Source organism: Hyla sarda, chromosome 13 (assembly GCF_029499605.1).
Source record: "Hyla sarda isolate aHylSar1 chromosome 13, aHylSar1.hap1, whole genome shotgun sequence".
Classification (NCBI taxonomy): Eukaryota; Metazoa; Chordata; class Amphibia; order Anura; family Hylidae; genus Hyla; species Hyla sarda.
Window position 1 is genome coordinate 28,034,899 of NC_079201.1, and position 144,179 is coordinate 28,179,077.

Below are 144,179 nucleotides of genomic sequence, written 5' to 3' on the forward strand. Positions count from 1 at the left end.
TCCAAAATTAGCAAAATAATTTTTATTTTCAAAATTTGCAGCCAAAATACTTATTTTTGTTTTACCGTTCACCACGGTAGCGCAAGATAAAAGCCCTCATATAGGTCTGTAGGTGAATAGTTGGAATTGTTTTGTCTTTTAGATGGCTGATTTAAAATGCCTGTGCTGAATGGGTGAAGTGGGCAGGCCATGGGAAAACATAATAAATGAAGGGACAGTATACAAATGGTACTCAACAACACAAACAGACATGGTCTGTTTCTCTATTTTTGAGATACCAAATATGTTTATTTGTTTGTTTACGCTTTCATTTTGGAAAATAAGAAAATGATGATTTGAAATTTTTAAGGGGAGGGATTTTATGTTTTTTTTTAAATCTTTTCTTTTATAATTTTAAAGATTATTACTTAATTAAGTCCCCCTAGAGGACTTTCATAAGGCCTAATAGGGATGTAACCATATTGATTTGAGGACCTTGGTATGAATGAGCATGAGTGTTGATGTTTCAAGCTGTTCCCATGCTGACTGTAACCCGTTTTATGTGCCCAAGACAATGCTTACCCTTTCTGATGGTGCTGCACTACTGCCCCTAAATTTTAGAGAAAAGTCACCCCCTGGTCTACTGTTCCTGATATTAAGATCACCAATATACGGTATGATGGTCTGATTCTAGTTTGACAATATTCTTTTGGCTCTAAGTGTGCAGAGGATCAGAGAGCTTCAGCTTCTAATGGGGAACTTTAATTCAAAGCAATGGTGTACATTCAGCACCTGTTATGGGGCCTGTGGGCCAAATAGGTCATGGGGTCCTTGGGACAGGGGTGCCTGTAACCAACAATGTATGCCAACTAGCAAAACAAATGCAATGCAGGATCAACGCAAAACAATGGCGACAGGAAGAGGTGTTTGGTGTGGGAGTGAGAAAATGGTGAGTTACATTATTTATTTTTGTTAAAGAAAAAAAAATATTAATGGGGAGGGGCTTAACTACTGTTTGTCCCAAAGAGGAGAGATATTACTGAGTGAGGGCAGAAATATGTACCATATTACAAAGTGATTACACAAACGGGACCAAAATACAGTGTAAGGGCACAAAGGAGGGTCCAGATAACTGGGGACACACAGAGGGGACATATTACTGAATGAGTAGAAAAAAGGAGGTATATTACTGTGTGGGGCACAAAGGGGCATATATTGAGTGATGGCAAAAAGAAGGATATATTAATGACTTGGGGCACAAGGTGATGGCACAATTGTGGACAGGCACTATTAATAAGGAAGGAGGCTAACTAGTAAGGACCCAATACCATTCGGAGTTGGAGCTGTCATGGGATGAGATAAAATCAATCTCCAGGAGTTAGATCTGCAGAGCAGCCACCTGGTCTCCATCATGAACAAGGTTCCATCGTTGTAGACTGGACATCGTGTTCAGCCTTTGGATAGGAGTGCTAGAAGAGTAGTGTACAAGTTCCCACCACAATGCCTGAAGGACGATCACGACTTACCTGAAATTTTAATCTCCCAGGGTGCAATGGACGTGCAGCTTGTTCCCCCTAATAAATTTATATTGCTGCAAACTACATGTCTAGTTCATTAAGTCAGGGTGCTTTATGGGGTAGTTAATTAGTCATGAATTACTCATTAATTATTATAAGTGCTCTCTTATTCTTCTCTCCCTTAGTCAGGCACGAGAGGAGCTTAACGCCATTCTGTGCTGTGGACTTAAGGAAAAATGTTTTACTTTTTTTTTTAGAAAAGTAAATTTGAAACCGTTTTATGAAAAACTGACTTCAATTTGAAAATATTATTCAGATTTGCATATTAAAAGAACATAACAACAACTTAGCACATCACCAATAGGGTCCTGGGTGCCAATCAGATGCCCCATCTATCTGTCTAACCACCTAGATGTTCTTGCTGTTATTGGCCATCTAGGGGAGTAAAACTGAGGGGACTAGAGTTGTCTCCAAGTCGGGAATTTGTATTACAACCTCGCTCCCACTTTAGATCTTGCATGGACTGCACCAGCAAGATGTACATGATGAACAAGTATGTCATTAATCACTACCCATGATGTTGATTTTCATCAAGAGTTGTTATGGGGCTAAAAAGTGAAGGTCCATTTTTAACAACATATCACTTCTAGGTCTAATGTTCTATGCTGATTTATTTCTTAAAGGGTACAGCCCTAAAGTGGCCTGTGATGACATGGGGAGATTTATCAAAACCTGTCCGGAGGAAAAGTGGCCCATAGCAACCAATCAGATCACTTCTTTCATTTTCCAGAGGCATTTTCAAAAGTGAAAGAAGCAATCTGATTGGTTGCAATGGACAACTCAGCAACTTTTCCTCTAGACAGGTTTTGATAAATCTCCCCCATAGAGTAGAAGGTGGTGCTCTACTTGGAATCTGGGCATCAAGCTTAATGCCTGGTCTCCAGATCCTAGACTGTTTGCCTCTTCATCCTGTCGGGAAGGTACTGCATACTATTTTATTGAGTTCAGTGTATAAATTGTATGCAGTAAGCTTTCCCTGGTGCTGGCAGATTTTTATTTTCTAAAGGGAACGTTAATGCTACAGAACCACAGCCATCAGGATGGTCCCTGATAGCTTTTCCTTGGCTCACGAGCCTTGATGGATACATCACTCTCTTTCTATACCCAAACAGGGAGAGATCAATCAACCAAGGCCAGAGGGGCCGGGAGAAGCTACCGGGGACAATCCCTATGACTTGTGATTTAGGCAGCATGAAAGTGATAACAGGTTTCCTTTAAGGGGGTTCATCCAGCTATTAAAACGTGTCCCCTTTTCGGTGAACCCTCTGACCCCCACCTTCTGAGAGATACTTATCTCTGCAGTGACGGGCCGCTCAGCCGATTGCTGAACAGTCTCAGAAGGAAGGGGCCAGAGCATTCAGCAGGGAGAGTTGACCGCCGTTCTGGAGATAGGGTATAGATTTTTAATAACTGGATAACCCTATTAAGTCTCTGTTCATGGAGAGTATTTAACACTCTGTATGAGAGATTTCCAATTCATTATCAATGACATTAAGAAAGAAATTAGCACTCATTTACATAAAAAACACAAATTGCTGCTCGTATGTGGACACTGGCTTCACAATAGTTAGTGTGCAGACAATTCTTTCAGAGAGATAGATGAAATGATTCTTCAAACTATTCATGTGCTGAAAAAGGGGTCATTTGTATTTTTTGTGTCGTATTAGCAAAATAATCAAAACCCCCAGCACTTGACAGGTGTCCCACTGACTTCCCCTCATTATTTTCCTTATCAAGTGTCCCTATGCATATTATGTCCTTGTACCGTTCTAAAATGTTTTCTTTTTCTCTTTCATCCCATGTGTAATTACAATCAAATAAACCGCAGGCAGCCTGTAAAAGATGGCACGCATCCTACAGAAAATTCCCTTCATCACATAGTTTGGAAGAGGAAAAACAGAGCGCCAATTTAATATTTTAACTCCTTTCTTGCCAATAAAGCTGCTCTGAGTTTTGACGCTTTATTTTCTTGCATCTGATGAATTTGAAATTTGAATTGCTTTTCCTCTTTATATAATAAATGAATAAAACACACATTGGGGGGACTCATCAATATGTGTCTATTGTAGACACAGTTCTACCCCTTTACACTCTTGTCTATTGTACACTCTTGCTCAGAATTTACTAAGGCTGTAGACTCCTTTGATAAATCTTGTGCAAATATAGAAACTCCCCCCCCCCCCCCCTCGCTCTACCGTACACTCCTTCTTTACCGCACAGGAAAAGTGGACGTAGGGATTTGTTCTATTGCTTTGAGGTCGGATTCCATTGTGGTTTTTTTTGTCCATCATAAAAAACACCAGAAAAACGGTGTTTTTTTTCTTGTATTTTTTTGGTCAGTAGCAGAATGATGGTTATATATATGATGATAATATTTCTCTTTGTATACTGGTATTATTGGTAATATTAGTTTCATTATACAGAATTAGGTCAGTAACAATATGATGATAATATATATGATGATAATATTTCTCTTTGTATACTGGTATTATTGGTAATATTTGTTTCATTATACAGAATTAGGTCAGTAACAATATGATGATAATATATATGATGATAATATTTCTCTTTGTATACTGGTATTATTGGTAATATTAGTTTCATTATACAGAATTAGGTCAGTAACAATATGATGATAATATATATGATGATAATATTTCTCTTTGTATACTGGTATTATTGGTAATATTTGTTTCATTATACAGAATTAGGTCAGTAACAATATGATGATAATATATATGATGATAATATTTCTCTTTGTATACTGGTATTATTGGTAATATTTGTTTCATTATACAGAATTAGGTTAGTAACAATATGATGATAATATATATATGGTGATAATATTTCCTCCTTGTATATTGTGGTATTGGTAATATTGATCTCAGTATATAGGATTTAGTCAGCAACAGGTGCCAGAAAGTTAAACAGATTTGTAAATTACTTCTATTAAAAAAATCTAAATCCTTCCAGTACTTATTAGCTTTTGAATAATACAGAGGAATTTCTTTTCTTTTTGGAACACAGTGCTCTCTGCTGACATCTCTGTCCATTTTAAGAACTGTCCTAAAATGGACAGAGATGTCAGCAGAGAGCACTGTGCTTGTGATGTCAGCAGAGAGCTCTGTATTCCAAAAAAAAAAAAATTTCCTCTGTAGTATTCAGAAGCTAATAAGTACAGTGACCCCCGACCTACGATGGCCCCGAGATACGATAATTTCAACATGCGATGGCCTCTCAGAGGCCATCGCATGTTGAAGGCAGCATCAACATACGATGCTTTTGTATGTCGGGGCCATCGCATAAACGGCTATCCGGCAGTGCTGACTGCTTCAGTTGCCACCAGATAGCCGTTTACGGTGCCCCGTGTGCTCCGGTGATGGTCTCCTACTTGCTCTGGACCGTCCTCTTCGGGATTCCCTGCATCGCCAGAGCTCTCCATCATCGTCATCACGCGGTGATCCCGGGGAAACAGAGACGTCCGGAGCGTCGGGGAAACCACGGGAACGCGGCGACAGCGATGGAGGGCGACATCCAGGGCAGCGGTGACGGGTCTGGAGCGGCGGGGACAGGTAAGTACAACTTCCTATACTTTACATTGCACGGATACCTCAACATACGATGGTTTCAACAAACGATGGTTCATATGGAATGGATTACCATCGTATATTGAGGGACCACTGTACTGGAAGCGTTAAGATTTTTTAATAGAAGTAATTTACAAATCTGTTTAACTTTCAGGCATGAATTCATTTAAAAAAAAAAGTTTTCCACAGAAGTACCCCTTTAAGCTGCCTAAAGCCTGTAGATATGCAAAAGAGCCTACTGGGGATCAGTATAATGCCAATCCCAAATATGCTGCCCATAATATTCTATGGGCTTTTGCTGAACCTCCTATATTGGGAACCAGAAGATCGTTTCAACCTCCCATATTAAGACCTAGAAGCCAGCTCCAAAACCTATATTGGGACCCAGAAGCTAATTTCAAACCCTATTTTGGGAACTTAAAGCTAGTTTAAACCTCAATATTGGGACCCAGAAGCTAGTTTCAAGACCAATATTGGGAATAAGAAGTTAGATTCAACCCTGATGCATGTCGAGATTTAAAACTTGGATTATTAAAAGGGGTACTTCACTGAAACTATCTTATCCCCTTTCCAAAGGATAGAAGACAAGATGTTAGATTGCGGGGGTCCCCAGCAGCGGCACCCCTGTCATTCGGTGCGCCCTACTACTGGTGATGCCATCAGGCTCACTCCCATAGATATGAATGGAGGGGATGTGGCGTGACGTCACCTCTGCGGCAGGACCACTGTGATCTAACATCTTAGCTCATCTCCAAAGGATAGGGGATAAGATGTTTAGAGCGGAGTACCCCTTTAAACATAGAAAACCAAGCATAAATGGACACTGTCCAAAAAGTTTTTATATGTTGTTACTGATAAAAATTAAAGACCTTTGGTTATATGGTTGTTTTTTTTTATTTAATAAAGAAAAGGCTCCTATAAATCCAACCACTATGGGTCCCTATACCTACTGGAACACTAACTAGTCCTGCAGCAGCATCAGGCTTGTCAAGGAGTCATAGACAAGAGATGAAGGATACAAGGCTGCATGAGTAGTCACACCATTCACCTACCACCACAAGGGAGGGACATGCCCCCTCCCACCACACACCAATCACCTCCCACCACTACAAGGGAGAGACATGCCCCCTCCCACCACACACCAATCACCTCCCACCACCACAAGGGAGGGACACGCCCCCTCCCTCCACACACCAACCACCTCCCACCACTACAAGGGAGGGACACGCCCCCTCCCACCACACACCAATCACCTCCCACCACTGCAAGGGAGGGACACACCTCCTCCCACCACACACCAATCACCTCCCACCACCACAAGGAAGGGACACACCTCCTCCCACCACACACCAATCACCTCCCACCACTACAATCGAGGGACAAGCCTCCTCCCACCACACACCAATCACCTCCCACCACCACACGGAAGGGACACGCCCCTTCCCCTGAGAGGATTTCTAACACTGTGAGCTAATGAAAGGAGGGATTTTTATAATAAATATAGGTGATAGAGGCCCAAAAATTAGATGTACATGGTCAGGATTAGGTACTGAGTAACATATCATTTTTTGTGTGCGTGGGATCCGCTTTAAAACTGGAAAACAGACTCTGCCATTCACTTTTGTCTTAAAGGGGTATTCCAGGCAAAAACATTTGATCCCCTATCCAAAGCCTAGGGGATAAGATGTCTGATTGCGGGGGGCCCGCTGCTGAGACCCTCCGCGATCTCCCTGCAGCACCCGCATTCTATTCGGGTGCTGAATCTCCAGTTTCGGAAACCTCTGGGTTTCCGGGACTGGGGACGTGACGCCACGTCCCCTCCATTCATGTCTATGGGAGGGGGCGTGACTGCCGTCACGCCCCCTCCAATAGACATGAATGGAGGGGGCGTGGTGTCACGTCACGTCCGCAGTCTGGAGGTTTCCGAAACTGGAGATTCAGCACCCGCATAGAGATCAGCAGCGGGCCCCCCGCAATCAGACATCTTATCCCCTATCCTTTGGGTAGGAGATAAAATGTTTTTGCCAGGAATACCCCTTTAAAATAAAGGGGCACAGCTCAGCACTATGCAATTGACTATCCTTGTGAAGCTTCTTAAAGGTTACACGTTAATGAAGCCTTTCTGCCTTTCTTACCTATGTTAGATCAGCACATGCCCGTCTCTCTTTAGCTTTGATTTCTACAACATAAAATATTTTCTCCTTTTTAAGCAGAATATTAATTTTTTCAGGCATGTTTCTGGCGTCCCGTGTTTCCTTAAATGTAATTAGGTCTTCTGAGATGCATCAAACACAGGAGGAGGACGCGGCCAATAGAACGCCAAGTAATACTTAAGCAAATACTTCTTGGTGTAGCTTTATTCGACATCACCTTTCAAAGTTGGATCTCGGAGTCTCCAGAGCTGTAGATAAAGGAGTACATTTTGGATTTGAAGACACCAGGAGATTTTTGAAGTTACTTTTTACAAAGTAACTTTCATGTTGCTCGGAGTTTTTCAAAGCCTTAAATTTTTTTTTAAAAAAAGAACAATTTAATAAACTCATAAATTGGAAATAAAAAAAAAAAAAAAAAAAATCTAGAAGAGGATTTTCTATATGTTTTATTGTCCATTTAGAGGATTCTATTGTTGGTCAGAAAAAAATAGAGGGAAAAAAAAAACAGCTTTTGCAGCAACTTGCGGAGGCGAGAGGAGATAATCGTTTTGGGAGCACACAAGTCAATAAAAAAGTGTAGTTAAACTTAATTATAAAAGCGCAGAAGTGGCAGACACTTTGCTTCAGCATTTACTTTTTTGTCATACATTTGGATCATGTTAGAAGATAATGAGGTCTCAGCATGTTACCGATTCTGCTCAGGGAAGGACTCGCAAGTCAATGTAGAACAGCCTAAGTTTCAATTGTTCTTCGTTCTTTAAAGTTGAAAAAGTGGAAAACTTTAATTTTTTTTTTATCAACTGGTGCCAGAAAGTTAAACAGATTTGTAAATTACTTCTATTAAAAAAAAAAAAAAATCTTAATCCTTCCAGTACTTATTAGCTGTTGAATACTACAGAGGAAATTATTTTCTTTTTGGAACACAGTGCTCTCTGCTGACATCTCTGTCCATTTTAAGAACTGTCCAGATTAGGAGAAAATCCCCATAGCAAATATATGCTGCTCTGGTCAGTTCCTAAAATGGACAGAGATGTCAGCAGAGAGCACTGTGCTCGTGATGCCAGCAGAGAGCTCTGTGTTCCAAAAAGAAAAGAATTTCCTCTGTAATATTCAGCAGCTAATAAGTACTGGAAGGATTAAGATTTTTTAATAGAAGTCATTTACAAATCTGTTTATCTTTCTGGCACCAGTTGATTTAAAAAAAATAAAATAAATAAAAGTCTTCCACCAGAGTACCCCTTTAACTAGATCTGTTAAGGCGAGTTATCTTTTTTTCTCCTACTATGACCCAGATTTATAAAAATATACTGTCTTACATGACTTGCGTCACAAGTCATGTAGGTTTCCACACAGGGTTTTTTTTCTAGTGTTTTGCGGTCTGACTTTAGCTCAGAAATTGCAGTGGAAGTTTTCCAAAAAATTGGTTAAAGCCGGGAGAGCATCTTAAGACACAGAAGTAGCCCAATAAGGGAAGAGCTTTCTGATTTAAAGGGGTATTCCGGCTTTATACATCTTTTCTCCTAGTGATGTCATGCCATGCCCCCTCCATTCATGTCTATGGGAGGGGGCGTGATGGATATAGGTTATACCTATCCCTATCTCATATGAAGGATAGCCTTACACCTATCCCTATCTTATATGAAGGATAGTCTTATACCTATCTCCATCTTATATGAAGGATAGCCTTATGCCTATCCCTATCTTATATGAAGGATAGCCTTACACCTATCCCTATCTTATATGAAAAATAGCCTTATACCTATCTCTATCTTATATGAAGAATAGCCTTATACCTATCCCTATCTTATATGAAGGATAGCCTTATACCTATCTCTATCTTATATGAAGGATAGCCTTATACCTATCTCTATCTTATATGAAGGATAGCCTTCTACCTATCCCTATCTTATATGAATAATAGCCTTATACCTATCTCTATCTTATATGAAGGTTAGCCGTATGCATATCTCTATCTTATATGAAGGATAGCCTTATACCTATCTCTATCTTATATGAAGGATAGCCTTATGCCTATCCCTATCTTATATAAAGGACAGCCTTATACCTATCTCTATCTTATATGAAGGTTAGCCGTATGCCTATCTCTATCTTATATGAAGGATAGCCTTATACCTATCTCTATTTTATATAAAGGGTAGCCTTATACCTATCTCTATCTTATATGAAGGATAGCCTTATACCTTTCTCTATCTTATATAAATGGTAGCCTTATACCTATCTCTATCTTATATGAAGGATAGCCTTATACCTTTCTCTATCTTATATAAATGGTAGCCTTATACCTATCCCTATCTTATATGAAGGATAGCCTTATACCTATCTATGGCGGATAGCCTTATACCTATCTCTATCTTATATGAAGGATAGCCTTATACCTATCCCTATCTGATATGGAGGATAGCCTTATACCTATCCCTATCTTATATAAAGGATAGCCTTATACCTATCTCTATCTTATATGAAGGATAGCCTTCTACCTATCCCTATCTTATATGAATTATAGCCTTATACCTATCTCTATCTTATATGAAGGTTAGCCGTATGCCTATCTCTATCTTATTTGAAGGATAGCCTTATACCTATCTCTATCTTATGTGAAGGAAAGCCTTATGCCTATCCCTATCTTATATAAAGGACAGCCTTATACCTATCTCTATCTTATATGAAGGTTAGCCGTATGCCTATCTCTATCTTATATGAAGGATAGCCTTATACCTATCTCTATTTTATATAAAGGGTAGCCTTATACCTATCTCTATCTTATATGAAGGATAGCCTTATACCTATCTCTATCTTATATAAATGGTAGCCTTATACCTATCCCTATCTTATATGAAGGATAGCCTTATACCTATCTATGGCGGATAGCCTTATACCTATCTCTATCTTATATGAAGGATAGCCTTATACCTATCCCTATCTTATATGAAGGATAGCCTTATACCTATCCCTATCTTTTATAAAGGATAGTCTTATACCTATCTCTATCTTATATGAAGGTTAGCCTTATGCCTCTCACTATCTTATATGAAGGATAGCCTGCCCCAGTTACGGAACATTTTGTTACGAATGTTGGCTGCGGGGATCATGATGCCACGCCCCCTCCCATAGACTAGCATTGAGGGGCCGTGGAGTGACATCACGATCCCCAGAGCCCACACCCAGCGTACGGGAACAAAATCTTCTGAACGCTTGGGCAGTGGAGTACCCCTTTAAGGATGTTTGAGCGCCTGCTCCCACAGCAATCTTTTTGGCCTCTTTGACAGTGAAGGAAGCCCTATCCCCCCACATGCTCCGTTTTGTGACTGTAGCCATCACAGCTGAAGCTGTCTCTTACTAGTGGAAGTGAATCTCCTTGTCCTTCTGTCCTCACTGACTAGTGTCAACCTCAGTGCAGCCGCCATTTGCTTTCCCAATCCAGATCCCACTGCCTCACTGTTGTCATCCTGGAACAAGCAAAAGTCCCTTCCCCTACGGGTAGTGTGGCTCCATCCAGGGCTGAGCGGAGTGTTCACTAGGTGAAGACTCTTTCTCCTCCTGTGCTCTCTTTTCAGGGTGCTTCCACAAAGGACGGAGACTTTCCTACTGCACTTAAAGGGGTACTCTGGTGGAAAACAGTTTATTTTTTTTAAATCAACTGGTGCTAGAAAGTTAAACAGATATGTAAATTACTTCTATTTAAAAATCTTAATCCTTCCAGTAATTATCAGCTGCTGTATGATCCAAAGGAAGTTCTTTTCTTTTTGAATTTCTTTTCTCTCTGTCCACAGTGCTCTCTGTTGACACCTCTGTCCATGTCAGGAACTGTCCAGAGCAGGAGAGGTTTGCTATGGGGATTTGCTTCTACTCTGGACAGTTCCCGACATGGACAGAGGTGTCAGCATAGAGCACTGTGGCCAGACAGAAATGAAATTAAAAAAAAAGAACTTCCTGTGGAATATACAGCAGCTGATAAGTACGGGAAGGATTAAGATTTTTTTATAAACGTAATTTACAAATCTGTTTAACTTTCTAGCACCAGTTGATTTAAAAAAATAAAATAAACTGTTTTCCACCAGAGTACCCTTTTAAGTGCAGTAGGAAAGTCTCTGTCCTGTGTGGAAGCACCCTGAAAAGAGAGTACAGGAGGAGAAAGAGTCTTCACCTAGTTGGCACCAGTTGATTTAAAAAAAAAAAGTGTACCCCTTCAAGAGTATTTATTGCAGTGATTGGTCCTGGAACAAATTTGGCACTGGGACCCAGGAGCCTTTAGTTAAACTTGAGTCCAACAGCCCAACTTTGAAACCCTAAATCAGTGGTCTCTTAAGTGTTAACCTGCAGATGTGTCAAAACTACAAGTCCAAGCATGTTCAGCCAACGGCTGGAAGTCAATTCTGGTAGTTGTAGTTCTAGTTGTAGAACTTCCTGTGGAACATACAGCAGCTGATAAGTACTGGAAGGATTAAGATTTTTTTTAATAGATGTAATTTACAAATCTGTTTAACTTTCTGGCACCATTTGATTTAAAAAAAAAAAAAAAAATTTCCACCGGAGTACCCCTTTAACCTATGTTTTCCTGGGGCTGTCTGCCCAGTGTTGCAGTCCCTGCAATGTCCCTGTAGGCTGCTGTCTTCACTTTTCAATAGTGCCTACTATCACTAACATTGCACACCCTCCTCTTTAGGGTGCGTTTACACTGTGGAATCGCTGCTCGCTGAATTCAGTGAGTGGAGATTCCATCTGGCGGCCGCCGCTGAAAATACTTCGGCACTAGGGCCGTGGGGCACTGAGCTGTCACCATTGACGGCTATGCAGTGCTCGTGGAATCATGTTCTTTCTTTACGCGGAACAATTTCAGCAGAGGAATTCCGCAGTGTGAACGGGTCTCGCGGAATTCCGCTCGCATAATTTCGCCGGTGGATTTCTGCGGGAATTCCGTAGTGTGATTGTACCCTTAGAGTGGGTAACATGCTAAACACATCACTACTTGCTTGACGGGGGAGAATGGTCCTGGACGTATAGGCTCCGGAGCAATGTGCTAGTAGTCCAGGGCAATTCTCCATAGTTGTGGCACTTTTCTATTTTTACAAGTGGTAGTGGCGCTCAGGATCAGAAGTGGCACATCGCTGGTCACAGGAGCAAACACAAGCAATGGTCACCCCTTTACTGGAGAGGATAAGGGAGCAGCATGGGGGCAGCAGCTCTGCTTGTCTCCTCCTTTTCCCATAATCCTTACAAATGAACATTGTAGGTCAATGTGAAATAATCCAAGTTCACTGTATTGCAGTTGGTTTTCTAAAGCAAATCAATATAATGTTATTCAATGTGCTTCCTACTGTATGTCAAGCATGCCATCTGCACATGGCTAAAAATATACTCAGAACATTGACTGATCAGGATGTCTTCTATTCTGGACACAGTAGCCAGATGTTTGGCCATAGACACCGCAGTGTCACCCCTATCATCTGTACAAAAATCTCTAATAGAATGATATTAGGAAATGTGACCCAGCTGCTGGGAAAGCAAGCATTACTGATCGAATTATCCGTCTAGTGTTAATGCCGCCATGTTAACTTCTGTTCATATCATTGGGCGCACTGTAGACGGTCTGCAATACTAAGCCTTGTATTCATTGTCTATACATTATAATAATAATAATGAAATACAGTGATCATAAGGGTATATTCACACACACCAGATCCTCTGCGGATTTGAAGTTGCGAATCGAAAATACAATCCGCAACATCAAATCTGCAGCGGCTCCTGTGTGCGTGGAAAAAAAGCAATGTGGCATTTGTGGCGTTTTAGACAAAAAAGTGGAAACCCAGCCTTGAGCATTTTTAATAGCCTATATAGCTGCATCTTTTTGCCCCCTTTTCGCATACCTACACGGCCAGCCAGAGCACACCACAGGCAGAGATAAGTCCATTAGATAGTGTAACACCACACGGATGTGGACACACTGTGCCACAATGACAGCTGGCAAGGCAGAATGGGGCAAAGCTGAATAAGATGTTTATTAACAGAGCAGGTACAGAAAACAGCTACTCAAGATGGCTACAGGTGCAGGATGGCTGGAACAAGCTGCAAGCAGACAGGAATCAGGGTAGACAGTCCAAAATCATAAACAGGAGATGCGGATCAGAGGGATGAGGCAAAGGCAAAGTCCAGTATACAAGCAGGCACCGGGAACACAGGATCGGCAGACAGACTACAGGTCAGGCAACAGAGACCTAAAGCAGTGCAGGGTATAATCCAAAATGCAACCTTGCTGAGGACTGAAACAGCAGGTGTGGCAGACTTATATAGGGAGTTCCTGTCTGAGATTGGAGGAGGATCCATTAGGGAGTGCACTCTGGCTCTATAAAACTCGGTCAATGCTCATGCACGGCTTCTAGTGGCCAGAGCAAAAACTGCAGCAAGAGACACACCAGAGCAAGAAGACCAGGAAATACAGCAGACACATGGCACAGAGAATGTTGCCTGACACTGGTAAGAACCAGGACACATAGTACGTTCTATCCCCATAAATCTACTACCCATAACCTCTACTATTATAACTCTCTAGAAAAACATCCAGGCCCCCTTGAACTTGTTTATTGAGTCAGACATCACTACATCATTGTGCAGAGAGTTCCATAGTCTTACTGCTCTTACAGTAAAGAATCTCTGTCTGTGATGATGGTGAATCCTTCTTTCCTCTAGATGTAGAGGATGCCCCCTTGTCATAGTTACCGTTCTAGATATAAAAATATCACTAGAAAGATCTCTGTACTGTCCATTCATATATTTGTACATTGGGATCAGATCCCCCTAAGACGTCTTTTCTCCAAACTAAATAACCTCAATCTTGATAACCTGTCTTGGCCCTGTAATCCTCCCATACCTTTAATTACCATATTATCAGACTGATCCATTGAATACATTTAGAATGTCATGTTTTCTGGCTTCATAATCTTAATTTATAAATATATATATATATATATATATATATATATATATATATATATATATAAAGACCTTAGTCACTGACTCATCAATGTCCAACCTAAACCCTTGGACCTAGAAAGCTGGATTTTTACACAGGTGTTGTTTTTAAGACGTAGATGAGGAATAAGAAAGAATTTTTTGAAATTCAACCCTTAAAGGGGTTTTCCAGGAAAAAAACTTTTTTTATATATATCAACTGGCTCCAGAAAGTTAAACAGATTTGTAAATTACTTTTATTAAAAAATCTTAATCCTTTCAGTACTTATGAGCTGCTGAAGTTGAGTTGTTCTTTTCTGTCTAAGTGCTCTCTGATGACACCTGTCTCAGGAACCGCCCAGTTTAGAAGCAAATCCCCATAGCAAACCTCTTCTACTCTGTGCAGTTCCCGAGACAAGCAGAGATGTCAGCAGAGAGCATTGTTGCCAGACAGAAAAGAACAACTCAACTTCAGCAGCTGATAATTATTGAAAGGATTAAGATTTTCTAATAGAAGTAATTTACAAATCTTTTTAACTTTCTTGAGCCAGTTGATATATATATACATATATATATATATATATATATATATACATACATATATATATATATATATATATATATATAAAAAGTTTTTTCCTGGAATACCCCTTTAAGGGGTGAAAAAGGGGTTGAAAGTTTGTATGGAAATTTGTCATTTTTGAAGCTAAAAGCATGAAACTTTGTTTTTAGGCTAACAATTAGAGAAAAGAAACATGTGTTTTAACTTTTTCTAAAATTCCACCCCTGAAGGGGTGAAACGGGGGTTCAAAGCTTGTATGAATTAACCCCTGCCGCAGAATGCCGGGTATACCCGATGCTGCAGCACGGGAGAGTTATGAAGCGAGCTCAGGAGCTGCGCTTGCATCATACCAGCACGGTCCCGGTTGCTGTCAGCAGCCAAGACCCGTGGCTAATGCCTGACATCACCATTCCGGCAGATGTCCAGCATTAACTCTTTAGACATGACGATCAAAGTTGAAAGAATTCGGGTTGTTTGGATGCCCGTAGACTTTACCCAGTGCGGCCTCATTACTATAGGATCGTAAAAAGGAGATCTATGTTACCCCAAATTTTACGCGAGTGAAGCCGCGGGCAAAAGCTAGTAAATTATATGGTAAAATATATATTTTTTTATATATATATAAATAGTACTATTCGTTCTGCCAAAAAAAAAAAAAAACAAGCCCTAATACAACTTAGGCAGTGGAAAAATAAAAAGTTACGGGAGGTGGGGAGGGAAACAAAAGTAAAAAATAAAAATTAATGGGGTTGGGAAAGGGTTAAACATACTATCGCTTGGTAAATTGACATTTTCTTCCTCTGAATTCAAAACAATAGTTGTCTAAAAAATTTTCTGGGAAAGAAATATTACAGTGAAGTATACATTTTATTAACAATGGAAGTGAATAGGGAACAAATGCATCTGTATGTTCATACGGCTGAACCCATCTAGGGCGTACAGTCAGCAGCAAACTTACATGTAGGAATAAAAACATAAATAATAAAACGTTCTTCGGAACAAAATGTTTCTGAGGATACGAACAGGGACGTATCTAATACAAAATAATGTTCTACAGGTCTTCCGGAAAGTTACCATATTAATCGGAGAATTACCAATAGATTTGGATGAAGGACCACTGTAAATGTCAAGCTGGGTTATCGAATGTTTATAGGTCAAAATGCTCTGTTCTTGGGTTAAGAGGGAAGTTCTATTTCCTTGATAAACTTGTCAGATTAAACGGGTCAGTATTAATAAGTTCATTGTGACACAGAAGCAGTATCGGCTGTTTGTTCTTTCTTCATAATGAAATGAATTCCCTTCTCTCTTGCAGTCAGGTTACAGAAGCCAAGAACTGAGCCGCAGCATGAAGTAACTAAGCCTATAAGGCTAGGTTCACACCACGGCCATTAGCACCGTGATGGTGCATCGGGAGCCGGAAGACACGGTCGGATGGAGGGAGGAGTCTGAATAATGACCTGCTTGATTTCAACCTGCTTAGGGTATTTGATGCTGCAGATGGGCTGTCGGTAGTCACAGAGTGAGGGCAGAGCGAGCTCCCCGCTCCCTGTAGCTCTGTGTCCGTTCGCAGCGGCAGATTTCAGCCGACAGTCACGAGTGGACACACAGAGGTACAGCTCACTCTGTCCTCGCTCTATTACTGCCGGCAGCGCATCCACAGCATCAAATACGCTGCAGATACGCTGTGTGTGACACTACTCTTTTTGCACATTGTGGTAGTTAGGCAATGGCACCTTGTATATACAAACTTTTATATAACATGTCTTTTTAAGTGTATATGTTGCCTGCACTTACCAGATACTTTCTTCACCTCTATTTTGTGTTTCAAATATAGAAAAACACAGACATGGCCACACATCCACAACATGCACCTTGATCTAATGCTTCTCAGCAGCATTTATTAAACTAACATGTCATTTGTGTACTTAATCATGAAGTGCAAGCCCGCTAGCTACATCACAGCCCCCTGTAAGTAATGGGTCCCTAACATCCCTAGCATAAAATAGCGCCGCACTGAGCGACAGTGTTCTCCAGACTGCAGGTATCTTGGCCCACTCCTCATAAGATCCTGCTCCAGCTGTCTCAGGTGTGAAGGTGTCTTCTCCAGACTGCAGGTATCTGGGCCCCCTCCTCATAAGATCCTGCTCCAGCTGTCTCAGGTGTCTTCTCCAGACTGCAGGTATCTTGGCCCACTCCTCATAAGATCCTGCTCCAGCTGTCTCAGGTGTGAAGGTGTCTTCTCCAGACTGCAGGTATCTTGGCCCCCTCCTCATAAGATCCTGCTACAGCTGTCTCAGGTGTGAAGGTGTCTTCTCCAGACTGCAGGTATCTTGGCCCACTCCTCATAAGATCCTGCTCCAGCTGTCTCAGGTGTGAAGGTGTCTTCTCCAGACTGCAGGTATCTTGGCCCACTCCTCATAAGATCCTGCTCCAGCTGTCTCAGGTGTGAAGGTATCTTCTCCAGACTGCAGGTATCTTGGCCCACTCCTCATAAGATCCTGCTCCAGCTGTCTCAGGTGTGAAGGTGTCTTCTCCAGACTGCAGGTATCTTGGCCCACTCCTCATAAGATCCTGCTCCAGCTGTCTCAGGTGTCTTCTCCAGACTGCAAGTATCTTGGCCCACTCCTCATAAGATACTGCTCCAGCTGTCTCAGGTGTGAAGGTGTCTTCTCCAGACTGCAGGTATCTTGGCCCACTCCTCATAAGATCCTGCTCCAGCTGTCTCAGGTGTGAAGGTGTCTTCTCCAGACTGCAGGTATCTTGGCCCTCTCCTCATAAGATCCTGCTCCAGCTGTCTCAGGTGTGAAGGTGTCTTCTCCAGACTGCAGGTATCTTGGCCCACTCCTCATAAGATACTGCTCCAGCTGTCTCAGGTGTGAAGGTGTCTTCTCCAGACTGCAGGTATCTTGGCCCACTCCTCATAAGATACTGCTCCAGCTGTCTCAGGTGTGAAGGTGTCTTCTCCAGACTGCAGGTTTCTTGGCCCACTCCTCATAAGATCCTGCTCCAGCTGTCTCAGGGGTGAAGGTGTCTTCTCCAGACTGCAGGTATCTTGGCCCACGCCTCATAAGATCCTGCTCCAGCTGTCTCAGGTGTGAAGGTGTCTTCTCCAGACTTCAGGTATCTTGGCCCACTCCTCATAAGATATTGTTCCAGCTGTCTCAGGGGTTAAGGTGTCTTCTCCAGACTGCAGGTATCTTGGTCCACTCCTCATAAGATACTTCTCCAGCTGTCTCAGGTGTGAAGGTGTCTTCTCCAGACTGCAGGTATCTTGGCCCACTCCTCATAAGATACTGCTCCAGCTGTCTCAGGTGTGAAGGTGTCTTCTCCAGACTGCAGGTATCCTGGCCCACTCCTCATAAGATCCTGCTCCAGCTGTCTCAGGTATGAAGGTGTCTTCTCCAGACTGCAGGTATATTGGCCCACTCCTCATAAGATTCTGCTCCAGCTGTCTCAGGTGTGAAGGTGTCTTCTCCAGACTGCAGGTATCTTGGCCCACGCCTCATAAGATACTGCTCCAGCTGTCTCAGGTGTGAAGGTGTCTTCTCCAGACTGCAGGTATCTTGGCCCACTCCTCATAAGATCCTGCTCCAGCTGTCTCAGGTGTAAAGGTGTCTTCTCCAGACTGCAGGTATCTTGGCCCACTCCTCATAAGATCCTGCTCCAGCTGTCTCAGGTGTCTTCTCCAGACTGCAAGTATCTTGGCCCACTCCTCATAAGATACTGCTCCAGCTGTCTCAGGTGTGAAGGTGTCTTCTCCAGACTGCAGGTATCTTGGTCCACTCCTCATAAGATCCTGCTCCAGCTGTCTCAGGTGTAAAGGTGTCTTCTCCAGACTGCAGGTATCTTGGCCCACTCCTCATAAGATCCTGCTCCAGCTGTCTCAGGTATGAAGGGGTCTTCTCCAGACTGCAGGTATCTTACTCCACTCCTCATAAGATCCTGCTCCAGCTATCTCAGTTGTGAAGATGTCAGATCAGAAGCCCTTCTGAAAGAAGTGGGGAAAACCATGAGATTGGTCAGTAAATTGAGGATATCTGCTGTCCATATAAAGGGATCACAGAACATCCTGGTGGACGGACTGTCTTGTGATGTGAAAGTACCAATAGAATGGTCTCTAGATCAACAGACTCTGTGGAACCCTGGAGATGGGTTTCATGGCCATCATACCATTCTGGTCTAAAAGATCCTGGTTTGTCGATTACTCAAGGAATTTAGTGGAGAGAACCTGGTGTTTCAGGGCGCACAGTTCTGTCAGAGCCTCAGATCATTCAACCTGGCGGCTTGGAGGTTAATCACTTCTTAAAGATGGCCGGGAGGTATTCTAATAAGGTCTTAGACATACTTGCAGTGTAACTAGAAGTTAGACTATGAACAAGTCCTATGTAAGACTCAAGAAGATTTTTCACACCTAGATTTGATGAAGGTCTGTCACCCAGTACTGTTAAGGTAAAAACTGGAGCTTTGTTCCAAAAAAGACTCTTCATGTCTCAAGTGGTTAAAGCATTTGTAGGAGCTAGATCTAGGTTCCTCCAAAACATCCTCCATTCCTTGTGGCATTTGTCTTTACTTCTTAAAGCCCTAACAAAGCATCCATTTGAACCCTGACTCCTCATGACTCCTCCCCTTGAACAGCTTTTAGGGCTTAGAAAAGTCCTTTTTGTTCCTGTGTTGTGAGGTTCCTTGTGCTCCCCTTGTGTGAATGTGTCGCGTGTTTTAACCTTTTGCTATTCTATAATACTCACGCAACCTGAACAGACTGATCCAGTAAACTTTTTTGGAGTTGCGATATGCAAATGAACTCATGTGACTAAAATATGTTTACCTAGCTCATTTTGCTTGACCACTAGGTGGCACTATTGACTAATAATTAGCTCTTAATAATGGTCAATAAAGAGTTAACTTGATTTCAATTTATGAATATTCTTATGCCATCTATCCATCAGTTGCGGAATTTCTATATTACATACAAGAGATAAGTTGGACATGATTTATTACATTTTTACCAGACAATCCCAGACATATAGGAATCAGTTGGGCTTAAAGGGGTACTCTGCTGCTCAGCATTTGATACAAACTGTTCTAAATGCTGGAGCCGACAGCTCGTGACATCATATCCCCGCCCCCTCATGACGCCACGCCCCACCCCCTCAATACAAGTCTATGGGAGGGGGCGTGACTGCCGTCACGCCCCCTCCCATAGACTTGCATTGAGGGGGCAGGGCATGACGGCATGAGGGGGTGGGGATATGATGTCACGAGCTGTCTGCTCCAGCATTTAGAACAGTTTGTATCAAATGCTGAGCAGCGGAGTACTCCTTTAAAGGGGTTGTGCGCTGCCCTGCCTTTCGGAGCTCCGCTTGCAGCGTCCGGAAGTTCATTAATCCAAACGCTGTGTGCGGGCTTCCGTGTTCGCGGCCGCCCCCTCGTGACGTCACACCCGGCCCATCGTGACGTCACGCCCGGCCCCTCGTGAGGTCACGCCCGCCCCCTCAACGAAAGTCTATGGGAAGGGGGCACGACCGCTGTCACGCCCCCTTCCCATAGACTTTCGTTGAGGGGCCGGGCGTGATGTCACGAGGGGACGGCCGCGAACACGGAAGCCCGCACACAGCGTTCGGATTAATGAACTTCCGGACGCTGCAAGCGGAGCTCCGAAAGGCAGGGCAGCGCACAACCCCTTTAAAGGAGTACTCCGCTGCTCAGCATTTGATACAAACTGTTCTAAATGCTGGAGCCGACAGCTCGTGACATCATATCCCCACCCCCTCATGCCATCATGCCCTGCCCCCTCAATGCAAGTTCGGATTAATGAACTTCCGGACGCTGCGAGCGGAGCTCCGAAAGGCAGGGCAGCGCACAACCCCTTTAAGATCACACTTGATGACGTTTATGTCCCAGCCATGTATAATACAATATAAATAGGAAGGTAAAATGTAATAGTATATATAACTATATTCATACAGTGAGGAAATGGTAAGAATTAGAGATGAGATCATTTTCAAAAGTTTGGTTCTGCTGGTTCTCATTTCTGGTTCTTACCGAGCTAGTTCTGTCCGAAACTGTGCTTCACCTATAGCCCAAAATGTGTGTATAACACTATACCCAATAAAAGCCCTGTATAACACTGTTTGGTCACCTTCTGAGCTGTTTACAAGGCAAAGTTAATTTTATGGCAATATGTATGGGTAAATGAATGGTAAACGGCATAATAAAACACACTCATCTAACAACCAGCAGCGCAATTGTGGGATATTTCCTATTCTTTACATTCCAGTGGATTGGGCCATAGATGGGCTGTTTATTAGTACAATACACATTCCCTTACTTCTCTAGCCAAGCAAAGCATATATTCCTCTCTGCACTGGAATGAACAGGCTGGCACTGTGCTTGGCTGATGATTTACACAGTAGAGTAATACACATGGCACATGAAGGGTGAAGGGGGTTACCAATGCAGTGTTTTTTCAAAGTGTTATATGAGCAGAAAGGAAAGGCAGCAGGGTCACAGCAAGGAAATAGTTACACTAAGCACTGAGCTGCTACTGTTGCTGAAAAGCTAAAGGGAAGGGGAGATTACACTGTAGAACTGTGGACAGACAGCAGTAGATACACTGGCATTTGCACAAGGCACATAGCTGCCCAGATCATTATGGGTGGTAAGAGATATGAGAGAAGCCTTCATTTACCTTTCAGGAACAGTGTGGATCATCTTCAGCAGGAAGACTGGGTTAGTGTAACTCTGCTTACCAGCGTCGGGCTACATTCTCTGTGCCATGTGTCTGCTGTATTTCCTGGTCCTCCAGCTGTTTGTCTCTTGCTGCAATTTGTGCTCAGTTCACTAGGGGGTGCAAGAGCACTGGCTGGGTTTTATAGAGCCAGTGTGCACTCCCAAGAAGTTCCCCCTCCAATACCTGCAGGGCACTTCCTTGTATAAAAGAGCTCCACCTGTTTCCTGATGCCTCAGCAAGGTTGCATTCTGGTTGTCCATCCTGCTCTGCTAAGGTCTCTGTAGCCTGTCTGACCTGAAGCCTGTCTGTCTGCTGATCCTGCCTGTCTATCGGACTTGCCTGTTGTCTCATGCCTTGGACTCTGTACCTGTTCTGTTAAAAAACACATTAACCAGCTTTAGGCTGCATTCACACTACGGTTGCAGCGTACGGCTGCGGAGGGGAAAACAGTGCGCTCCCCTACCCCAACCGGAGCGGCGCCGAGCTCCATTGACTTTAATGAGCCGACCGGAGTGAAACAGTGACACCTGTCGGCTCATTTCTGCCCCGTATCCGGTTTTGTGACTCAGGGTTTTTCCGTTTTTGCACTTTCGTTTTTTCCTTCTCACCTTTAAAAAAATCTTAATTATTTCAATTTTGCACCTAAAAATCCATTTTTGGCTTATTTTTTGCGCCATCAATTCTACTTTGTAATGACATCAGTCATTTTACCCAAAAATCTAAAAAAAAATCAAAAAAAATAAAAATAAAATCATTGTGCGAAAAAATTGAAGAAAAAACACAATTTTGTAAATTTTGAGGGATTTCGTTTCTACACAGTACATTTTTCGGTAAAAATTACACCTTATCATTATTCTGTAGGTCCATACGATTAAAATGATCCCCTACTTATATAGGTTTGATTTTGTCGTACTTCTGGAAAAAATCATAACTACATGCATGAAAATGTATACGTTTAAAATTGTCATCTTCTGACCCCTATAACTGTTTTCTTTTTCTGCGTACGGGCCGGTATGAGGGCTCATTTTTTGCGCCGTGATCTGGAGTTTTTATCGGTACCATTTTTGTATTGATCAGACTTTTTTTATTGCTTTTTATTCATTTTTTCATGATATAAAAAGTGACCAAAAATACGCCATTTCGGACTTTGGAATTTTTTTGCGCATACGCCATTGACCGTGCGGTTTAATTAAAGATATATTTTTATAATTCTGACATTTCTGCAAGCGACAGTACCACATATATTTATCTTTATTTATACAGTTACATTTTTTAATGGGAAAAGGGGGGTGATTCAAATTTTAGGGAAGGGGTTAAACGATCTTTAACTTTAATTATTTTTTTTTCACTTTTTTTTTTGCAATGTTATAGCTCCCATAGAGGGCTATAACACTGCACACATTGATCTTTAACATTGATCAATGGTTTCTCATAGGATAACATTGACCAATGATTCTGCCGCTTGACTGCTCATGCCTGGATTTCAGCAGTCATTCTGCGACTGGACACACATGAGGCCGGTAAGGGACCCTCCTTGTGTGTTCCAGCTGTTTGGGACGCCGTGATCTTGCCGTGACGGTCCCGAACAGCCGACTGAGCTAGCCGGGATATGTTTACTTTCACTTTAGACGCGGCGATCAACTTTGAACGCTGCGTCTGAAGGGTTAATAGCGCGCGGCACCGCGATCAGTGCCACGCACTATTAGCCATTAGCTATGATGCAGGGCCACAGGTACGCCCTGAGTCTTTAAGTGGTTAAAGTCAATGAAGGTCATCGCCGGTCCGGCTAGATACGGGAGCGCGCGGTTTTCCCCTCCCCCAGCCGGATCAGGCAGCCGTACTCATCAACCGTAGAGTGAATGCAGCCTTACTGTGTTTGATGCTACAGCGTCACTTTGCCCCATTCTGCATGTCTGGCCAGCTGCCACTGGTAGCACAGTGGATCCACACCCGTGGGGTGTTATAAATTAGCTTGCAGGTCCATAGCTCAGACTTATTCAGGGTCTTTATCTCCAGTACATGGCACATGCTAATTAATGCCCACATTTCTTATAATTTGTCCTTATCCAGCTGTTGCTAGAGACAAATCTCCTTATGCAACAGGCAGTAAACAGAAGATTACAGAGAAGAGAGAAACCTAGACATCTAGTGGACTAGACCTAAATGGGTACTCCAGGGAAATATACATATCATCACGGTCACGCCCCCTAGTGGCATCCTCTCCATTTATGTCTATGGGAGGGGGCGTGCTGGCCGTCACGCCCCCTCCCATAGACATAAAGGGAGAGGATGCCACTGGGGACGTGACCATGACGTGACCATGACATCACTGGGGACGTGACCATGACGTGACCAAGACATCACTGGGGACGTGACCATGACGTGACCATGACATCACTGGGGACGTGACCATGACGTGACCATGACATCACTGGGGACGTGACCATGTTGTCACGTCCCCATCACGGAAGCAGCTCCCGGCACCGAATACACCGAGATCATGGGGGTCCCCAGCGGCAGAACCCGTGTGATCATACATCTTATCCCCAATCCTTTGGATAGGGGATAAGATTTATAAACCTGGAATACCCCTTTAAATGCTTTGACCCAGTTATGTAGCTGACAATTTATCCTTTGTCAAACATTTAGATCCTTATGCATCAAACACATCGACTGCAAGAACTGATTGTTCCCTTTTGGAGCCATTGCATAAGATAATCGATGTTATTCCCTTCATGTTTTAATGTTCTGGCTGATCGGTATTTGATCGGTCTTTTTCGCTAGGCTTGATGTGGTTTACCTCAGTACTTCATGTTTCTAAAAGAACCAGCTCTTCAATGCTTTGATGTCCCGGTGAGATAAAAAGGATTTTATTTTGGTTTCTATATAGAGTCAGGATGGACTTTTCTTCTTAAAGTGAAATTCCGGTTTCAGCAAATAAATGTATACTAATTCTTAGCAGTATAAAAGTAGTCTGACTATAATGTACATGGCAAGGGGATAGGGTTCACAGCACGTTTTTACCATAATGTTTTCAATCAGTTTTTCTAAAGAAAACCGTATGGCTCACTCATGCTGCTCACTCATTCTGACATCCACTGATCAGGAAGGGGGCGTTTCTGAAGCAAACACTGAGCCCACCCTCAATCACCATGCTTTCACTTCCTCCCTGAGTCTGCTGTGCATGATTTCTACAAAAAGGAGATAACATTTTTTTTATGTATCTAATGTATTAGTATTCATTTACTTTACTGTCCCTTTAAGAGCAAAGTTCATTAAGAGAAGTTCGAAGACAACAACAATTTGCCTTATAACATAATAATGAAAGGATAAGTAATTTACAGAAAGAAAGTTATTTTGTATGCCAGACGAAATTGCCACAGTACACCTGACACAGAGCACTTTAAATTTGCAGAGTCTCAATTTAAATTGTTTATTTATTTTTGCACGTAAGATGTAACCATTACCATCTAATTGCTGCACACTGTGAAAAACAAGCATATAAAACATATTGGATATCGCAAAACTTCAGCACCTGGCGTTCAAATTTGCTGAATCGTTTATTGGGATGAAATTTATTTATTTAAATGTACCATAAATTGTTCTACAGGGAGGAGGATATAATAAAGGTACAGTATTCTGCTGCAAATAATATTTCTTGTATCATCTTAAATTTTAACTGATGTAAAGATATTTTTTGCAACCAGGTACAAATGGGGACACATTAAGACATTTTCTAATAACGTCGAAAATGCATGCAGGAATTCGTTTTAAGAATAAAATTAGGGGTGTGATGCCGCCGCTTTAAGATTTTATGATATGGTTTATTGTTTAGGGGCAGTGCTGAGGTGAAAGAAAAAGAAATGTTCTCAAGCAGATCAGTCAAGTAAGTTTTAATCCCTTTTTTTAAGTCACTTTGCCTTGTCTTACCTACTAGGCCTCGTTCACATCACGATTTGTGCCTGTGAGGAAAATGCCAAAATGACGTGCCGATGTATCTGTGCTCCAATAGGCACTGGCCCCATTCATTTCAATGGCCATAGAGTAGTCAGCTTGTGACTACATTCAGGTAATTTTCCAGAGCATATACAAGTTCTGGCTCTAACAAATATTTTTCTGACATTCATCTTGTAACTCTTGCCTTAAATGGGCACTGTCATAAACTCTTGATGTACTACAACATATTTTTAAACATATTTTTAATATACTTCAAATTTTTTTTAGTGGTTAAAATATTGTATTTTGCTTTTGAAATCCGGCCACTAGGGGGTCTCCCTCCTAGCAGCCGTCTGCAGCCTGCTGTGACGTCACTGTGACTTGTGTTTTGCTTATGTGCTCTAAATTTATCAATCAGACTTCAGATCTTAGTCCGTAAGAAACAGAAAATATCGGCACTCACCAATTCAGCTTGCAAGTCTTCTTTATTGAAGCATACTTACAAATAGGGTACAGAAGAGAAGGGTAGTGGGGGGACAGTGGATGGCGACCGAGCTCCTGTTTCTCACGCTTGGCGTGCTTCGTCGTGCAGGACCGTTCAGTGTTTGGACAGACTTCAACTCAGCCACGCTGACTATAATAGACTTGACTATAGACTTGACTTGACTGTAGGTAGTGACAGCAGACATAGACGACTTGACTTACTGACGTGGCTGCTGGTTAGGCTTGAGGCCTCCAGATGTGCTGGACACTGGTTTTGAGACGTCTGGAGTGAACTTGACCTCAGCAGACAATGTGGTGGAAGAGAGAGATTGTAGTACCTCCTCCAAGGAGCCCATAGGTCAAGCTGCAGGTCACCTGGTTAGCTGGTGCTCTCTGGGTAACAAACACATCAGGTGAACACAGTATCATGTGACTAACTCAAAGGTCCTTAAAGGTCCTTTATACATAACACACATAAAACCATACATAATATACATTACTATGGGGGAGACACTGCAGGAGGGCCCCTAGGACACAGAGGGACTCAACCTGACAGGGCCAAAGTAGTGTACGGGACTATATCCCGTACTGGGACATCCCATTACGACTTATAAAAAAGACCCCATACCATCCAGAACTGCAGCATAATTTTTTCCCAGCTGAAGAACAGACATGGACAATGTTTAGTAAATGAGGGCGGGACTAGCACTTCTCTGTGCTCACTCCTGCCCTGTCTACTAGACTCCTGTCTGAAAACAAAGAGGAGGGGGTTTCAGAGCAGCCTGCAGTGACCAGATGAAGAGACCCAGCACAGCAGACTCAGAGAGGAAGTGAATGCATGGTGAGTGAGGGCGGGCTCAGTGCTTGTCTCAGACACGCACCTTCCTGAGCAGAGGATGTCTGAATGAGCAAGAAGCAGATCAAAGGGATATGTGAGCCAAATACAGAAGCTATTCACATAAAAAGACATGTAAAGCATCTGCATGACCTAGTAAGGTATATATAAATGATTTATTTTAAAGCAAGCATACAATTTACCTCATAAGATGGAATGTTTGGTGGGCAAACTGCATACAGGTTCGGCATGCCCTGTGATAAAAATTTTAATAGAAGATTTGCCCCAAGCTAAAAACACTGCTCTACAAATGAAAAGCCTAGCTATAAATCTGTATTGTGTTTGACCTAGAAATGTATAGGTTTCAAACCAAAAAAGTTTAAAGTTCATTATATAGGTTGGATTGTATTACTAGCCACTAGAAAAGTAATCCACTTATGCTTGCATTAATGGCACCATAATAAATTTTATTTCCCAAAAAAATAAAAAATACAGTGTAGTGCTGAAAATTCTCGCCTGCGCCTCTTTCCTTTAGCTGTCACTTTTGTGACCTCTCAGGCTGTGTTTGGTTCACGGTGAAGAACATTTCACACCAGTGTTTCAGGTCACAGTCAATGTGCAAGATTACAATAGCAGCCCCGGCGCACATTAAGGCACGTGAGGAGCAAACCTGGCTCATCTCTGCTGGAAAAAGACTCTTAAACTTCATGATAAGTTTGGAAAAGTTTTGCACTACTTGGGTCTAGATCTCCTAGCAATAAAAATCTTATCCCCCCAAGTATGCCCCAGCGTTCAGAACATTTTGTTCCGAATGCTGGGTGCGGGGGTCGTGACATCACGGTCACTCCCCTTGTGAAGTCATGCCACGTCCCCACAATGCGAGTGTATGGGAGGGGGCGTGGCGGCTGCCACGCCCCCTCCCATACACTTGCTTTGAGGGGGCGTGGTGTGATGTCCTGAGGGGGCGTGGCCATGACATCACGACCCCGCAGCCTGCACCCAGCGTTCGGAACAAAATGTTCCAAACGCTGGGGCAGTGGAGTACCCCTTTAAACTAATGTTTTGGCATTTAAGCATGAGATGTCAAACGAAACTTAAAATGGAATAAACGTAGGGAACTGAATATAATGTGTACGAGAGTAAAATTAACTAAGAGTCATTAAAGGAAAACTGTCAGATATTTTCTCCTGCGCTATCCACAGGTACTGATGGATAGTGCAGGAGACGCTGATTCCAACGAGCCCTACCTTGCCCGGATCCGCCCGGCTGTTCGCCCACAATTGTAGTTTTATTCTATGTGTATATCTTGCTGTTACTGGCACGGGCGGGGCTTCTGCAGATTAACTGGCACTGACGTCAGTGCCACTTATGAATATTCATCCCCCTTCCCTCCAGTTAGGAGCTGCGAAGAGAGGGAGAGCTAGAGGGAGGGGGGATGAATAGTCATAAGCGGCACTGACGTCAGTGCCAGTTAAGCTGCAGAAGCCCCGCCCGTGCCAGTTACAGCAAGATTTCCACATATACTAAAACTACAATTGTAGGCGAACGGCCGGGCGGATACGGGTAAGGTAAGGCTCGTTTGAATCAGCATCTCCCGCACTATCCATCAGTACCTGTGGATAGTGCGAGAGAAAATATCTGACAGTTTTCCTTTAAAACACTGTAGGAACATGTTTTAGCATCCATTAAAGGGATTATAAACCTATCCTGTGGTTAGTGGATAAGGGTGTTACGTTATGCGCTCTGGCCGTACACGCTGGCTGGGAGCATGGCATGGTTCCATTACCTGCTACTGGAGGAATTTATCAATGAGCCTCAAATGAATTACACTAAAGAGCGCACTAGCCCTTGAAATTTTAAAGCTCCGGCGCGCGCGCGCGCGCCCTAGGGGGTCGAGGACACGCGCGCCGGAGCAAAGAGGCAGAGGCGGGGGCAAGAGAAACACCCGGAAAGTGACGGACTGGGGCTCAAAAACAGCCAACCTAATGTTATAAAGAACAATGTGCAATATTATCACTTTTAAATGCACAAGAAAGAAAAACAATCATAAATCTCAGGTTGATAGGAACGACGGCAAGTACAGCAAATACCGCATCATCTGCTCTGCTTAGCTTACCGTCACTTTTGCAAGTTTATTTGTTTGTTAAAAAGAAACAGAGGAATAAAACCCCATCCAGCACTTTGTGCTTACTAGTAAAATGCCTAAAGGGGTCAGATCCAACATTGTGGTGGGGTTAAAGGGGTACTCCACTGGAAAAAAAAAATTTTTTAAATAAACTGGTGCCAGAAAGTTAAACAGATTTGTAAATTACTTCTATTAAACAATCTTAATCCTTCCAGTACTTATCAGCTGCTGTATGCTCCACAGGAAGTTCTTTTCTTTTTGAATTTCCTTTCTGTCTGATCACAGTGCTCTCTGCTGACACATCTGTCCATTTTAGGAACTGTCCAGACTAGGATAGGATTTCTATGGTGATTTGCTCCTACTCTGCACAGCTCCTAAAATGTACAAAGGTGTCAGCAGAGAGCACTGTGGTCAGGCAGAAAAGAAATTCAAAAAGAAAAGAACTTCCTGTGGATCATACAGCAGCTGATAAGTACTGGAACGATTAAGATTGTTTAATAGAAGTAATTTACAAATCTGTAACTTTCTGGCACCAGTTGATTTAGAATTTTTTTTTTCAGTGGAGTACCCCTTTAAACCTTCAAAATACAATTTGTTCCAAATTGTTATGCAAATTCTATTAAAGTGTCACAAAGATTAAATATCTTGGACACCTGTTATAATTAGATTGCCAGGTGAGCACAATTTGAGGAAAAACTATTAAAGGTGGGTGTTCCATATTATTAAGCAAAGCACAATTTTCAAGCACTATGGGGAAGAAAAAGGATCTCTCTGCTGCCAAAAAAGAGTAAAATAGTTCAATGCCTTGGACGAGGTATGAAAACATTAGATATTTAATGGAAACTTAAGCGTGATCATCGCACTATTAACCCCTTAACGACGCAGGGCGTAAATGTATGTCCTCGTGATGTGGTACTTAACGCACCAGGACGTACATTTACGTCCTGAGCATAACCGTGGGTATCGGAGCGATGCCGGCATCATGCGCGGCAGGTCCCAGCTGTGGATCGCAGCCAGGGACCCGCGGGTAATGGCTGACACCCGCGATCCCGCGGATGTCCGCCATTAACCCCTCAGATGCCGTGATCAATACAAATCACGGCATCTGCAGCATCGCGGTCACTTAACAGGATGATCAGATCGCCCGCAGCGCTGCCGCAGCGATCCGATTGTCCTGCACGGCAGATGGAGGTCCCCTCACCTGGCTCCGCTGCCTTCCCGGCGTCTTCTGCTCTGATCTGCCTTCCCGCAGACCAGAGCAGAAGATGATCGATAATGCTGATCAATGCTGTGTCCTATACATAGCAATGAACAGCATTAGCAATCGAATGGTTGTTATAAATAGTCCCCTATGGGGACTATAAGAGTGTAAAAATAAAAGTAAAAAAAGTTTAAAAAAAATAAAGTAAAAAAAATGTGAAAAACCCCCTCCACCAATAAAAACGTAAATAGTCCCATTTTCCCTATTTTACCCCCAAAAAGTGTAAAAAAATTATTTTATATACATATTTGGTATTGCCGTATGCGTAAATATCCGAACTATTAAAATAAAATGTAAACGATCCAGTACGGTGAAAGGCGTGAACGTAAAAAAAATTTAAGTCCAAAATAGCTGCTTTTTTAATAACATTTTATTCCAAAAAAATTTATAAAAAATGTAATAAAAGTTTTGTATAAGGAAATATGGTATTAATAAAAAGTACAGATCATGACGCAAAAAATTAGCCCTCATAGCACCGCTTGTACGGAAAAATTAAAAAGTTATAGGTCTTCAAAATAGGGGGATTTTAAACGTACTAATTTGGTTAACAAGTTTGCGATTTTTTTAAGCGCAACAGTAATAGAAAAGTGTATAATCATGGGTATCATTTTAATCGTATTGACCCAGAGAATAAAAAACACATGTAATTTTAACCATAAATTGTACGGCGTGAAAACAAAACCTTCCAAAATTTGCAGAATTGCGGTTTTCTTTTGAATTTCCCCACACAAATAGTATTTTTTTTGGCTGCGCCATACATTTTATGGTAAAGTGAGGGATGGTATTACAACGGACAACTGGTCGCGCAAAAAACAAGCCCTCATACTAGTCTGTGGATGAAAATATAAAAGAGTTATGATTTTTTGAAGGGGAGGAGGAAAAAACGAAAACGTAAAAATAAAATTGTCTTAGTCCTTAAGGTCCAAATGGGCTGAGTCCTTAAGGGGTTAAGAGATTTGTGGCTGATTCAGAGCACCGACGGTTTGTGCAGATAAAGGCTAATTGAGGAAGATTTCAGCAAGATCCATGCATCGGATCAAGAGAGCAGCTGCTAAAATACCATTACATAGCAGCAAACAGATATTTGAAGCTGCTGGTGCCTCTGGAGTCCCACAGTCAACAAGGTGTAGAGTCCTCCAGAGTCTTGCAACTGTGCATAAACCTTTTATTCGGCCACCACTAACCAATGCTCACAAGCAGAAACTGCTGGAATGGGCAGAAGAATACATGAAGACTAATTTTCAAACAGTCCTGTACACTGATGACTGCCGTGCAACCCTGGATGGTCCAGATGGATGGAGTAGTGGATGGTTGGTTCTAACAAGGCTGCGACACCAGCAAGGCGGTGGTGGAGTCATGTTTTGGTCCGGAATTATGGTAAGAGAGCTGGCCAGACCCTTTAGGGTCCCAAAGGTGTAAAGATGACCTCTGCAAAGTATGTGGAGTTTCTGACTGACCACTTTCTTCCCTGGTACAGAAGGAAGAACTATACTTTCCGTAATAAAATCATCTTCATGCATGACAATGCACCATCTCATGCTGCAAAGAATACCTCTGCATCAATGGCTGCTATGGGGTTAAAAGGAGAGAAAGTCATGGTGTGGCCTCCATCCTCCCCTGACCTCAATCCTATTGAGAACCTTTGGAGCATCCTCAAGCAAAAGATCTATGAGGGTGGGAGGCAGTTTACATCCAAACAGCAGCTCTGGGAGGCTATTATGACATCTTGCAAACAAATTCAAGCATAAACTGTCCAAAAACTCACAAGTTCAGTGGATACAAGACTTGTGAAGCTGCGATCAAATAAGGGGTCCTATGTTAAAATGTAACGTGACCTGTAAAAATGTTTAAAACTTTAAAATGTTGTTAAAAGTTTTATTGAAATAGCATTTGTTTTCAGTAAATATGCTGCAAACACAACAAATGAAAATTTTTAGTTCTTTACAACCTATAAAGTGTTTTGAAACTTACTGTGCATAATTTGTAACAGTGCATTGTACGTTTTTATGTTTAAAAAAAATACTGTTATCATTAGGTTTGTTCAATAAAATTTTAATTGTACTATTAATAGTTGATAACATGAGAATTATGCTGACTGTTATCTACATCAATTATTTAGGTAAATAGAAAAATATAATTTGCATAATAATTTGGAACAGGGTGTAAGTGTTATATTTGTTCAAAGCTTTTTTCCAAACAACAAGCAATATAGAACCTGTCAAAGGCTAAGTTCGGTATATGGCAGATCTTAGCCCAATGTGCATGTGTATTTGGGGATCAGAATAAAAGCAACTTAAAAGAGTTATACTGCATCAAAAACTTAGCCCCTATCTGCAGGGTAGGGGATAATTGTCAGATTTCGGGGGGTCTGACGGCCGGTGATCTCTTGTACGACGCGCTGCTCTCCTTATGAAAAAAAGGCATGTCAACCATGGCACACAGCTGTGGCTGACACGTCCCCTCCATGCATCTCTATGGGAGACCCAGAGATACAGCGTTTGGGTATATCTGGCTCCTAATGATGCATGGATGGGGCACTATAGTGTTGACACACTATATTCATGCTGAAAGCAAGGGCGCCGAGATCACTGGGACTGCTGGGACCCTTGACTGCAGGTATCTTGGCCCACTCCTCATAAGATACGGCTACAGCTGTCTTAGGGGTGAAGGTGTCTTCTCCAGACTGTAGGTATCTTGGCCCACTCCTCATAAGATCCTTCTCCAGCTGTCTCAGGTGTGAAGATGTCTTCTCCAGACTGCAGGTATCTTGGCCCACTCCTCATAAGATCCTTCTCCAGCTGTCTCAGGTGTGAAGGTGTCTTCTCCAGACTGCAGGTATCTTGGCCCACTCCTCATAAGATCCTGCTCCAGCTGTCTCAGGTGTGAAGGTGTCTTCTCCAGACTGCAGGTATCTTGGCCCACGTCTCATAAGATCCTGCTCCAGCTGTCTCAGGTGTGAAGGTGTCTTCTCCAGACTGCAGGTATCTTGGCCCACTCCTCATAAGATCCTTCTCCAGCTGTCTCAGGGGTGAAGGTGTCTTCTCCAGACTGCAGGTATCTTGGCCCACTCCTCATAAGATCCTTCTCCAGCTGTCTCAGGTGTGAAGGTGTCTTCTCCAGACTGCAGGTATCTTGGCCCACTCCTCATAAGATCCTGCTACAGCTGTCTCAGGTGTGAAGGTGTCTTCTCCAGACTGCAGGTATCTGGGCCCACTCCTCATAAGATCCTGCTCCAGCTGTCTCAGGTGTAAAGGTGTCTTCTCCAGACTGCAGGTATCTCGGCCCACTCCTCATAAGACCCTGCTCCAGCTGTCTCAGGTGTGAAGGTGTCTTCTCCAGACTGCAGGTATCTTGGCCCACTCCTCATAAGATCCTGCTCCAGCTGTCTCAGGTGTGAAGGTGTCTTCTCCAGACTGCAGGTATCTTGGCCCACTCCTCATAAGATACTGCTCCAGATGTCTCAGGTGTGAAGGTGTCTTCTCCAGACGGCAGGTATCTTGGCCCACTCCTCATAAGATCCTGCTCCAGATGTCTCAGGTGTGAAGGTGTCTTCTCCAGACTGCAGGTATCTTGGCCCACTCCTCATAAGATCCTGCTCCAGATGTCTCAGGTGTGAAGGTGTCTTCTCCAGACTGCAGGTATCTTGGCCCACTCCTCATAAGATACTTCTCCAGATGTCTCAGGTGTGAAGGTGTCTTCGCCAGACTGCAGGTATATTACCCCACTCCTCATAAGATACTGCTCCAGCTGTCTCAGATGTGAAGATGTCTTCTCCAGACTGCAGGTATCTTGGCCCACTCCTTATAAGATCCTGCTCCAGCTGTCTCAGGTGTGAATGTGTCTTCTCCTGATGGTAGGTATCTTGGTCCACTCCTCATAAGATCCTGCTCCAGCTGTCTCAGGTGTGAAGGTGTCTTCTCCAGACTGCAGGTATCTTAGCCCACTCCTTATAAGATCCTGCTCCAGCTGTCTCAGGTGTGAATGTGTCTTCTCCTCATGGCAGGTATCTTGGCCCACTCCTCATAAGATACTGCTCCAGCTGTCTAATGTGTGAAGGTGTCTTCTCCAGACTGCAGGTATCTTGGCCCACTCCTCATAAGATCCTGCTCCAGCTGTCTCAGGTGTGAAGGTGTCTTCTCCAGACTGCAGGTATCTTCCCCACTCCTCATAAGATCCTGCTCCAGATGTCTCAGGTGTGAAGGTGTCTTCTCCAGACTGCAGGTATCTTGGCCCACTCCCCATAAGATCCTGCTCCAGCTGTCTCAGGTGTGAAGATGTCTTCTCCAGACTGCAAGTATCTTGGTCCTCTCCTCATAAGATACTGCTCCAGCTGTCTCAGGTGTAAAGGTGTCTTCTCCAGACTGCAGGTATCTTGGCCCACTCCTCATAAGATCCTGCTCCAGCTGTCTCAGGTGTGAAGGTGTCTTCTCCAGACTGCAGGTATCTTGGCCCACTCCTCATAAGATACTGCTCCAGCTGTCTCAGGTGTGAAGGTGTCTTCTCCAGACTGCAGGTATCTTGGCCCACTCCTCATAAGATACTGCTCCAGCTGTCTCAGGTGTAAAGGTGTCTTCTCCAGCTGTCTCAGGTGTGAAGGTGTCTTCTCCAGACTGCAGGTATCTTGTCCCACTCCTCATAAGATCCTGCTCCAGCTGTCTCAGGTGTGAAGGTGTCTTCTCCAGACTGCAGGTATCTTGGCCCACTCCTCATAAGATCCTGCTCCAGCTGTCTCAGGTGTGAAGATGTCTTCTTCAGACTGCAGGTATCTTGGCCCACTCCTCATAAGATCCTGCTCCAGCTGTCTCAGGTGTGAAGATGTCTTCTCCAGACTGCAAGTATCTTGGTCCTCTCCTCATAAGATACTGCTCCAGCTGTCTCAGGTGTGAAGATGTCTTCTCCAGACTGCAGGTATCTTGTCCCACTCCTCATAAGATCCTGCTCCAGCTGTCTCAGGTGTGAAGGTGTCTTCTCCAGACTGCAGGTATCTTGTCCCACTCCTCATAAGATACTGCTCCAGCTGTCTCAGGTGTAAAGGTGTCTTCTCCAGACTGCAGGTATCTTGGCCCACTCCTCATAAGACCCTGCTCCAGCTGTCTCAGGTGTGAAGGTGTCTTCTCCAGACTGCAGGTATCTTGGCCCACTCCTCATAAGATCCTGCTCCAGCTTTCTCAGGTGTGAAGGTGTCTTCTCCAGACTGCAGGTATCTTGGCCCACTCCTCATAAGATACTGCTCCAGCTGTCTCAGGTGTGAAGGTGTCTTCTCCAGACTGCAGGTATCTTGGCCCACTCCTCATAAGATACTGCTCCAGCTGTCTCAGGTGTAAAGGTGTCTTCTCCAGCTGTCTCAGGTGTGAAGGTGTCTTCTCCAGACTGCATGTATCTTGTCCCACTCCTCATAAGACGCGCTGCTCTCCTTATGAAAAAAAGGCATGTCAACCATGGCACACAGCTGTGGCTGACACGTCCCCTCCATGCATCTCTATGGGAGACCCAGAGATACAGCGTTTGGGTATATCTGGCTCCTAATGATGCATGGATGGGGCACTATAGTGTTGACACACTATATTCATGCTGAAAGCAAGGGCGCCGAGATCACTGGGACTGCTGGGACCCTTGACTGCAGGTATCTTGGCCCACTCCTCATAAGATACGGCTACAGCTGTCTTAGGGGTGAAGGTGTCTTCTCCAGACTGCAGGTATCTTGGCCCACTCCTCATAAGATCCTTCTCCAGCTGTCTCAGGGGTGAAGGTGTCTTCTCCAGACTGCAGGTATCTTGGCCCACTCCTCATAAGATCCTTCTTCAGCTGTCTCAGGGGTGAAGGTGTCTTCTCCAGACTGCAGGTATCTTGGCCCACTCCTCATAAGATCCTTCTCCAGCTGTCTCAGGTGTGAAGGTGTCTTCTCCAGACTGCAGGTATCTTGGCCCACTCCTCATAAGATCCTGCTCCAGCTGTCTCAGGTGTGAAGGTGTCTTCTCCAGACTGCAGGTATCTTGGCCCACGTCTCATAAGATCCTGCTCCAGCTGTCTCAGGTGTGAAGGTGTCTTCTCCAGACTGCAGGTATCTTGGCCCACTCCTCATAAGATCCTTCTCCAGCTGTCTCAGGGGTGAAGGTGTCTTCTCCAGACTGCAGGTATCTTGGCCCACTCCTCATAAGATCCTTCTCCAGCTGTCTCAGGTGTGAAGGTGTCTTCTCCAGACTGCAGGTATCTGGGCCCACTCCTCATAAGATCCTGCTCCAGCTGTCTCAGGTGTAAAGGTGTCTTCTCCAGACTGCAGGTATCTTGGCCCACTCCTCATAAGACCCTGCTCCAACTGTCTCAGGTGTGAAGGTGTCTTCTCCAGACTGCAGGTATCTTGGCCCACTCCTCATAAGATCCTGCTCCAGCTGTCTCAGGTGTGAAGGTGTCTTCTCCAGACTGCAGGTATCTTGGCCCACTCCTCATAAGATACTGCTCCAGATGTCTCAGGTGTGAAGGTGTCTTCTCCAGACGGCAGGTATCTTGGCCCACTCCTCATAAGATCCTGCTCCAGATGTCTCAGGTGTGAAGGTGTCTTCTCCAGACTGCAGGTATCTTGGCCCTCTCCTCATAAGATCCTGCTCCAGATGTCTCAGGTGTGAAGGTGTCTTCTCCAGACTGCAGGTATCTTGGCCCACTCCTCATAAGATACTTCTCCAGATGTCTCAGGTGTGAAGGTGTCTTCGCCAGACTGCAGGTATATTACCCCACTCCTCATAAGATACTGCTCCAGCTGTCTCAGATGGGAAGATGTCTTCTCCAGACTGCAGGTATCTTGGCCTACTCCTCCTAAGATCCTGCTCCAGCTGTCTCAGATGTGAAGATGTCTTCTCCAGACTGCAGGTATCTTGGCCCACTCCTTATAAGATCCTGCTCCAGCTGTCTCAGGTGTGAATGTGTCTTCTCCTGACGGTAGGTATCTTGGTCCACTCCTCATAAGATCCTGCTCCAGCTGTCTCAGGTGTGAAGGTGTCTTCTCCAGACTGCAGGTATCTTAGCCCACTCCTTATAAGATCCTGCTCCAGCTGTCTCAGGTGTGAATGTGTCTTCTCCTCATGGCAGGTATCTTGGCCCACTCCTCATAAGATACTGCTCCAGCTGTCTCAGGTGTGAAGGTGTCTTCTCCAGACTGCAGGTATCTTGGCCCACTCCTCATAAGATCCTGCTCCAGCTGTCTCAGGTGTGAAGGTGTCTTCTCCAGACTGCAGGTATCTTGGCCCACTCCTCATAAGATACTGCTCCAGCTGTCTCAGGTGTGAAGGTGTCTTCTCCAGACTGCAGGTATCTTGGCCCACTCCTCATAAGATACTGCTCCAGCTGTCTCAGGTGTAAAGGTGTCTTCTCCAGCTGTCTCAGGTGTGAAGGTGTCTTCTCCAGACTGCAGGTATCTTGTCCCACTCCTCATAAGATCCTGCTCCAGCTGTCTCAGGTGTGAAGGTGTCTTCTCCAGACTGCAGGTATCTTGGCCCACTCCTCATAAGATCCTGCTCCAGCTGTCTCAGGTGTGAAGGTGTCTTCTCCAGACTGCAGGTATCTTGGCCCACTCCTCATAAGATCCTGCTCCAGCTATCTCAGGTGTGAAGATGTCTTCTCCAGACTGCAAGTATCTTGGTCCTCTCCTCATAAGATACTGCTCCAGCTGTCTCAGGTGTGAAGATGTCTTCTCCAGACTGCAGGTATCTTGTCCCACTCCTCATAAGATCCTGCTCCAGCTGTCTCAGGTGTGAAGGTGTCTTCTCCAGACTGCAGGTATCTTGTCCCACTCCTCATAAGATACTGCTCCAGCTGTCTCAGGTGTAAAGGTGTCTTCTCCAGACTGCAGGTATCTTGGCCCACTCCTCATAAGACCCTGCTCCAGCTGTCTCAGGTGTGAAGGTGTCTTCTCCAGACTGCAGGTATCTTGGCCCACTCCTCATAAGATCCTGCTCCAGCTTTCTCAGGTGTGAAGGTGTCTTCTCCAGACTGCAGGTATCTTGGCCCACTCCTCATAAGATACTGCTCCAGCTGTCTCAGGTGTGAAGGTGTCTTCTCCAGACTGCAGGTATCTTGGCCCACTCCTCATAAGATACTGCTCCAGCTGTCTCAGGTGTAAAGGTGTCTTCTCCAGCTGTCTCAGGTGTGAAGGTGTCTTCTCCAGACTGCAGGTATCTTGTCCCACTCCTCATAAGATCCTGCTCCAGCTGTCTCAGGTGTGAAGGTGTCTTCTCCAGACTGCAGGCATCTTGGCCCACTCCTCATAAGATCCTGCTCCAGCTGTCTCAGGTGTGAAGGTGTCTTCTCCAGACTGCAGGTATCTTGGCCCACTCCTCATAAGATCCTGCTCCAGCTGTCTCAGGTGTGAAGATGTCTTCTCCAGACTGCAAGTATCTTGGTCCTCTCCTCATAAGATACTGCTCCAGCTGTCTCAGGTGTAAACGTGTCTTCTCCAGACTGCAGGTATCTTGGCCCACTCCTCATAAGATCCTGCTCCAGCTGTCTCAGGTGTAAAGGTGTCTTCTCCAGACTGCAGGTATCTTGGCTAACTCCTCATAAGATACTGCTCCAGCTGTCTCAGGTGTGAAGATGTCTTCTCCAGACTGCAGGTATCTTGTCCCACTCCTCATAAGATCCTGCTCCAGCTGTCTCAGGTGTGAAGGTGTCTTCTCCAGACTGCAGTTATATTGGCCCACGCCTCATAAGATACTGATCCAGCTGTCTCAGGTGTGAAGGTGTCTTCTCCAGACTGCAGGTATCTTGGTGCACTCCTCATAAGATCCTGCTCCAGCTGTCTCAGGTGTGAAGGTGTCTTCTCCAGACTGCAGGTATCTTGGTCCTCTCCTCATAAGATCCTGCTCCAGCTGTCTCAGGTGTGAAGGTGTCTTCTCCAGACTGCAGGTATCTTGGCCCAATCCTGATAAGATACTGCTCCAGCTGTCTCAGGTGTGAAGGTGTCTTCTCCAGACTGCAGATATCTTGGCCCACTCCTCATAAGATACTGCTCCAGTTGTCTCAGGGGTGAAGGGGTCTTCTCCAGACTGCAGGTATCTTGGTCCTCTCCTCATAAGATCCTGCTCCAGCTGTCTCAGGTGTGAAGGGGTCTTCTCCAGACTGCAGGTATCTTGGTCCACTCCTCATAAGATCCTGCTCCAGCTGTCTCAGGTGTGAAGGTGTCTTCTCCAGACTGCAGGTATCTTGGCCCACTCCTCATAAGATACTGCTCCAGCTGTCTCAGGGGTGAAGGTGTCTTCTCCAGACTGCAGGTATCTTGTCCCACTCCTCATAAGATACTGCTCCAGCTGTCTCAGGTGTGAAGATGTCTTCTCCAGACTGCAGGTATCTTGGTCCTCTCCTCATAAGATCCTGCTCCAGCTGTCTCAGGTGTGAAGATGTCTTCTCCAGACTGCAGGTATCTTGGCCCACTCCTCATGTATAACATTCTGGCACCAGTTGATTTGGTAAAAATTTGTTTTCCACTCTTTTTTTCCCACCGCAGTTCCTCATTAAAGCGTTACTATCATGATAAAAGAAAAACTTTTATAGGCATCAATCCACTGACACCATATGTGAGAACACTTCCTGGTGCACAGGCGAACCAGAAGGACTCATATTCAGCAGAATTCTCGTAGGGTGTTGTGAGTTTGACAAAGACCCACACTGGCTACACAGGTTGAAATGTTGCTTATTTTGCACATACTGTGGAATAAGAGAAGACACACTGAGAGGATCTTGGCCTGTTCCTTGTTTTATGTCATGCGGATAGGTCAAAGTTTTGTGTGCTCCTTGGTGTGATTCCAAGCTACACCACAGCAGCACAGAGAATCCAGAACAAGAATAGGCGTACACCTGTTACACCTGTTAGAAAACTTTATTTTTACTGCACATTAAAGAAATATACCGCTCAATATACATTTCTCATTGTAGGTTTCGTAGGCTGATATATTTCACTGTCTGTATATAAGGGAACACTAAATGGGAACAAAGTTTAAGTACAATTATGTATCTGTGCATGGATGTGGGATGTCAGTACGTAGAAAGCTGCAGTACTGCTTTCCGTGGGTAGGGGTCAGAGATGAGCCGTAAAGTGTCAGCTGACACTGCAACACTCCGGCAACCTCGGCAAAACGGTGTGATCTGCACTTGGCTCCGATGGAAGATTCAGAGCTTCCCCTTACAGCAGGACAAGGAAGGAGTTAATAAGAAACTGGGACAGGAGTTATATACCATGCCCCTATGTTTTTCCCACTTTTGTCTTTGAAGCAGCACATTGGAGACTGCACATCTGCTGCGTGGATCAAAAGTCACTTATATAATTCAGTCTATAGAATGCTTGTCAGGTGACCGCTGATTGGATGCAGAGTGCCCTATTAGGTATATGGTACATCTCTGGGAAGTCCAGAATTGCAGTGTGGGACATTGGAATGGGTATGTTTTTTTTTTGCCGCCATTGTGCCATTACCTGCTCTGGGGTAGTTTATAACAGTGGAAAGAAAATCTCTTTATGGACTGAGTGGTAACAAATATATGATACTAGCTGAGTACCCGGCGTTGCCTGGTTTTTCCTTCCAAATCCTTGTTGTGGAGGAAAATCAACAGAGGAAGCTTTTGACTTCATATCCCGTCTAGTGTTGAGCGGCATAGGCCATATTCGAATTCGCGAATATTCGCGAATATATGGACGAATATTCGTCATATATTCGCGAATATTCGCATATTCGTAATATTCCCGTTTTATTTTCGCATATGCGAAAATCCGCGTATGCGAAAATTACCATATGCGAAAATTTGCATATACAAAAATTAACATAAGCGAAAATTCGCATATGCGATAATTTGCATATGTAAAGTCTCACACAGTAGTATTAGAGCCTTCTTTACACCACACAAGCTGGAAGCAGAGAGGGATGATCACTGTGATGTGTACTGTGAAAGAAAAAAAATCAAAAACGAATATTCATAATTACCAATATATAGCGCTATATTCGCGAATTCGCGAATATGCGATATTCGCAAATAAAATTCGCATTGCGAATATTCACGAGCAACACTAATCCCGTCCTAATATTTTGTTGTCATATCCCAACCCCATATCCCGACCTCCTATCTCGACCTCCTATCCCGTCCTCCTATCCCGTCCTCATATCTTGACCTCCTATTCCGTCCTCCTTTCTTGACCTTATATCTCATCCTCCTGTCTCGACCTCCTTTCCAGACCTCCTATCCCGTCCTCTTATCTCGACCTCCTATCCTGTCCTCATATCCTGTCCTCCTATCTCGACCTCCTTTCCCGTCCTCATATCTTGACCTCCTATCTCGACCTCCTATCCCGTCCTCCTACCTCAACCTCATATCTTGATCTCCTATCTCGACCTCCTATCCCGACCCGTAATATGTGAAACAGGTATTGAAATATCTCCAGCCGTACGGAAGTTATGTGGGAGCATACATTTCCCATTGATTTGCATGGGACTTTAAACAAAAACCCCGACCCTCACAAATGGGGGTACTTAAGGGTTAAATTAACTATCCTATATTTTAAGTAGACATATAAGTAACATGTGACCAAGTATTATCGAAATATCTCCAGTTGTTTGGAAGTTATGCAGTAACATATATTTCCCATAGACTTGTACGGGTCTTTAAACAAAAACCCCAACCCTGGCAAATGGGGGTGAGTAAGGGTTAAATTACCTATCCTTTGTTTGTTGTTGACATATAAGTAACATGTGTGCCAAGTTTCATGTTAATATCTTTAGCCGTTTGGATGTGATGCTGGAACATACACACATTGTTTTATATATAGAGATATACTATTCTTTTTTTTTTAAACTTTATTTATAAATTTTCATATAACACAAACCAGTACAGTTAAGCACCTATTAAAGGAGCAGAACCAACAGAACAACAGTAAGGTCCTCAATATATAAAGTATAAAACAAGGAATGAGAGACCACCAATACAATCATAATCATAATACACATATCATAATACACATAACAGAGTGAGATACATCGTGCATATACGATTGGCTAATCTACGACCCTAATTGAGGTCGAACAACTGTCCGTCCACTGGGACAGAGTAGCTATACGGCTATTAGAAGCCCCACACCTCTTCGCTATCAATCCCTCCAACACGAGGTTACTATGCACCTCCGCCAGAATGGCAGGAAGACCCGGCACCTCAGTCGACTTCCACCTCCGAGCAATGTGAGCCCTCACAACTGTCAGAATATGATATAAAATGGTCATATAGTGCGGGGGAACTTGTTCTAGGGACAGGAATAGTAGTGCACTCTCTGGGCCCCATGAGAAGGGGCAATCCACTAGGTTGTCCAATAGCTTCTTAATTTTGGTCCAAAGAGGTGCAATTAACGGGCAAGTCCACCACACGTGTAGCAAGGTACCACTTTCCCGGTTACATCGCCAACACACTGGGGAGGTGGTAGGGTATATTTTGGCCAGACGAACCGGCGTGTAGTACCATCGGTATAGGAGCTTCCTAGAAGCTTCGAAATGATTAACACATTTAGAATATTTTTTGTGCATGTCAAAGACAAAGCTCCACTGCTCAGCCGTGAATCTGCGTGCCAGGTCCTCCTCCCATCTGGACTTAAACGTACTGTCCATTTCCCCCTCCTCCTCAGTCAAAGCTACATAAGCAAGGGAGATACCCCTAGTAAAGGAGTCCCTGCACAGGAAATGATGTTCATACGCAGTGCGAGGCCGAGAGCTATCCCAAGGGAGGGATCTCAAAAAATGTCTAAGCCTCAAATATTTGTAAAAGTCTTTCTGTGATATAGAGAACATGCGTACAATATCAGTGAAAGGCATCAACCCATTAGCATCGCTAATCAATGCCACAGTGAGGATGCCCGCATCTATCCAGGGCTTAAAATCTATATCTAGAATATAGTCTCCTATAGCAGCTAAAGGGATATCCTTCACTCTAGGTGGACAAAGACTTTTAATTCGCGCCACCTTACTCCACAACCTGATAGCAGCCGCAATAGTAGAGAAAGGAGAAGAGGGAGCAAAGGTAGGGTTAAAGCGCAATGCCCAGAGAAAGTTATTAAAATTAGAAACATTGAGGACAGCAGCTTCAATATCTACCCACAGGGGGGGAGCGTCCTGCCACCACCATTTTTTAAGCTGATCGAGTAGAACAGCGTGATAGTACATTTTAAGGTTCGGCACCCCCATACCCCCCTCATGCACAGGGCGATACAATATATTCGCACCAACCCTAGGATGCTTACCATCCCAAATAAATCGTAAGAGCATTCTCTGTAGTTGTGAGAGGAAGGAGGCGGGCACTATCATCGGCAGGCATCTAAAAAAATATAAAATTTTAGGGAGCAGCATCATCTTAGCAGTGGCAACACGTCCCGCCCATGAGACAGGAAGCCTGGAGAAGTGATCAATTTCTTTGGTGAGCAGGGACCGCACAACAGCAAAATTAGAAGCAATTGTCTTATCAGGCAACGCAGTAAGGACTATGCCTAGGTAAGGAATCTGGTCAGTGACCCATTGAAAGGGATATTTAGCTTGTAGTATTCGCTGTTGCTCAGTGGGTATCTGCAATGGTAAGATACACGACTTTGTGGGGTTAATCTTATAAAAGCTAACTCGACTAAAGGCATCAATAATGTCCATAACTGGGCCTAAAGAACTCAGGGGGTTGGAGAGACTAATGATAACATCGTCGGCAAACAAGCCAATCCTGTGGTCTACTTTACCTATTTGAATGCCCGCAATGTCTGGGGAGTCCCTGATGGATTGAGCAAGCGGCTCCATAACCAAGGTAAATATAAGGGGGGATAGTGGGCACCCCTGTCTAGTCCCATTACTAAGTGAGAAACTATTAGAAAGGGTACCCATCGTGTAAATTCTAGCAGATGGGAGCGTATATAGTGCCATAATGGCGGATTCCAAAGAGTGGGGAAAACCAAACTTACGCAGCACACTTCGCAAATATCCCCAGTGCACTCGATCGAACGCCTTCTCCGCATCAAGGGATAGCAGGAGAGAAGGCGTCCGATCGGAATGCGCTTTTGTGATGATGTCGAGAAAGCGTCTCGTACCATCCACCGTTTGACGACCCTTGACGAAGCCAACCTGGTCCCTGTGAATTAGGTCCGGCAAAACCCTATTCAACCTGGCAGCAAGAGCCAGGGCATACAATTTAATATCACTATTTAGGAGAGAGATTGGTCTGTAATTTAGAGTAGAGTCCAGTGGCTTACCAGGTTTAGGTATGGTAATGACCAGAGCATCCAACATCTCCTTAGGGGGCACACCGTTCTCCTTAATACGGTTAAAGGCTCTGGTCAAAAAGGGAGCTACGGAAGGGCCAAATCGCTTATAAAATTCATTTGTAATACCATCAGGGCCAGGTGACTTCGAGGGCTTGAGGGAACGCACACATTCAAGAATTTCTTCTGTGGAGAAGGGAGAGCAAAGATCAGATGCTTGGTCCGAGGACAGAGAGGGGAGGGACATAGAGGACAGAAAAGAAGAGATAACTGCTTCATCAGGCTGTGGAGTAGCAATGTCATGTTGAAGATTGTACAATTTGCTATAAAAATCTGCAAAACAATTGGCTATACCTTGAGGGTCAGTAACTATAGAACCATCAGATTTAGTAAGGAAGGGGATTCTCCCCTTATCCTGACGTTTTTTAAGTTGTTTAGCCAGTATAGAGCCAGATCTATTACCCTGCCAATACCATGTCATTTTGAGCCTTCTCAGTGCCATCTCATAGCTGTGTAAAGAGAGGGAGTGTAGGGTAGCACTAACCTGAGAAATTTCTCCTACTAGTGATGGAGAGTACGAGGTCTTATTGCGCCTATGTAATTCCGCAAGGCGCTGTTGGAGTTCTAGTGTTTTGGTCTGGCGGAGCTTCCTGTCATAGGCTGTTTGGCTAATAAAGTGGCCCCTAATTGTAGCCTTAAACGCACACCAAAGCATGGGGTCTGTGACATCACCAGTATCATTAATGCGGAAGTAGGCATCAACCGCCAACTTGGTCGCTTCAGAGTATTCAGGATTATGGAGTATTAAGAGATATACTATTCTAACCCCTTAAAGGGGTACTCCATTGCTAGAGATTGTCATGTTCCGCACTCCGGCCGGACATACTGGCCGCGAGCGCTTCTCTATTCTGGCCACCCCAGCCAGCGGGGCCGGGATTCGCAGGGCGGGATGCACCTCCGCCCTCTGCTGCTGCTCCCACTCTGCTCTCGCAGCTCCGGCGCGCGTGCCCCCGCCTGCTAAATTTGATTTTAGTTTTTCAGGAAGATTTCAATTTTCGGTGAAAATTTCAAAATCTGAATTTTTAAGGAACCAGTTCAGTATTGAAGTGGATTTGAGGGGGCTGTTTCACAGGAATTATAGCACAGTGGGAAGTAGAAAGTGAGGAGAAAAGTCAGAATCTCAATTTTTTTTGCAGATATTCCAATTTTATCCAATTGTTTCCGGAATTAAACAAATAAAAACACAAAAAATGCAATTCAATATTTATTGCAGATTCTGTTTTTAGAAATACCTCATATGTGACCCTAATGCACTATTTGAGTCAACCATAGGGTTCAGACATATAGGAGCATCTATTGGATTTTGAGGTCTCCTTTTTATTTGGGTATCATTTCAGGTTTTCATAGCCTTCGTGGTGCTAAAAAAATTAGGGGTGATAAGGGGTGCAGCGAGCATATAGACCCAAAAGGTGATTCCAAGCTTTTTGGAATTTTCACAAGAGGTAAAAGGAGGAAAATCCCCACAAAATGTGTAACTTAATTTCTCAATAGGAAAATGTTTTTTTGCTCTTGGAATGTTACTCTTGGAAGGTTTTCTATAGATATATTTTGTGACCAGAGGTCAGCTGGAGGATGAGGTCCTTAATTTGGCAAGCAATTGGACGCTGTTCCAGTCCCCTGAGGTGCTGGTGACCTATATACACTGCTCCAAAAAAATAAAGGGAACACTAAGATAACACATCCTAGATCTGAATGAATGAACTAATCGTATGAAATACTTTCGTCTTTACATAGTTGAATGCGCTGACAACAAAATCACACAAAAATTATCAATGGAAATCAAATGTATGAACCCATGGAGGTCTGGATATGGAGTCACAGTCAAAATCACAGTGGAAAACCCCAATACAGGCTGATCCAACTTTGATGTAATGTCCTTAAAACAAGTCACAATGAGGCTCAGTAGTGTGTGTGGCCTCCACGTGCCCGTATGACCTCCCTACAAGGCCTGGGCATGCTCCTGATGAGGTGGAGGATGGTCTCCTGAGGGATGTCCTCCCAGACCTGGACTAAAGCATCCGCCAACTCCTAGACAGTCTGTGGATGGAGCGAGACATAATGCCCCAGATGTGCTCAATTAGATTCAGGTTTGGGAAACGGGCGGGCCAGTCCATAGCATCAATTTCTTCCTCTTGCAGGAACTGCTGACTAGTGTTGCTCGCGAATATTCGCAATTCGAATATTATTCGCGAATATCGCATATTCGCGAATTTCGCGAATATAGCGCTATATATTCGTAATTACGAATATTATTATTATTTTTTTTTTTTTTTCACAGTACACATCACAGTGATCATCCCTCTCTGCTTCCAGCTTGTGTGGTGTAAAGAAGGCTCTAATACTACTGTGTGAGACTGGCGTGCAAAAATTCGCATATGCTAATTTTCGCATATGCGAATTTTCGCGTATGCTAATTTTGTATATGCTAATATTCACATATGTTAATTTTCGCATATGCGAAGATAAAACGAGAATATAACGAATATGCGAATATTCGCGAATATATGACGAATATTCGTCCATATATTCGCGAATTCGAATATGGCCTATGCCGCTCAACACTACTGCTGACACACTCCAGCCACATGAGGTCTAGCATTGTTATGCATTAGGAGGAACCCAGGGCCAACCGCACCAGCATATGGTCTCACAAGGGGTCTGAGTATCTCGGTAACTAATTGCAGTCAGGCTACCTCTGGCAAGCACATGAAGGGCTGTGCGGCCCCCCAAAGAAATGCCACCCCACACCATTACTGACCCACCGCCAAACCGGTCATGTTGGAGGAGGTTGCAGGCAGCAGAACATTCTCCACGGGGTCTCCAGACTCTGTCACATGTGATCTGTGTGAACCTGCTTTCATCTGTGAAGAGCACAGGGCGCCAGTGGTGTATTTGCCAATCTTGGTGTTCTATGGCAAATACCAAACGTTCGGCACGGTGTTGGGCTGTAAGCACAACCCCCACCTGTGGATGTCGGGCCCTCATATCACCCTCATGGAGTCTGTTTCTGAACGTTTGAGTGGACACATGCACATTTGTGGCCTGCTGGAGGTCATTTTGCAGGGATTTGCATTAGATCATGTATCAACCTCTCATCCTCTGTATTATATCATGTATCCCCCTCATCCCCGGTATTATATCATGTATCCCCCTCATCCCCGGTATTATATCATGTATCCCCCTCTCATCCCCTGTATTATATAATGTATCTCCTCATCCCCTGTATAGCATGTATCCCCCTCTCATCCCCTGTATTAAATCATGTATCCCCCTCATCCCCTGTATTACATCATGTATCCCCCTCATCCCCCTGTATTATATTATGTATCCCCCTCTCATCCCCTGCATTACATCATGTATCCCCCTCATCCCCCTGTATTATATTATGTATCCCCCTCTCATCCCCTGTATTACATCATGTATCCCCCTCTCTTACTCTGTATTAGATCACGTATCCCCCTCTCATCCCCTGTATTACATCATGTATCCCCCTCACCCCCTGTATTAGATCACGTATCCCTCTCATCCCCTGTATTATATCGTGTATCCCCCTCTCATCCCCTGTATTATATCATGTATCCCTTCTCATCCCCTGTATTATATTGTGTATCCCCCTCATATCCTCTGTATTAGATCACGTATCCCCCTCTCATCCCCTGTATTAGATCATGTATCCCCCCCTCATATCTCCTGCATTATATCCTGTATCCCCCTTTCATCCCCTGTATTAGATCACATATCCCCTCTCATCCCTGTATTATATCCTGTATCCCCCTCTCATCCCCTGTATTATATCCTGTATCCCCCTCTCATCCCCTGTATTAGATCACATATTCCCCTCTCATCCCCTGTATTATATCCTGTATCCCCCTCTCATCCCCTGTATTATATCCTGTATCCCCCTCTCATCCCCTGTATTATATCATGTATCCCCCTCTCATCCCGTATTATATCCTGTATCCCCCTCTCATCCCCTGTATTATATCCTGTATCCCCCTCTCATCCTGTATTATATCCTGTATCCCCCTCTCATCCCCTGTATTATATCCTGTATCCCCCTCTCATCCCGTATTATATCCTGTATCCCCCTCTCATCCCCTGTATTATATCATGTATCCCCTCTCATCCTGTATTATATCCTGTATCCCCCTCTCATCCACTGTATTATATCCTGTATCCCCCTCTCATTCCCTGTATTATATCCTGTATCCCCCTCTCATCCCCTGTATTATATCCTGTATCCCCCTCTCATCCCCTATACTAGATCACATATCCCCCCTCATCCCTTGTATTATATCCAGTATCCCCTTCTCATCCCCTGTATTATATCCTGTATCCCCCTCTCATCCCCTGTATTATATCCTGTATCCCCCTCCCATCCCCTGTATTATATCCTGTATCCCCCTCTCATCCCCTATATTAGATCACATATCCCCCCTCATTTATGTATTCAATCTGATGCATATTTTTTGCACGCCATGTCCCATTTCTATACCCTGATCCTGCAGCAGCAGTCATCGTCATTCTGTCCCACTGCCCAAAAGTAACACGAGCAGGATAACCGAATATCATCCGCCTTTACTAGTGGTCCACCAAAACATTTAAAGGACATCTGCAGCGTGATTAACACTTATCCCCTATCCACAGTGCGTCCACTGGGACCCCCTGTGATCTCCTGTAGGGGGCCGCGGCTTTCCCGTGCAGGGGGTGTAACGGCCGCAGCATGACGTTGCAGCCGGCACGCCTCCTCCATACATCTCTATGGGAGAGGCAGCGTTCGTGCCTCCCCGCATCCCCCATAGAACTGTATGGGGATGGGGTGGAGACGGGGCGTCACCGTCGACCTCTAGGTAGACGCTACGCGCCTTAGCGCTCACCATGAGCGCTAATGGCGGCGCCCCATCTTGGAGATCACAGGGGGTCCCAGCGGTCGGACCCCCCGCAATCAAACACTTATCCCCTATCCTGTGGATAGGGGATAAGTGTCATACCGCTGCAGCTGTCCTTTAAGTGTTTGCTATTCCTCCGGAACCCTATACCCATATGCACGCTCAGTTTTACGGAGCGTGCTTTTTTTTTTTTTTTTTTGCAGCATCATGTCTCTGATTCGTTATTCAGTATTCCCAACCTAAAGTCGGGATCCCTCCATATGCATTCGCTTATCATCTTGTCGAAGGTGTGTGGGAATTTTCCTATGCAAGATCGACACCTTATCGCGGTGGACCTGCAGCAGTTGCAAAACTACAACTCCCAGCATGCCCGGACAGCCGAAGGCTGTCCGGGCATGCTGGGAGTTGTAGTTTTGCAACTGCTGCAGGTCCACAATTTGGAGACCACTGGCCTATCAAAAATGGTATCTCTTGAGGGTCGTGGCCAGACAGGATCTGCAATGCCTGATGGGAAACTGCTCTGCTATTAATATGTCTATAATCCCCGCCATGTCTGCTCCCCCTCCTGGGTGCTCTGCCGGTGCTCACTGGACCCTGCACTCCTACTCCTTCCCAGCCCCGCAATTCATCTGACACACTGCACCGACACCTCTCCTGCTCTGTAGCAGCAGCAGGCGGGAGGGAAGGATTAACCCTCCCCACGTGCCGCCGTTCAGAACGCGCCTCCTCGTCTCGTCGCCGCTGATTGGTTGAATGTAGGTCAGCCCCGCCCACTCACGTGACAGCGGAGCTGTGTTCCGGCCGCGCTTGGTGCAACGTGACCTGGGAAACCAGGTAAATCTTGTGGTTGTGGAAGAAAAATAAGCGGAGAGAGAGTGAAACGGGAGGGCGGGATTTTTTTTCTTTAAACTTATTTTGTACTTTTATGTACAAAACGCAGGAATTGATTTTTTTGATTCTTTTACGCTAGTGTGAATTGCTGCCTGTGGATGTTTTATTAACCCCTTAAGGACTCAGGGTTTTTCCATTTTTGCACTTTAGTTTTTTTCCTCCTTAATCATAATTCTTTCAATTTTGAACCTAAAAATCCATACAATGGCTTATTTTTTGCGCCACCAGTTCTACATTATAATGACATCAGTCATTTTACCCAAAAATCTACGGCGAAACAGAAAAAAAAAATAATTGTGCAACAAAATTGAAGAAAAAACGCCATTTTGTACATTTTGGGGGCTTCCGTTTCTACGCAGTACATTTTTTTGTGAAAATGACACCTTATCGTTATTCTGTAGGTCCATATGATTAAAATGATACCCTACTTATATAGGTTTGATTTTGTCGGACTTCTGGAAAAATTTCTAACTACCTGCACGAAAATTTATACGTTTAAAATTGTCATCTTCTGACCCCTATAACTTTTTTATTTTTCTGTGTATGGGGCGGCATGAGGGCGAGTTTTTTGCGCCGTGATCTGACGTTTTTAGCGGTACCATTATTGTATTGATCAGACTTTTTGATCGCTATTTATTCATTTTTTCATTATATAAAAAGTGACCAAAAATACGCTATTTTGGACTTTGGAAATTTTTTTGGCCGTACGCCATTGACCGTGCAGTTTAATTAACGATATATTTTATAATTCAGACATTTCCGCACGCGCCGATACCACATATGTTTATTTTAATTTACACAGTTTTTTTTTTTTTTTTTAAATGGGGTGATTCAAACTTTTATTAGGGAAGGGGTTAAATGATCTTTATTCACTTTTTTTTCCACTTTTTTTTGCAATGTTATAGCTCCCATACTTTCACTTTAGAGGCGGCGTTCAACTTTGAATGCCACGTCTAAAGGGTTAATAGCGCGCTGCACTGTGATCAGTGCCGCACGCTATTTGCCACGGGTCCTGGCCGTTGTTAGAGGCCGGGCCCGACCCGCTATGACACAGGGCCACGCAGGTACACCCATGGTCCTTAACAGGTTAAAAAACAAAAAAAACTTTTTTTTTTCTGCATTCAAACTAAAATAAGGATACTGTGTACTTGTTTGTGTCAGGGTGCGTTCACATGGCTTTTTTTTATCCCCCGTTTCGGTTCCGTTCTTGTAGGCTGTAAACGGATTAAAAACGGTTTTAAAAAAATTCCATTCATGTCACTGGAATTTTTTTTACAATCCGTTTACATCCGTTTGTACCCGTCTGCACTCATTTCCGGCACATTCAGTATTTTTTCTTCCGTCAAAAAAAACCGGAAGAATAAAACTAGGGATCGACCGATTATCGGTATGGCCGATATTATCGGCCGATAATCACGATTTTGGGCATTATCGGTATCGGCAATTACCTTGCCGATAAGCCGATAATGCCCCGCACCGCGAACGCACCCCCCCCCCCCGACCCACCGCACCGCGAACGCCCCCCCCCCCGACCCACCGCAACGTCGCATCCCCCACCGTAGTGCTGGGCGGTATACCGGTATGGATTTTTGCCCATACCGCTATACCGGTCGGGCCCCTCCCCCACCCTCAGAGTCAATAAAAAAAAATTTAACTTACCCGTAATGGGGATGGTCCAGGCCATCCATCCTTCCTGTAGTGTCCGGCGGCATTCCGGGTGGAAGGTGAATCGGTCCGGGCTGTCCTTCTCCGGGCATCATCTTCTCCACTCTGGGCAAGCTCCAGCCTAGTACGCTGCATAGACGCCGCTACACCGTGACATCAGGTGCGTCACTGCGCACGGGCGTCACTGCGCAGCGGCGTCTATGCTGCGTTACTAGGCCGGAGCCTGCCCGGAGTGGAGAAGATGATGCCCGGAGAAGAAGGACAGCCCGGACCGGTTCACCCTCCACCCGGAATACCGCCGGACACTACAGGAAGGAAGGATGGCCCGGACCACCCTGACAGGTAGGGGGAGAGAAGCGGGTGGTTGCGGCGGCCTATGGCACCGCAAAAGACACTGCAGTGCATTGATTTAAAGCGCCCTCTTTAAATCAATGATCTGCAGCGGTGTCGCGGGGGGATAAATAGCCAATAACTTATACCGGAGTATCGGTATAAGTTATCGACTATCGGCCCTAACCTCCACCAATTATCGGTATCGGCCCTAAAGAACCGATATCGGTCGATCCCTAAATAAAACGGTAATACAGTAAATTTACCATTGAAGTCTATGGAAAACAGATGAGCCTTTAATCTCATCCGTTTGCATCTGTTTTTTCAATCCGTTTTTACTTCTGAGCATGATCAGAACCCCCAAAAATTTTTTTTTTGGTTTATTAACTGAACAATAACGGATACAAACGGATAACGTTGGTTTGCATCTGTTATTATCTGTTTTTATTTTTGACGCTTTAGGGTGAGTTCACGCCGCGTTTCTGTCTGTTTCGCTGTTTTCTGTTACAATCTGTTTAGCCCCTTTAGGAGCTTGCCACTTTTTGGTTTTGCACTTTTGTAGCCAAAAATCTTTTTATTTTATTTCATTTTTTCATCTGCACACCCATATGCCGGCTTGTCTTTTGCAGGACCAATTGACTTCCTTCATATTGCATAATATATGCTCCAAAACCTTAAATTAAATAAATTGTGAGGTGAAATATAAAAAAAAAAAAAAATCCTGTTTTGCTAATTTGGAGGGATGTTATGTTCTTATTTACACCGTTAACGGCACAGTCAAACTAACATGTTCTCTTTATCCTATACGACGCCACGATTACAACGATACCCATGTTAAAGTTTTTGTCACGTCCCCCATAACTTTTGTATTTTTCCATATAAGGAGCTATTCTGCCATGATCTGTAGTCTTTATCAGTACTATTTTGGTATTGATTAGACTTTTTGATTTTTGGGAGGCGGGGGGGAGTTATGATGTAAAAAAAAACACAATGATGTGGTTTGGTATATATTTATATCTTTCAATGTTCTATTAACAGTTTTACAGTTCTGCACGCGGCAATACCACATATGTTTATTTTTATTATGTTTTTATATATTTTATATGGAAAAAATGGGGCCCCCCGCGATCTCCGGCGTGGCACCCCAGTGAACGGAGCGAAGTCCACTCGGAGACCACAGCCGTCATAATAGTGTAATCTAGAGAGAGGGAGGAAGGCGCCTCATGTGCGGGATCAGCAGGTCTTGTTAGTGGGGGAAGGGGATGGTAATTCCCAAGCCGCTTACCAGAGTTGGTTGTGTGCCCACACACAACAAGGTAAAGTGTAGAATGAATATAAGTAAAGGTCCACTGCAGCCCTCCTAGGTAGAAGTAGAATCAAAACAGGATGACCGTAAATTCAGGAGTTAGTCCGGCGCAGAGAGGAACCATCAGGGAGCCAGATAAAATCAATGGATTTATTAGATGCAACGCGTTTCGCTGCACATGCGCAGCTTCATCAGGCATTGCCTGATGAAGCTGCGCATGCGCATCGAAACGCGTTGCATCTAATAAATCCATTGATTTTTTCTGGCTCCCTGATGGTTCCTCTCTGCGCCGGAGTAACTCCTGAATTTACGGTCATCCTGTTTTGGTCATAATAGTGTGGTTGACCATATTTATGTATACAGCAAAATTAAAGTGTAACAGAATCAGTGAGACAAAAATTCGGTGTGAACATAGCCTTACTATAGTTTTTCTTTATGTTTGTACCAAAACAATACAAAGAATGACAGGTTGAGAGACAAAACTTCACTCTTTTCACACCATATCAGTGTGTGCCACAGTAAATGGAGGCTAATAAAGTGTTGTGTTTGCTTCTGTTCTGCTGCTACCTGTCAGGGTGTACCGGTATCTCATGGATCCAATGGATTGCACTATTCCATAGCAAAGCATCTAGAAAAAAATACAGAGCGCATGATCTGTTTTTTTGTTACACGTATGTTGGACGCTACTCAGTGGCATCTATTAGGCCGCTTCTCACCACCGTTGTGCCTGCCGTAGCATGTACATATTAGCACGGTTGAGTACAGATTCTAATGACTTTGACTTAACAAATAAAAGGTGCTAGGTCACAATGGCGAGTTTTGTCCTGGCGCCTAGGGTTTAGTCAGCCCTTTCTATTAACCACCCGACCCATGACATACATTCATGGGTCGGGTAAGGAAGTATGATGCACACCTGGCAGTCACTTCGAGATCACTCCGATGTCCTTGATTTAACTCCGGCCCCAAGACATCTTATCCCCTATCCAAAGGATAGGGGATAAGATGTCTGATCGCAGCCGTCACTCCCCCTCCCATAGACTTGCATTGAGGGGGCGGGGCGTGACGTGACACGGGGGCCGAGTCGGGACGTTGCAATACTCCGTCCCCGTGGTGGGGAGGCATAACACTGAGAGCCTCCAGCGCTTCCTGCAGTGCTTACAGGTGGGTGCTGCATGCTAGATTGCGGGGGTCCCCATGATTGAATTGCAGGGCTCTGATGGGTTCTCAGGCAATAGAGCCAATCTCACAGATAAATGTAGTGTATATGCATTACACTGATCTATAGAAGCAAGTGAACAATTAAATAAAGTGTAAAAAAAAAAAAAAAAAAGTTAAAAATGCTTTCAAAAAAATATTTAAAAAATCATCTCTAATAAACATTCTAATTTTTCCCAATTCTCATTTTTTAGTCGTCCCCATGTAGGCTGCAGCCTAAAGCTACCTACAGCCTACATCAGCAGCTTTAGACTTACAGTTTAGAGATCCAGGGCAAGTCTTGCTACTCTTTAGGGTCCAAGCCCAAACTTGTTCAGAAACTGACCTGGACCTGGTCACTAGATGACTACAGTACATTCAGGTCATCAGAGTCAAAGGGACCTGTGCCTGTCTGTGCTTGTATATGTTAGCATCCCATTTGGACAGTTTGCTGACATATATGTGCAATGTAAGGTACAATGGTAACCAGCCTACGAGATATAGCTAGGACGCATATGTCAGAGATCTCAAGTGATACCTCATATGGACAACACCCGTGTATGTATTGCTGATGTATGTAGAGCACAGGTAGGATGGCAGGTAGGTGCATTAGTATGGTGGATGGAAGAATGAATGGAAAGAAAGTTTGGTGAGGGGAAGAAATTCTTGAAAAGAGCTCAGCTAGTACAGGTCAGCTTGTGGGTCTGACAAAATTTGCGTGGGGATGGTATACAAATAGAATTTTTTTTTTTAAAGGGGTACTCCGCTGTTCAGCGTTTGGAATAAAAATGTTCCGAATGCTTAGAACCAGCGCCGGGAGCTCGTGACGTCATAGCCCCGCCCCAGGGGCGGGGCTATGACATCACAAGCTCCTGGCGCCGTCTCTAAGCATTCGGAACATTTTGTTCCAAACGCTGAGCAGCGGAGTACCCCTTTAAACTCCCCTGCCCCAATCTACCAGAGCCTCAGTGACCTCCATGAGGGCTGGAGATAGAGAACACTGCAAGCACTCAAGGATGCCACTCGAGCTGTGGTGGGCAACGCTTGGGCATGGCCAGTGTGACTAGAACTGAGGGAGCCTGTGCCGCCGTGACTGGATCCTTTGTATACAACACCAGCACTATTGTAAGATTCATTTCTACAAAATGTGCCAACGCTTTCCATATAGAGGGGCATCATAAGGTACCAGCTGTTTGTGTGGCACGTATATGCTGGGTCCCTTTAATGGTAATAACAAATAAGATGATGAATAATGAGGGTTTGGTGTAGTTAAGAGTCTACTACCCCTGACAATATATCATATACTCGGCTGCTTGTTGAGATATACGCATTTGTGGGCTTTTACGTTTTTAACGAAAACTGGTAGGAACATGGTATCTCCCGGCGACTACATGTCATCAAACTGAACACGTCTCTTCAGTGGTTCAGATCTGTCCGTATATGAAGCAACAAGGTGCAAGTATTCGGTGCTCTCTGTATGTACGTCATCCCCCTCCATGTATTAGGGGGGTGATAATGATCCCGTGGGTGGGCATTGTCTATGATTAGCTCCTCTTTATTATACCTGAGCGATTATGACAAAAGCCGGATGATAATTGAGGGTCTTCATTAAGTGTTTGTGATTCATTCACACTGTAATAAATGAGGTGAAAGAGGGTTATTACCGGGCTGCGTAGAGTTTGAGCTACAAAATAGTCAGAAATGCTGCCTTTATACATCTGCTGCTGGTCTAATTCAACAAGACCGAGCTAATATTTAATGTCATGGTAAAATGGAGAGAACTACCACCAAGCTTAACCCATTCCCACCCACTCCGCACTGCACATTTATTGCATTGGCGGGGTGCAGTTAGCGTGTAGTGCTGCATAGGCATTTGTTCAGACATCGTACAAGCACAAGGGATCAGGGGCAGTGACGGCCAAGTCATTTTTGGACTTGGTAAACAAGAAGATATCAACAAAAAAATCTGGAAGGCTACCATAACTCAATACACTGATAAATCCTATGATACGTGCCTTTTTTTGGTAACAGTAAGTTTGGCGTTGTACAGAACATGTAAGATTTTAAATAGGCTGGTGCCTAATCTATGTTTAGTGTCAGTATGTAAATGATATGGGCATAAATACATAGTGAGGGACATGTATCATTATTTGTGTATGGTAGAAGCAGTTTACCCCTTTTCCCGAATTCTAAATTATGTGCAGAAGCGCTAAATTTCTCAATCAAGCGAAATGAGCTTCATAAATTGCGGGTAAATATAGTAATCTCCTCAATCCACTCTTTGGAAAATAGAATCGATGATTTAGAGCATCTTGCTACGTTAAGTCCAAGATGGCTTATATTTGGGAGGAAAAAAAACAGCTCTTGCGGCAAAATTTTTGGTGTACAGGAAAAGTACGCAGTTAATAAATCCATGCGTACTATAGATGTCACTCCAAGGTACCCTGATTCGGCCACATCTGGAGGACATGCTCTACCAAAACGTGCGCAAAAAAATGCGCAAAAAAGGGCTTGCGCAAAATTTTGCACAAAAAATAACACACAGAACAGGGGTAAAATCTTTGATACATGTCCCCCAGTCTGTATTCATCTTACTTATATTCTATAGGTATATAATTCTATCTATAATTCTCTCTATAGGGATCTAGTGGCCTTACACATTAGAACCTGCCCATTTGGGCAAGACCAGCTGACCATCCGATGTTTATGGGATGTTTGACTGATTTTCATTCTGGATATACAGTAGGTGTCTGTAAGTGGCTTATTCCTCTCTCCCCATTAAGAAGATATGCATTCTCAGACAAACTGGGCCCTGGGCAGCCCAGTTGTCCATATTATATTCCACTTCTGATGAGAGGGTTATTACTTGTCATAACATAATTTAATTTCATCTATTGTTCTTTTTCATAGAGCAGTAAACGGTTAAAATAAAGTACAGTAAAAGATGACCAAAGTTGATCCAAAAGATGACTACCCGCTCTTATGCAGACCAGGTTTCCTGTGATGGATTTTTGGTTCCACCATTTAAAGGAGATTTGCAGCCATAGACACTTATCCCCTAAAGGTGTCTATGGCTGCAGTACTCCTTTAATATGTATTCTTTTGGACTTCAAGTAGGGGCCACAGGGATATCAGTTGCTTCATCGCAACTCATCAACATGCCCTATTCTGGAATCTGCATTCTGTAGTTAACCATAGAGCACCATAAAAGGCATTCTATAAATACATATTTACTTGGTTAAAATTTTTTATTTCAAGTTAAACCCTTTTTTGCCCAGTTAATCCAAAGGAAACTTTGACCAATTTGACTAACTAGTTGACCAATTTGCTATATTAAGCAAACATTTTTTCCTGACCCCAAATTTAGTTGAATGGGGTGAGATACTGAGCTCTTGTAACTAATAAAGGGGACAAGTAATTAGCAGGCAGATAAGGCAAAGAAGGTGGAAGTGGGAAGTGGTGTCCACGCTGCTGGAAAATTAGGTGGAATCAGCAGGCATCTGAAGTCATCGGTAGTGAAGAAGTACTTTAATTATGTTCACACAACGCGTTTCTGGGTGTAAACCCTTTCATCAGGTGTGATCACGCCTGATGAAAGGGTTTACACCCAGAAACGCGTTGTGTGAACATAATTAAAGTACTTCTTCACTACAGATGACTTCAGATGTATGCTGATTCCACCTAATTTTCCAGCAGCGCGGACACCACTTCCCACTTCAACCTTCTTTCCCTTATCTGCATGTTACACCGATTTTTTCGGTGTGGGAAGCCGCAGCAGCTCAACCTTTGTTTTGATGTGCCTCTGTAAGTGTTGTGTCTGAAATTGCACAACCTGTCCAGGTGAGCACTTTTCCTCCCTCCAAGAATTTTCCATTTTATGCTTGGTGATCCCGCACAAGGAAGCGTGTTTTGTCTATTTCTCTTTAAGTAATTAGCAGGACCAGCTCATCCCCACCCTTATGCTGTCCTGAAGGTCGGACCACCACATATCCTACATTGATAGGCTATCCTAAAAGTTGGCTGTAACGCAGATGGTTGATAGCCTCCATCGTGCAGCACATCCCACTGCATACTTCGGCTGAGCAGCAGACCCGGTTCCCCCTCCCCAATGCAGGCTCTGGACTTCCTCCTCTGTACTGTCACAGGTGGCGACAATTTCTGGTGCACCCTGTAGGGACTGTGTGCATGTACGTACTGTCCCCTTAAAGAGGACCACTCTTGCAATAGCGACCTGGCATCTACTTTGCAGCTGAAGACGAGCTTCCACATCCTAGAGCTGGATAAAGGGTGAAAACCAGTGGGGAATGGGACTTGGGACTTTGCTCCCAAGTTTGGCCCAGCTGTAAGTGACACAACACAGTTACATTGGCCATTTTTTGAACAGCTGTTGTCCAATCAACAGTTATCTCTTCCTACCTACCAAACATGAACATTTGGCTTGGCCTAACATTGATGTGTCCTGTTTGTAGAAGGGAGCCAGACAGCTATGCCAATGGACTATTTTTCCAGAAAAATAGGGTTGACAGCAGAAATCCAACATTCCTGACTCTTCTTTTCACCAACATCATCTGTTAGGAAAAGATAGTAATCCACCATACACCCAGCCCTGTATCTTAAACTATGCCAGCACCTGGGAACAAGATTACCTTTTTCTGAAATCTTTAGAGACTGCCACCAAATTTGGACAACCATCTAAAAAAAAATATACAAATAAATGCTTCATATCCATGTATAATGTACAAATTGGGTGGAGTGGAGCATAGGGGAGGGCTGCGCTGCAAGAGGAAAGGGTGGGGTTTGCTCAGGAAGGGGTGGATCATAAAAAGGAAAAAGTGTGGCCTCCATAAGAAGGGGAGAGGAAATTTAGATTACGAGGGTGCAAAAGTTAAATGGGCGCTGCAATTGCTTTTATCAGAAAATTTTCAGTATTTCATACTGAAAAAGCCAGTCAAAAAAGTGGCCACTAGGGGACCCCTTGCCTCCTGGGACACATACCAGTCCTGCAGTGTCCAGTGGTCATGGACACGTCATGGACACCATGAGTAATTGACAGGGCTGCAGGAAGGTCCAGAGCTGCTGTGCTTGCTCCCAGCCCTCTGTGTGTCAGAGCAGAGTGAGGGGGGGGGGGGGGGGGGAGTCATCACAGTGAGGAGAAGAGAGGGACACGCCCCATGCCTTTGCAAGGACAGAAACCTCACTGAGCAATAATGGCAAGCAAATAAAGGTAATTCTGAGAGGAATATAGGTTGTAGACACATAAACATTTGATGTACATGATCAGGATGAGGTACTTAGCAACATAAAACAGTTTTTTTTTTGGAACAGTTTGTTTCAAAAGCTGAGAAGCGGAGTACCCCTTTAAGTATTGTCCTGCCCTAGGCCTGACTTAAAGCGCACCTGTCAGATCCACCCCCCCGGTGGATCTGACAGGTGCGCTTTAAGTCAGGCCTAGGGCAGGACAATACTTAAAGGGGTACTCCGCTTCTCAGCTTTTGAAACAAACTGTTCCGAACGCTGGAGCCGGCACCGGGAGCTTGTGACATCATAGCCCAGCCCCCTCATGACGTCATGCCCAGCCCCTCAATGCAAGTCTATGGGAGGGGGCGTGACAGCCGTCACGCCCCCTCCCATAGACTTGCATTGAGGGGCGGGTCTAGGACGTCATTAGGGGGCGGGGCTATGATGTCACACGCTCCCGGTGACGGCTCCAGACGCTGAGCAGTGGAGTACCCCTTTAACCCCTTAAGGACCAGGCCATTTTACACCTTAGGACCAGAGCGTTTTTTGAACATCTGACCACTGTCACTTTAAGCATTAATAACTCTAAGACGCTTTTACCTATCATTCTGATTCCAAGATTGTTTTTTCGTGACATATTCTACTTTATGTTATTGGTAAAATTTTGTCGATACTTGCATCGTTTCTTAGTGAAAAATTCCAAAATTTGATAAAAAAATTTAAAATTTTGCATTTTTCTAACTTTGAAGCTCTCTGCTTGTAAGGAAAATGGATATTCCAAATAATTTTTTTTTTATTCACATATACAATATGTCCAATTTATGTTTGCATCATAAAATTTACGATTTTTTACTTTTGGAAGACACCAGAGGGCTTCAAAGTTCAGCAGCAATTTTCCAATTTTTCACAAAATTTCCAAAATCACAATTTTTCAGGGACCAGTTCAGGTTTGAAGTGGATTTCAAGGGTCTTCATATTAGAAATACCCCATAAATTACCCCATTATAAAAACTGCACCCCCCAAAGTATTCAAAATGACATTCAGTCAGCGTTTTAACCCTTTAGGTGTTTCACAGGAATAGCAGCAAAGTGAAGGAGAAAATTCACAATCTTCATTTTTTACACTTGCATGTTCTTGTAGACCCAATTTTTGAATTTTTACAAGGGGTAAAAGGAGAAAATGTATACTTATATTTGTAGCCCAATTTCTCTCGAGTAAGGACATACCTCATATGTCTATGTAAAGTGTTCGGCGTGCACAGTAGAGGGCTCAGAAGCGAAGGAGCGACAAGGGGATTTTGGAGAGTACGTTTTTCTGAAATGGTTTTTGGGGGGCATGTTGCATTTAGGAAGCCCCTATGGTGCCAGAACAGGACAAAATACCCACATGGCATACCATTTTGGAAACTAGACCCCTTGAGGAACGTAACAAGGAATAAAGTGAGCCTTAATACCCCACAGGTGTTTCACAACTTTTGCATATGTAAAAAAATGTTTAAAAAATTTCACTAAAATGTGTGTTTCCACCCAAATTTCACATGTATGCAAGGGTTAATAGCAGAAAATACCCCCCAAAATTTGTAACTCCATCTCTTCTGAGTATGGAGGTACCCCATAAATTGACCTGAAGCGCACTACGGGCGAACTACAATGCTCAGAAGAGAGGGAGTCATATTTGGCTTTTTGAGAGCAAATTTTGCTCGGGGGGCATGTCGCATTTAGGAAGCCCCTATGGTGCCAGGACAGCAAAATAACCCCCACATGGCATACCATTTTGGAAACTAAACCCCTTGAGGAACGTAACAAGGGGTACAGTGAGCATTTACCCCCCACTGGTGTCTGTCAGATCTTTGGAACAGTGGGCTGTACAAAATTTTTAATTTGCGCAGCCCACTGTTCCAAAGATCTGTCAGACACCAGTGGGGGGTAAATTCTCACTGCACCCCTCATTACATTCCGTGAGGGGTGTAGTTTCCGAAATGGGGTCACATGTGAGTTTTTTTTTTTTTTTTGCGTTTGTCAAAACCGCTGTAACAATCAGCCACCCCTGTGCAAATCACCTCAAATGAACATGGTGCACTCTCCCTTCTGGGCCTTGTTGTGCGCCCCCAGAGCACTTTACGCCCACATATGGGGTATCTCCGTAGTCGGGAGAAATTGCATTACAAATTTTGGGGGGCGTTTTTCCCTTTTACCTCTTGTCAAAATGAAAAGTATGGGGCAACACCAGCATGTTAGTGTAAAAAAAAATTTTTTTTACACTAACGTGCTGGTGTAGACCCCCAACTTCACCTTTTCATGAGGGGTGAAAGGAGAAAAAGACCCCCAAAATTTGTTAAGAAATTTCTCCCGAGTACGGCGATACCCCATATGTGGCCCTAAGCTGTTGCCTTGAAATACGACAGGGCTCCAAAGTGAGAGCGCCATGCGCATTTGAGGCCTGAATTAGGGATTTGCATAGGGGTGGACATAGGGGTATTCTACGCCAGTGATTCCCAAACAGGGTGCCTCCAGCTGTTGCAAAACTCCCAGCATGCTTGGACAGTCAACGGCTGTCCGGCAATACTGGGAGTTGTTGTTTTGCAACAGCTGGAGGCTCCATTTTGGAAACAGTGGCGTACCAGACGTTTTTCATTTTTATTGGGGAGCGGAGGGGGGCTGTGTAGGGGTATGTGTATATGTAGTGTTTTTTTACTTTTAATTTTATTTTGTGTTAGTGTAGTGTAGTGTTTTTAGGGTACAGTCACATGGGCGGGGAATTACAGCGAGTTTGAGCTGCCGCGCAAAATTTGCTGCATCGCAAACTTGCAGCCTGATACTCACTGTAAGCCCCCTGCCCATGTGAATGTATCCTGTACATTCACAGTGGGGGGGGGGGGGGGGGACCTCCAGCTGTTGCAAAACTACAACTCCCAGCATGCACAGTCCATCAGTGCATGCTGGTAGTTATAGTTTTGCAACAGCTGGAGGCACACGGGTTGGGAAACACTGAGTTAGGAAACAGACAATGTTTCCCAACCAGTGTGCCTCCTGTTGTTGCAAAACCACAACTCCCAGCATTCTCAGGCATGCTGGGAGTAGTAGTTCGGCAACATCTTTAGAGCCAGATGTTGCCGAAGTACAACTCCCAGCATGCTTGGAGTTGTAGTTTTGCAACATCTGGAGGACTAGTTTGCAGACCACTAATACAGTGGTTCTCAATCTGTGCCCTTCCAGATGTTGCAAAACTACAACTCCCAGTATGCCAAAACTGTCCAGGCATGCTGGGAGTTGTAGTTCTGCAACATCTGAAGGGCCAGATGTTACAGAACTACAACTCCCAGCATGCCTGGACAGTAAAGGCGTGCTGAGGATGTGTAGTTTTGCAACATCTGGAAGGGCACAGTGGTCTCCAAACTGTGGACCTCCAGATGTTGCAAAACTGCAACTCCCAGCATGCCCAGATGGCAAGGGCTGTCTGGGCATGCTGGGAGTTGTAGTTTACAGGGTCCCATTACAGCAATGCATGTCGCTTTACGGCGATGTGCATTGCTGTAAAGGGCCCGACCACGGCTGAAGATCAACTCACCTGTCGCCGCCGCCACCGTCTCCGCCGCCAGGATCCGGGTCTTCAGGGACGAGGTAAGTACCGGGGCTGGTCCCCAGCACTCCCCCGTCCCCCGCCGCGTCCTCCGGTCTTCCTCCAGTCCTCTCCGGACTTCAAGGGGCCGGGCAGGACGGGAGGAAGTAACCGCCCCCCCCCCCCCCCCTGCGATTGGTCGGTTAGTTAACCGACGGATCGCAGGGGATCGGAGGAGGTGGCAGGCTTGCCACCTCGCTCCTAGGCTCCAGCATGGTCCTGGCTGTCTGTGACAGCCGGGATCATGCGAAATTACCGGGCGGTCGGGTCCCAGAGACCCGATCAGCCCGGTATCGCCGCAGATCGCAAGGGCGATTTCCCTTGCGATTTGCGGCGATCGCCGACATGGGGGGCCTACATGGCCCCCCTCGGCGTTTGTCCTGGATGCCTGCTGAAGGATTTCAGCAGGCATCCGGTTCCGATCTCTGCCCGGCGAGCGGCAGAGACCGGAAAATGCCATGACGTTGTGGAACGTCATTGGTCCTTAAAGCCCAGGGTGCCATGACGTTTCACAACGTCATTAGTCCTTAAGAGGTTAAATACCCCACTGCATACACCTCAAACAGTTGGCTGTAACCCCTGAAGTTGGCAGGTTTGGACGACTTTTGTCTGAAGTATACAGGCACCTTAAGTCCTGGAGAACCCCTTTAACACATTTTGGATCATAAGTGATTAAACTCTCAGATGTGTTTGCTTTTAAGTCCTTTAAATGTAAACTGAGCTATTCCACCACAGTGAATAGGAAATGATAGACTCTCTCCTGCATGTCCTCATTCTGTAGAGCCCTTATACTTTTTTGATGTACCTAATGTAATAAATAATGTGCCCCATGTACTCGCTGCTATAAGAGTCTCTGCCGATAAAAGTCTCTCCTCTCGAGTGAGCCGAGAGCGTTTGGCTTTTTGCGGTCTCTTCTTTGCAGCAGAACCTTCTTTTGTATTCTCCATCGCGCGGCCCATCTTGTAAATCAAGGAAACTTGACGAAGAAGTGAAGAATCACCTCCGGGTCTTCAAGCCGTATCCATTTGATTTGCTTTTAACAAAGTCAGAATAAATAAAGGGAGTAATCAGTAAAGATTTGCCTCCAGTTTTTGACTTCACTGCGAGCTTTGTATTCAGAGGCTCCAATTATTGGTTAATGTGTTTCTTTAGAACCACCGAGGTTACTATTTTATCTCTCTTCGAGCATTGGAGATCGCAGCAGACAACTAGATGTTCAAAGCCTAATAATGATTGGTAATTACCCCGAGACTCTGAATATTATCAGCTGGGGATTTCATGCACCTGTTCCCAAGCAAAACACTGTCATTTGGTTGTATGGTTTTATACATAGGAACTTTTCTTTATTGTTTATGTTTGGAGGTGGCTGGGTACGAAAAACCATTTGTTGCATCCATGAGTCATGGACAAATTACTAATCGGAATAAACAGTTTACTTAGCACTTGACATCGGTGATAGCGGGTGTAATTTGCAGGTGGGTGAGAATAGGAAGAAATATATTTTTCTTTTTATCAGAAACAATACTGACAGCGTAGAAAACCAAAGGGTCCTACTTGACAGGCATATAAATGCCCACTGGGCTATTGTAAGGAATTAGAAAAGAAGATGACTCCGGATTTCACGGTGAAAACATTGGGGGGCATTGACTAAGGGGTTTAGTCAGTTTTTTCTGACTATTTTTGGCGCAAAATTGTCGCAATTGCGCCTACCCTATAAATTGTGCGACTTTCCCTAGCAAGAGCTAGAAAGTCAAAAAAAAATTTCCCGCTTAATTTACGCAAGTTTTCACTTTTTACTTGCAGTGGTCAGGAATTTATTAACTGAGACAGTCGCAGTTGCGCAATAAACTGTCGCAACGGCCACAAAAATTGACTAAATTTACTCCAGCTCCAACATGGAGCAGGAAAAGCTACTGCCGCCCGGGCTCCGACATACTTTCTCCCCGCTGCCCTCACTGCGCTACCGGGACACTGCAGTGATTTATATTCCCCCCCTCTCACCTGCCAGCGCCACACAACTCCCATCTGTCTGCTGTTGCAAGACTACAAGTCCCAGCATGGCCTTACAGTGAGGACACGCTGGGAGTTGTAGTCTTGTAGCAGCGGGAGCTGAGCGGCGCGGGCGGGAGACAAGGGGGGGGGGGGGGTAGCGGGGAGGCCGTATGAGGAGCCCGGGCGGGAGACAAGGGGGGTAGCGGGGAGACCGTATGAGGAGCCCGGGCGGCTGCACTGTAATGTCAGCCCGGGCTCCTGCCCTGAGAGCCATAGGCTTTGGCTGTCAGGGCATGCTGGGTGTTGTAGTTTTGCAACAGCTGGAGGGCCACAGTTTGCAGACCACTGGTGTGTGGTCTGTAAACTGTAGTCCTCCAGCTGTTGCAAAACTAAACAGCTGAAGGGGACCGGCGAAGAAGTTCACTTACCCTTCCGAGGCTCCAGCGACGATCGCTGACGGAGATCGTCGCGCGGCAGTGTCGCGCGGCAGTGTCGTGCAGCGCTGGATCCTACGGAAGCCGGTAAGTTGCGCAAGCTTCCCAACCAGAGTGCCTCCAAATGTTGCAAGACTACAACTCCCAGCATGCCTGGACACCCTTTGGCTGTCCGGGCATGCTGGGAGTTGTAGTTTTGCAACAGCTGGAGGCACCCTTGCTGGGAAACACTGGCCTAAAACAGTGTTTCCCAACCAGGGTGCCTCCAGATGTTGCAAGACTACAACTCCCAGCATGCCTGGACAGCCATTGGCTGTCCGGGCATGCTGGGAGTTGTAGTTTTGCAACAGCTGGAGGCACCCTTGTTGGGAAACACTGGCCTAAAACAGTGTTTCCCAACCAGGGTGCCTCCAGATGTTGCAAGACTACAACTCCCAGCATGCCTGGACAGCCATTGGCTGTCCAGGCATGCTGGGAGTTGTAGTTTTGCAACAGCTGGAGGGCCACAGTTTGCAGATCCCTGGTTTGTGGTCTGTAAACTGTAGTCCTCCAGCTGTTGCAAAACTAAACAGCTGAAGGGGACCGGCGAAGAGGTTCACTTACCCTTCCGAGGCTCCAGCGACGATCGCTGTCGTGCAGCGCTGGATCCTACGGAAGCCGGTAAGTTGCGCAGGCTTCCCAACCAGGGTGCCTCCAGTTGTTGCAAGACTACAACTCCCAGCATGCCTGGACAGCCTTTGACTGTCCAGGCATGCTGGGGCTTGTAGTTTTGCAACATCTGGAGGCACCCTGGTTGGGAAACACTGTTTTAGGCCAGTGTTTCCCAGCCAGGTTGCCTCCAGATGTTGCAAAACTACAACTCCCAGCATGCCTAGACAGCCTTTGACTGTCCAGGCATGCTGGGACTTGTAGTTTTGCAACATCTGGAGGCACCCTGGTTGGGAAACACTGTTTTAGGCCAGTGTTTCCCAGCCAGGTTGCCTCCAGATGTTGCAAAACTACAACTCCCAGCATGCCTAGACAGCCTTTGACTGTCCAGGCATGCTGGGACTTGTAGTTTTGCAACATCTGGAGGCACCTTGGTTGGGAAACACTGTTTTAGTCCAGTGTTTCCCAGCCAGGTTGCCTCCAGATGTTGCAAAACTACAACTCCCAGCATGCCTGGACAGTCAAAGGCTGTCCAGGCATGCTGGGAGTTGTAGTCTTGCAACATCTGGAGGCACCCTGGTTGGGAAACACTGGCCTAAAACAGTGTTTCCCAACCAGGGTGACTGTTTTAGGCCAGTGTTTCCCAACATCTGGAGGCACCCTGGTTGGGAAACACTGTTTTAGGCCAGTGTTTCCCAACCAGGGTGCCTCCAGATGTTGAAAAACTACAAGCCCCAGCATGCCTGGACAGTCAAAGGCTGTCTAGGCATGCTGGGAGTTGTAGTTTTGCAACATCTGGAGGCAACCTGGCTGGGAAACACTGGCCTAAAACAGTGTTTCCCAACCAGGGTGCCTCCAGATGTTGCAAAACTACAAGTCCCAGCATGCCTGGACATTCAAAGGCTGTCTAGGCATGCTGGGAGTTGTAGTTTTGCAACATCTGGAGGCAACCTGGCTGGGAAACACTGGCCTAAAACAGTGTTTCCCAACCAGGGTGCCTCCAGATGTTGCAAAACTACAAGCCCCAGCATGCCTGGACAGTCAAAGGCTGTCTAGGCATGCTGGGAGTTGTAGTTTTGCAACATCTGGAGGCAACCTGGCTGGGAAACACTGGAATAAAACAGTGTTTCCCAACCAAGGTGCCTCCAGATGTTGCAAAACTACAAGTCCCAGCATGCCTGGACAGTCAAAGGCTGTCTAGGCATGCTGGGAGTTGTAGTTTTGCAACATCTGGAGGCAACCTGGCTGGGAAACACTGGCCTAAAACAGTGTTTCCCAACCAGGGTGCCTCCAGATGTTGCAAGACTACAACTCCCAGCATGCCTGGACAGCCATTGGCTGTCCGGGCATGCTGGGAGTTGTAGTTTTGCAACAGCTGGAGGCACCCTTGTTGGGAAACACTGGCCTAAAACAGTGTTTCCCAACCAGGGTGCCTCCAGATGTTGCAAGACTACAACTCCCAGCATGCCTGGACAGCCATTGGCTGTCCAGGCATGCTGGGAGTTGTAGTTTTGCAACAGCTGGAGGGCCACAGTTTGCAGATCCCTGGTTTGTGGTCTGTAAACTGTAGTCCTCCAGCTGTTGCAAAACTAAACAGCTGAAGGGGACCGGCGAAGAGGTTCACTTACCCTTCCGAGGCTCCAGCGACGATCGCTGTCGTGCAGCGCTGGATCCTACGGAAGCCGGTAAGTTGCGCAGGCTTCCCAACCAGGGTGCCTCCAGTTGTTGCAAGACTACAACTCCCAGCATGCCTGGACAGCCTTTGACTGTCCAGGCATGCTGGGGCTTGTAGTTTTGCAACATCTGGAGGCACCCTGGTTGGGAAACACTGTTTTAGGCCAGTGTTTCCCAGCCAGGTTGCCTCCAGATGTTGCAAAACTACAACTCCCAGCATGCCTAGACAGCCTTTGACTGTCCAGGCATGCTGGGACTTGTAGTTTTGCAACATCTGGAGGCACCTTGGTTGGGAAACACTGTTTTATTCCAGTGTTTCCCAGCCAGGTTGCCTCTAGATGTTGCAAAACTACAACTCCCAGCATGCCTAGACAGCCTTTGACTGTCCAGGCATGCTGGGGCTTGTAGTTTTGCAACATCTGGAGGCACCTTGGTTGGGAAACACTGTTTTATTCCAGTGTTTCCCAGCCAGGTTGCCTCCAGATGTTGCAAAACTACAACTCCCAGCATGCCTAGACAGCCTTTGAATGTCCAGGCATGCTGGGACTTGTAGTTTTGCAACATCTGGAGGCACCATGGTTGGGAAACACTGTTTTAGGCCAGTGTTTCCCAGCCAGGTTGCCTCCAGATGTTGCAAAACTACAACTCCCAGCATGCCTAGACAGCCTTTGACTGTCCAGGCATGCTGGGACTTGTAGTTTTGCAACATCTGGAGGCACCCTGGTTGGGAAACACTGTTTTAGGCCAGTGTTTCCCAGCCAGGTTGCCTCCAGATGTTGCAAAACTACAACTCCCAGCATGCCTAGACAGCCTTTGAATGTCCAGGCCTGCTGGGACTTGTAGTTTTGCAACATCTGGAGGCACCCTGGTTGGGAAACACTGTTTTAGGCCAGTGTTTCCCAGCCAGGTTGCCTCCAGATGTTGCAAAACTACAACTCCCAGCATGCCTAGACAGCCTTTGACTGTCCAGGCATGCTGGGGCTTGTAGTTTTGCAACATCTGGAGGCACCCTGGTTGGGAAACACTGGCCTAAAACAGTGTTTCCCAACCAGGGTGCCTCCAGATGTTGGGAAACACTGGCCTAAAACAGTCACCCTGGTTGGGAAACACTGTTTTAGGCCAGTGTTTCCCAACCAGGGTGCCTCCAGATGTTGCAAGACTACAACTCCCAGCATGCCTGGACAGCCTTTGACTGTCCAGGCATGCTGGGGCTTGTAGTTTTGCAACATCTGGAGGCACCCTGGTTGGGAAACACTGTTTTAGGCCAGTGTTTCCCAGCCAGGTTGCCTCCAGATGTTGCAAAACTACAACTCCCAGCATGCCTAGACAGCCTTTGACTGTCCAGGCATGCTGGGGCTTGTAGTTTTGCAACATCTGGAGGCACCCTGGTTGGGAAACACTGGCCTAAAACAGTGTTTCCCAACCAGGGTGCCTCCAGATGTTGCAAAACTACAAGTCCCAGGTTGGGAAACACTGTGCCCGGCCTCCGCCCCACCTTACTGTAAGGGCATGCTGGGAGTTGTAGTCCTGCAGCTGGGGGCAGGGGACAAGCTTGTCACATTTATTATCACCTGCTCACACATCTCCTGCACCACACAACTACAACTCCCAGCATGTCCTTACTGTAAGGGCATGCTGGCAGTTGTAGTCGTGCGGGGCGGGAGATGTGTGAGCAGGTGATAATAAATGTACTAACCCATTTTTTTGTTTTCTTCTCATTTCAGATCCGTTTATCCTGTGGACTCCTTCGGATTCGGTGGACTACTTCGATGACCAGCGTTTTTCTTTGTTTGATTTTAATAAAATGGTTAACGAGGGCTTGTGGGGGAGTGTTTTTTGTAATAAAAATTTTTTAAAACCTGTTGTGTTTTTTTCTTACTTTACTAGACAGGCTTAGTAGTGGAAGCTGTCTTATAGACAGAGTCCATTACTAACCTGGGCTTAGCGCTAGCCACAAAAACAGCTAGTGCTAACCCCCTATTATTACCCCGGTACCCAACGCCACAGGGGTGCCGGGAAGAGCCGGTACCAACAGGCCTGGAGCGTCAAAAATGGCGCTCCTGGGCCTAGGCGGTAACAGGCTGGCGTTATTTAGGCTGGGGAGGGCCAGTAACAATGGTCCTCACCCACCCTGGGAACGTCAGGCTGTTACTGTTTGGTTGGTATTTGGCTGAGAATGAAAATAGGGGGGACCCTATGCGTTTTTTTTTTAAATAAATAATTAAATATATTAAAAAAACGCATAGGGTCCCCCTATTTTTATTCTCAACCAAATACCAACCAAACAGTAACAGCCTGACGTTACCAGGGTGGGCGAGGACCATTGTTACTGGCCCTCCCCAACCTAAATAACGCCAGCCTGTTACCGCCTAGGCCCAGGAGCGCCATTTTTGACGCTCCGGGCCTGTTGGTACCGGCTCTTCCCGGCACCCCTGTGGTGTTGGGTACCGGGGTAATAATTGGGGGTTAGCGCTAGCTGTTTTTGTGGCTAACGCTAAGCCCGGCTTAGTAATGGACTCAGTCTATAAGACAGCTTCCACTACTAAGCCTGTCTAGTAAAGTAAAATAAAAATAAAACACAACAGGTTTTAAAAAAAAATTTATTACAAAAAACACTCCCCCACAAGCCCTCGTTAACCATTTTATTAACATCAAGCAAAGAAAAACGCTGGTCATCGAAGTAGTCCACCGAATCCGAAGGAGTCCACAGGATACACAGATCTGTAGAAGAAGTAACCAAAAAAAAAAAAAGTGTAAGTACATTTAGGGAGAAAAAAACTGTGTTAAAAAAATGTAATAAACACACACACACACACACTAAACGCCGTTTACCACTTCTGAGCCATGACTACAATTTACAGTGATCCCTCAACTTACAATGGCCTCAACATACAATAGTTTCAACAAACAATGGTCTTTTCTGGACCATCGTAAGTTGAAACCAGACTCAACATACAATGCTACAGACAGTCCAGATCTGTAAAACGTGTCAATGGCTGGAAGAACCAACCAATCAAAATGGGCATTCACTGGTAAAACCCCTGTATTACTGAAGTGTATGCACTGACTGGTGTCTGGTATTACATGTTCTGTACACTTTACCTGTATCAGGGTTAGCTGCTCTTTTGGACACCAGGTGAGGGCAACTCCATTACTTGTTTTGGACATTGCCTGTACTGTACAGGACCCCTGAAGAAGCTCCTGTCCTCTACATAGACCAGTGTTTGCCAAGCAGGGTGGCCCCATTTTTTGCAAAACTACAACTCCCAGCATGCCCGGACAGCCTTTGGCTGTCCAGGCATGCTGGGAGTTATAGTTTTGCAACAGCTGGAGGCTCCCTGCTTGGGAAACACTGACATAGACAGTGATTTACAGCTCCCAGCAGATCTTTATTACTTTTATATGTAAGGATTTGCTTTATCTATATCAGTTATCTACTTATTTTTGTTTGTCACTTTTTCCTATTTTTGGATGACATTTTGGTGCCTTTAGAACCAATTACCCTGTTTCCATAGAGTTATGGTCTCAACATACAATGGTTTCAACTTACAATGGTTTTCCTGGAACCAATTAATATTGTAACTTGAGGGACCACTGTAGTTATTGAATTATTTAGATGTGGTGAAAAAGCTAAAAAAAAACTCAAAAACAAAAGATCCAGAAGGAAACCTAGCAGCCAAACCTATTCAGACAGCAGGAAAAAGGAACAGACTATTTTTTCTACTACATGAAGTAAATTTCCCACTTTTGCCTATGTGTGCCAAATTTATTAATGCCGTGCAGCAATTTAGTAAATTTGTCGCACATAGTCAAAAATGAAGTAGAAAAAAACAGGGTAAAAACCAGACTACATAGTAAAAGATTAGTAAATGCCCCCCATTGTTAGTAAGCGGGAAACATAAGATACTACAACAGCAAGAGGAGCAGCCCCTAATTTAAAGGGGTATTCCAAGATAAAACTTTTTTTTTTAATATCAACTGGCTCCAGAAAGTTAAAGGGTACCTCTCATCAAATAAACTTTTGATATATTTTAGATGAATGAATGTTGAATAACTTTCCAATAGCATGTTAATGAAAAATATGCTTCTTTCTATTGTATTTTTCCCGATCAGTCCTGTCAGCAAGCATTTCTGACTCGCCCCCTCCCATAGACTTGCATTGAGGGGGCGTTACCGTGACGTCACAAGTGGGGCATGACCGTGACCCGGCATCGCAAGTCATCCGGATCGGTGCACCGGATGTCTGGGGTGCCGCAGCCGAGATTGAGGGCTTCCCCCCGCGATCAGACATCTTATCCCCTATCCTTTGGACAGGGGATAAGATGTCTAGGGGCGGAGTACCCCTTTAAAAGGCTATGGCCTCTTATTGAATCAAGTGTTGCTGCTGCCTAGCACACCACGTTTTTAACTCAAAAGCTCCAAGCTGGTGTAGATTCCAGGTATAATATTTTTTTTTATTTCTATATCGCACACAGATTCCGCAACGCCGTACACTCAAATTGGTCCCTACTGGGGCTCACAATCTAAATTCATGTATGTTTTTGGAGTGTGGGAGGAAACCCACGCAAACATGGAGAGAAAATACAAAATGTATTGCAAATGTTGTCCTTGGTAGGAAGTTTGGCTTCACCCCATGAGGGCTGTGTGTACTGCAACATGGGAACACAGTAGAGATGAGCGAACTTACAGTAAATTCGATTCGTCACAAACTTCTCGGCTCGGCAGTTGATGTCTTTATCCTGCGTAAATTAGTTCAGCTCTCAGGTGCTGCAGTGGGCTGGAAAAGGTGGATACAGTCCTAGGAAAGAGTTTCCTAGGACTGTATCCACCTTTTCCAGCCCACGGGAGCACCTGAAAGCTGAACTCATTTATGCAGGAAAAGTCATCAACTGCCGAGCCGAGAAGTTCGTGACGAATCGAATTTACTGTAAGTTCGCTCATCTCTAGAACACCTAGAATGCCTTGTTCAAAAAGAGAAATTGGCAACATAAAATATCTAGGATCTTAACTAGCCCATTCTTTTCTTTAAAGGGTTACTCCACTCCCCAGCGAGTTCCGAACACTGGGTGGGGGCTTCGGCGATCACGCCCGCCCCCTCATGACGTCACGCCCCGTGACTTCATACCCCAGTGTGAAAGGGGCCTTAGTTTGCATTCACACCACGTTTCTGCAATACAGTTCCTGTATCAGGTTTTTGATGAAAAACGGATTCCTCAAAACCTGACTAAACTGTATCAAAACGTGTGTACAAATTCTAACCCGTATACGGTTTGAAAAATGACGTCCAGTTGCATCCATTTTTTTTATGAAAAACCGTATACATTTTTAACTTTTCACTTCATTATGAATAAAGTTTCACTTGTTTGATTGAAATTTCAAGAAAAAAAAACTGCAAAGTCAAAAACTGTATGGTGAAAACTGGATGGAACCGTACGCACATACAGTTCTCTACGGTTGCCATTGACTCCCATGTTAAAAAGAACCGTATACGGTTTCAATACAGTTTTTCACTTGGACCAAAAACCGTGGTAGGCTACAGTTTTGGGTACGGGAAAAAAATTAACTAAACCGTACAAGTCGCAAAACGGACACAACTGGATGCATAGTTTGTCATACGGTTTTCAATGGAGAGTCAATGCATACGGTTTTCAATACGGTTCCATACGGTTTTCACATTGAAATACCGCCATATTCTCCATGTAGAGTTTTGTTTATTCAGCTTTGAACCCAGGAGCCAGCACGGCATGGCAGCAGTATTAAAGGGGTATTCCGACTTTATTCATCTTATCCCCTATCCAAAGGATAGGAGACATGATGTATGATCGCAGGGATCCTGCTGCTGGTGACCCCCGCGATCTTGGTGCCCGGTGCTGCCTCCGAGACGGAGACGTGATTTCACGGCCATGCCCCCTAGTGACGTCATGGCCATGCCCTTCCATTCATGTCTATGGGAGGGGGCCTGACGACCGTCATGCCCCCTCCCATAGTCATGAATGGAGGGGCGTAGCCGTGAGGTCAAGTCCCCGTGTCAGAGGCAGCACCCGCCACAGAATGCACAGGGGCTGTACCGAAATTGCTGGAGGTCCCCAGCAGCAGGACCCCTGCGATCATAGATCTTATCCCCTATACTTTGGATAGGGGATAAGATGTATAAAGCCGGGATACCTTTTTAAAGGGGTACTCTGGTGGCAAACTTTTTTTTTTTTTTTTTTTTAAATCAACTGGTGACAGAAAGTTAAACAGATTTGTAAATTACTTCTGTAAAAAAATCTTAATCCTTCCAGTACCTATTAGCTGCTGAATACTACAGAGGAAATTGTTTTCTTTTTTTTTTTGGAACACAGAGCTCTCTGCTGGAGCACAATGACACATCTGTCCATTATAAAAACTGTCCAGTGTAAGAGAAAATCCCCATAGGAAACATATGCTGCTCTGGAGAGTTCCTAAAAGGGACAGAGATGTCAGCAGAGAGCACTGTGCTTGTGATGTCAGCAAGAGAGCTCTGTGTTCCAAAAAGAAAAGAATTTCCTCTGTAGTATTCAGCAGCTAATAAGTACTGGAAGGATTAGGTAATTTACAAATCTGTTGATTTAAAAAAAAAAAAAAAAAGTTTTCCACCGGAGTACCCCTTTAACCACTGAGCCAATGTGCCACCCTACATTCCTATTAGAGATGAGCGAACTTACAGTAAATTCGATTCGTCACGAACTTCTCGGCTCGGCAGTTGATGTCTTATCCTGCCTAAATAAGTTCAGCCTTCAGGTGCTCCGGTGGGCTGGAAAAGGTGGATACAGTCCTAGGAAAGAGTCTCCTAGGAATGTATCCACCTTTTCCAGCCCACCGGAGCACCTGAAAGCTGAACTAATTTATGCAGGATAAGTCATCAACTGCCGAGCCGAGAAGTTCGAGACGAATCGAATGTACTGTAAGTTCGCTCATCTCTAATTCCCATATAAGGGGTACAAAGTCAATAGTAATTATTTGATCTATTTATAAAAATAGACATCCCAGGCCAGACCTGCCTGTTTTTTGTGGCGCGCGTCCAGGAGCAGCGCAGACGCAGGTGAGTCAGGCGGAGTCCTGCACACTTTGTATCTTCACAAATTGTTGATGTTTTTATTCATGATATAGGGAGTGATAAACAGGAAGAACATGTGCCAGTCATCCGTGTCCCTTGTAGGCGATAGTACACACGTTTTCATGGATTTCACATGCAGAAATGAGTCATAGGCATCAGTGTTCCCCAGATACTGACGGGCAGTAATCCGAAACAAAGCCGCCACTTCTAAGGATAAGTAACTATATACTGTATACTATATACAAGTGTGATGACATCATTTGTCCTAATGAAACAAACTAAATATTGGATTTCTATTTTTACCTTAAACTATCTACACCCAAAATAAACCTATACCCCACCACGCCAATTAGAGATGAGCGAACTTACAGTAAATTCGATTCGTCACGAACTTCTCGGCTCAGCAGTTGATGACTCATCCTGCATAAATTAGTTCAGCTTTCAGGTGCTCCCGTGGGCTGGAAAAGGTGGATACAGTCCTAGGAGACTCTTTCCTAGGACTGTATCCACCTTTTCCAGCCCACCGGAGCACCTGAAGGCTGAACTAATTTAGGCAGGAAAAGGCAGAAACCGCCGAGCTGAGAAGTTTGTGACGAATCGAATTTACTGTAAGTTCGCTCATCTCTAACGCCAATACAAACCTATACAGTGGCCCCTCAAGTTACAATATTAATTGGTTCCAGGACGACCATTGTATGTTGAAGCAATTGTATGTTGAGACCAGAACTCTATGGAAACCTGGTAATCGGTTCTAAAGCCTCCAAAATGTCATCTAAAAATAGGAAAAAGTGAGAATTAATAAAAAATAAGTAGATAACTAATATATATAAAGTAAATCCTTACATATAAAAGTAAGAAAGATCTGCTGGGAGCTGTAATCACTGTCTATGTCAGTGTTTCCCAAGCAGGGAGCCTCCAGTTGTTGCAAAACTACAACTCCCAGCATGCCCGGACAGCCAAAGGCAGTCCGGGCATGCTGGGAGTTGTAGTTTTGCAACAGTTGGGGGCACCCTGCTTGGGAAAAACTGGTCTATGTAGAGGACAGGAGCTTCTTCAGGGTCCTGTACAGTACACGTAATGTCCTAAAAAAAAAAAAAGTAACATGGAGTCGCCCTCACCTGGTGTCCAAAGGAGCAGATAACCCTGGAACAGGTAAAGAGTACAGAACATGTAATACCTCCCTGTACTGTAGGGGGCGCTACCAGACACCAGTCAGTGCATACACTTCAGTAATACAGGTGTTTTACCAGTAAATTGCCCATTCTGATTGGTCAGTTCTTCGGTCCATTGACACGTTTCACAGATCTGGACTGTCTGTAGCATTGTATGTTGAGTCTGATTTCAAGTTACAATGGTCCAGAAAAGACCATTGTATGTTGAAACTATTGTATGTTGAGGCCATTGTAAGTTGAGGGATCCCTGTACTACAAAACAGTCTATTTATCTTTTATATTTCCTTTTTTTTTTTTCCGGTGACTGTTTTGTAGTATAGGTTTATATTATAATAATATCTACTAATACTATTCATGCAGAGGTCCTCGGGACTAAAAAAAAAACAAAAACACATGACGTAAACCAGTTACCACGAGGACCATTTGTTTTTGGGTTGTCGTACTGAAAATAAAAAGACTGATAACAGAGGACAAAGGATTACATTCAGCTACAGTTCACATTATGTTGTCAAAATGTGATGCCGACGTGTACGTGCCCATACTGGCATGGATGGACCCAGTTGACTTTACTGGCCCAGATATACCATTTCCTGAACATATACTTGTATTTTCTAAAACTAGTAGCATGATGTGCTATACTTTTGAGTCTGAGTAAATACACATATACATTTGGTAAATAACCTGAATAGAGTCAATAGTTGACTATGTTTGGACCAAGAAAATGGTTAGAAAAACAGAGCTAATTTCCAAAAACAGCACCACTCTTGTCCTCAGGTTTTGTGTGGTATTGCGGCTCATTAAAGTGAATGGAGCCAAGTTGGAGTGAATATACCAAGTCATAATTTTCAAATCAAATGGTGCCAGATTTACAGAATTTTAAAGGATGTATATAAAAAAATCTGTACCTGTCACCAAATAAAACTTTTAATATTATGTTCCCTGTATATTTAGCAGACCCATTCCCATTCACTTGCTTTTAAAATTATCAACATAAATATGTTTAAAATGTAATATAACAAACGGCCACTAGGTGGCTCTGTTCTGTTAATACAGTGAGTTTGGTCTACTCCTGGCCTGGCAGGAGACCAAACTCAGGAAGTGTTTCTGTGCACTGCGTTTGATTGTCATCTGCACAGAAAGTGAAAGCTCCACAGATTCCCACAGAAAGCTGCACAGACTGAAACCTGTAGGAGAGTCTCACTGATAGCAACACAGACTGAAAGCTACACAGAGCCTGAGGTAAGAACAGAACTGCAACCATGTGAGGGCAGAAGTGGTCCCCCAGCTGGTGAAACGCCCACTTTCTACTGCTGGGAAATTGCACTATGTGAGCAAGAAGAAAGGTATGATACACAGCTTTTTAAAGCTCTGAAATTGTTTTTAAGGGCAGGAGGGGTGTTAGGACTAGTTACGGAACATAGCCTGAGTTATTTGAAAACTGTTTATTTGGTAACAGGTATTTTTTTTAACCCTTCCAGTACTTATCAGCTGCTGTATGCTCCAGAGAAAGTTGTGTAGTTCTTTCCAGTCTAACCACAGTGCTCTCTGCTGATACCTCTGTCCGAGTCAGGAACTGTCTGGTTCTCTACAGGGATTTGCTCCTGCGCTGGACAGTTCCTGACACTGACAGAGGGGGCAAGGTAGAAAAATAAGACAGATAAATGCCGCAGCTTACACTGTTCACCTCAGTTTTGTAAAAACTAATGTCTGCTTTACATGATATTTTCAAAGGGGTGAGAGTCCAGTTTACATCAAAAATTTCACACCAGCTTTTTGATAGTGTAGAAATCACAGAAATGGTTGTTTTTATATGGTTTTATTTTTTTTGTTATTGTTTTTTTTCTGTTTTTTTTTTGAGGCGGGGGGGGGGGAGTTGTTATTTAAGTAATTATAACAACAACAAAAAAAGAAATAGTTATTATTGAAAAATGTTATTGAAATAAAAAATATATATATTTTATTTTTATTTTTTTTCATGGTCACTGCACCTGCACTCACATTTAGCTTGCAGAATTCAGCGAGTGGAGATTCCGTCTGGCGGCCGCCGCTGAATCGTCCGCCGCTGAAATTCCGCAGTGTGAACGGGTCTCGCGGAGACCCATTCACACTAATGTTAAGTTCACACCGCTGAATTCCACCCGTGGAATTCCGCGGGAATTCCGTAGTGTGAACGTACCCTTAAGCTCAGAAATGTTTTGTTTATACAGTTATCGCTTGTCTGGGCAGTAGTAACCATGGAATATTTCGTGAGATGTTTCTGACAGAATTTTCGCTGATGTAAAATTTGGCACAAAAATCGCTGGTTTTGGCACCAAAGAGTTCTGAAATTCTGAAAAAAAATTCTGAAAAAAAAAAAAATAATCCAATATGATATTGAGAAAAAATCCAATATGGCTGCAACTAAAAAAATAAGGGCGCGAAAGAAAAAACAAAAGTGGCGCGAAAATGATTTTTCACATTTTTTCATATTTTTAAAGCAGCACATGAGAGAAAAAAAAAAGGTGTGAAGAATATCTCTGGAACAGAAATGACAGCAGTTTTTGAGAATCTCCCCCAATATGTACAAACAAATCAATGTTCTCATTGTAGACCTTATAGCTGTCGAAGGCTGTCCAGGCAACAGCTGGAGGCACCCTGGTTGGGAAACAATAAAAAAAAAGCAGCGCGCTGGTAACTAGAAGCAAGATATCTCTGTACAGTAAGTGGAACAGTATGAAAACACTCCCAGCTATTCCTTTTTAGGAGGGAGGAGTGGCGGTGACGCCTGTCGACTCCTGCACATGGAGATGGGGATGATCACAGCCTCGCTGCACAGAGCAGGATTTGCAACGGGAGAGTCAGGAGCAGCAGTGTGACAGGTCACCGGGCTGCACAACTATCTGTATTATCCAGTGCACAGTTCAGCCTGCTTTTTCCTGACTTCACCACCGTGAAATCCCTGCAACAAGATCAGAGATGGAGAAGATGTCGAGGATGTTACCGCTCAACCCAACTTTTATACCTCCAACGTACGGGGTGCTGAAATCTCTGCTGGAGAACCCGCTGAAACTACCGCTACATCACGACGATGGTAACAAATCTTTACGGATTTATGAATATATATATATATATATATATATATATATATATATATATATATATAGACTATAGAGGACATGTCTTATGCTACCTATTGATTTCACACAAGATGTAGCAGAGCCGATTTAGTTAATTCTTTAAGGCACCATGGATAGGTAGAATAATACAGGGTTAAACAGCGTGCCAAATGATAAACTCGTATTTGCTTTATCTATATTTGTTAGGTCATGAAATGTGCATATGTATTAAACAGTGTTTCCCAACCAGGGTGCCTCCAGCTGTTGCAAAACTACAACTCCCAGCATGCCCGGACAGCCTTCGGCTGTCCGGGCATGCTGGGAGTTGTAGTTTTGCAACAGCTGGAGGCACCCTGGTTGGGAAACACTGATTAATACATTTGATGGGAGTTGTAGTTTTGCAACAGCTGGAGGCACCCTGGTTTGGAAACACTGATTAATACATATGATGGGAGTGGTAGTTTTGCAACAGCTGGAGGCACCCTGGTTGGGAAACACTGATTAATACATATAATGGGAGTTGTAGTTTTGCAACAGCTGGAGGCACCCTGGTTGGGAAACACTGATTAATACATATGATGGGAGTTGTAGTTTTGCAACAGCTGGAGGCACCCTGGTTTGGAAACACTGATTAATACATATGATGGGAGTTGTAGTTTTGCAACAGCTGGAGGCACCCTGGTTTGGAAACACTGATTAAAATACATATGATGGGAGTTGTAGTTTTGCAACAGCTGGAGGCACCCTGGTTTGGAAACACTGATTAATACATATGATGGGAGTTGTAGTTTTGCAACAGCTGGAGGCACCCTGGTTGGGAAACACTGATTAATACATATGATGGGAGTTGTAGTTTTGCAACAGCTGGAGGCACCCTGGTTTGGAAACACTGATTAATACATATGATGGGAGTTGTAGTTTTGCAACAGCTGGAGGCACCCTGGTTTGGAAACACTGATTAATACATATGATGGGAGTTGTAGTTTTGCAACAGCTGGAGGCACCCTGGTTTGGAAACACTGATTAATACATATGATGGGAGTTGTAGTTTTGCAACAGCTGGAGGCGCACTGGTTGGGAAACACTGGTATAAATGTATATCTCTTTATGAAGAATGTATTGGTCATTGGCCGGAACAGAGTATTTATTTATGTATTTCTGTCTTCATGTTTCAAGTAATCTGCTCCTTAAGGGTCTATTCACACGTACAGTATTCTGCGCAGATTTGATGCGCAGGATTTCAATCTGTGTTCAATTTACATTGAAATCTGAAGCAGAAAATCTGCGCAGAATACTGTACGTGTGAATAGACCCTAAGGGTAGATCCATATGGGATGGATATGCTGCAGATTTTTTAGGGTGGAAAAATATGCAGCTCAATCCACAGCGGCAAATATTCGCCGAATCATTCAGACTTTGGTGAAGATTAGTTGCAGACTTTGGTGCAGATTTGGCGCTGAGGATTGTAGTGCAAAAATCTGCAGCTTTAAATTCGCATTAAGGGTGCATTCCCACCTGGCGTATTTTGCTGCGTATTTGCTGCTGCACATTTTATTTCCCATTGAAGTCAATGGGTTAGAAAATATGCAGCAGAAAATACGCAGCAAAATACGCCAGGTGGGAACATACCCTTAACCATACACAGGGCAGAAAACCGATAGTCCAAAAAACCTGTCTTTTCTAAGGCTTGAAATTGAGTCTCATGTGCTTGGTAATCTCTATGGCATGATTTTAGTTAACTACAGGGGATGTAGCCTACAAACACATGATCTCCATCAGAAAGATGACATTAGGAGATAACAACTAGGTAGACAGCAAATCTGGAGAGTAAAGTAGACACCATCCTAAAAACGTTCATCTTCTATCTATTTTTTGGTGCATCGTGTTCTTCAGATCCCAGGAAATACGTTTGCTCTTATAAGTATTATTTATCTGAATGATGTATGGTGCATCCACCAAGTTAGGACTCGATCAGCTAAAGTTATCTCTCAAAAACAAAGGTAGAAAAACAACATCTAAAATAGAAAATTCTTGGTGTTTTCACAGTTCTCTATGTGTTTCTGTTGGTGCCGGTTGCCTTATGTGATGAGAGACGAAATATTAGCTTTTCCATTGCTTTGCCTGGTGCATCGTGTTCTTCACATCCCAGGAAATACGTTTGCTCTTATAAGTATTATTTATCTGACTGATTTATGGTGCATCCACCAAGTTAGGACTCGATCAGCTAAAGTTATCTCTCCAAAACACAGGCAGAAAAACAACATCTAAAATAGAAAATTCACAGTTTTCACAGTTCTCTATGTGTTTCTGTTGGTGCCGGTTGCCTTATGTGATGTGAGACAAAATATTAGCTTTTCCATTGCTTTGCCTTGTTTAACGTACTGCACATCTTAATCCACCGTAACATTATTCTCTCTGTCTGTCACCCACTTTAGCCTTTTGTAAAGAAAAAGACAAAGAAAAGAAACTTGAAGATGACACCACAGGTTCAACCATCCCACAGTCGGCTTTCTTGGGGCCAACGCTCTGGGACAAGACCTTGCCGTATGATGGAGATACCTTCCAGCTGGAATACATGGACCTGGAAGAGTTTCTCTCAGAAAACGGTATTCCACCAAGTCAGTCCCCTCACGACCTGAGCTCTCATCAGCCTAGTCTCCAACCATCTCCGGTGACATCACCTTCCGTCATCAATCTGAGCAGTCGGGCGTCCACATCTGTCTTACCTGGCTTGGTGCCCCAAAACTGTATGCACAGTCCAGTGAGACCTGGTAAGTTGTTTGCTATCTTAAAGTTCTTTCCATTGTAGGAGACAATGTCGTCAACAAAAACTTTTTATATGATGTAGACAATACCATTATATGTATATTTGTAATATACATTGGTTAAAAAATGTGTATATTTTTGTCCCTGAAGCTATTGCATGTGTGTCTCTATGAGGAGTCCAAAAACAGGAAGTGAGGGCGGGACAAGCAGGGCTCTGTGCATTAAGGAAAAGCAGGACAGTGTGCACTCTATGACACTCTCTAGGCTCCCACATCAGGATGATTGACAAGCCAGGAGTCTGTACAGAACCCTGCTTGTCCTACCCTCACTTCCTGTATTTGGTCTCCTCATAGAGACACACAGGGACAGCATTTTTTCATCCAAAAATATACACAATTTTTAACCAATGTATATTACACATATACATATAATGGTATTATCTACATTATATATCAAAAGTTTTTGTTGAGGACAGATACACTTTAACACAATAGATGACCATAACAACAGGGGAAACACTTGTCTTGTACTACCTTGTGCATGATTTTGCCAGTTGTGAACTATACACATTACAGTACATTTTTAGATTCTTCTGAGGAGGACATGGTAAGGGTCCAAATGTTTATGCCATGGATAGTACTTGACCATAACTATATCGTAAAGGAATATAATCTGTTATCCTTAGAGAGGTAACTCCTGCCTAAAATGAAGCGATATTAGAAAAAAAAGCTGACTACATTTTATCGACTTATGTACTTTATCGTTAAATCCAGCATAATGATCTTATAGATATGTCCTATGTGAGAAGATCACATTGGGGAAGTCTGACATGTTGGATCACCATTGGTGTCCATAATGAATAACTTTATTGAGTGGTCCATCCTCCTGGACGCTACTGGAAATCTAATAACAGAGAAGACAGGAGAGACGGCACTCACCATCCATAGATGGGCTTTATTCACGATGCAGGAGCATGGCTGTTACAGGCAGGTCTGACAGTACGAGAGCGGGGGCAACCAAGGTTGCCCCCGCTCTCGTACTGTCAGACCTGCCTGTAACAGCCATGCTCCTGCATCATGAATAAAGCCCATCTATGGATGGTGAGTGCCGTCTCTCATGTCTTCTCTGTTATGGGATACGTGCACTATCTTTTGAACAAAGAGCTGTGCTGTCCGCTAACTCACGGATGACCGCTGTTGCACACCTGTGCTGTCAGACCCACCGGTCCCGCCCCGGTTTCACAATACGAATCCAAAAGGAGAAATGTCCGGCACTGGATATGCATAAGAATCTTTGCTTTATTTCTGCTTTGGCAAGGAGTCACAATACAGAGCAGATACGACTGACGTGTTTCACACCGTCAGGTGCTTAATCATAGACTCATTAGTCTACGATTAAAGGGGTTCTCCTGTGTAAAACAGAGATTTTTTTAATACTGATCGAAATAATCTGGTGCGGTGGTGCTCAGCCTAAATAGTGCAGATCCAAAAGGAGAAATGTCCGGCACTGGATATGCATAAAAATCTTTGCTTTATTTCTGCTTTGGCAAGGAGTCAAAATACAGAGCAGGAACGTCTGACGTGTTTCGCACCATCAGTTGCTTAAAGGGGTACTCCCGTGGAGAACTTTTTTTAAATCAACTGGTGCCAGAAAGTTAAACAGATTTGTAAATTACTTCTATTAAAAAATCTAAATCTTTCCAGTACTTCTTAGGGTCTGTATACTACAGAGGAAATGGTTTTCTTTTTGGAACACAGAGCTCTCTGCTGACATCATGACCACAGAGCTCTCTGCTGACATCTCTGTCCATTTTAGGAACTGTCCAGAGCAGCATAGGTTTGCTATGGGGATTTTCTCCTACTCTGGACAGTTCTTAAATGGACAGAGATGTCAGCAGAGAGCACTGTGGTCGTGATGTCAGCAGAGAGCTCTGTGTTCCAAAAAGAAAATAATTTCATCTGTAGTATTCAGCAGCTAATAAGTACTGGAAGGATTAAGATTTTTTTAATAGAAGTAATTTACAAATCTGTTTAACTTTCTGGGACCAGTTGATTTAAAAAACAAAACAAAAAAGTTTTCCATGGGAGTACCCCTTTAAGCACCTGACGGTGTGAAACACGTCAGACGTTCCTGCTCTGTATTGTGACTCCTTGCCAAAGCAGAAATAAAGCAAAGATTCTTATGCATATCCAGTGCCGGACATTCTTCCTTTTTGGATCTGCACTCTTTAGGCTGAGCACCACCGCACCAGATTATTTCAGGTCGGCTCGGACTGTCCCCAGTAACGTGCTTAGCCGACACTGCCGGATTTGTTTCTCTCTTCCACTGCATACTACTGGAAATCTGACACAGGGCTGTAAAGATCCATTCAGATCAATGACAGTCAGTTCGATCGATCACTATTAAAGAAATCTCTGAAAGTGAACATGAAAGTTCTTTCAAGCCCTTTCCTTCCTTAAAGGGGTATTCCAGGAAAAGTCTTTATATATATATATATATATATATATATATATATATATTTCAACTGGCTTCAGAAATTTAAACAGATTTGTAAATTACTTCTATTAAAAAATCTTAATCCTTTCAATAATTATCAGCTGCTGAAGCTGAGTTGTTGTTTTCTGTCTGGCAACAGTGCTCTCTGCTGACATCTCTGCTTGTCTCGGGAACTGCAGAGAGTAGAAGAAGTTTGCTATGGGGATTTGCTTCTACTCTGGACAGTTCCCGAGACACGTGTCATCAGAGAGCACTTAGACAGAAAATAACAACTCACCTTCAGCAGCTCATAAGTACTGGAAGGATGAAGATTTTTTTAATAGAATAGAAGTAATTTACAAATCTGTTTAACTTTCTGGAGCCAGTTGATATATATAAAAAAATACCCCTTATACTGGAATACCCCTTTAAATCAACGGGCATCTGAGATAACAGGTTATTTAATTAAAAAAAACAGCAATGGGCTAAGTTTCCACTTGGTTTTTTTTCTGGCAGTTTTTGGATATCTGCTACTGCAGTTTTTGAGCCAAAGCCAGAAGTGTATTCAAAAGGAATAGGACATATAATGGAAGGACTTACACATCTCCTCCCTTATGGATCCACTTCTGACTTTAGCTCAAAAACTGCAGTGGCAGATCTCCAAAAACTGCCGGAAAAAAACCAAGTGGAAACTTAGCCTTACTAGGATCTAAGAATCTTTTTCCTATATTAGTATTGTGCGCCGTTTTACAGGCACATGACCATTTGTAGTTACTTTTCTTCCCAAGCGATCACTTTCTCAGCTCGAGGACCACATTTAAAGATCTACATCCTTCTCGAGGCTGCCCGTAACCATGGATTAGGCTATGTTGCGGCACTGTGTCCTTAGGCTAGGATTCCACTTGTTTTTTTTTCTGGCAGTTTTTGGAATACTACCACTGAAGTTTTTGAGCCAAAATCAGAAGTGGATCCATAAGGGAGGAGAAGTATAAGTCTTTCCTTTATATGTCCTATTCCTTTTGAATACACTTCTGGCTTTGGCTCAAAAACTGCAGTGGCAGATATCCAAAAACTGCCAGAAAAAACCCAAGTGGAATCCTGGCCTTATAAAGACATGACTAAAAAGCTGTATGCATCACATCTCAAGCATCACTCAACTATTTAGCCTTTTCATCACAAAGAGGAGGTTACAAAAATGTCCCAGTTGGCCGAGACTAGTCAGAGTTACCAAGCCAGACCTTGTCCAGCTATCGTCATTGTGGGTAATGTAAGTGTAATCAATGGCAGCTAAAAGAAAGTCCTAAATGGTCTTTGAGATCCAGGTTTATCTTAAACGTCTGTGACGGGCCCTTCGCTAGTTCGAGGATCTGGGAGAGTTATTGAATGAAAGATGCGGGTAACATTTACCGATTTTGGCTCAAAAACTTCAATACTGTTTTTCTATAACTGTCCTCAAGGGATTTCCTCCTTAAAGGGGAACTCCGGTGGAAAACATTCTTTATTTTATTTTTTTTAAATCAACTGGGGCCAGAAAGTAAAAACAGATTTGTAAATTACTTCTTTAAAAAAAAATCTTTACCCTTCCAGTACTTTTTATCAGCTGCTGTATACTACAGAGGAAGTTGTGTAGTGTTTTCCAGTCTGACCACAGTGCTCTCTACTGACACCTCTGTCCATTTTAGGAACTGCCCAGAGCAGGAGCAAATCCCCATAGCAAACCTACCCTGCTCTGTACAGTTCCTGACATGGACAAAGGTGTCAGCAGAGAGCACTGTGGTCAGACAGAAAAGGAATTAAAAAAGAAAAGAACTTCCTCTGTAATATCCAGCAGCTGATAAGTACTGTAAGGATTAACATTTTTTTTTAATAGAAGTAATTTACAAATCTGTTTAACTTTCTGGAGCCAGGTGATATAAAAAAATTGTTTTCCACCAGAGTACCCCTTTAAGTCCACCTCTCTCATATCTAGCTATGTGATCCACTGTATGGAAGTCAAATGATACTGCTAAATATAACACTTTACATCAAAAGTCATAAGCTCTTAAATGTTGCCTTTACTTTATCACTTTTTGGCTAGTCATACGTATTAGATACTCTTTGGCTAACAGCTGTTCCCCCTGACCTTACCACCATACTTGTGCATACTTGGCTTGGCCAAATGTATGTGTGATCTGTATGGGTAGAGGGGACTAAGCTGCTATTAGACACCTCTAGCAGCAACTGAGAGCAAAAGGATCAGGAATGTTAAAATCCAACAACCGATCCTTCTCTTACTGCCATCTGTCTGCCGTTGGTGCAAAGTTAGGACATCATAGAAAGAAGAGTTTCCAGCGCAGATTAAAGTGCAACAGGTACTTTATTGAAGATCACATGGACAGCACAGAAAACACCAACGCGTTTCGGGTCAAGCTGGACCTTTAGTCATGGCATGACTAAGGGTCCAGCTTGACCCAAAACGCGTTGGTGTTTTCTTTGCTGTCCATGTGATCTTCAATAAAATACCTGTTGCACTTTATCCTGCGCTGGAAACTCTTCTTTCTATATTGCTACTTGGACCGGGAGCTCTGCCGGCTAATCCGGGTGCAGGTGCAGGTGTACAGCAGAGGTGAGCCGTCATTCCCGTTTCTCCTTAAAGTTAGGACAACCCCTTACATAATAGAAGGTCGTCTGGTCCTCTAGTTATATGTGGGGTTGGCTGAATTGAATCCAATGGCTCTTATTTACTCACAGTGTTGTGTAGGTTTCTTTGTGGGTTTTAATTCCCTACAATTTTTTCTCCACCGTATTTACTAAGGTTTCCCTTTTTTTACACTCTGATCTGTAGGGTTTTTCCTCAGCTGAAATCCAACACATTTTCTGCGGAAATCTTAGTAAATATGTTGATTTTTTTGTGAAAATGTCGGGAACAGGTCTCTTTTCTGTGACCACGCCCCCTTTCAACCGCAGACACGCCCCCTTTTTTGGGTTTTCTTAGTAAAATGGAGAGTTGGCCGGGTTTTTCATTTCTGGCGCACAACCCGACAAAACATGTAGGGTTTACAATAGTAAATCAGGGCCAATGTGTAAGTTCACCTTTAATGTAAAGAATCCTTTCCTGCATGGTTGATTAAAGTATTCACCCTCACATGATACTCCCATGTCCACTATACAATTCATGGATCTCAGACAAACCTATTACCTAACCAGGGCTATTTTGGAAGGTCATTATAGACTTGTTAAAAGCAATTAACTACTCATGCACTTTTTACTAACACCTTGTTATGCAACAAATGAGTCAGATGATGTATAGTCAATGACGTTGCATGCAAAATACATTGTCTACATACAGTAGATAGAATAGCGATAATACAGTAACCACAATGTACTATATACCAAGTGTTTTAATTAGTAGAATACAATAAGAGCTATAGGAGAGCTGTTTTTTTTTTTGGTTTGAAGTGATACTAAACATCGGCCTCTGCCAGATACATACGCTGTAGAGTGCGTTCTATTCTTATGTTGCGAGTTCTAGGTACTGTATACGTTGCGTCTTTTAGAGATATGCATATGTATGCTGTATTGTTACAGACATGAAAATGAGTTTCAAAGCGATTTGTCCTTGTATTTCTGCAGCTTCTATGAGAACTAACAGCTTACACAGTCATTTTATTTTTGTGGAAACTCTCCTAGGTTTCAAGGTTGGAGTAACTATATTAGAGTTAATACAACCAAAGAATAAGTTGGCCAGCACTATTAATTCCAAACTATTGTAAAAACCTGGCTTACAGGTGCAAGCTGCTGGGCTAAATATACAGCAACAGGAGAATACAGCAGCACACTGCTAGCACAAAGATATAGATGAAACATGAGTATATAGATAAAACATTAGTATATAGATAGAACATGAAAAGCTATACAGCTGTAATGCAATAAATGAAGATATGAAACTATGAAATTATGAGGTACTTAGCTTGCAAATTTGGCGCCAAATAGCGTGGACCATCACACCAACGGTTCTCACTAATCTCCACCCAGTATAGCTCTATGCATAGCTAAGTACGGCTGGATTATATATAAATCTAAGAGACTGAAACAATTAATTGTACATATTCAAAACAGATTATCACTGCAGAAATAATTAAAGTGGCAGCACCTTCACTTTTTTAAGCCTTATTTGTATGGAAGGATAATTACCAGGTGTGCACTCGCACTTAACACGCCTCTCCCCTGTTTACTTTCCCAGCCTGTAATTGAGACATGTGTGAGCGCTTGTTCTTCAGTACGTCTGCTCACATTTCATCTCATGTGAGTGCGGATTACTGTGTGCGCTGTACACATGGTTATACCCTGTGCTGCCCGTCCAGATCGGCCATAGAGCAGAAGCAGCACACATCTTCAGCTAAGCCAATGCTAAACGTCTATACCATAAAGGCTGCCTGACTACTAGAGCAGCTCTTATAGGACTGATACAGCGTAGTGCATTGAAGAAAGAAGTTACTATATCAATTAGAGTTCTACTATACTATACGATGAGGATCTCCTACACCTCCCTCACTATAGCTCTGCAAGGGATGGGGTCCAGTAGGGAGTGGAACAACTAAAAGTTATTACATTACTAAATCTTTAAAGTGAAACTGTCATAGAGACATATTAAAAGTATCGCTTCTCGGCCTTTTGGCTAAGATCAAGTGTAGTATCTGTTCTTATCAGTGGCCATTAATGTAGGATGGGTGCTGCATGGAGGGGGCAGGTGTACCAGGGCGTTCCGGGGCTGGTTCTGAAGAATCAGCTTGACGGGTGTCCCGATGTGACCTGTTTCCTCCGGGTCTTGCCATGAGGCTGAGAGGGTCTAGAGCTGAGGTACTTTAGTGCCTCGGGGAGTGGTGACCCCGAGGTGCCAAAACTCACTGGAAGTATTGGCTCACTGAGTGGAAGCACTGGTACCATGAACTCTTCACCTTGTGGCACTCACCTCTTGATTCCAGTCCATTCCTTCTGGCTAGGATCAGAGACATTTTTATAGATCCGTCCGGATGTCCGGGCAGTATACCTGCACACATTCACTTATTTCTTTCTTTTTGTCACTGTGTCACTTTTTACGTGTTGTGTGTGCACAGGATTGTTAGGATGCGGTAGCCCTTCTATGTGCCCCTCCTAGCGGTCTAGGGAATGTGTGTGTGGCCATTAGGTTCCATACCTCCCTGCAAACACCCTGGGTACTCCTGCATGGGCAGGGTATCGACCGTTAATGGCTCTGCGGGCAGATACCTTGGCTAACGCCAAGGGGCATTTGGGGTCCCTTAGTAGCTTCGGCGAAAAGGGACATCGAACCTGGAACCTCGCAGGTACCTTTTGGTTCAGAGGCGAAGGGTAAGGTTTGTTGGGGGGGGGGCCTCTTTCCTGTCGGAGAAGGGCTTGTGATAGACCGCATCCTCTGTGCTCGTTTTTTTAAATTTTTTGTGTAACACGTTTGCACTTTTTCTCGCACCTTGGGTGATTCGAGAGCATGTTCCTCGGCTCTTCAAAATATGAAAAGTTTTGGTTTAGTTGGGGTCTGAGTGTTCAGACCCTGACCAATTAGTAGCACAAAGCAGGAGAAGTGTAGGAGGGACAGACTCATAATGTAAGTCTATGGGACCATTCTGATTCCATAGACACAGGGCAAGGAGAGAAGCCCTTGGCAGCGCTGCTTCTTCCAACGCATTGTACTCGTTGGTCGAGGTTTTAACACTCAGACCCCTACCAATAAAACCTTATGACATGTCCCTAGGACATATCAAAAGTTTTTAGAATGACTATTACACTTTTAGGTCAGTAGATTTTGTTAACTAAAATTCAGGCTTCTTCGACCCTACTTGCCAAAAATCATGGGGGAGATTTACCAAAACATGAAGAGTGGTGCAGTTGCCCATAGCAACCAGATCACTTCTTTCATTTTCTTCAGGGGGAACCGTAGGGTCTGCGGGCGGGACTGCATCTAGCTCTCAGTGTTAGCTAGTTCTATGCACGAATAATTTATGGTGGCTTTAAAGGGGTACTCCACCCCTAGACATCTTATCCCTACCCAAAGGATAGGGGATAAGATGTCTGTTAACGGGGGACCCACCGCTGGGAAGCCCATGATCTCCGTGCTGCACCTGGCGTTCGTTAAAGCGTTGGGTTAAGCGCCGGAGGCTTGTGACGTCACCGCCGCACCCTGCTCGTGATGTCACGGCCACGCCCCCTCAATGTAAGTCTATGGGTGAGGTCACGCCCCCTCCGAAAGACTTGCATTGAGGGGGCATGGCCGTGACGTCACGAGCAGGATGCGGTGGTCATCCGGCATGGAGCAAAGTTCGCTCTGTGCACCGGATGTCTGGGGTGCCGCAGCCCAGATCGCAAGGGTCCCCAGTGGCGGGACCCCGGCGATCAGAAATCTTATCATAAGATGTCTAGGGGTGGAGTACCCCTTTAATTTAAAAACCTTGTTCAACAATAAGTCAGACCCCAAAAATTGGTGATAGTACAGAAGACAGAAGGTGACTTTTACATTGATGGCCTCTCTTTTGGATAGGGAATCAGTATTAAATCATTGGGGGGCGTCCAACTCCCCGAACACCACAATAACCAGCTGACTGAAAGGATCACATCTGAAAGTAGGTTGTGTTACTTTCATACACAATGCTGTTTATTTGGTTGTGTCGTTGTCTTCAATCAGCTGATAACTGGGAGTTCAAATTGTTAAAGCTCAACTAATCTGATATTGATGGCTTATGCTAAGAATAGACCAAAAAACATCAACCCTCACCTCATTGATACTATCATGTGACTCGATACCACCTGAAAAGAATCAAGTAAACCTTGTCCTAAAGTACTACGTGCCACAGTGAGCATTCTCATCACCCTTTTAGGTTTTTAAACAGACATTGGGAGGTTAAAAATATTTCCGGCTGATGTCCTGACATAGAATCTATGCAATGGCTGCTTGTAGTGCAGAAGTCTGGGGTCCGTTTATGTCATTTTGTTGTTTTATCTCATCATATCAGTCTTGGAAAACAAAACAGTGGTTTTATTGTTGCGGTGGATCAGCATCCAAGACTTATTTAAAGGAATAATCCTATTCCCTTGAGGCTGTAGTGTTGCGTCACGAGCGTCTGACCCTGGTCACAAGGCCCTCACAGTACATTCACTTCAATTAGTCTTTAGTCGAAGAAAAGTGAATTTATCCCAGAGCAAACAGGCTCGTGGACAAATGCTTCAAAAAACAATAACTCCTTTCTTATTACAGCAAATGCAGGTTACTGATACAAACCTGTATGTCTTTGCACACATACCCACCTATTTGCCAAAAGAAAAAACATATCATGCACTATTAAAAGCCCTATAATTGCAAAGTTTTAAGAGGCTATGTGAGGAAAAAAGAACTTAAAAGGTGCCTGAAAGGGGTTCTCCGGTGGTGCCAGAATGTTAAACAGATTTGTAAATTATCAATACAGTGGAGAGTTAGAAAAACATCGGCACTCACCAGTCTTCTCTTTAAAAGCTTCTTTATTGATACATACTCACAACATGAAATGCAGTCAGGGAGACGGATCTGTGCAGGGGGGGGGGGGGTAAGTAGTAGGCAACAGACTCTGTTTCGCTTGTTACACGAGCTTCATCCGGCCATCAAATGGCCGGATGAAGCTCGTGTAACGTGCGAAACAGAGTCTGTTGCCTACTACTTACCCCCCTGCACAGATCCCTCTCCCTGACTGCATTTCATGTTGTGAGTAAGTATCAATAAAGAAGCTTTTAAAGAGAAGACCGGTGAGTGCCGATGTTTTTCTAACTCTCCACTGTATTGAAGATTTGAACTTTGCCACTACGTCAGAGCACCACCACATCTCTATTGGTTTATCCTTGTCGTACGCCCGTCTCATAATCCAGCTTAGCCAGTAGGAGCAGTGCCGAATATCACATCTTCGCTTTGCCTTGAGATTTGTAAATTACTTTTATTTATAAATCTTAATCCTTCCAGTACTTATCAGTTGCTGTAAACTACAGAGGAAGTTCTTTTCTTTTTGAATGTCTTTTCTGTCTGACCCCAGTGCTCTCTGCAGACACCTGACACTGTCCAGAGTACAAGCAAATCCCTATAGCAAACCCATCCTGCTCTGGACAGTTCCTGACATGGACAGAAATGTCAGCAGGGAGCACTGTGGCTAGACAGAAAAATTAAAAAAGAAAAGAACTTCCTGTGGAGTAATTTACAAATCTGTTTAACTTTCTGGCACCAGTTGACTTTAAAAAAAAAAAAATAATCACCTTTAATATAAATAATAAGTAAATAAATACACGCTACATCATGTAACTATATCATGACAACCTCTTAAGTTTTTTTTAATGATATATGATTTACAAATAATTGTAAGAGTCAACCGAGGTATCATTTGGCCGCAGATTTATTATCAAACACTTACGGTATTATTGCAGTACACTGTGGACAGCTGACATCTAGACATACATTGTACTTTTTTATTGGCAAGAACAGTGTTTGTTTATTACGGATAACAGGCCTTTGCTAGTAAATAGCAATTAGCTTATTCACGAGGAGTAGTGAGGAAGCTCTGGTACTTCCCGTACAGTATGTACAGTCTGTGTGCTCCGGCAATGGGCCAAGTCTACATCTGGATGTGCAAGTAGAAGCTAGATGGCGGTAGGCTGGTACATTCTGTGCCCGAGGTGTGGGAGTAAAGGTAGTGATCTCCGCTCACGTGGAAGGACTTGTGCTGTGAAGAAAGCACCAACTATTCACTCTCACTGTCAGCAATGAATCATGGGAGGACAACATTAGACGCCAAAGTACAGTACATTATGTACAGTAGTAGTAATTGGTACAGTCAATTGTTTATTCATTTAATAATCCGATGGCGCTGCCAGTTATAAACACCTAATCCATGTGATCGGAAGTAAGTACTTTAACCTAGGAACGGCGCATTATAAAAAGCATCTGATCTTAAAACCAACGTGTGTTACTTATAGAAGATGTTACAAACATTTAGAAAGTAGGGTTTTAGACACTTTTTTATGAGCGAGATTTGACTTACAAACATAGCCACCAGTGGGCCATTAGTACATAACAATGTAGAGTTTCCAAACCAGTGTGTCCCCAGCTGTTGCAAAACTACAACATCCAGCATGGAGCCTTTGGAGTGAAATACAGATATTTAGAGAAAATTACCTGAAAAGGGTGTGTGATTGAGCTCCCTCTTCCCAGAATCCCCAGTGGGGTACTAATAGCTTTTAAAGCTCCGCACACCATTAATGGTGATCTCCTTAAAGGGGTATATCCAAAGGATAGAGGATAAGATGTCTGATCGCGGGGTCCCTCCGCTGGGCACGACACCCTAATCATCAATGCGTGAACTCCACTCCTTGCTGGATGATTGGCGACTACAGCCGCCATGCCCCCTCCATTCATGTCCATGGGCTGTCACCAACACGGAAGCTCCAAGCTTTCGTGTTCCGGACGCTGCCGCAGCTGGCTTGGGGGTTGGGGTGGGGTCCCCTTCCCCAGCGGCGGGACCCCTGCGATCAGACATAATTAGTAGTAAATAATAGTAAATTCTTTCCTTCAAACATATACTACACAGAACCAGTTCTGTTGACCACATAACTTGCTTTTTATTGCTTCTCTTACAGAAATATGGGGTCATGGTAGTCACAGAGTTGGGCACTGTCTACCTTCGGGGTCCAGACTAGACCCAATACGTTTCAGTTTCCTATTAACAATAATCTGTTCTTGCAGGATCATAACCTGCCTTACGAAGTGTTCACCACAGGGACTGTTCACATAAGAAACAAATCAGACTTTGCACAGTGATATCTCCATGAGGGTCTTATTTTTGGACTCTGGCAGTAGGCTTCTTGCTCTAGAACACGAAAGCTTGAAGCTTCCATGTTGGTGACAGCCCATGGACATGAATGGAGGGTGCATGGCGGCTTCCCTTGTTGGTTCTAGATATCTGCAGTATCTGCAGGAGAAGTATAAGGCTGGGCTCACATCTAGCTCGGAGGCTCCATTTAGGGCTTGTGTCGTAGACTCCATTCAAGAGCAGTAAACAGAGCAATCTCCTGCATAATGGACACCAATGGATCCCGAGAGACTCCATTGACTTTAACGGTGTCCGTAATGTTACTGGATTTTAATTAGACAAAAGTTACTTATATCTTTATTTTGTACGGTTATTTGAATGGATTCTGCAACAAAGAATCCGATAAATCAAGCAGATGTAAACACAGCCCTATTTGGGTGTCAATCTTCCTTGGACTTTCTTGCCTGCCATTGCAGTCACCAGCAATCTCGCTTGGGGCTACCTAGGCTTAAAGCGGTACTCCACTGCTCAGCGTTTGGAACAAACTGTTCTGAACACTGGAGCTGACGCTTGGAGCTCGTGACCTCATAGCCCACTCATGATGTCACACCCCGCCCCCTCAATGCAAGTCTATGGGAGGGGGCGTGACAGCCGTCACGTCCCCTCCCATAGACTTGCATTGAGGGGGAGCGGTGTGCCATCATGAGAGGGCAGAGCTATGATGTCACAAGCTCCCGGCACCGGCTCCAGCGCTTGGAACAGTTTGTTCCAAACGCTGAGCAGCGGAGTACCATTTTAACTTCCAATATAACCTCTGATGCATTCTTCCTTTAGCCTAAGACTGTTATGGCACTACAGCTCAGTGAAGTGCTCCTCTAACAATATCACACTTACTGTTTGAATATGGTGCCGAAATGAGGTATTTATAAGCCTAATGGTCATAATGGTTCCCCACAAAATTCCCCATGTGGCTCCCAGGCAACTGAGAGAAAATGACCAATAGGAACAGCTCTGTAAATCCAGGCCATTCGGTCTGTAGGTCAAATGTATCGAACCCACAATTGAAAGGATGAGATACACCACCTTATCATAACAAATTCTTTACAATGGTCCCATCCCCAGATCCAGCTCTTTCTCTACCAATATCTTGTTGTTTAGTCTCCATCCAGCCCGATCCTGAATTCATTACTGATAGATTCATATGAGCCTTTTCACTTGGCAGTAGGTATTTTTATACGCATGGAACCATTTAAGGAGAGATGCAGCCAAGAGGTCTGTGATTGTGCCGTATGCGGAATCAGACAAATTTTCTGCAACAATTAGTCTGAAATGAAGAACCTTTGTGTCTGGAGCCAACCGAGACTGCAATGTATTATTGTACGTGAATGATTTTCACAGAGCCTGATGGAGTTTTCGTAGTCCTTTGGTGCAGAGTAAATATCTTAATCTGGTCGAAGTAAACCGGTTTTCTTTTCTCGCTTTATTCACTAATCTCCAATCAGCTTGAGTACAGGATCATATGTGAGTTCCCAATCCAAGTACAGACGCTTCCTTTGCTCGCCTCGGGATTTGCTTTTGTCTAGATTTTAGGTTATATTTACATGTGTGACAGGAGGGTATATATATATATATATATATATATATATATATATATATATCCAAAAATCAGTAAGGAAGCAGCACTCCAAGGGAAAACAAGTTTGGTGATCCCAGAACCTGACCCCGATCAGTGGTCCATATGCAAATAAAAATTGGTAGAAATCTGCAGCACACAAGTCCAAATAGGTGCAAAAAAAGTGTATTTATTCCATATCCAGGTGAAAGTTACAGCGACGTTTCAACCAGCTCTCCTGGTCTTTCTCAAATCCAAATACACAGAGTGAGGGATGGGCACTACAACACTTGTATATAGCAGAGTTCTGGCAAGCACTTAAATCATATCCCGGTGACGTGATAATATAGGGTGAAAGACTCTAGCAGGAATAGGCAGTTCCGCAATAAAATAACATGAAGAAAAAAGAATATGTCTGCACTCACCATAATATTCAAAGACAGTTCATGCTTTATTGTAGCCGAATCTTAACGAACAAAATCGAAAAACATATTCACCCGGGGTGCAGGGAGGGAGAGCGGCTACCAGACGGTAGCAGGAGCGTATCAGAAGAATGACGTCAGAGATGCATCATCCGATTCCACGCGAAATCGCACTGTCGTTCTTCTGATACGCTCCTGCTACCGTCTGGTAGCCGCTCTCCCTCCCTGCACCCCGGGTGAATATGTTTTTTGATTTTTTTCGTTAAAATTCGGCTACAATAAAGCATGAAATGTCTTTGAATATTATGGTGAGTGCAGACATATTCTTTTTTTCTTCATGTTAGTATATATATATATTTGCCCCATATTAATTCCGGTATATAAGAACACATCCCCCTATTCTAAAGATTGAGGATAAGTGTCAGATCACGGGGGGGGGGGGGGGGGGGGGTCCGACCACTGGGCATTGGAAGGGTAAAGATTTTTTAATAGAAGTAATTTACAAATCTGTTTAACTTTCTGGCACCAGTTGATAAAAAAAAAAATGTTTTCCACCGGAGTACCCCTTTAAGCTCCTCCCTGGAGCTCAGCTTCAAGAGCATAGTGTGTACAAAGTCCAATAATGCAAATAGAAAATAAGGTGGCACTCACCGGTTCCATTGCAGTGTTTTAATACCTTCAGTGCAGTGTCACATACAAACAGAGGAACGACAGCGTTGTTGTTCCCCTGTTTTTATGTGACACTGCACTGAAGATATTAAAACACTGCAATGGAACCGGTGAGTGCCGCCTCATTTTCTTTTTGCATCTTTTTCAAGAAAATCTTTCTAACACAGATAGATCATTCTTAATGATTTATGGCTTTCCATAGATTACATACCAGGGCTGTAGTGGATAAAAACGTATCTACGAAACTGGTGAGATCCATTAACATGGTCCCAAAATGAAGCTTCACTTTAGAATGCAATGAACGTTAAATACTAATAAACTGACAGCAATAAAAAACAAAACATTGCATTCCCTCGAGCAAGAAAACATTCTATTTTTAAAGAATCTGAAAAAGTACAGTGCTGCGCGGATATAAGAAAAAAATGCAAGTGATGGTTGGAATTTATTCCCAAGACTTTTATCGCATCATTCATTTCCTTGTCAGCGGTCCTGCACATAGCTGAATTAGCGTATAGAGATATTAGCTGTGTATAGATGCCCAAAACGTATAGAATTTACCGGTAAACCAGTTTAAATACCGGTTTCACATGTGCAGACATTCCACATATTTTACTAATCCGGTGGGCGCTAGGACTGCTGGAAAATGCGCCATCTCGTAGACGGCAATGCGTTTCCTTGTGGATTCTACAGAACAATAGACGTCTGTTCATATGCAGATGCCAGAATCTGTCTGGTAGGAACATCTTAGAGTGAATGTTAGGTTACTGACATTTATGGCTCAAATTAAAGGAGGTCTCCTAAAAATACAAGTTATATAATTGTGGGGGAGCTGACTGCTGGGACTAGGGTTGCCACCGGATTTTACTGGCACAGCCGGTATTTTGGCCGCCCTGCATGCAATGGTCGGTATTTTTCCAACCATCCCTCCAACTCCCGGAATGTTTTACCATATACTATACCAGTGTTTCCCAACCAGAGTACCTCCAGCTGTTGCAAAACTAAAACTCCCAGCATGCTGGGAGTTGTAGCTTTGCAACAGCTGGGGGCACCCCTGGTTGGGAAACACTGACCTATACTATATACTACTATATAGTCCAACATGCTGGGAATTGTACTTTTCGTTTGGGGCAGTTACTGAGTCACAAGCTGTATCAGGGCATGCTGGGAAATGTAGTTAGTACCCGAGCTTAATAAAAAAAAAAAAGCGATCAAAAAGTCCCATTAAATGAAAATGGTGCTGTTAAAAACTACAGATTGGGGCGCAAAAAATAAGCCATCATACAGGCCCGTATAAGGAGAAATAAAAAAGTTATAGGGGTCATAATAGGACTAAATTTCCCCCCGCATATGTGTATCTTGTCATGTAATGCATATACAATTAATTATGTGTGGTGGCCCAGTACGGAATGGTGTTTCCCCGTACTTCTTCTGCCCTGTCAGGCAGAGTCTCATCATGTTATCAGGGCCCCCTTTATGCATTACCCCCTGTGTATGTAAGTTGTGATATTAATAATGTATTGTTTCTTTAATTGTTATACCATGTGATTGTTACCCAGGAGGCACTAGTGACCAGGTGTCCCCCCCAAGTGACCTATGGGCTCCTTGCACAGCTCCCTATATAACCAGGGGAGGGGCTGCAATCTCTCTTTTTCTATGCTCTTAGTTCCTGAGGTCCAGTGCAGTCAAGTCAAGTCAAGACTCTGTTCCTGTTCTTAAAGGAGTACTCCGCTGCTCAGCATTTAGAACAAACTGTTGGAGCCGGCACCGGGAGCTCATCACGTTATAGCCCCGCCCCCTTAATGCAAGTCTATGGAAGGGTGCTTGATGCCCCCTCCTATAGACTTGCATTGAGGGGGTGGGGCGTGACATCATGAGGGGGCGGAGCTATGACATCACAAGCTCCCGCCACCAGCTCCAGCGTTAGGAACAGTTTGTTCCTAACGCTGAGCAGTGGAGTACCCCTTAAAGATTACAGAAGGCCCAAGAAGTCGGACTCCACCGCTATCACTTATTCGGTATTCATTGCAGAACCCCTCATGGAATACACTTGTCTGTAGGAGCCTTACTAGTGGATTGTTACATACAGTAGACCAGAGTTTCCTAACCAGCGTAGCTCCAGCTGTTCCATAATTACAACTCCCAGCATGCTCCGCGCACGCTGCAGCACAATGGTTAGGAAACACGGACATAATGGAGGTGCTTTATGAGTTGCTACACAGGGCCTATACAGTTTTTGGAGGACCTGACAGGTTTTCTTTAATGGGATTGTCTTCAAAGACAGTTGTAAAAAAAAAACATAGCACAGTCTGGTCTTTTGGGATCCTCCTTTTATGATGTCCATATGTCCTACAAAACTTTCAAGAGTTAAAGGTGTACTCCAGTAGAAAACTTTTTTTTTTTTTTTTTTTATCAACTAGTGCCAGAAAGTTAAAAAGATTTGTAAATTACTTCTATAAAAAAAATCTTAATCCTTCCAGTACTTATTAGCTGCTGAATACTACAGAAGAAATTATTTTCTTTTTGGAACACAGAGCTCTCTGCTGACATCACAAGTTCAGTGCTCTCTGCTGACATCTCTGTCCATTTTAAGAACTGTCCAGAGTAGGAGAAAATCCCCATAGCAAACATATGCTGCTCTGGACTGTTCCTAAAATGGACAGAGATGTCAGCAGAGAGCACTGTGCTCGTGATGTCAGCAGAGAGCACCGTGTTCCAAAAAAGAAAATAATTTCCACTGTAGTGTCCAGCAGCTAATAAGTACTGGAAGGATTAAGATTTTTAAATAGAAGTAATTTACAAATCTGTTTAACTTTCTGGCACCAGTTGATTTAAAAAATAAAAAAGTTTTCCACCAGAGTACCCCTTTAAATTCTCCTAGCATACCTTGCTGCTTCGGTGTCTGCACAGAGATTTCTCAGGTGTTGTGATCCCCGATCCCACAGGACCCCTGTAGCACCTGGAATTGGTCTACACAGGGTGCGGAATCCATATTCAGTACAGATCCCTGCCTGGCACAAGGATTCAGATGCTGAATAGGGACCTAATTACGCTTTAAGATGTTTTTTAATAACAAGTAACAGAGCTTAGATAAATGGATGATGGGGAAAGGTACAAATACATTTGCTGAAAAAGTCTACACTGGGCAAAGTTCAGTTTGCTGTATAGATTTTTTTTTAACTTCATGCTGGATATGGAGTCGAAGCTAAGGCCACCCGTCAATCCATTAATCTACTTAGATATTCTTAAAGAAGACCTGTCTATTTTTATGGGTGCAGTAGATCCGTGGCTATGAAGGCAACCATAGAAGCATTCTCCGCTCCAGGGCTGTCAGACTGTAAATTATATAATAAAACACACTTTTACTTGTGATCATCATACTTTTCAGCCAATAGAGCCTAAAGGCAGTAGCTAGAAAATAGCAAAATAATATTTATTTCGGTCATTTCCTTCAAGTTTAACATTATGTAAATCATTTGAGAACAATGGTCATACTCCCTTCCATCTGTTCTCTACTACCTGTCAATCTACAAAGTGCATGATGTCGGAGACAGACAGAAGAGAGTATGACTGCAGGATGAAACCTACCTATCCCTCTGTTTTTTACCTGTTGGTAGGACCCCCTGCAGATATTTTGGACCCCACCCCCTGTACGTAGAAACCCCCTGTAGGCAGGACCTTGTAAGTAGAATCTGCTGTAGGTAGAAACTCCTGCAGGTAGTTTGCCTCCCTGTTTGTAGAACCACCTATAGGTAGGACCCCCTGCAGATAGTTTGCCCCCCCGCCTGTAAGTAGAACCCCCCTCCCCCGGAGGCAGGACCTTCTGAAATAGTTTGCCCACCCTGTATGTAGAATGTTCTGTAGGTAGGACCTCCTGCAGGTAGTTTGCCTCCCTGTGTGTAGAACCACCTATAGGTAGGACCCCCAGCAGATAGTTTGCCCCCCCCCCCCCCCCCCCTGTAAGTAGAACCCCCCCTGTAGGCAGGACCTTCTGAAATAGTTTCCCCACCCTGAATGTAGAATCTTCTGTAGGTAGGACCTCCTGCAGGTAGTTTGCCTCCCTGTGTGTAGAACCACCTATAGGTAGGACCCCCAGCAGATAGTTTGCCCCCCCTGTAAGTAGAACCCCCCCCTGTAGGCAGGACCTTCTGAAATAGTTTGCCCACCCTGTATGTAGAATCTTCTGTAGGTAGGACCTCCTGCAGGTAGTTTGCCTCCCTGTTTGTAGAACCACCTATAGGTAGGACCCCCTTCCCCCCCCCCCAGTGAACCCAGTAGGTAGGACCATCCCTGTAGGCAGCCCCTCCCACTATATGTAGGGCCTCTCCCTTTGAGGCACTTGCTTTTAGTTCCGCTCCTTTCCCCGTTCTCCTATGTGTTTTGTAGAATGGGGCTGCAGACAGTGTTACGTAAGTGCCGTAACACTGATTGAAAAACACTGTACTAGACACTAGAGAAGAGTGTCTGACATATACATAAGACATATAGACTCCTTCTGTGACCAGTGACACATGACCAGTCATAACCGCCATATAACCATAACAGGGCTTTATGCGGACGCTGGATGGATGACATTTCTAAAGAAAAGGACATTTATGGCTTTGAAATTGAGATGTTTTTATTTTGGAGAATACATTGTTTATTTCGGCTTATAGTAATCATTATCTAAGATGATGGGAAAAGTCCATATGTGAAGAGATTGGAGCTTCAAGGTTGCCCAAGTTATGGAGTGAAGTGGAGACTGTTATCATGTATACCCAGTGCGATTATAGGACGCTTGTCTTTAAATAGATCAGGAGCTGAAGGCAAATTGGTAAATAATTGTTATGGAATGAAAAGTAAATTGCGCTATTATAGGTTTAGTTAATGCCTTGAAGATCCAATTTTATTTCTTTATTTAGGGGTTAGGCAGAAATAAACTTATGATCCCAGGGGTTCAGGATACTTCTGACAAGCATTATAAACCATAGTGATTTTTGTGAATGATCTTAGTTAAAGGGTACCTTTCATCAAAAAAACTTTTGATACATTATAGATTAATGTATGCAGAATAACTTTCCAATAGCATGTTATTAAAACGTATGCTTCTTTCTGATTAATTTTCCCCTTTGAAAAAATGACCACTAAGTGTCTCCCTACCAGTCCATGGCCGGGAGCAGTGCTGAGCTTGTTTGTGTCCCGGCTGCAGTCTGAGATTTAGGATTCCAGCATGAGTCTGAAATCTATAAAAAAAGTAAAAATAAAAAAAAAGGCTAAATAGAAAGGAGCATATTTTTTTAATAACATGCTATTGGAAAGTTATTCTGCATACATTAATCTATAATATATCAAAAGTTTTTTTTGATGAAAGGTACGCATGGATTTAACCTGTGTGTAACCACACTGATCCCTGCGGAAATGTTTGGAAACCAAATTTTGTCAAAAACATATGTGGCATTCACTTTTAATGCAAAGGTCAGGTTGTCTTCTGCTTTTGAGGGTCCTTTTCTCCTCATCTTCTTTGAGACCTTTCCGTAAGAGTTGGACTTGATGCTGCACATATATAAAACACTTTCTAAAACTCAATGCTTGAATACATGTTTTATGTACGCGTAGATATAGTGGTATAAATCAACCTTCTATGGTCAGTAAGGAGAATTGATACTGGTGAGAAGATATGAGAACTTGATATTTGTAGCTAATAGGAGGTCAAGATAGTAGGTCGAGATAGGAGGACGAGATAGGAAGACGGGATAGGAGGTCGGGATAGGAGGTCGGGATAGGAGGTCGGGATAGGAGGTCGAGATAGGAGGACGAGATAGGAGGTCGGGATAGGAGGTCGGGATAGGAGGTCGGGATAGGAGGTCGGGATAGGAGGTCGAGATAGGAGGTCGAGATAGGAGGTCGAGATAGGAGGTTGAGATAGTAGGATGGGATATGAGGATGGGATATGAGGATGGGATATGAGGACGGGATAGGAGGTCGGGATAGGAAGTCGGGATAGGAGGACGGGATAGGAGGTCGGAATAGGAGGTCGGAATAGGAGGACGAGATAGGAGGACGGGATAGGAGGACGGGATAGGAGGTCGAGATAGGAGGACGGGATAGGAGGTCGGGATATGGGGTTGGGATATGACAACAATATATGATGACGGGATATGAAGTCAAAAGCTTCCTCTGTTGATTTTCCTCCATAACAAGGATTATGAAGGAAAAACCGGGCAACGCCGGGTACTCAGCTAGTGGTATATAAAAGACAGGGAGGGAGATTCATCAAAACCTCTCCAGAGGAAATGTTGCTGAGTTGCCCATAGCAACCAATCAGATCGCTTCTTTCGTTTTTAACAAGGCCTCTGCAAAATGAAAGCAGCGATCTGATTGGTTACTAAGGGCATCTCAGCAACTTTTCCTCTGGACAGGTTTTGATAAGTCTCCCCCAGGAGGGTTTTTTCCATCAGTCAGGATATCCAACAGTGTTGGCAAACAAGGAGTTAAGAAAAGATTGTGAAGTTTATCAGCAAACTAATTTTTCAAAAGAAGCTGAACATTTGTCTGGGAAAATTTCTACTTTCATTGTCTCCATGGAAACTGGAGAGTTTTTGACTAGTGGCATAATGGCTGGTTTTGCTGTGGACTGTTATAATCGGAAACATCATCCTTAAAAAAAAAAAAATAAATAAATAAATAAAGAGGTCCGTAGTGTTATCTACGAGTGGTAGCGTCAATCTAACTTTTATGACACATCTCAAGGTCAACGTATGAACGTATGTTGGGTCCCGAACCTTGAGGACTGCAGGCCGCACTCATTCATTTATATGGGAGTGCCAAAAAGACTCGAATATAGCTCTCGGGTGTTTTCGGCGCTCCCATAGAAATGAATGGAGCGTGTGCCGTCTACTGGTAGATGACACACGCTTCTCACTGAGAGCGCCGGGGTCCCATCCCAGTGATCACAGGGGGGCCCAGCGGTTGGACTCCCTGTGATCAGCTACTTATCCCCCATCCTGTGGATAGGGGATAAGCTATTTTTTGCCAGAGTACTCCCCTGGAAAACATCAAATGGTGCCAGAAAGTTGTATGAAACAGATGTATAAATGACTTCTATTTAAAAATCTTAATCCTTCCAGTACTTATCAGCTTCTATATGCTCCACAGGAAGTTCTTTTCTTTTTGAATTTCCTTTCTGTCTGACCACAGTGCTCTCTGCTGACACCACTGACCATTTTAGGAACTGTACAGAGCAGGAGAGGTTTGCTATGTGGATTTTCTTGTACTCTAGACAGTTCCTGACATGGACAGAGGTGTCAGCAGAGAGCACCGTGGTCAGACAGAAAGGAAATTCAAAACCTGTGGAACATACAGCAGCTGATAAGTACTGGAAGGATTAATGTTTTTAAATAGAAGCAATTTACAAATCTGTTTAACTTTCTGGCACCAGTTGATTTAAAAAAATAAATAAATAATGTTTTCCAGTGAAGTACCCCTTTAAAAAACATGTTCTGGTTCCTCGGGCCAGTCCTCACTTATATCCCTCAGAGTTATATTGCATTATAGAGGATTATAGAGTATTTCATTATTTCATAGCTCAAAGTGCAAGCCTGTTCCAAAGCCTTAAAGTACAAGTTCAGCGCTGACTACACATCCATGGGGGGCTTTAATAGGAAGCACACCTTGATGGAATTAAAGCGCAACTCTAGTGAGGGCTCGGGCGGCAGGGCATAGGTTAAAATGTTGACACCACTACCAAAACCGCCCGAGACATGCGCAAAAGTACAATGTTAAATCAATGGATTTGGCTGGAATGTCCCATTTAGGTCTATTGGAGTTGCGTCAAGGTTGTATGGATAACCCTTTGTATTGTCCCTCAAGTTACAATATTTATTGGTTCCAGGACGACCATTGTACGTTGAGACCATTGTATGTTGAGATTATAACTCTATGGAAACCTGGTAATTGGTTCTGAAGCCACCAAAATGTCATCCAAAAATAGAAAAACGTGAGAATTAAAGAAAAATAAGTAGATAACGAAAAAACTATTTACTTACTATACTTACAGCAGCTCTTTCTTATTATAAAAAAGTGTCCTAAAAAAGTAAAATGGAGCCGCCCTCACCTGGTGTCCAAAGGAGCAGCTAACCCTGGCCAAGGTAAAGAGTGGTACAGAACATGTAGTACCTCCCTGTACTGTAGCAGGCAGTGTACAGTCAGGCAGTGCATGCACTTCAGTAATACAGGAGTTTTACCAGTGATATGTCCATTCTGATTGGTCGGTTCTTCCAGCCATTGAAACGTTTTGCAGATCTGGACTGTTCGTGGCATTGTATGGTGAGTCTGGTTTTAAAGGGGTACTCCGCTGCTCAGCATTTGGAACAAACTGTTCCAAACACTGTAGCCGGCACCGGGAGCTTGTGACATCAACGCCCCACCCCCTCAATGCAAGTCTATGGCAGGGGGCATGCCAACCTAATGCATTTTCATGTCCTAAGGTACCAGTCATATTGTAGAGCTGCAGGCTCATAATTCTAATATTCAACTTTAGAAGCAAATTCTATCTATACATTTTAGCTATCGTTTTATATTCTTCACAGTATTTGATAATAAATAAATAATAATAATAACCCAACATATAATTTACCCCATTACAGTGACGCAAGGCGCCCCAATGATTTCCACAAAGCATTACATTCTGACAATATTTGTACAATGAATTTATAACTTTAATCAATTATTTCAATCTGAACCAAAAATGTAACTCATTTCATGTACGTTCCATTCTATTTAGCTTTTTCTCCAACAGACGGTCACAATAAAGGCAAAACAAGTCAGTTCCGTTATCCAGACTCTTTTGTGATATTCGTTGTTGTACACAATCGGACTGTGTGTTTTTTGTTTTTTATGTCTAGCTCCCCTTGTCCTCTGCCGTACAAACCGTGTTTCATAACAAGACTTATCCCAAATGTCTCAGCTTTACGGATCAGACTTCCTAAACAGCGCCTGAGTGGCATTTTCCGGAATTTATTGAAGTAAATGGAGCATACTCTGACCTACATCTTAGCCCTTATATTAACTCTACATTGCTACGTTTGCTACGTGACATTCTACCTCATTTGTTGAAGAATGGATGGGGTTTTATTGACGTGTCATCCACTTTCATTGTATTTATTGGCTTTTCAACAAAATCTAAAAATGACAAAAATGAATCTTCAACTTGTAGGAAAAGGGAGATTTGGGCAGAAATGGAGTTCAGAGGTTTCCCGAGATGGAAAGGGTCATGTGCTGCTGAAGTTTATAGTGAAGAAAAATTAGGTATATGCCAATTCCTGTCTTTTTATAAGGGGAACTCCACCCCTAGACATCTTATCCCCTATCCAAGGGATAGGGGATAAGATGTCTGATCGCGGTGATCCCACCACTGGGGACCCCCGCAATTTCGGCAGTGGCACCCCAGACATCTGGTGCATGGAGCAAACTTCACTCCGTGCCGGATGATTGGAGATGCGGGGCGGAGGTTTGTGACGTCACGGCCATGCCCCCTTAATGCAATTCTATGGGAGGGGGAATGACGGCTGTCACGCCCCCTCCCATAGACTTGCATTGAGGGTGTGTGGCCGTGACGTCACGAGCCTGCGGCGCTCTGACACTGCACCCGACGCTCTTAAAAAAATATTGGGTGCAGCAGGGAGATCGCAGGGGTCCCCAAAGACGGGACCCCTGCGAACAGACATTTGGATAGGGGATAAGATGTCTAGGGGTGGAGTACCCCTTTAAAGTTTGGGATTACAGGTGGCTTTTTTATGGTGTTTATTATTGAATGAAGGAGAATTTTTAAATCAACTGGTGCCAGAAAGTTAAACAGATTTGTAAATTACTTCAATTAAAATCTTTACCCTTCCAGTACTTTTTAGCAGCTGTATGCTACCGAGGAAATTCTTTTCATTTTCAATTTATTTTTTGTCTAGTCCACAGTGCTCTCTGCTGACTAACACCTGATGCCTGTATCAGGAACTGTACAGAGCAGGAGAAAATCCCCTATGCAGTTCCTGACACAGACAGAGGTGTCAGCAGAGAGCACTGTGGACAAGACAAAAAAAGAAATTCAAAGAGAAAAGAATTTTCTCTGTAGCATACAGCTGCTAAAAAGTGCTGGAACGGTAAAGATTATTTAATAGAAGTCATTCTAAGTTTTCCACCCCTTTAATGAAGAGGAAGGACTCGTGCAGAAGGCAGGAGAAAAAACAGACCATCTCTAGGTTGGGAGTTATACCTATAAAATGCTTCTACAAATACCAGGTAGTTGTCTGATATTCTTCAAATTAGATGTTGAATGAAAGTGAAAACAGAATTTGTTCAAGTTGTATTATTGAATAAAATATGGTGCATGAAGACGTGACCTACAGAGATAAGGTGATGACGCCTCATACGCTCTTTTCCATATGAGCAGAGACCTACCTACTATATCATAATACTTCATCTAAGCAAAGGAGAAAGAAGCTTACTTATGTTCTATACACGTCTCTAGTTCCATAGGCTTAACACGTGCCAGGATGTGGCCAAAGACAAAATAATGCTATCTAATTTACTGAAGCCTCAGAAAACTGGCTGCAGTAAGTGAAGCAGCCTTCTCTGCTTTCTCAGCTCGATCCTGCTATCTCACATCCGCCTTACCGAACATAACCAGTAAAATCCGAATCCTAAAAATAGGATCTGAAAGGGGTACTCCGCTGTTAGGCATCTTATACCCCCTGCAGCAGCCTGGAGCTAAGTTTTCTCCGAGGCTGATGACGAGCGGTGTAGGGGACAGGGCATCGTAACATCACGGCCCACCCCCTAAATACAAGTGTATGGGAGGGGGCGTGATGCCCCTTCCATAGACTTACATTGAGGGGGGGCAGACGTGACGTTACGATGTGGCAGGGCCGTGACATCACGATTCCCCATCCCCTGCACCACCCGTCATTAGCCTTGGAGAAAACTTAACTCCAGGCTGCTGAGGTACCGGGCTGCTGCAGGGGGGATCACAGGGGTCCCCAGCTCCGGGCCCCCCGCAATCAGACATCTTAACGATAGGGGATAAGAGGTCTAACAGCGGAGTACCCCTTTAAAAATACCAGGTATAATAGGATGTTAAACTCTTGTTTGACCGATGTAGTCATGTCCTTGTTTTACAGTTGACGCACTCTGTGTTATCACCATGTCATCGTATTCTATTCTATCCTGTACTACCTTGATTCGGCTTAATGGATACTACGATGGGGCACGTGTTGAAAGGACAAATATAGAAACAGATATAAAATGACATAGCAACATACACGAGACAGGTATTACTGATCCGGCCTCGTAGACAAATTACTGTGTGGTATTTCATAGTAAGTTTGTGCACCAAAAACTGCAGCTGTGAATCCAGTTGTTTACTCATTTAAATTGAAGGAATATTATAAATATAAAAAAACCAACAACAAATAACATATTAATATATCATACTTAAAAGGGTATTCCAGGATTTTTTATTTTTTTATTTGACTATGCTACAGGGGCTGTAAAGTTAGTGTAGTTCATAATATAGTGTCTGTACCTGTGTGTGACGGTTTTCTCACAATTCTTATGTGGGATGTGTAGAGAACAAAATCCAACAGGAAATACCCAGTTCTGGCAGGTAAGTACTAAAATCACCTTAAGGTGGAGAACACTTAGAAAAATAGTGATTTCTTTTAAACAGTTAATTTACTTTTTTAACATTATCAGTATAACTTTATTGCCAAAAGCTCACAAAAAGCTGTGAAGGGGGTTTCCCACTCAGAAGCGCCCCCAAAGGATAGGGGATAAGATGTCAGATTGCGTCAGTCACCACACCCCCTCCCATAGACTTGCCTTGAGGGGGCAGGGCATGACATCACACGGGGGCGGAGTCGTGACATCACGATCTCCCGTCACCGTGATCGTGAGGCGTTAGGATGAGAGCCTCAAGCGCTGCCGGAAGCCGCAACAGGTGGGTGCTGCAGCCGAGATCCTGGGGGTCCCCAGCGGATGATTACAACATTGGCACCACAACGGGCGCCAAATAGCCAGGATGTAATTCGGACATGTGACCCACTGATTTCTCACTGAACGGTGGCTTCTCTCTGGATGTGCCCTTTTGTAAGCCTTGTCTAATCTGCCACCTGTCTGCCTGCTCCTGTCTGCTGTGCAGCCCCCGTTCCTGTATGTAAAGACTTAACATTAGAGAGGATTACAAAGTAAAATTAGGATTGTGAACTGCTTTTAGCTGCTCCACCCCGAATGACTGGATCCAGCAAATAAGATTTGAACAACATTTTTACACTGCCCTGAAATCCTCAGCTAAACCAGGAGACGTGGATTCATGGACAAAATGGTAGAAATTTCACATATAGCATTAAACAATCAGTCCTTAGTGCCATGGGGGAAACTTTTAGGCTATGCCAGAGACATACAGTAGTACTTTGGAATATCAACAAGACCTGGAGAGATGTTCGCTCAGAGGCCTGATGAGAGCGGGGTGCTGCATGCGAGATCGCGGGGGTCCCCAACGGCGGGACCCCGCGCAATCAGGCAACTTATCCCCTATCCTTTAGATAGGGAATAAGTTGTCATCACGGTAGTTCCCCTTTAACCTCCATTGACCAGTATTAGAGAGTGTGAGAGCAATAACACCAAATTTTAGAGGGGGCGGGGCTTGTTATCATGAGAGGGCGGGGCTATGACATCACGAGCTCCCGTCGCCGTCTCCAGCGTTCTTAACAGTTTGTCCCAAACGCTGAGCAGCGGAGTACCCCTTTAATGAAATAGTAAAACAATCTATTAAACAATTACAAAACACATACATGGCAGAGCAGAGATACAAGCAGAAAAAGTAATGTAAATAAGTAATAAAATAAAATGTGCACCCTGTATTGAGATACCTCACCTCCTACGTAACCCCGCTCTTCATCATATGTTGTATATTTACATTTTCTAATACAGCAAATGTAGAGGTCATAGGGGAAGAATTTATCGACGCTTACGTCGGAAAAATTGGTGCACACACGTTGCACATTTTTTTTTTTGCAACTCACAGGAAAAGTGACAAATTTCTGCCCAAAAAAAAAGGTTTTTTCTATTGATAAGTTCCGCCCGTTTTTTATGCGAGCGCAGGCAGCATTCTCCATATCAAGCACTGGATCTACTGTGTCTAGATCTGTCTCCTGGCACCTAAGCTGCCTTTATTGTGGTGTAGAAGGGGTTAACCTAGGATTAAATCAAATGTATCCAATCTCTGAAGTGATCATGTGTTTTCATCAAAGCTATTTCTGTCGCTGGCAAATTTCGGAGTCACGCCAATCAGGCTCTTGGACGACTCCCTAATCAGGCGGCTTTCTCTCCCCTTCGCTTTGATTGCTGCCTCCAGAATAAAAGGGATTTAATCAGGATCTTCAGCTGTTTAATGACAGTTCAGCTCATTGAGCCGTAACTGACTGGTGCCCTCTGCTGGCCGACACTGTAATAATTCGTGTTGTGCGGTGGAACTCGCAGAAGTTTCCAATCATAGAGCTGTGGGGGGAAAAAAAAAAAGCAGACACATTTTTGCACCCGTATTACAGCCGCAAGTCCCAGCCTATGAGCAAAACTGACAGCACCGTTTAAACTGAGACTTGCAGCCGTCATATGGAGGTAAAATGCGTCTGTATTTTGCTAGCATTATGCATTTTTTAAATCAACTGGTGCCAGAAAGCTACTTCTGTTTAAAAATCTTAACCCTTCCGGTACTTATCAGCTGCTGTATGCTCCACAGGAAGTTCTTTTCTTTTTGAAGTTCTTTTCTCTCTGACCACAGTGCTCTCTGCTGACACCTCTGTCCATGTCAGGAACTATCCAGAGCAGGAGAGGTTTTCTTTGGGGATTTTCTCCTACTCTGGACAGTTCCTGACATGGACTGAAGTGTCAACAGAGAGCATTGTGGTCAGACAGAAAAGAACTACACAACTTCGTCTGGGGCAAACAGCAGTCGATTAAAAAATATATATATATATTTCCTCTGGAGTACCCTTTTAAACCAGGTTAATGCTGAGTAGAGAGGTGGAAATCCATCACGGATGTTTCTTAAAAAGCCTAATCCTTTATTGTTCAATACATCCAATAGTCTGTCGTGCCTGACGCATTTCTGTCACAGTACGACCTTAGTCATAGGCAGCCCATTGCTAAGTGTACACCACTATATTTGGTGTACACTCAACAATGGGCTGCTTGTGCCTATGCATGCGTATGCATTTCCCATTGCCATCTATTATATATATATATATATATATATATATATATATATAATGTGTTTTTGTAAGTTAAGACAAATAAGAAGTATAAGGAAAAATAACTAAATAAATATATTTATTTATTTTATTTAATAAATGTATTATTTAAATTGAAGTAAAGTATATAAAGAAGGATATCAGAAGTGTATATTTTCTGACTGGAGAATATCCCATAGCAACATGGTAGAAAATAGAACAGCAGCCTTGTTAAGTGTATCGTAATAAGATGTGCAGAGCACTTTGAGAATCCGGGAAGACAAGGTTCTGTGTATTATTTATATAGTCTATGCTATTCAGCGAAGTGAACACGTGAATATATATATATATATATATATATATATATATACACACACACACACACACACACACACACACATATATATATATATATATTGTATATATCATTCACAAGTCATAACATTGCTGTCAGTTTTAGTTTATATATATTTAGTAAATTGTGTATTTAGTATAAAAATTGTTACAGCATTTTCTGTTAATACTACTCTAAGTATACAAAGTATTTTTTTCCCATAATTTTACATAGAAAGAATTAAATCCAAAGTAATTTTATTGGTTCCTGTCTTTCAGGTCAGATTTTGCCTGCAAACCGCAACACCCCAAGCCCAATAGATCCAGAGACCATCCAAGTGGCCGTAGGATATGAGCCAGACCCAGCAGATCTTGCCTTGTCCAGCATCCCAGGTCAGGAAATGTTTGACCCTAGGAAACGCAAGTTTTCAGACGAAGAGCTAAAGCCTCAGCCAATGATTAAGAAGGCGCGTAAGGTCTTCATACCAGATGATCTGAAGGTAAGTTGGAAACGGTGCACAAGATGGGCTTGTTAGTCCAAGGCTGGGTTCACACAGCGGAATCTCCGGGCAGATTTTCTGGCAGAGATTGAGCAAGCGGCACTAGGACCATGCAGACTGCACTGCCGTCCCCATAGACAGCAATGCATTTCTGATTGGATCTTTTGAGAGATCTGCTCAGAAATGCATTGCCATCTATGGGGATGGCAATGCAGTCCGTGCAGCAGAAATTCTGCCTGGATATTCCGCAGTGTGAACCCAGCCTTAGGGTCTATTCACACGGCAGAATTTCCGCTTGCGGAATTCCACCTCAAATTAAAGCCAATAGACTTCTATGGGATTCCGCACTCCCATTCACACTTCTGAATTTCCGATTGCGGAAATTAAGAAGTGTAAATGGGAGTGTGGAATCCCATAGAGGTCTATGGGCTGTAATTTCAGGTGGAATTCCGCAAGCGGAAATTCTGCCGTGTGAATAGACCCTAAGGCTGGGTTCACACTGCGGAATATCCAGGCAGAATTTCCACCGGACGGACTGCATTGCCGTAGTAGGCTGCCATAGGCTGCATTCAGATTACCGTAGTAAAGGCTAAAATGAAGTGCCAAGAGCGGCGTTGGGTTCCATCAGGAGAAAGCAGGAAACCTTAACCAAACCATTGTTTTAGGAAGTGTTTCCTTGTTCCAATCCCATCTTCACGTAAATCATTAAATTCCGTTACAATTCCAGATGACAGAGGTCTGAATACAGCCTTAAAGGGGTACTCCGCTGCTTAGCATTTGGAAGAAACTGTTCCGAACGCTGGAGCTGGTGCCGGGAGCTTGTGACATCATAGCCCCGCCCCATCATGATGTCACGCACCGCCCCCTCACTGCAAGTCTATGGGAGGGAGCGTGACAGCTGCTACACCCCCTCCCACAGACTTGCATTGAGGGGGCGGGACGTGATGTCATGAAGGGGCGGGGCTATGACATCACGAGCTCCCGCCGCCGGCTCTAGTGTTCGGAACAGTTTGTTCCAAAGGCTAAGCAGTGGAGTACCCCTTTAAGTTACATGAAGAGAGAATTACAAAAACGCCAAAGGGAAAAAAAACGGGAAGACTAAAACCCACTATTTTTGAAAAAAAATAAAATAAAATTAGAGGGGAGGTTTTTGTGGCATTATTTTCAGGTAAAAAAAGTGCCAGGATAAAAATAAAGCGCCTGAATGAGATACAAAACTTGAACCTAAGCAGTGAATATAGGACGAGATCTACAATTTTTTCCCATTTTGCACAATTCAACTCACCTGTATAGTATGTTTGATGCCACTTCATGTAGTTCAGGATTGAATATGTGAGTGTATAAAGATGCATGTACTACAAGATGATTTCTATGACAGACATTTAAAGGGGTCACATAGTAACATATAGCAACATAGTTCATAAGGTTGAAAAAAGACCAGAGTCCATCAAGTTCAACCTATAACCCTAATGAGTCCCTACTGAGTTGATCCAGAGGAAGGCAAAAAAAAACCCCTCATACTCGAGGTAAAAACTCCTTCCCGACGCCAAATATGGCATCAGAATAAATCCCTGGATCAACCTTCTGTCCCGATCTACAATCCATAACCCGTAATTTTGTCATTCTCCATAAATGCATCCAGACCCCTTTTAAATTCTTTTACCGGTTCACCATGACCAACGACTCCGGGAGAGAATTCCACAGTCTCACTGCTCTTACAGTAAAGAACCCCCGTCTGTGCTGGTGTAGAAACCTTATTTCCTCTAGATGTAGAGGATGACCCCTTGTTATAGATACAGTCCTGGGTATAAATAGGTCATGCGAGAGATCTCTGTACTGTCCCCTGATATATTTATACATAGTTATTAGGTCTCCCCTAAGCCTTTTTTTTTTCTAAACTAAATAACCCTAATTCTGATAATCTTTCTGGGTACTCCGCTGCTAGGCATCTTAAGATGTCTGATCGCAGGGATACCGCTGCTGGGCCCCCCGCGATCTCCTGCAGCACCCAGCGTTCTAAACAAACGCTTGGTTCCTGCGCCAGTGGTTGTGATGTCACGGCCACGCCCCTCGTGGGGTCACACCACGCCCCCTCCATTCATGTCTATGGAAGGGGGAGAGTATAGTGAACATGATAAGTGATTAAGAATTCTTCTTAGTCCTGTAGATAGTCTAACCCAGTGTTTTTCAACCAGGGTGCCTCCAACTCCAACTTCCGGCATGCCCGGACAGCCAACGGCTGTAAAGACAGTGACATGGTAAAGACACACATATGGGCCACACTTTTAATGTGGGCCATACATCAATCCAATATAGCAAATACAAAAAATTACTAATAACTCACCTGCTCGAAAATAAAGAACAGGCTGTTTTTTAGGCTTAGGTAGAGCTCCAGACAGGTACTGTATTAACAGAATAGTAGGTGGGGGGTGGGGGGAGGTGCTTGTTCCCTTTGAAGAGACCCAGCGGTGTATAGAGACAGTGCTTCTTGGGGCAAAAAAAATATGCAAATAAGCTCTCCACCAGAAGGAAGACTCCAAAGGAAGAGTCCCCCATCTGTAGGGTTCTGGTGTATTTAATGGGATTGTTTTCATTCTAGTAAGTTGGTTTTGGATATAAAGTCTATTCACACGACAGAATTTCCGTTTGCGGAATTCTGCCATAAATTAAAGCCCATAGACTTCTATGGGATTCCGCACTCCCATTCACACCAATTTCTGCTCCACAGACATTGTCTGGGCAGTCCGAGCCAGAAATTCCATAGTGTGAACCCTGTATAGTATTTCCAGTATACATAGTCGAAGCTTACTGTGACCTCTTTAATTTAGACAATTTCAAATACAGATGCGTCTCTTTAATGGCACACTGTATCCCAGAATGGCTCGCAGCTTAAGATTTAATCCTTACACGTGAGCGGTACACGCTCGGAAATGTGTCTTGACGTAGCCTTTAACTGTGATGTGAAACCGATCCCTTTGGAACAACATCAATTCATGGGCTGCAATAAGGGAAGGAGATGCTAATGAGATCTTATCGTTTCCCCCGATGAGTCAGTGAAGTGTCTCGGCCAATGTAACAAGGAGCCTCCGTTTCTGCTCTAATCACTTGAGTCGTTCTGGTCATTGTTGGACTACTTTATCCCGACGCGCTCTTCTATTACAGCCGGGTGATTGGCGGTTTGATTCTAGGGACAGGGTAAGGAGATTAAGCCAGTCAATCGCCTCTGGAGGCCACGTGACCTTGTTTTACCATCCTTGGATGTAGCAGGCTGGGATTAAAAGATTTACTTCTGCAATTTGTTCAAATAAAGATGGACATGGCTCAGGTGACTGCATAATTCATTGCTTCACGGGAAACAACTAAAAATAGAGAACAGTGAAACCAAAGACGGTGGTGGTAGTGGTGGGGACCGGGGGTGGGGGGGTGTCAAAGTGATAGACGCGGTCCTACAGATTGGAGAGAGAAATGCTTTGCTGGTCACCGTGCATTTGCACTATTCTAAAGGCTGAAAGCTTGTTGTGTCAATGGTGAACAATGTTAATGGATAATAATGAATACAACAACATATAGGAATATAATACAATTATACTGTATGTCTACACTGGGAAGATTATTCTGACACATATCAGCAGAAGAATCCACATGTTCCATGCTGAACAGAGTCAAGTGAAGTGTTAGGTCTGCTATATCATACTACAATAGGGGTCATCATGACAAACCTTGGATGTCTTAGTCTCAACTGCCAAAGTAACGCCTGGGCACCCTCCTTTTAAGGGTGGCCATACACATTTAATAGCTGTCGGATAATGATGTATTTGTATACCAAGGAGTAGGACAAGACTTAGGAGGGCTTTCAGGAGCTGGCCTGCGCTGACCAGGATGATGACAACGGGACACAGGATCGTCCAAATGAACGCTTTATGAACCACAATGCATGTGCAGAGAAACGCGTTGCATTGTGGTTAATAAAGCGTTCATTAGGATGATCCTGTGTCCCATTGACATCATATGGAGCACCTCTGCTTTTCATTTTTAATTGTGTATTTGGTCGACAGCAGTCAATCCCGAACCCACACCCCAATGGACATTCAGCACCAGTTTTCAATGGTGAGAGAAGGGGTAAGCAGCTTATCTCTCTGAGAACAACTCCAACATGTCCCCCCAACATTGTCTGTTGGGTAAGAGTCAGGAAGCCCCATTATAGTCAACTGGTCCTGTTGAAGTTTGGATTACTTAAAGGGGTACTCGGCCGAAAAACATGTTATCCCTTATCCAAAGGATAGGGGATAAGTTGTCTGATTACGGGGATCCTGCAGTTGGGGACCCCTGCTATCTCCGGAGGGGCACCCCAGAATAGAGGGGGCGTGACATCATGAATGCAGAAGCTCCAAGCTTCCATGTTCTGGTCGCTGCCGCTGCAGGACTGGAGATCCCAGGGGTCCCCCCAGCGACGGGATCCCTGTGATAAGACATCTTATCCCCTAAGCTTTGGATAGGGCATAAGATGTTTTTTTGGTGGAGTACCCCTTTAAGATTTATAGTTATCACCAATCCACTGAATAGGTAATAACTAAATGATTTGTGGGGGTCCTACCACTGATCACAAGAATAGATGTCCCTTTTCACCAGGTTGAATGGAGTGGCAACGCATATGCTCAGCCTCCACTCTGTTCACTCTCTATGGGACATCCGAAGTACTTGGTTATCTTTGGAAGTCTTATAGTCACCTATAGTCCTGTGGGTAGGTGATAAGTTTCAATCTTGGGATTACCCCTTGACATAATTACATCTCATGTTTATTCAGTATAGAGTGATATTATCCTCCCTAGCACACAAGTCATTCCACCATTGTATTGTCTTCTTATAACCCTGACTTTTTATGTAGCTGACTATACTATAGAGTAAACTGGGAGAAGGAAAGGTGGTCCGGCACATACAGGACTAAGGCTGCGTGGATGTAAATAATGGAGGAGTACGGTAGTAACATCCAGACTGCAGTTGATAGCGGCGGTGCAATGCCTGATACAATTCAATATATAGTGCTAGTACAGAAGACAGGACAGCACTCACCATACAACGTAGCTTTATTCAAGCATTCCAATAGTGACAAGCGTGTGCAGTGGTGGAGGCGGGGAGCAGGACTGGGACCGGAACAGACTGTTTCACGCTTTCACAGCACTTCCTCAAGCCGGCATGCCGGCTTGAGGAAGCGCCGTGAAAGCGTGAAACAGTCTGTCCCGGTCCAGCTCCCCGCCTCCACCACTGCACCCGCTCCTCCACCCGCTTGTCACTATTGGAATGCTTGAATAAAGCTACGTTGTATGGTGAGTGCTGTCCTGTCTTCTGTGCTAGCATAATTATACTATAGTGGCTGGGACCCGTGTAGCTACAGCAATATTATAGCTGCCCCCTATTCCATGTTTTCTGTCACTTCCTTTCCCATGTATCCCAAAATCTAACATGTTCCATTTTGTTTTTGAACAAATGAGCAGGATGAAAAATACTGGGCAAGGCGTAAAAAGAACAATATGGCTGCCAAGAGATCAAGAGACGCGCGCAGGCTAAAGGAGAACCAGATTGCCATCCGAGCTTCATTCCTGGAGAAGGAGAATTCTGCCTTACGGCTGGAGGTTGCTGACCTGCGGAAAGAGCTGGGCAAATGTAAAAACATTTTGGCAAAATATGAAGCCCGTCATGGGCCCATGTAAGGGCCTGACCGGGTGTGGAGAAGCACGGACACCTTCATTCCTGCTGAGTAGCATAAACACGTACCAACCTACTTCTGTCATCAGCACTTTACTGGAAGAAGAAACAGACTTGCAATGTCTTTTTTTACCATTATTATTAATTTCATTATTTTTTTCATTTCTTTTTGTTTGGTCTTAGCACTTTCCATACTACAAAGCGCTTTATAAAAGGGTACGGCTCACCTTGACTGTGTCAGGTGTTTTTCTAGTACCCTCATCATCTGCTCTGGAGTCAAACTGTGGTGATACCCAAAAAAAACCTTGGAGCCAGAAAAATGAGTTCTTAACCTTGAATCACATGAACTTCTTCTCAAGACATTCCCCATCTTAATTTTTTTCCCAGAGAACTCGATTTCCTTGCCATTATTCCCAGTTGTCCTTCAGTCGACAACAAAACCCTTATTCATGTGGGATTTTACTGAAAAGTATTGTCAGAAAACTATTTTTTTCCTTTCCTTTGTGTATTAAAACTGTTAAATAATAGTATTCACCATAACATTTATTTCCGTTATTTCATTCTTACATTCTATGTGCCCTTTTGGTCAAAATAAGAGAAATCCTTAAAGGGGTACTCTGCTGCTCAGCGTTTGGAACAAACTGCTCCGAACGCTGGTGCCGGCGCTGGGAGCTCATGACGTCCCGCCCCGCCCCTCGATGCAAGTCTATGGGAGGGGCTGTGATAGCTGTCACACCCCCTCCCATGGACTTGCATTGAGGGGGTGGGTAGGAAAAAAATGTTTTTTAATGAACAGAAAGTTATACAGCTCAGTAAATTACTTATTTTTAATAATCTTAATCCTTTCAGTACGTACGGATCAGCTGCTGTATACTACAGAGTTCATGTCAGGAACTGTCTGAAGCAGTAGAGATTTGCTAAGCAGAGTGAGCTGTAGTCAGACCGGAAAGAACTACACAACTTCCTCTAGAGCAGCTGATAAGTACTAGAAGGCATAGACGTAATTTACTGCTTTGTTGATTTATGTGCATTTTTCCCCCCGTACCCCTTTAAAGGGGTACTCTGCTGATCATCATTTGGAACAAACTGTTCCGAAGGCTGGAGCAGGCGTCAGGAGCTTGTGAAGTCATAGCCCCGCCCCCTCATGATGTCACGCCCTGCCCCTCAATGCAAGTCTATGGGAGGGGGCGTGACATCCATCACGCCGATTACATGAGGAGTGGGTTTGTTATAGTGTGTCACCCCAGTAGTAAGGAGATTACATGAGGAGGAGGTTCGTTACAGTGTGTCACCCTAGTAGTAAGGTGATTACATGAGGATGGGGTTTGTTATAGTGCATTGAGGGGGCGGGGCATAGACTTGCATTGAGGGGGCGGGGCATGACATCATGAGGGGGCGGGGCTATGACGACACGAGCTTCCGGCGCAGGCTCCAGCGTTCGGAACAGTTTGTTCCAAACGCTGAGCAGCGGAGTACCCCTTTAAGGCTCATAAAGGCTAATATTAATTGTTATATATTGTTTTTCATATGTCTAAAGCAATAATCTAAACAACATAAAGTAAACAAATACACAGTCGCCAGTCACTTTTATAGGGTAATTCTATAAGGTGTGTCCTAATACCACTTTGTAACTACAGTCGTTTGCCATCTTCTCTGTTTCTACATCTCAGCCAGTGATTGGCCGAGCAGGTTGTCATTCCCGCTTGTCCCTAGGGGCCATTTTGCCCAGAGGACGGGTAGGTTGCTGGCTCCGAGTACTTTAAAATCATATGAGAAAAATTATGAATATTGATGTATTGTATGTAGAAAGAGGATTGACCCGTAGACAACGTGGAGCATGTACGGAAACAGTCATATGATCTTGGATGTCTGTGAAATCTGTTGTGTGTAGGAGCTGGAATGCAAACCCAAGCCACTGTTGTTCCCCATCATGGTACACTTCTTCAGTTTTTCAGGTCCTCACCCGAGTTAAAACCTTTTTTGACAGCTTAAGCTGCTGGGGCCCTCAGTGACTATCTGTAATCTACAGAGGAATCCTGCAGCAAGTGATCAGTTTCCCTGCAGCACCTCCGCAGGGCAAATAAAGAATTACATTGTGCCCACATAAAACAATAAGCTGTCCGTAAAAAGTCTGGACATGATGTGTTACCCCTTGTAGTCGTTCTATGGCCCAAACGAATAACCACCCCTAGTAACTTAGAATGCTTTGATAGGGAATGTGAAATGGGATTTCGAAACTGAACAACCCCTTCAAAGTTACTTATTTGCATTATTTTATTTACCGCAATAAGGTTTATAAGGTGGAGTACAGCATTTCTAAATTTCTTATATATTAGTAGTGCAAAAACTTTCAAAGCTCTTATGTTAAGGAGTTAATAATACCCCCTTTTGGCTGGTCAACTTTAAATTCAAAATTTATATCCAGAACTTACCTGCCATAGACATGTAACTTCATAGCGTGTATTCCGAAATGCTCTATTAAAGGGGTACCCCATAGGATTTATTTTATTTATTTAACTGGTGGCAGCTGCTGTATGCTCCAGAGGAAGTTGTGTTGTTCTTTCCAGTCTGACCACTCTCTGTTGCCACCTGTGTCCGTGTCAGGAACTGTCCAGAGCAGGAGCAAATTCTCATAGCAAATCCCTCCTGCTCTGTACAGTTCCTGACATAGACAGAGGTGTCAGTAGAGAGCACTGTGGTCTGACTGGAAAGAACTACACAACTTCCTCTGGAGCATACAGCAGCTAATAAGTACTGGAAGGATTAAGATTTTGAAATTGAAGTAATTTACAGATCCGTATGACATTCTGGCACCAGATGATCTAAAGGAGTACCCCTTTAAGCACAACCTACAACAACCCCTACGGTAGTTTTATTCATTAAATCTGTCAGGAAAATCGGTTACAGATGTCTGTAATATTTATTTTTCCACCCCCTCCGCCTTCCACAAAGCCTTTTTTCATGTTGCATTTCACAAAAAAATTGTTTGTACAGTTTTCAATTTTGTAACAAACTCTGTGAATTTAGTGTTTTTTTGTTTTTGTTTTTTTGGATTCTTTGTATTATTTGTGATGTCATGGTAGCTGTGAAATGAACATGATTTATTTTATATGTTATTGGAAAGAAAAGCAAACTTGTGATCTGTGTCTCTTGAGCTGATGTTTTAAAATGTCATTGATTTATAATAATTTATTTATAATAATACTGATTATATTATTATTATTATTTTTTTTTTTTAGAAATGTGATTGAAAGATTGATTGGGTTTAGATAACAGAGCCTATCCAGATTGTTCAAAACTACATGGTTCTTAACCCTTTGGGAGGCTCCTTTCTCATGGGAAGGGTATAATTTGCACAGGTCCTTTCCTCGTGGTAGGGGCTAACTGGCAGGAAGCTCATGGGAGGGGTTAACTTTGTACCAAGAGCAATAGACAAAGGAAAAGAAAACTCCCTGAGGTTCCTGTCATCCTTCTCTCCTGCAGGAGACATGTATGAGGGGCAAATAAGTGCCAAAACCTCTTGTCCAAGGATTGGGTGGGTTATGGTGTCATGGCCCTATACCAGTAGAACGGCCCTGTTATGGGGCCCTTTCTGTTCTATGTACGGCTGACACTACAAACCATTGTCTTTAGAGTGCACAAAATAGGAAATATCCTTTAATTTCTTTTTTTTTATGTATACCAGGTTTCAATTTGCTTTTCTGAAAGAATGAATGTAAAAGAGGATGCAAAAGATGTAATCTAAGGAAGGTCATGGTGTTGTCTTATACTGTGGTTCATCTGAAGAATTTGATGTTTTTCGACAGATCTTTGTAAGATTTATATTATATATATTCAAATGTACAGATTAAAGTTGAAGTGTTTTGCACAATGACTTCTGCAGATGTGTTTTGAAAGCTAAATTATAATAAATATAGAAAAGAGAACTATTAGACAGTATGTTATGCAATTTCTCTCTTAAAGGGGTACTCCGCTGCTAGACATCTTATCCCCTATTCAAAGGATAGGGGATAAGATGTCTGATCGCGGGGGTCCCGCCGATGGGGCCAATCTCCCGCAGCACCCTGCATTCTAAGCAAACACCAGGTTCCTGTGGCAGTGGTCATGACCTTATGCCACGCCCCTTTCATTCATGTCTATGAGAGGGGGCGTGTTGGCCGACACGCCCCCTCCCATAGACATAAATGGAGGGGTGTTGTGTGACATCACGAGGGCGTGGGCATGGCGTCACGATCACGGCCTCCGGCTCCGAGCGTTCTGAAATAAATATTCAGAACACTGGAACACCGGAGTACCCCTTTAAAGGGATTACCCGTGGTGAAGAAAAGGAATTAGGGTCCATGCACACTACAGATTTTCCAAAGCGAAATTCCGCTTGATCATTCCGGTGCACCAGGGTCCCATTGCTGTCAATGAGATTCCGCTGCACGGTTCACACTACGGAAGGTTCAATCCTTCAGCAGAATATTGAGCGGAATGAATTGCCGGCTATGGGAACCAGCAGTGCCCATGCAGTCCTAGTACCATCATTGCCGGCTGCGATGAGGGACCCATACCATCACTCCACTTTCCCCCTCTGCACATCCCAGAAGTATACAGAAGAATACCTTCGGAGATAATCGGGGGAGGGTGCCAAGTTGCGATGAGGCCAATGTCCTTTAGCCGCACCATGATCGCGACTGGACAACCCATTTAAATGCATAAAGCCTGGGTTAAAAGCAATTGCCTGGGAATAGGAAAAGATTTTTTTTTTATTTATTTTTTTTTATCAGAAACAGCGCCACTGTTGTCCATGGGCTGTGTCTGGTATTGCAACTTGCTCCTATTTGAAGGTAACAATATTTAGTCTGTTATAGTTACATAGCGTCATTATTCAAGACAGCCAAAGAATGTTTGGTAGCGGAAAGAAAAGCTGGTGAGTTTAGTGAGGGAAATTGAATTAGTGAGTTAGAATGAAATAACGTTATGTTTACAGTAACTTATGTGTGCATGGGTTTTGGGGGGCGGCCGTTGGACTATTAGAATAGGAATAATATACATCGCTGAGGTCACTTTTTGTTAGAGATTGGTTTTTAGCCGGCTATACATAGGGCATCGTGCTTCTTCCAAGAACAACGCCACTCCTGTCCTCAGGCTGTGTGTGGTATTGCAGCTCAGTTCCATTGAAGTGAATGGAGACAAGTTGTTATACCATACAGCCGGAGGACAGAGGTGGCGCTGTTTTTTTGCTCAAAATTAGCTCTAGTTTTCTATTCCTGGACAACCCCTTTAACCCTATGCTACCCTGTGCAATAAAAAAACAGAAAAAATGCATACTTACCTTCCAGTTCTCACTGCGCGCTCCAGTTTTTTCTCCTGTCGAATGATGTCGTGCTCCCAGCTAAGCCAATCACTGAGGAAAAGGTAAGTATGCCTTCTTTTATTTTTTTCTTTATTTTTTATTACACAAGAGGCCATAGGGTTAAAGGAGAACTCCGATGGAAACAAGTGGAAAGCAAATGTTTTCAAATCAACTGATGCCAGAAAGTTAAACAGATTTGTAAATTACGTCTATTAAAAAATCTTAATCCTTCCAGTACTTGTCAGCTGCTGGTGTATACTAGAGAAACTTGTGAAGTTCTTTCCAGTCTGACAACAGTGCTCTCTGCTGACACCTCTGTCCGTCCAGATTAGAGGCAAATCCCCATAGAAAATCTCTCCTGCTCTGGACAGTTCCTGACACGGTCAGAGGTGCCAGCAGAGAGCACTGTGGTCAGACTGGAAAGAACTCTCTTTGTATATCTCTATATCTGGAGTGTAGAGCAGCTGATAAGTACTGGAAGGGTTGATATTTTTAAATAGAAGTAATTGACAAATCTGTTGAATTTTCTGGAGACAGTTGATTTGGAAATTTTTATATTCCCACCGGAGTACCCCTTTAAGTGTGACATTTGCCCGCTAAACCCCTTTAATGGCTATTCTAATAGAAAGCTTTATTATCTTGTATAGACATCATTTTTCTCATTGACATTATGACAATCATAAAGGACTTTACATCTGTTGAATTTTGACATTGGACATTTTGACATGATAGATAAAATGGTATGTATAGTCCTTAGAATAGATAAGTGGTCTCCAAACTGTGGACCTCCAGCTGTTGCCAAACTACAACTCCCAGCATGCCCAGACATGCTGGCGAAATTTTGACTTCAAATTATTTTTGTATTGTGATTAATACTTATTTTCTATGTATAATTCTGTGTTTCCCAACCAGGGTGCCTCCAGCTGTTGCAAAACTACAACTCCCAGCATGCCCGGACAGCCAACGGCTGTCCGGGCATGCTGGGAGTTGTAGTTTTGCAACAGCTGGAGGCAAACTGATTGGGAAACACTGGTATAGCTTAACACAACAATCTATAAATGAAGCCATGATAGTGCCACTCTCATCCTCAGTTCGTGCATGGTATTGCAGCTCAGTTATATTAGAGTGAATTGAGCCAAGTTGTAATACCACACACAACCTGATGAAAAGTGTGGCACTGTTTTTATTTTTTCCATTTAAAGGGGTACTCCGGGGGAAAACTTTTTTTTTTTACTCAACTTGTGCCAGAAAGTTAAACAGATTTGTAAATTAGAAAAATGTGTGCAGCTCACAACCAGGTATTCGAGGTTATTGTGGTTAAAGGATTGATCCCCACCAATCCCAATGGGTAAAAACTAAAACAAAGATTAACCACACCTCAAGAATACTACCCTAGGGTACACAGTGAATAATTGTTTGAGACATAAAGTTTTGAAAAAAAGTGCAGATTTTATTAAAACAATAAAAACCTAAATGGTTAAAAATATCAGAGCAATTTCAATGTTATCTTAAACTGTCATTGGACCCTAATGACAGATTTAGAAAATATGAATATATATATAGCAACCACCTAATATAGAATAATCTATAGATGTAAAAAACAAATGCAATTTTTCAACGATATATAATGATCCGGAGTCGACTATTAGTCCGGCACCTATGATGAATAAAAAAGGGCTGATAGTCCGGCACTTGTAATGGAAAAGGCAAAGTCACTTGATGGACTGATGTATGGGTGTATAAAAAGCTGCCCACAGTTGTTAGACAAATGCAAAGTTCAACCTCACCCTGGCTGCTGGTCCCGTACTGCGACGGGCCGATAGTTGAAATTGTTGTGTTGGCTGCAGCAATCCTGGCGTGAGAGCCTGGATGGATATGGGCTCCGGCAGGAGACTCCTTCGGGAACGGTCCGTGGTATCGGCAAATACCTGGATGTGTATCGGACCTTCGCTGGAGAGATCGTGGCTGGGTTCTGGTAGTGCAGGCAGCAGGTTGGTAATGCGCTCAGTAGGAGAGGATGTTTGATGAATGCAGCAAGTGGTGCACAAAGTTCTGGTCCGGCTTCAGTCTAGGTGGTGCGTGCAAATTGTGCTCTGTTCAGATTAGATATCAGCCTAGACGCGTTTCAGGGTGCTAAGAACGACCCCTTCCTCAGTAGGCGAATGTGACATTCGCCTACTGAGGTGCAATTACGCACACAGTAACTGATCTTATTACTTGTAGAACTAAATTTGTGGTATATGTCATCTATTGCCCCTGCGGGTTCTATTATATCGGCTAAACTATAAGACAATTATGTGCTCGTATTAGGGAACATCTTTATTCGTTCCGTACCTTGAAAGGAGCACCGCGTCTTATTGCCCATATGATGGAAGCCCACAAGGGACAATTGGATCATCTAAAATTCTCCGGGATAGAAAAGGTTAAACCCAAACCGGGGATAAGTCTGGATCAATACCTCTTGCAAAGAGAAACATATTGGATCATACAAACAGCAGCAGCTGGTCCTCTCGGATTGAATGATAAAATTGATTATGCACCATGTTTTTAAATTTTCAGTTTTTAACATGCACATGTCTTAGTATATGCTTTCTTATACTGATGCACTTACAAAAATGACGATGGTTAGCCAATGGTGAGACTCTAACGAGAACTCACCAGGTGCATCAGAAGAAGAGGGCGGTCCAGAGCATTCACGATTGGCCGCCCACCTGTATAAGAAGCAGCACAGAAGTCCAGGTAGATATGGCCGGATGAAGCTCGTATAACGAGTGAAACAGAATCTGTCGCCTACTACGTACCCCCCCTGCACGGGTCCCTCTCCCTTACTGCATTTCATGTTGTGAGTATGTATCAATAAAGAAGCCTGTTTTAAGAGAAGACCGGTGAGTGCCGATGTTATTCTATTCTCTACTGTATTGAAGATTTACACTTTGCTGAAACGTCAGAGCACCACCATATCTCTATCGGTTCGTCCAAGTCACACGCCCGCCGTACAATCCAGCCTAGCCAATAGGAGCAGTGCCGAATATCACATCTTCTCTTTGCTCATTGATATTTGTAAATTACTTCTATTTAAAAATCTTAATCCTTCCTGTACTTATTAGCTGCTGAATACTACAGAGGAAATTCTTTTCTTTTTGGAATGCTCTCTGATGACATCACGAGCACAGTTCTCTCTGCTGACGTTATTATAATAATAATAACACTTTATTTATTGTTGTCCTTAGTGGGATTTGAACCCAAGTCCCTAGCACTGCTAACCACTGAGCCACCATGCTGCCCTTAGCATACATCTGCTATGCATGGTTGCTAAAATGGACAGAGATGTCAGCAGAGAGCACTGTGCTCGTGATGTCATCAGTGTTCCAAAAAGAAAGGAATTTCCTCTGTAGCATTCAGCAGCTAATAAGTACTGGAAGGAATAAGATTATTTAATAGAAGTAATTTACAAATATGTTTAACTTTCTGCCACCAGTTGATTTAAAAGAAAAAAGGATTTCACCGGAGTACCCCTTTAAAGAGCTCTCTGCTTTGACTTGGATCTGGAAATTTTATGCAAATTTATAAAACATTTTTTAAGGTGTTCTATACATAGAATAGCACAGAACTACGAACCATTCAGTAAATGATCAGATGTTCTATTTTTCTATGGAAATCCTATTAGTAACACAAACTTTATGAGCGTTTTATGGGATCAGCTGCTATGTTAGTTTGTATATAATGACATTTCAGGTTTAGAGTAATAGAAATCCTTTTTAAACACTACAGGAATATTGGAGTTGAAGAGATCGACCATTGTATACTACAGACAACACCATCAGTTATTACCGTTTACCAATATTTGTATTTTTCATGTCATTTCATGTTGGCACCAGTCATTCCCTTTGTTTATTTGTAAGGTATAATAAACTTTTGAAGCTGTTAACCTCTGATGTTCTTAGTTGTGTCCTTTTTTTTAAATATCGAAGCTATACTTACTGGCAGAAGAAACTTAAAGGGGTACTCCGCTGCCCAGCGTTTGGAACAAAGTGTTCCGAATGCTTAGAGCTGGTGTCGGGAGCTCGTTGCGTCATAGCCCCGCCCTTCTTTGTGTCACGCCCCACCCCCTCAATGCAAGTCTATGGGAGGGGGCGTGACGGCTGTCACGCCCCATCCCAAAGACTTGCATTAAGGGGGCGGGGCATGATATCATGGGGGGCAGGACTATGACATCTTGGGCTCCCGGCGCCAGCTCCAGCTTTCGGAACAGTTTGTTCCAAATGCTGAGCAGCGGAGTACCCCTTTAAGGTGCCCATACAGCTTGGACTAAAATCTCCAGAACTCGTGCCTCCCTTCTGACGGATAATGTTAGTGCAGAGAACGGTCGAGGGTGCTGGATTTTTATTGCCTACCTCATCCTCTCCCACCCTTTTGTTCTAGGAGGCATAAGCCCCGCAGTGCTGCCTAGCTGCGGCTTACCTCTCCCCTCCCTATAGACAACACAAGAACATTCAGCTGCAACGAACGTTCATGTGTATGGACAGGAGCGTACATAGAATTTTGTGGGCCCCATAGCAAAAATCGGAGTCTTGTGGCACTAAGTCTTGTACCTTCAGTCTAGGATAGGGCTACCCAACTACTTTGACTAAAATTCTGCGGCACTGACTGTTCTCATAACATTAAAATCACTGCCAAAATGGCTCCTTTTTCCAAGATCCGGAAAAGTTGCCCAGAGAAGATGCTTTCCTGGTTCAAGGGGCAAACAGTGATCTCTCCCATGAACTATTTATACCCAGGACTGTATAACAAGGGGGCATCATCTACGTCTAGAGGAAAGAAGGTTTCTACACCAGCACAGACAGGGGTTCTTTACTGTAAGAGCAGTGAGACTGTGGAATTCTCTGCCAGAGGAGGTGGTCATGGGAAACTCAATAAAAGAGATCAGAAGGGGCCTGGATACATTTCTGGAGAGTTATATTACAGGTTGTAGTCACCAGATTTTGGAGGATGGCCATGGATCCAGGGATTTATTCTGCCAGAGTCGGGAAGAAATTTGTCTCTTCAAAATGAGGAAAATTGTCTTCCTCCTCGTGTTTTTTTTTTGCCTTCCTCTGGATCAATACTATAGAATATTAGGCTGAACCGGATGGACGTATGTCTTTCTCAGCCTTACAAACTATGTAACTAAAGTACGGTCAACATTGAACCTTTGAATCTTTATTTACATTTCCCTACTGCTGCAGACCAGACCCCTGCTCACATAATCTTCCAACTACATCAGACATGTTAAAGGGGTTATCCAGGAATAGAAAAACTGACCTAATTTCTTTCAGAAACAGTTTCCCGTCTGTCCCCAGGTTGTGTGTGGTATTACAACTTGGCTCTATTCACTTAGAGAACTGGATACTCTGGAATCTCTGGGATACTCTGCCCCTAGACATCTTATTCCCTATCACTCCCCTCCCATAGACATGAATGGAGGGGGTGTGGCGTGAAGTCGCATTCAAGGCCGCCCACACCAAGCGCTCTGAACATAATGTTCAGAACGCCGGGTGCTGCACATAGATCACGGGGGATCCCAGAGGCCAGACCCTCGCGATCAGAAACGTATCCTCTATCTTTTGCAGAGGGGATAAGTTGTCTAGGAGGGGAATACCCCTTTAACACAAGTATCCTATCAGCCAATCACATGACAGAAAACATAAACAACTTACTGAAGTTGAAACCGAGCCCCAGAATAGGGGGGGGAGGGGGGGGACGTTGAACCTGGCATGGTTGTTGGTGCCAGAGAATTTCGGACAGCGCTGCTGGGATTTTAATGCACAACCATCTCTGGAGTTTACGAAGAATGGTCCAAAAAGAGAGAATATCCAGTGTGCGGCTGTTGTGTGGAGCATAATATGTTGCGGATGTCAGAGGAGAATGGACAGACTGGTTCGAGATGACAGAAAGGCAACAGTAACTCACATAAGCACTTGTTATTGTGTATTGCAATCACTGTTATGCACCCGAAGCCTAAGAAAAGCTCGCCGTAAATACTGCCGAGTGCAACGTATATTTTTCCTATGAAACTATGATGATTAATTGATCTGGGAAACCACATGTGCTCTCGCTTATATAAAGATTGTTTTTCAGGAAAAAAAGATAAGTATAATCTTTACAGAAGTCCTCAAGAAACCTCACAGGTATTTGCTGTTGCTAATAATATGCTTTATTATACTTATTTTGTATCCTAGTACTGTATAAGGCATTATAGTTAACATAAATAGTAGTGGATAAAGGCAGTATGGCTTCTTATTTGGCCAGGTCATTGTAAACTAGATATGTTTTGGTCCCATACATTGGCACTAAGGTTATGTTCACATGTCGGAATTTACGTGCGGAATTCCGCACTGAGATTCCACAGCATCAGAGTCCCGTTGTATTTACGCACTGAGATTCCGCAGCATCAGAGTCCCGTTGTATTTACGCACTGAGATTCCGCAGCATCAGAGTCCCGTTGTATTTACGCACTGAGATTCCGCAGCATCAGTGTCCCGTTGTATTTACGCACTGAGATTCCGCAGCATCAGAGTCCCGTTGTATTTACGCACTGAGATTCCGCAGCATCAGAGTCCCGTTGTATTTACGCACTGAGATTCCGCAGCATCAGAGTCCCGTTGTATTTACGCACTGAGATTCCGCAGCATCAGAGTCCCGTTGTATTTACGCACTGAGATTCCGCAGCATCAGAGTCCCGTTGTATTTACGCACTGAGATTCCGCAGTGTCACGATGCCGGCTGGCAGGAGGTGGATCCTCTGTGCCAGAGAGGGATTGGCGTGGACCGTGCTAGTGGACCGGTTCTAAGTCACTACTGGTGTTCACCAGAGCCCGCCGCAAAGCGGGATGGTCTTGCTGCGGCGGTAGTGACCAGGTCGTATCCACTAGCAACGGCTCAACCTCTCTGACTGCTGAAGATAGGCGCGGTACAAGGGAGTAGACAGAAGCAAGGTCGGACGTAGCAGAAGGTCGGGGCAGGCAGCAAGAATCGTAGTCAATAAGGCAATAGCAGGAGGTCAAGTACACAGTATGGACAAACACAGTAACGCTTTCACTAGGCTCTAAGGCAACAAGATCCGGCAGGGGAGTGCAGGGGCAGTGATCAGATATAGTCTGGGAGCAGGTGGAAGCCAATTAAGCTAATTGGGCCAGGCACCAATCATTGGTGCACTGGCCCTTTAAGTCTCAGGGAGCTGGCGCGCGCGCGCCCTAGAGAGCGGAGCCGCGCGCGCCAGCACATGACAGCAGGGGACCGGGACGGGTAAGTGACCTGGGATGCGATTCGCGAGCGGGCGCGTCCCGCTGTGCGAATCGCATCCCCGACGGCCATGACAGTGCAGCGCTCCCGGTCAGCGGGACCGACCGGGGCGCTGCGGAGAGAGAGACGCCGTAAGCGCTCCGGGGAGGAGAGGGGACCCGGAGCGCTAGGCGTAACAGTACCCCCCCCCTTAGGTCTCCTCTTCTCTTTGTCCGGTAACTGCCTCCCCTGGGATGAGGACACCGGGAAAGAATGGAGGGTTTCCTCAACGGCAGGCAGTACAGCAGGAGTGGGAATGGGGAGGGAGGGCAGAGGGCGAGGCCTGGCACGGGGCAGTGTGACACCAGGACGGGGGCCATGAGGAGGCACCGAGGCTTGCCTGACTGGACTGGGAGGGGGGGAGAGGCACTTCTTATGGCAGGCAGAGTCCATAAAGACCTTAGGGAGACCGGTTACAGGGGGAACCACAGGGTCACGGCAGGGAGTACTGGGAACCGGTTTAAGGCAGTCCTTGAAACAAGAGGTACCCCAGCTCTTGATCTCCCCTGTGGACCAATCCAGGGTTGGGGAATGGTGTTGAAGCCAGGGAAGTCCAAGGAGAATTTCGGAAGTGCAATTGGAGAGGACCAAAAACTAAATTTTTTCGTGATGAGGTCCGATGCACATTAGGAGGGGCTCCGTGCGGTAACGCACGGTGCAATCCAACCTGACTCCGTTGACCGCGGAAATGTAGAGTGGCTTGACGAGACGGGTCACCGGGATGCGGAATTTATTCACCAAGGAATCCAGAATAAAATTCCCAGAGGCACCGGAGTCCAAGCAGGCCACGGCTGAGAGGGAAGAGTTGGCTGAAGGAGAAATCCGTACGGGCACCGTGAGACGTGGAGAAGCCGACTTAGCATCAAGAGACGCCACACCCACGAGAGCTGGGTGCGAGCGTGCGTTTCCCAGACGTGGAGGACGGATAGGGCAATCCACCAAGAAATGTTCGGTACTGGCACAGTACAGACAAAGATTCTCTTCCCTACGGCGATTCCTCTCTTCCTGGGTCAGGCGAGACCGATCCACTTGCATGGCCTCCTCGGCGGGAGGCCTAGGCGTAGATTGCAATGGAGACTGTGGGAGAGGTGTCCAGAGATCTAAGTCTTTTTCCTGGCGGAGCTCTTGATGCCTCTCAGAAAAACGCATGTCAATGCGAGTGGCTAGATGAATGAGTTCATGCAGGTTAGCAGGAGTTTCTCGTGCGGCCAGAACATCTTTAATGTTGCTGGATAGGCCTTTTTTAAAGGTCGCGCAGAGGGCCTCATTATTCCAGGATAGTTCAGAAGCAAGAGTACGGAATTGTATGGCGTACTCGCCAACGGAAGAATTACCCTGGACCAGGTTCAGCAGGGCAGTCTCAGCAGAAGAGGCTCGGGCAGGTTCCTCAAAGACACTTCGAATTTCCGAGAAGAAGGAGTGTACAGAGGCAGTGACGAGGTCATTGCGGTCCCAGAGCGGTGTGGCCCAAGACAGAGCTTTCCCAGACAGAAGGCTGACTACGAAAGCCACCTTAGACCTTTCAGTAGGAAACTGGTCCGACATCATCTCCAAGTGCAGGGAACATTGTGAAAGAAAGCCACGGCAAAACTTAGAGTCCCCATCAAATTTGTCCGGCAGGGACAAGCGGAGGCTAGGAGTGGCCACTCGCTGCGGAAGAGGTGCAGGAGCTGGCGGAGGAGATGGTTGTTGCTGCTGTAGCTGAGACTGAAATTGCTGTAGCTGTGACTGAAGCTGCTGTAGCTGCGACTGGAGTTGCTGTGTCATGGTGGTCAAGTACGACAGCTGGTGATCTTGTTGGGCGATCTGTCGGGCTTGCTGGGCGACCAGTGTAGTGAGGTCGGCGACAACTGGCAGAGGAACTTCAGCGGGATCCATGGCCGGATCTACTGTCACGATGCCGGCTGGCAGGAGGTGGATCCTCTGTGCCAGAGAGGGATTGGCGTGGACCGTGCTAGTGGACCGGTTCTAAGTCACTACTGGTATTCACCAGAGCCCGCCGCAAAGCGGGATGGTCTTGCAGCGGCGGTAGTAACCAGGTCGTATCCACTAGCAACGGCTCAACCTCTCTGACTGCTGAAGATAGGCGCGGTACAAGGGAGTAGACAGAAGCAAGGTCGGACGTAGCAGAAGGTCGGGGCAGGCAGCAAGAATCGTAGTCAATAAGGCAATAGCAGGAGGTCAAGTACACAGTATGGACAAACACAGTAACGCTTTCACTAGGCTCTAAGGCAACAAGATCCGGCAGGGGAGTGCAGGGGCAGTGATCAGATATAGTCTGGGAGCAGGTGGAAGCCAATTAAGCTAATTGGGCCAGGCACCAATCATTGGTGCACTGGCCCTTTAAGTCTCAGGGAGCTGGCGCGCGCGCGCCCTAGAGAGCGGAGCCGCGCGCGCCAGCACATGACAGCAGGGGACCGGGACGGGTAAGTGACCGGGGATGCGATTCGCGAGCGGGCGCGTCCCGCTGTGCGAATCGCATCCCCGACGGCCATGACAGTGCAGCGCTCCCGGTCAGCGGGACCGACCGGGGCGCTGCGGAGAGAGAGACGCCGTAAGCGCTCCGGGGAGGAGAGGGGACCCGGAGCGCTAGGCGTAACACGCAGCATCAGAGTCCCGTTGTATTTACGCACTGAGATTCCGCAGCATCAGGGTCCCGTTGTATTTACGCACTGAGATTCCGCAGCATCAGGGTCCCGTTGTATTTACGCACTGAGATTCCGCAGCATCAGGGTCCCGTTGTATTTACGCACTGAGATTCCGGAGCATCAGAGTCCCGTTGTATTTACGCACTGAGATTCCGCAGCATCAGAGTCCCGTTGTATTTACGCACTGAGATTCCGCAGCATCAGAGTCCCGTTGTATTTACACACTGAGATTCCGCAGCATCAGAGTCCCGTTGTATTTACGCACTGAGATTCCGCAGCATCAGAGTCCCGTTGTATTTACGCACTGAGATTCCGCAGCATCAGAGTCCCGTTGTATTTACGCACTGAGATTCCGCAGCATCAGGGTCCCGTTGTATTTACGCACTGAGATTCCGCAGCATCAGGGTCCCGTTGTATTTACGCACTGAGATTCCGCAGCATCAGAGTCCCGTTGTATTTAATGGGATTCTGCTGTGAAGTGCACACAGCGGAATTTCCGTGCTGATTCTGCTGTCCACAGAAAGAATGAACCTGCCCATTCGTTCCGCGGACTCCTTATGGAATACATTGCCGTCTATGAGATGGCGCATTCCCGTGTGGCCTTAGCGCTGGTGCCTGCAGTCTGCGAACTGTCCTCACAGAGATTTTCTGTGCCACCATTCCGACATGTGAACATAGCCTTTACTAAAAGAACTGTCCTGCACAAAAGTAAACATTTCTCTAATCCCCCCCCCCCCCCCCAATCATTTTTCTTGTTCAAGCAGCATTTTGTGCTCCAGAGCTGCTTTTCCTATTTTAAATTGGGACAGTAATATATAAAGGGTCAGGTCTCTTGGCAGGCTGAGCACCCGCACATATACATGGACTATGGAGGAGATTTATCAAAACCTGTCCAGAGGAAAAGTTGCCGAGCTGCCCATAGCAACCAATCAGATCGCTACTTTCATTTCTGAAAAGGCCTCTGAAAAATGAAAGAAGCGATCTGATTGGTTGATGTTGGCAACTGGTCAACTTCTCCTCTGGACAGGTTTTAATAAATCTACCTCTATCTTAACAGTGATGTCCCAGTATGGGATATAGTCCCGTACAGTACTTAGGCCCTGTCAGGTTGAGTCCCTCTGTGTCCTAGGGGCCCTCCTGCAGTATCTGCCCCATAGTAACATATATATAATGTATAGTGTTATGTGTGTTATGTTTCAAGGACCTTTAAGGACCTTTGAGTTAGTCACATGATAATGTGTTCACCTGATGTGTTTGTTACCCAGAGTGCACCAGCTAACCAGGTGACCTGCAGCTTGACCTATGGGCTTCTGGCTCAGCCCCCCCTTTATAAGAGGGGCAGCCATTACAATCTCTCTCTTATGACTCCTGCTGAGGAACAATAAAGACCAGTTGTCTCAGAACCAGTGTCCAGCATATCTGGCGGCCTCAAGCTCGACCTACAGCCACATGCCAGTAAGTCAAATCTTCTATGTCTGCTGTCACTACCTACAGTCAAGTCAAGTCTATTATAGTCAGCGTGGCTGTTCTAAAGTCTGTCAAAGTCACTACAAGTCCCAGCAAGCTGCGAGGTCCTTCTGTATTACTGGCCACCTCTATGGGATCCTTGCCTAGCTGTAAAGACTATTTCCATCTGTCTACCTCAGTAAAGCTAAAGTTTACCCTAACCTGGTCTTGAACTATTATTGCCCTGCCTAACCTTGGGATAGCGGTACTACCGTTCGGGTGGTTACCGGGAAAACCACGCCCTGGCGTTACAAACATTTAGGGGTTAACAACACCTTGCCCCTGGGCTACAACATCTCCCTCATCCACCTCATCTTTGCATCCCGAGACACCCCGTGGCTTAGTCACACATATATATATATATATATATATATATATTATGACAAGGTGAAAGGCACGGTGGTTGATGGGCGAAATGTGTCACCAAGGCTCCTGGCTTTGGTCAAGTAAGAGCCGGTATTTATTCAGTGTCTGTGCTGTGGTGCAGATTGATACTGTGGCCGTAGTATGGCTGGAAGGCCAATCCGGGACGGCTCTTACTGGGTGGTGGTCATTCCCCAAAATCCAGGCCGGCTTTTGTTGGCCTTAAAGCTACGCAGCCTCACCAGCTGAGGGGGATTTGCTAGTTGCAGCACACAGTGCCAGAGAAAGCTGAATGTGGAGTTCTTCCCTGTGGTTGCTCCAAGAGTGGAAGCTGCTGAACAGCCTAGTTGGAGGCCTGGAAAAGACTTTCTTGATGCTGCATGGCATGAACTCAGGTGTGAACAACCCCCCCCCCCAGGAAACACAGGTGGACTTTTGTTACGTTTTCCTTTGTCCTGCATTTAAAGACTGTTTGCCGTGTGCTGAGTGCGAATAAAACACTGAACTTTGATTTGAAAAGCACTGTCTCCTTGCCTCTATACTGCAACTGCACCTATCTGCAAGAGTGAGTCATCAAGTTTGGTGGAGGATGCGGGCAGAGCAGTGAGGTCAGCGTTTGAGTTGCGGCATGCTGTTTGCGAAGAACTGAGCCTGGGATAACCTGTTGGAGTGGTTGCTAGGGGCAACGATCCTGCTGACAAGTGTCGCCAAAATGGAGGCGGTTATAAAAGCGCTCATGGAGGCCAACTTGCATCAGCGGGAAACCAACAGGCTCCAGCTGGAGTCCACCAAGCAACAGCAGGAGTTCAAGATTGTAGATTTGCAACAGCTGGAGACACTCTGTTTGGAACACACTGATCTAGAGAATGACATGTACTGTCCAATAATATAAGCATGTGGTACTGTGTCAACCAATAGCAACATTTCAAAAGTTTAGATCGTCGGGGGTCTTAGTGTTCAGACCTCCACCGATCAGGAGTGCGCACACATCGCTTTCTCTCCCAGCTCCATTTCACCTGATCGAAACAAACCCACAATGCAAATCCATGTGGAGGGATTGATCAAGGGATTTACACAGGTTTTTTGTGTATATTTGTTGCAAAAATGTTGCGTGTGTGTTCTACACGAGATCCGCTTTTTACTTTGCACTGGTCAGTGATTTACGACCTGGCTTACAAAACTGGCTTTCAAAAAGTCGCGCCGGTGGAAAAAGTCACGCAAAAGTTGCAGAAAAGGGGGCCATACAAAGTTGTGTTCTGAAGTGAAACTTCACAAAAATGTGTAATAGCCCTATATATATCACAACCCCTGCACCATTTAACCCCTTAAGGGTTGTACTTTTATTTTTTCCTCCTTCCCTTTAAAAAATCATAACGCTTTAAATTTTGCGCCTAAAAATCCATATGATGGCTTATTTTTTGCACCACCAATTCTACTTTGTAATGACGTCAGTCATTATAACCAAAAATCTACGACAAAATGGAGAAAAAAAATCATTGTGCGACAAAATTGAAGAATAAAAAACATTCTGTAACTTTTGGGGGCTTCCGTTTCTACGCAGTCAATTTTTCGGTAAAAGTGACACATTCTCTTTATTCTGTAGGTCCATATGAATAAAATGATACCCTACTTATATAGGTTTGATTTTGTCGTACTTCTGGAAAAAATCATAACTACATGCACGAAAATTTACACGTTATGACCCCTATAACTTTTTTATTTTTCTGCGTACGGGACGGTTTGAGACATGGCGATCAACTTTGACTGCAGCGTCTAAAGGGTTAATAGCGCGGAACCGCGATCATTTAGCCACGGGTCCACGCCTTTGTTAGAGGCTGGGCCCGACCAGCTATGACGCGGGGCCACGGCGTGACCTTGCGTTATAGAAAGGGACTTAAGGGGTTAATAAATTTAATGCATGTACACTCCAATTACACCATCAAAACCGTGTATAAAATCTGCACCTACACTGACCTTGATAAATCTCCCCCATTGAGTTATACAGTAGTTTTGCTTAAAAGCCCGTTTTCTTTTTGATAAATATCAACAGTGACACCTGCTGGCCACAGGTAGGTATAACAACCCATCATGTGAAATTCTAACAGATTTGTGAGAGGCTTTAGAGTTCTCAGCGTAAGCGAGAAAAAAAAAACACGTTAAAGTAATAAAGTGTACTTGTAAGTGTTAGAAATGTAGCAGCTAAACATTTCCATAATGCTGTTAAAGCATCAGTATTGCAGAAAATAAGGGAAAACTGTTTCACAAAAATGGCTGAAAATGCCATAATTAAACATAAAATTTTTTTGCGCCGTGGTCTGTAGTACCATTTTTGTTTTGCTGGCACTTTTTGATAGCTTTTTATTAATTATTTTTTGGTATATGAAGTGACAAAAAATTCACAATTTTGGACTTTGGTATTTATTTACATGCGGTTTAGCTAACCTTATATTTTAATAGTTTGGACATTTACGCACATGGCCTGTACTACATATGATTCTTTTTATTTTTTATTACATTATTTTGTTTAAAAAATGAGAAAGGGGTGGGGATTCAAACTTTTATATTAGGAAGGGGTTAATTCACTTTAATACATTTTTTATTTTTTTTTGTCTCCACAGGAGGCTATACCATGCAATCTTTTGATTGCATATACTGTTCAATGCTATGCCATAGCATAGCATTGATCAATGTTATCGGTGTTCTGCTGCTCCAGCCTGGCTGAAGCATAAGAGGACTGATCGGACGGTGAGGAGGCAACTATGGGCCCTCTCAGCTGATCGGGACCATCATGGTTCCACCGCAATGGTCCCGATCAGACCCACTGAGCTGGCGGGATAATTTTACTTTAGTTTTAGACACCGCGATCAACTTTGATTGCAGCGTCAAAGGGGTTACTGCTGGGCATCAGCCTGATCAGCTGTGCCCTCATTAACCCTGCTGGCTGCTGATAGCAGTCGGACCCTCCAGGTTTGAAGCGTGCTCAGCTAGTGAGCGCGCTTTAAACCCTGGTAATGGGACCAGGGCGTGCAGGTACTCCCTGCGTCCTTAACAGGTTAAAGGGGTACTCCGCCCACATATGGTTTTGGGCATACTGGGCATTCTAAACAGTATGTTTAGTACACTGGGTTTGGGAGACCAGAGACGTGACGTCACACCACGCCCCCTCCATTCATGTCTATGGGAGGGGCGTGACATCGTGTCTCCATCCGCATAAACCCAGTATACTATACATACTGTTTAGAATGCGCGGTGCGGCACGAGTGCTGCACGGAGATCACGGAGCTTTCCTTTGGATAGGGAATAATATGTCTGTGGGCAGAGTACCCCTTTTATTTTAGCATTTTTTATCCCCAGACCCATGTGTTCGTTTTTTAGTACTTTGTAATGACATCACTTATTTCCCGCTGTACACTTTAAAGTAAAAATGAAATGGTCTCTTTATTCTGTGGGTCAAGAAGAGTAAAGCGATACCCATCTTTACATGTTTTTCTATTATTTTTATTGTACTGCTTTTAAATAAACTCAAACAGTTTTTTTTTTTTTATAAAAATTGCCCTATTCTGACCCCCTATAACTGTCTAATTGTTCTGTATATGGGGCCGCCTGAAGGATAATTGTTTGCACCGTGATTTGTTGTGACTTTAAAATAGTTTACGATGTTCACCGTACAGGATTATTAACGTTATATTTTGATAGTTCTGACAATTACGCATATGCCGATATTTTTTTTTGTAAATTTTTTTTTTTTTTGGGGGGGGGGGGGGGGGGGGTTAATTGGGAAAAGGGTTTATTCGATTTTCATTGGGGGAGGGGCTTATTCCCTCCTATTTTTAACCATTCATTTTACACTTTTTATGTCCCAATTGAAAGGCTTTTTATATGATTAAATTGGTAATACTGTCCGGTGCTTTGCATAGGCATACCACTGATCAGTATAATCGGCAATCTACTTCTCTGGTCTGCTAAAAGGCAGACCAGAGAAGAAGACCCTGGGAGAGTGGCCAGTGGCAGGGGAGGAGACCTCAGGCGGACATCTTGGCTCATCGGATCTGCAATGTCGTGCCATGGGTGATCCGATGAGTCATACAAAGCCCCCACATTGCCGCAGATGCAGTGATCAGTATTGATCACAGCATCTGAAGGGTTAATGACTGACATTTGTGTGATCGATGATGTCCGCCATTACCAGTGGTAGCAGCCAGGACTCACTATGCATGAAGAGAGTGCAGCTCCTGCTCCCTTCATGTACAGGACATGAATGTACCAGGGCACCAGGACGGACGTTTGCGACCAATGTCCTTAAGGGGCTTAATATTATTTTGAGAAAAAATGCCTCAAGCACTGCATAATAACATTTTTGTTTACTAAAAAAAAAAAAAAAAAATCCTAAAAGAGGAGTACATGACCTGTTTATTTTAAGGAGCGGGTTCGTAATCCTGGAAGTCTGTATTGTAAAAATTGATGGCCAAACCAGTTTTTCTGAAAGAATCTTATGGTCGTATCACTTTGATCCCTTAGGCCCCTTTCACACTATACATTCTTCCATTTTTAAAGATCCGCTATATGTTCCGTTATGAAAACCCTGAAAATCGGCCGTTAAACGGCCGTTACAAAATCCCATTATAGTCTATGGGATTTTTACATTATCCGTTTTAACCCGTCATAGCACGTTATCCAGGAAAAAACTTTTTTTTATATATCAACTGGCTCCAGAAACTTAAGCAGATTTGTAAATTACCGCACCTTGCAATATACTGACGGTGCGAACCTGGCATAGAGACTAACGATACATTGGAAGCAACAACCACCGCAGCTGCAGTCTGATCCGGACTTCCACCGTGATTTGCCACCAACCCGAACCTGCTGGGAAAGATCCATCTTCCACCCGCCCTGAGAACACATCATTCTCCACTACTATCCACCACGAGGGACGGCAGCGCTGCGCCCGCCCTGCAATATCATCACAGGAGCAACACAGAGACCACTGGGGACGTTGTGCCAAACGCACCCCTGTACAAGCAAAACTCTGCACAAGTGACAGCGCAGCCGGCGTGTGGTAGAAGGAGTTAACATTGAGCGTCAGGAGTGGGTGAGATACATTGTACCAGCAGAATTCAATACAGATCAGTCCAAAGCCTGTAGTAGTCAAAAAGACTGAAACAAGTAACCACACAGTGGATATATTATCTGTCCATATATTTACCGCAAAGATATATTGTATCAGCTGCATCAGAGAAGGACATAATATCTTTTTCCAGACTGGTATTTTTTATAATAATTTTTTTATATTTTTTATATACCGTATTTATCGGGGTATACCACGCACCGGCCTATAACACGCACCCTCATTTTACCAAGGATATAAAATTACCCAAATATCCATGGTAAAATGAGGGTGCGTGTGTGCACGTGTATACCCCGATATACCCCCAGGAAAGGCAGAGGGAGAGAGGCCGTCGCTGCCCGCTTCTCTCCCCCTGCCTTTCCTGGGGTCTAGAGCGCTGCTGCCGGCCCTTCTCTCCCCCTGGCTATCGGCGCCGCTGCCCGTTCTGTCCCCCTGACTATCGGTGCCGGCGCCCCGTTGCCTCCCCCCATCCCCGGTGGCATAATTACCTGGTTCGGGTCCGCACTGCTGCAGGCCTCCGGCGTGCGTCCCCGGCGTTGTTGCTATGCGCTGCATGGCGCGGCGCATGACGTCAGTGCGCCGCGCCGTGCATAGCAACGACGCAGGGGACGCATGCCGGAGGCCTGCAGCAGCGCGGACCCGAACCAGGTAATTATGCCACCGGGGATGGGGGGAGGCAACGGGGCAGCGGCGCCGGCAATGGGTGCCGCTGCCCCTTCTCTCCCCCTGGCTGTCGGCGCCGCTTCTCTCCCTCTGGCTATCGGTGCCGGCAATGGGGCGCCGGCACCGATAGTCAGGGGGACAGAACGGGCAGCGGCACCGATAGCCAGGGGGTGAGAAGGGCCGGCAGCAGGGCTCTAGACCCCAGGGAAGGCAGGGGGAGAGAAGCGGGCAGTGACGGCCTCTCTCCCCTGCCTTTCCTGGGAGTGTATCGGCGTATAACACGCACATAGACTTTAGGCTAAAAATTTTTGTCTAAAAAGTGCGTGTTATACGCCGATAAATATGGTATTTTATGGTTGCCAGAATATAAAGTTTTTAAGGCGATCAATACCACTAAGGCCCAGTGGAATATTCACCTTTATCATATCTGTGCCAGGATTAGAGTAATTTTATATAATTGTTTTATATATGTTTAATAAAATTTATATAAATTGAAGCATCTCTATATTATTTTGGAATTCATTGTGTACCCTTTGGGGTAAAATCCTAGAAGGATTGGTTATATATTTTTCTTTAGATTTGTAAGTTACGTCTATAAAAAAAATCTTAATCCTTTCAGTACTTATGAGCTGCTGAAGTTAAGTTGTTCTTTTCTGTCTAAGTGCTCTCTGATGACACCTGTCTCGAGAACTGCCCAGTTTAGAAGCAAATCCCCATAACAAACCTCTTCTACTCTGTGCAGTTCCCGAGACGTGTCATCAGAGAGCACTTAGACAGAAAAGAACAACCTTAACTTCAGAAGCTCATAAGTACTGAAATGATTAAGATGTTTTTATAAAAGTAATTTACAAATCTGTTTAACTTTCTTTAGCCAGTTGATATATAAAAAAAAAGTTTTTTCCTGGATAACTTCTTTAATAACGGACGTTATTTTGTGACGGGAGAAGGTAATGAAAGAAATAGTGCATGCACTATTTTTTCCGTTACCCTCTCCGGTCACAAAATAATGTCCATTATTAATAACGGGCTATGACGGGTTAAAACAGATAATGACTGGAGGGCGGAGGACTGAAGTGGCCACTGGGCCTAGTGACAGTTAGTGTTGAGCGGCATAGGCTATATTCGAATTTGTGATATTTCGCAAATATAAGGACGAATATTCATAATATATTCGCTAAATTCGCATATTCGTAATATTCAGGTTTTTTTCGCATATGCGACAAATTGCATACGCGAAAATTTGCATATGTGAAAATTTATGAACTTTATAGCAAGTATACCAGTGTTACTTGACAGAAGCAGCAGAAGGGAGGTATCAATATTCGCGAATATTCGCATATGCGAATATTCGCCTGGCAGTCTCACACAGTAGTATTAGAGCCTTCTTTAGACCACACAAGCTGGAAGCAGAGAGGGATGATCACTGTGATGTGTCCAGTGAAAAAAAAAAAAAAAAAAATTGTGAATATTCGCGAGCAACACTAGTGACAATTCCTGGGGCATTATGCAAAATATCCTTCACAGGTCTGGTTATAGAACAAGGTAGAAACAAGTCCATGTAGCACTGTAAATGTCCATACATGCTCTTTGGTTTGGTAAACATGTGGGATTAATGAGTTTTGTAACTGCTCTAGGAACACATTTTAGACCATAATACACACAAATTTCCAGATTGGGCTGCCGGAGGCTATCTACCCAATGCGTTGGCTGCTGGGGCCCCTTCAGTTCTTAACACTTCTCCCCAGAACTCAACAAGTAGTGTGATACTATATAACCATTTTACCTCTGCACAATGTACTCTAGCTCTACACATGTCTTACTTTTAGTTTCAGGGGAGCCCTCTGGCCAGTAAAGTACCCTGTACACAAGGACAGAAAAATGTTGGACAGATATTTATACACTGGACATTTATGGACTGGGGCTGAAAGCAATGTTTCAGTCCTAACTTAAGTGTTTACATATGAACTGACTATGTGTGGTACATAACCTTATACACTATATTGTGAGCTAATCTTTGTACCTTGCAGGAATTTTGTTCTTGTGTTGACCTTTGGGATCTGCGCAACACCACTTCTGGAGAGTCTTGAACGCCTTTGTCTTTGGGAGATCTTGGAACCTCTGGAACGGCAGCTGGTTCTTAATCGGCGAATGCGGGAGCTGGTATTAGTCCAGGATTAGTTGGATTCGGAGTCACTGGCAGCAGTGGTGGAGAGACTGGCGACAGGGTCGGCACTCTAGAGACGGGGGTATAAGCTGGAGTTAACGGTGACAAGACTGGGACTGGTGTGGAGATTAGTGTCGGTTGGACAGGCCCCGGGGTTGGTGAGACACAGAAGATCGCAGGGTGACTCGGAGAAAACATGGGGAACTCCATAGATGGATGGATCCCTTAGCCTGGGACGTACTCTTTCGCAGGTCTGACGGCTGGAGGAAAGGGTGCTGGGAGCACTGGCAGATCTTCTTTTAGACACAACTTGATCTGGTTTCGGTGAACAACTTGCAGCTCAAACCCATGCTTTCCAGGTGTATAGGTCTTCTTTACCCTTTTCGGACCTGGGTTCACCATCCATGAGGGCGGTCACAACATTCTGGTTCATGAACCGTTGGTAAAATGGGGACATCTCCACGTCTTTGACAGGGGGTTCTTCGCCGGGGGTCATCCTAGACAGTACGTTGGCACTGACATTCGACTTGCCACTTCTGTACTTGATGGTGAAACTGTAATTGGCTAATCTTAAAGCCTAACGCTGTTTGATGCGTTGCACCCCCCTTGGCAGTGTTTAGGTGGGCCAACAGGTTATTATCCGTGTAGACAGTAAAGGGTGTGGCAGCCAAATAGTCTTTGGACTTTTCGGTCACGGCCCATAAGAGGGCGATAAGTTCCAACTTGAATGAGCTGTAATTTGCATCGTTCTTCTCTGCCCCTCGCAGGTTAC

At 44.2% G+C, this 144,179-nt stretch overlaps 1 protein-coding gene and 1 pseudogene across 2 annotated transcripts; both read left to right on the top strand.

Moving 5' to 3' along the window:
* The first annotated feature begins 79,388 nt into the window (after positions 1-79,388).
* On the top strand, positions 79,389-119,418 carry HLF (HLF transcription factor, PAR bZIP family member). Of its 2 annotated transcripts, none has more exons than XM_056549752.1 (4): positions 79,389-79,705; positions 82,166-82,501; positions 112,354-112,574; positions 118,067-119,418. In XM_056549752.1, exons 1-4 carry the CDS (start codon positions 79,591-79,593, stop codon positions 118,280-118,282), a joined length of 888 nt encoding a protein of 295 aa, XP_056405727.1. In that variant the 5' UTR covers positions 79,389-79,590; the 3' UTR covers positions 118,283-119,418. The 2 variants fall into 2 exon arrangements, with proteins under 2 accessions (XP_056405727.1, XP_056405726.1); XM_056549751.1 differs by having other exon boundaries at positions 118,064-119,417.
* LOC130297807 (U2 spliceosomal RNA) lies at positions 89,609-89,767 on the top strand (annotated as a pseudogene).
* Positions 119,419-144,179: the final 24,761 nt, after the last annotated feature.

Excerpts from the sequence above, each read along its gene's own strand:
- HLF (XM_056549751.1), top strand. The coding sequence starts at position 79,591 with ATGGAGAAGATGTCGAGGATGTTACCGCTCAACCCAACTTTTATACCT. Across the intron at positions 79,706-82,165 it reads ACCGCTACATCACGACGATG|CCTTTTGTAAAGAAAAAGAC; the intron begins GTAACAAATCTT and ends CACCCACTTTAG. Across the intron at positions 112,575-118,063 it reads TCATACCAGATGATCTGAAG|CAGGATGAAAAATACTGGGC; the intron begins GTAAGTTGGAAA and ends TGAACAAATGAG.